This window comes from Hirundo rustica, chromosome 14 (genome assembly GCF_015227805.2).
Source record: "Hirundo rustica isolate bHirRus1 chromosome 14, bHirRus1.pri.v3, whole genome shotgun sequence".
Taxonomy (NCBI): Eukaryota; Metazoa; Chordata; class Aves; order Passeriformes; family Hirundinidae; genus Hirundo; species Hirundo rustica.
Window position 1 is genome coordinate 568,735 of NC_053463.1, and position 140,522 is coordinate 709,256.

Genomic DNA, 140,522 nt, shown 5'->3' on the forward strand with positions numbered 1-140,522 from the left:
CGAGGCTGGAACATTCTCCCAGGCTCTGCCATCCCTGGTACCACCCCAGTGGTGCTATTTTTACCAGGAGCTGAGAAATGCCAGCACAGCACTGAAAATTTTATCATGCCAACTGTGCAGCTGTATCTGCTCAGAACTTTATTGCGTCACTGAGCTCCAGCTCGGGCCCTTCTCTGCTGCCTCTGTAGTTCATTATTTACAACATGCATTTTCCGACCCAAAATCAGCCTCTCGGTTCTCTCAAACCACCAAACTGCCCTGAGCCCCTGGAGGGGGCAGGTGACGCTCAGGCTGTGTCCCCTCGCTGTCCTGTGCCCGTGCTGTGAGGGACGCCCGGGGGTTGCATTCCCGTGCTGAGCAGCCCCCCTGGAACAGCTCAGAACACCTCTGGTGTCCCCTGCACCCCGCTCTGAGGCACCTGTGACACAGCCCTGGGCCTGCTTTGGTGCCTCAGCTCCGTGCAGAGCCTGCGGGGGCTGTCCCCATCCTGTCTGCCACCATCTGTTCCACAATTCCCTGCTCTCTCCTTGTGTTCCCATTGCTCATGCTGCTGGTGTGCAGTGCTGTGATCAGCACTCCCTGGGGGCTGCTCCTGCTCCTTCCACCTTCCTCTCGCCTTCTTTAGTCCCAGTATTTCCATCTTGGCAGCAAAAAACAGAGACCAAATAGAAAGCAAGTTTTTCCTGTGAAATCTCTTCAAGAGCCTCTGGCACAAGCTGAAAATGAAACAGGAGGAGCGTTGTGTGATCCTGTGGGGATGGGGAGCAGAAGGGGCTGGGCTGGGCTGCTGGGAGGGGAAGGCTGAGGGCAAACTCCACCTGAGGGTCCTGCTGCAAATTCACAGAACAGCAGAGTGCCTTGGGCTGAAAAGGACCTCAGGCAGCCCTTGCAGTCTAAATGGAGGGGAAATATCAGGCCTCCCTGGCACAAATGGGTTTGTAGGATAATTATGATATCATAAAGATACATTTTAGAAAGCAGTTGCCTCTGAAGTCGGAATTAACCTGGTCTCTTGGCAGCGCAGCCACTCGTCCCGTTCCCAAGTTCAGCTCCTTGGGATGCTGAGGGCAGTGAGGGAGGGAGGGAGGGGCACTGTGCACGTTTGGTGTTTCTCCTTCCATCACCCATCCCCTCTGTCCCTCGCAGCTCGTCCCGAGGCAGAGCTGCTCCCTGGGCAGCTCCCGTTCCTTGCTGGGCAGGGAAGGCTCAGGGGAACATTCCCAGGCGGTGCCTGGCTCTGCCACCCACCCTGCACCTTCCCGGGGGGTGCTGGGCTCTGGGGTGGCAGGGGGGCACGGGGAGGGGTTAAATCCGCTGATGGAATGTAAATATGATGAAGGAGTCGGTGAGGAATTGGGTTCTGTGTGCGTGTGCAACCTGCAGGACGTTCCTGTCAGGAGGCTGATTTATTACAGAGCTCTCACAGCGCTGGGGGGTCACAGACACCAGGGTGAGGGGCTGCTGGCTTCTCCTGGGGTGCATCAGACCAGGATCCGTGTCCAACAACCAGTTAATGCCAGGGAAAATGGCACGAGAGGGGAACGGGCTCTGAGGAGGCTTTCCTGCCAAATAAGACCAACGGCAGCCTTTGCCAAAATTAAGGGGAGTGAATTAAAAGGTCAGGATTAAAAGCTGTGTTCTGGAAATGTTTATGGCAGGATTTTCTCACCCGGGGGTAAAACCCCCCACCAAAAGAAGGTGTGTGGCGTTCCCATCTGTGTGCAGGGCGTGGGGGAGCCGAGGTCCCGTGCAGCTGGGGGAAGAGCAGCAGAGAACAAAGCGGCTCCTGGTGCTGGAAAACCTCTCGCTCCTCCTCACAGGGCCGCTGATGCCCGAGCTGCGGGGCTGTCCCTGCCCAGCACTGGGTTTGGGACATCACCTGCCCCAGCAGGAGCTGTGCTGGCCTTCACCTGTCCCTGCGGGTCCCGTGAGTGCCTCACTCTGCTGACCTGGCCTCTGCCCCTGGCTGCAGTCAAACACCTCAGCCTTCCTCACCCCGAGGTTTGGGTGACGGGCTGGATCTTCCTTGGTGGGGCCTGACCTCCTCATGAACCCAGCCTCTGGGCTGAAACAGGCCAGGAGAGAATTCACTGCGGCTCGGGGAGGGCACGGGAGCAGCAGCAGCCCCGGAGCAGGAGCATCAGCACCAGCAGCTCACATCGCCTTCCTTTCCCCATGGAAGGATGAGAGAACAGCAAAAACCTGAATGCTGGTCTCCTCCCTCTTGCCTTTAGAGACATGTTTCAGAAATTATTTGCTTCTGTACCAACCCTGGGTTTTATACCTTTTTGTTAAACAAAACCTACAAATAAATTTCAGCGGCTTTCCTGCCTTGCCTAATCCCCGTGTTTTGGTACAGATAAATCCTGTGTAATTAGCTGCAGCTCGGGCAGCCTGGAGAGCCTGATGGGGACGGAATGAAAGCTCTCCTGCAGCAGCAGCAGCAGCAGCGAGCGTGGGGCTGGGCTCCTTTGCCCTGGGTTCCTTTGGGTTTGTGTGGCAGCACAGGGAGGGCTGCGGCAGGGCCGTTCATCGCCTCAGGCCTGGCCTGTAAAATACATTTTGAGCGGATTTTTGATTGAACTGTGTGGTTATTCATCTTCTGTGTTGTATTATCTCCTTTTTCTTGTAAGTCAATTGTGCTTAAACTGATATTTTATCTGATATAAACTGAATATTTAGCAGAGGGTTTACGGGTTTTCATTGCAAATCACAGCAGTAAGGTGTCAATCATTTGCTAACTAATTTAACTGTGGATCATATGGAACACTTACAGGGCTGGGTTGGAGGGACCCTGATGCCCATCCCATCATCCCATCATCCCATCATCCCATTTTCCCATCCCACCCTGCCAGGGCCAGGGACATTCCCTGACCCAGCCATTCCTGTCCCACCCCTGGGCACCGCTGAGTTCTCCAGCACCTGCAGTTCTGCATGGGATGGGCACTGCCATCAAAGGTCTGTGGCTCTTGCCGGGCCCTGCCGTGGCTGGACTGTCCTTCCACCCTCCTCCAGTGATGGCTCAGGCGATGCAAGCAAGTAAAAGCAAAGAGAAACTGGCAGAACCATCTCAAACTGCAGGAGTGCCCTGATCCAAGCACACATCAAAGCTTGCAGGCATCAAACCAGCCTGGCCCAGGGTTCATCACAGCATTTCCACTTCAAACTAAGCAAGCTTAATCTTTTCCAAGGAAATTCTGTCTCATCTAGATACACACGCATATATGAAAGAGAAGAGGGAGGAAGGACTTGAGAATCAAATGTGTCATTTCTTGTTTGTGGGGCAGGAAGGACGATGTTGCTCTTCACTGGGGCAGGTTTCTGTAACCCCAAACTCTGTGTAAGGAACATCTCCTGCGTCTCCACAGCTCCTGACTGACTCCCCCTCAACATCCCTGAATTCTGCATTAGCGCTGTCTCTGAGTATCATGGGTTTAACTTCCTCTCTTCCCAAGAAGGGTTAAAATATTCTGTGCCTTCGTTTCAGCTCTGATTGAGTTGAAAATGAAAAGTTCCAGAAAAAATGAATTTCTTGGTAAGGAAAGGGACTGTGTGAGTGAATCCTCTGGGCTCAGGTGTGTTTAATTCCCCTGTGCAGTCACTCTGGGAGTGAGAGCTCAGGCTCCACAAAGGAAAAAGGGAATTCTGTTACAAGAACATGGCACAGCAGCTGATGACATTATTGAAAGGATGAAACTTTTGCAAATGTTGTTTAGCCCTTGCCTTCCTTTTCCCAAAAGTGAAAATGAATCATGAGAGAGGACAAAGCCTATGCCCTGGTGGCCTTTCCTTCGGGTTTGAGTTGGTTTCTCTGCCACCATGTCCTTGATTTCTGCCTGGCTAAGAGTTCAGGGAATAACCTCCACAGTTCCTTGAGCACGAGTGGAACCCAGGTTGTTTCCCCTGTGTCTGGCTCTGAGGTTCAGGGGGGCTCAGTAATCCCTCCCATGCTGTGAGCTGCTCCATCCTTTCCTTTTGTGCAGCCTCTTTGTGCCTCCACCTCTCCAGAGGTCTGCACTGGGCACCTTGAGAAGAAGAGAGTTTGAGGAAATGATGCAGATAATTTGGTTTGTTCTGCTGGAGCAGAGGAGCCTGAGGTCAGAGCTCACTGGGGCTGCAGCTCCGATCTCTGGGACAGGGACAGGGACAGGGACAGGGACAGGGACAGGGACAGGGACAGGGACAGGGACAGGGACAGGGACAGCACCCAGGGCAGGGCTGGAGCTGGGCCAGGGCAGGTTTGGGTGGGATTTTGGGAAAGGTTCTTCCCCCAAAGGGTGCTGGCACTGCCCAGGCTCCCCAGGGAACGGGAACAGCCCCAGAGCTCCAGGAGAGCTTGGACAGGGATGCCCAGGGTGGGATTTTGGGGGGGTCTGGGCAGGGCAGGGGCTGGATCAATGATCCTGGGGGTCCCAGGCTCAGGAGACTCTGTGTAGATAGTGCTGGGCACGGTGCTGGGTTACAGCTGGATTTTGGCAGGCTGGGAGGTCTTTTCCAACCTTGGTTCTCTGTGGATCGTGTTGAGGAACATGGGATTTTCTTGTGTAGTGACCGTAAGCACATGACAGGTGTGTTCTCAGGTATTTGACAGGATTTCTGTGGCTCAAATGAAAATGGTACCATTTTTCCTTTCCCAGTGTGTTCCCATCTGATGATTCTGCCACGGTGTTGTCTCAGCAATCCAGGAACAGCAGTGGGGAGGAGGGGACGCTGAACCTTCAAAAAGAAGCTGAACAAAAAGAGAATGCATTCCAGCAATAATTGCTTTCTGTACGCAGAGATAAGCTGCCAAAATAACAAGGCTGTCATTTGAAATGCTGGCTTCCCTCCTACGAGGAGCTGTTGGGCTAATCCTCAGCTGGAGTAAGGAATAATGGAATTCCTTGGGAGTAGCAGAGCTGTGGCACTTCCCATCAGCTGCACTCGGGACCGTCCTGCTCGGGCCACAACCAAACCCTTCGGGGCAGCTTTCTGAGTGCCCAGAACCTGGGGGTTTGAAACAAATCCCAAACACCTCCTCTGTGAGGACACAGTAATTTGTGCAACCTCCACAGTGGGACCTGGCTGATTTTCAAACCCAGGTGAGAGAAGGCAGTGCCAACACGTCCCTGCCCCGCCGAGGCGGGGGGCTGCGGAGGGAATTGGCTGAGCACAGATAGCTGGGGAAGCAAATCAGGAATGCAATAAGCTGTGTGCGTGCAACGTTCCCAGGGATGGGAGGAGACACTGAGGGGACGGGGCTGATTTAGCCCCGAGAGGAGAGGGCATCCAGGGGATGTGGGAGAGGCCAAGGAAGAACAGCCAACAGTGACTGTGGTGCACAGGGGAGAAGAAGGGAGGGAAGCCCTGAAGGGGAAGAGGAGAGGTTCTAGAGGAGCAGACTTTGGCTGTGGGGGTGCCTGGACGCTGGCCCAGGGCCTCCTGGGGTCCCTGCTCCTGTGGCTTTCGATGAACTTGGGATGGCTCCTGCTCCAGCAGGAGCTGGGCTGAGGCTTCCCAAAGTGCTCCAGCCCCCGGGGCTCCGTGGTGTCCTGCTCACCAAGGAGATGGAGAATGTTCCCACCAGCCCCGTGCCGAGCCCACGCCTGCTCTGCTCTCCGGGGTTGTGTCCCTGGAAATCCTCAGTGTTCCCTGGGATGGGGAGCGGGGCCAGGAGCCTGACACGGGAGGTGACCCCTGACACCTGACACAAGTGGGGTGTCCTGAAGGTCCAAGGCTCCCAAGAGTTTTCACACTCCAAACTCTGTGTGCTCAGTGTAAAAATGAGAGGTTTCCATGTGCTTTGGAGAGAAGAGCACATCCTCTCTCCCAGGCACAACTTCTCCTTTGGGAAGGGGCTCCCCTGACTTCTGAACTCAGACCAGCTTGGGGCTGGTTTCCATGGAGTTCCAAAGACCTGGGACCCTGAGCAAAGGCTGTTATGTTTTGATAATCACTCAGCTGCTCTTGGACCAGGCACTAAACTCCCAAGGATCCTCATTTGTGCAAGTGATGCTCCTGTGCATGAGAATGCTCCATCCCCGGGCAGGTCCCACCAGGAGCAGATGTCCAGAGCTCCGGCTGGCATTGCCCAGGTTGTTAGAGACACAAAAATGCCAGTGTAATTTATATTATTTTAAAAATGCTTACTGCATTGCACAGGATGGGAGCGAGTTGGGTTTTTTTCCCCCTAACGCACAAATCCTCTGCATAAAAATGAGTTCGAAATGCCCAGCGATGCGTGGAGCAGAAATAAAAAGAACTTGTGTTTTGCTGCCCCGCTTTCATCCATCTCCCTCAGTAATTGAATGTATCGTTCCCAGAGGAGAGAGGAGCAGCTCACCTGCTGCAGCTCCTGCATTAATTGGCACAAATATTGAGAGTGTCTTGGGAAAAGACGCTTGGGGTGGGGTTGGCTCTGGTCAGAAATAAATGAGTGAGGAATTGCAAATAGCCGGTGCTGAAAGGCCTGGGAGCCCCAGAGCGAGGGCTGTCACTGTCACAGGACAAGGACAGGTGACCCCCGTGTGCCCCTGCTCCCTGCCAGCAGGAAAAGGCGCAGAGGGGCTCGCAATCCCTGTGGCAATCCCTCTCCACCCTCTCCTCTTCCCAGCTGGAAAAAGGCTGCCGAGCCTCCGGGCTTTGCCGTGCAGCCTCTCACGCCCTTTGAATGGTTAAGGAAAGCAGAATTTCCCGGTGTTCACACAATGGAAAGTTCTCTCTGCTCCCCTTTTGATGTGGCTTTTGCTGGTGGAAATCTCCGACCTTGGTTTATAGCCGGGGGAGCCCAATGAACCCAGGGACTGACAGTGAATTTGTATGGCATGGGAGCTGTGCATTTGAATTGAGAGCAGTCGCTCACGAGTTTACTGAGTTTATTGAGAGGAAACGGCCCCAGGCTGCATCAGGGTGGACATCGGGAGGAATTTCCCCATGGAAAGGGCGCTCAGGCACTGGAAGTGCCCAGGGAGGTTTGGATCCCCATCCCTGGAGTGTCCAAGGAAAGGCTGGAGGTGACACTCAGTGCTCCGGGCTGGGACAAGCTGGGATGGGCACAGCCTGGCCTGGCTGGGCTGGGAGGGCTTTTCCAGCCCGAAATCATCGGTGATTCTGATCTTTCTCCCGGGAGAAGGAGCCCCAGCAGGATGCTCTGGGCGCAGCGAGCAGGGGGTCGCCCCGGTGGGGCTCCGGCTGTGGGACAGCCCTGGGAGGAGCAGGGATTTCCTGAGCTGGGCAGGGCTGGGGCTGCTGTTTCCAATTTGCTGGGGCAGCCCGGCTCTGCCCCGGGCTCTGTGCCTGCCCGAGGGGTTTGGCACTGCCGGAGCTGCTCTGCTCTGCTCTGCTCTGCTCTGCTCTGCTCCCTGTAACCCGCTAACGTTCCTTATGGACGCGGTGTTAATATTAATTTGTTCAGAAATTCTAACTCCAGGAGGGCAATGAAAAGGCAATTACAGAACTCGCAGATCCAGATTCCACACCCCGGAATCTCATTTCTGTGGTGGATTGCAGCCATGGAGCTGTGATTATGGTGAGAGAATATAAAATAAATCCAACCCAGGATGTGCAACTGCAGCTCCTGGAAGTGCTGTTGAGGATTTTCTGTGGATTGCTCTGCTAATTCCTGTGACGACTTTTGCCAGCTTTGATTTTGCTGGTTGGTGTGAGGGTGAACAGGAGAGCTTCAGCAATGGTGATTCCAGGAATATTTGTGATCTTTGTATCAGTAAAATACTGAATTGAATGTCACTGAAAATCTGGTGTTTTCTTTGTGCAAAAATTATTCATCTAATCCTGCCAACCAGGCTTGACTCAAAACTGGTCTAATGTGCAGAATTTTGGATGCTGCCTAATTATAAATTGCTAAAGTGCTTTTTAGTATAATTTCATTAATATTTATAGAATATCTGCATATAATGTGCAACAACAGAAAGCAGGTTTTTGCACTGCATAAAAAAAATGCAGAACTCAATATTTTGGTTAATTTTATGACTTTTACAAAACCCCAGGGTGCGACACCTGGCAGCTGGGGGTCTGGAACATGATCACTAACAAAGAGATTTATAATTTCCTCAAGGTTTAGATCTTTCAGCAGTTCTTGGTGGTGCAATCGATAGAAGAGATAAACCGAGTGCAGAAAAATGCAGCTTTGATTTTGCGACAGACTTTTTTTTTCCTGTTCCGTCAGATTAGGTCTGCTGGGTTTTGGCCCAGGGCCTTGGGAAGGTGGATTGCCCTGGAATGTGCTGGTTAACAGGAGCAGGAAGGGGCTGTGAACGTAGGTCCTGCAAAACTTGCTTTTTCTGGTGTTCCAAGCCCAGGGAGCCTCAGGGACCCCAAGAGACCCCTGGGGAAGGTGAGGGCTCACGTCTGACTGCACGGGCTCCTTTCACCCAGGAAATACCAAATGCTGCTGCCAGAAGCCAGCAACACCTTTTTATTTCTGCTTGGGGGGAAATAAAAATAGTTTTGTACTGAACTGGCACAAAAATGAATCTCCAAGTATTAAAAAGATGCTTAAATCAGAGGCTGAGGGATGTTTTATTGGTTTGTTTATAGTCCAAGCCTATAAAAGAGGCTGAAGGGAAACGGAGCAGAATTCAGGCAATGAGCTGCTTGGCAGCAGCAGCTGGACAAAAAGACACTAATTTTGGAGAGTTTTAAATATCAGGAAGTGGAGTTTGTGACCTTTGAGGGCGAGCTCCATCTCCCTGCAGAGCAGCACTGGGCTGGGGCCCTGCCTGCGGGGGTTTTGGGTCCCTGTGCCCTGGCAGGAGGAGCAGGCACAGCCAAACCCCGGCACGGCAGGGCTCTGCACTCCCCTGGGCTCTGCCCAGCATCCTCCTCGCGTCCCGCACGGCTCCCGGGCACACGGGGCAGCCTGAGCTCGCCTGGGCTCCTCTGTGCGAGAGGTTCTGCTAATTAGGGGTGTTCACAGCAAGCTGGGGGTGGCTGCCACTTATTTACTGGTTTAAAGATGCATTTTGGAGACCCTGAGAGAAAACTGAGTGCTCCGAGTAGCTGGAGCCCCACGCTTGGTAATGGGGTTTGAAAGTGATCCATCTCCTCTTGAGCATCGAGGGTGCCAGCGGCTCCTTCCTCTGCTCCAGCTCCCTGCAGGTGCCATCAGCATGGATGAATGATGGCCAGGAGATTAAAGATCCCTTTGATGAGGCCGGGGACAGCAGCTCTGTAATGAGCGTGCGTCGATCTGAGCACACTCTCGTGCTGCCTGCAGTGAATTAGGTGCTATTTTCTGGTTGTCTTTGATTTTAATAATGCTTAGTCAAATATTAAGTAGACTGTTAACTGGGGAATAGCATAAGGAGTTTAATCTTGTCAGATCAGTTCTGGAGAGAGCTAAGTATTTGTGGACTTTATGGTTCTTGCATAATTTATTATAAAGTCATATTTCATGGATCTGTTTCTTGCACAGGTTCATCTCCATTAGAACCCACTCTAGGGGGGACAGATGGATAATGGATGGAGGGATGGGTGGATGGATGGATGGATGGATGAATGGAGAGAGGGATTGATGGAGGGATGGATGGATGGATGGATGGATGGATGATGGATGGATGGATGGATGGATGGATGGATGGATGGATGGATGGATGATGGATGGATGGATGGATGGATGGATGGATGGATGGATGATGGATGGATGGATGGATGGATGGATGGATGGATGGATGGATGGATGAATGGAAGGATGGATGGAAGGATGAATGGATGGAGGGATGGATGGATGGATGGATGATGGATAGATGGATGGATGGATGGATGGATGCATGGATGGATGATGGATGGATGGATGGAGGGATGGATGGATGGAGGGACGGATGGATGGAAGGATGGATGGATGGATGGAGGGATGGATGGATGGATGGATGGACGGATGGATGGAAGGATGGATGGATGGAGGGAAGGATGGATGAACAGAAGGATGGATGGAAGGATGGATGATGGATGATGGGGGGATGGATGACACCAGGAGTGAGACACTGCCATGCAGCCCTCAGCCCAGCCCCAGGCAGAGCTGCCTCCCGCTCTCCAGAGCCCTCCCCAGAGCAGTCCTGGTGGTGGCCCTGCAGCCGAGGTCCCCCTGCAGCCCCTCTGTCCCAGGTGAGGACCTGGCCAGAGGGAGCTGCTGCTTTCACTGAAGTGCCAAGTGCTTCTCACTCGTATTGCAGTGAGACGTGAGCCCTGTTCCTCCTGCAGGGACCTTTCTGTCACCCCTCCCTCTGCTCCAGCAGCCACATCCACCTGCTGGATAATGCCGAGGTCGGGTCACACTCCTGGTGCTTGACAGACCCCGCTGTGGCACAGATCATCCAGCCTAATTTACACAGGCTTGGATTAGAAGCCATGAGGCAGAAGTCATCTGCTCCCCATGGTTCTGGGGAGGCAAACCTGTCTCCTTGTGTCTCTCTGGATTTTAAACACCAGCAAATTGGAGAAATGTAACAAAATCCAATCAACTTAATCAGGATTATCAAGGGCTGTGATTGGAAATCATAACTCAGATTTCCACAGAGTAGAGGAGCCACAGCTGCTCTGAAAACCATGTCACAGTTGTTTAGACCTTTCAAGCCAATATTCTCTCTCCTCATGGAATTTCATTGTTGCTGAAGTGACACTCGAGTTGCTAAAGGCTGTGTTAGTGCCGGTGTGCTGGCACAGACACGGGCAGAGTGGGCACACACCCACTGTCAGCCCCCGGCTCTGCCCCACTGGGACAATGCCACACGGGGAAATGTCCCATGGACAATGCCACACAGGGAAATGTCACCTGGACAATGCCACAGGGAGGGCTCAGCCCCACTGGGACAATGCCACACAGGGAAATGTCACCTGGACAAGGCCACACAGGGAAATGTCACCTGGACAATGCCACAGGGAGTGCTCTGCCCCACTGGGACAATGCCACACGGGGAAATGTCACACAGACAATGTCACAGGGAGGGCTCTGCCCCACTGGGACAATGCCACACGGGGAAATGTCACACAGACAATGTCACAGGGAGGGCTCTGCCCCACTGGGACAATGCCACACGGGGAAATGTCGCACAGACAATGCCACAGGCAGAGCACAGCCCCGCTGTCACCTCCTGAAGGGGCTGCTCCCCTGCTGCCTGCAGAGACCCCAGGCTGGGGCAGGGTGCCCTGGGCATGGTCTCACAGGGGACACGGAGCCGTGAGGACAATCTGTGCCCAGGGAGCAAACTCTGAGTGCACACGTCCTTGCCAAACTGGAACATATGGTCAGCAGTGGGTACCTAATTAAATCCTCAGGGAAACTTCTGTGTGACCCAGGAATCCGAGCGTGATAATCCCGCAGACAGGGAAGTCATGTCCATCACCTGCTGCTTCTAACAGCTTAGGCAGCCTTGGGAGGAGAAGCTGACCCCTCCCTTGCCAGTTCTGGGTCATATCTGACCCCTCAGTTCGGGTTTGTTCTCTGCTGCGTGTTCCTCCAGCCCGGGATCTGACCCCTCACGCATCACTGGCTGTGTGGTAGGGGGATTGTTTTTATAAAACAAACCAAAAAGTGCAATTTTTTTCTGCTTTTCATAAAAAGAAATACTTAGAGTTAGGCCTGTCAGTCACCAAAGAAATATTTCTGTTGGTTTAAAGTCCTGCTGCTACTCCCATCACATTCTTATCAGGAAGAGCTGGAGCCTCTGCAGGGAGAGAATCTTTAATCCATCCATCCTGCCTGCCAGCCTCGCTCTGAAAGGGCCACTGTGAATTTGGCTTTGTTTTCCCAAAACTATGGCACCACGTACAAATTCTGCCAAATTAAGCTTATCTGAAATGTCACCAGCATCCTAATTCCATGTGTGTTCTTTTAATGGGATCTTGCTGGAGGGATTTCCATTAGCTGCATCGGCGAAGCTCCTTCCCTGACGCTCCAAAGCAGAGCACGCTGCTCCTGTCCCTGCTGGGGCAGAGCAAGGAGGGTTTCCATGGGGAGCTGTCCCCGGGGCTGAGTTTGGAAACATCCTGGGATGAACCTGCAGGGGCAGCGGGGAGAACACGGGCCTGGCTGGAGAGAGGCTGCGGAAACGAGACTGGTCTGGCCACGGCGAGGTAATGGCTTCAGCGTGAGGATGGACCAGAGGAGTGTCGGGCACAAGCCCTGCTCTCGGGGCTGGAATGGGAGCAGTGTGCCCGCGGGAAAGCATCCATCGAGCCGATGTGTCTCCTTTCAGGGTCTTCGGAACCTCTGTGTGTGACACCCGCGCTAATGACACCGGATCAGAGAAGTACCTGAGCAGGAATTTGTGCTGCTGATGGGTAATTGCTCTCCAGCTGCAGTAGTTCCTTCCTCATCCTTATTTGTGTCGGAGCAGCCTCATATTTCCCCTCTTTCTAGGGAGCCGGCGGATCCGCTTAATTATTCCTCTGCTGTACGGATAATAAAGGGATGAAGCCAGGCAGGTTCCTCATACGTTTGGAAGTCTGTGCACTAATGAGATTTTCTGCACGGGCAATTTTGGGCAAGTTGTGTTTCTGTGCTCAGTTTTAGGAGGCAGCGGCATCAGGCAAAGCCTTCTCTTGATGTTCCACCCGAGAGCTGACTGAATGGCTGGCGCTGAAAGGCTTTCAAGGAAAATGTCAATGTACAGCAACACAACACAGCTCTTTATCAGGGGCATCTTCCAGTCCTCGTCCAGAGCGCAGAGGTGCAGATCCCCAGGGATGGAGCCAATTCCTCCACCAGAGCTGCCCCTGAGGAGATCCTGCCCCTCCATTCCTGGAGACTGAACAGACCCTTCCCACAGCACATCATGAGAGGTCTTCGAGACACGAGCCGGAATAAGGAGGAAGGGTCTCTGTTCTCTTCATTGGGGTCCCTCTCTCCAAGCTGTGCGGGAGCAGAAGGAGCTGGGAATTGCACAGGGCTGGGCAGGACAGGGCAGCAGGGATGAGGAGTCTGCGGCCTCAGCGCGGGGCACGCTCACATCGGGTCCTGGGGGGCAGTGCCCATGGGACATTCCCTGTGGGACATTCCCCATGTGACATTCCCCGTGGGACATTCCCCATGTGACATTCTCCTGTGTGACATTCCCCCGTGTGACATTCCCCCATGTGACATTCCCCCGTTTGGCATTCTCCTGTGTGACACTGCCCATGTGGCACTGCCCTGGGTGGCATTTCCCCGTGTGACATTCCCCATGTGTCATTCCCCATTGTGACATTGCTCATGTGGCATTGTCCCCTGTGCCATTCCCCACGTGCCATTCCCCGTGTGACATTACCTGTGTGGCATTGTCCCCTGTGCCATTCCCCACGTGCCATTCCCCATTGTGACATTGCTCATGTGGCATTGTCCCCTGTGTCATTCCCCACGTGCCATTCCCCGTGTGACATTGCTCGTGTGGCATTGTCCCCTGTGCCATTCCCCACGTGCCATTCCCCGCCGGGCCGTGTCCCACCCGGGCTCGTCCCCTCCAGGCCCACGCAGCCCGTGCTGGCTCTGCCCACAGAGAGCAATTCCATCCCATCTGTTGGAGCAGCAGAGCCCTTGCTGGTGGCTCTGAAGTCAGCAGGAGGAGTTTGTGTGTTCTGTTCTTTTCCTTGCCCACTGCAGGTTCGTGTTTGGCCCTTGCTGATGGCTCTGAAGTCAGCAGGAGGAGTTTGTGTGCTCTGTTCTTTTCCTTGCCCACTGCAGGTTCGTGTTTGGCCCTTGCTGGTGGCTCTGAAGTCAGCAAGAGGAGTTTGTGTGTTTTGTTTTTTCCTTGCCCACTGCAGGTTCGTTTTTGGCCCTTGCTGATGGCTCTGAAGTCAGCAAGAGGAGTTTGTGTGTTCTGTTCTTTTCCTTGCCCACTGCAGGTTCCTTTCTGGCTCCCACCGTGCGGTTTTGTCTCTGCCCTCCCTGGGCTGTGCTCTCCCAGCTCAGACTCTCATTGTGCCTTTTCTGCCCATCACCTCTTTGTTTCTCCTCCCTGTTGCACAAGGACTGGTTCCAGATTTTGGAATGTTGGCATTTTTCAGCAATTTCTTTTTTATTTTTTGTTTTTTCTGTGAGATTTTTTTTCCAACGCTTTCCAATAGCGCTTAATCAAATATGATTAATCTGGATTCAGTTCTTTGGCTACTTTCCTCACTCACTTCATCGTGGGATTGAAACACATTTATTGTGGTATCGGGGTGGGAGGAACTCTTGGTATTGTTTATGGTTTACCTGTTCTTTGGAGAAAACACTTTTATCTCCAGCAGCACCAGACTTTTATAAACATTAACTGTGTTAATGAGAGTGAGAAAAGAAATTGCATTTGTGCCAACAGTGGGAACAAAATGTGTAATTTCTCCATTAGTCGATCAGGTTTGCTCATGTAAACAACATGATTAAATTTGTCTGCGTGCATCGTGCTATATGAATAATAATGATCATTAAAAAGCCATGCAAGGCCCGAAGATAACAAGATTGTGTTAGGGAAGAGCTGGGAGGGGAAGCAGTGTTGGAGCAAACAAAACCAGGCTGGATTTGTCAGTGCCAGCGTGGCCATAGGGGCTGGTGGGGCCGCTCGGGGGTGGCCGAATTCCCAAAGCTGCATTTCCCCCACCCTCGGCTCTGTGGGGCTCTGTGACAAGGAACTGGGGCTGGAGAGAGGGACAGAACCTCCCTCTGAAGGGACACTTCTCACGTGCAAGGCAATTTTACACAAGTGGAAGGCTCTCAAGCTGAAGGCTGCTTCTTGTTCCACACAACCTGAAATGCTTTTCTGAGCCAGGGCTTGCGTTGATGGGCAAGGAAAATGGTCCTGGAGTGTTACTGAGACACACAAAGCAGTCACACGGAGAGAGATTTTCCAGCGCAGAGGTTCTTCTGGATCCGGCTCAAGGCTGAATCTAGGCGGAGAGACAGCCTCTTTGTTTTATTTCTTACTTTTTATACGTTTGTGGGTCTAGCAGAAGATTGGCTTCTGGGGTTTTTCACCTTTCAGCCGAGTGGCTAAACTGTCAGTTACAATTGTTTTCAGGTTAGAAATATGCAAACAAAGGACAGAGAATGAAAAACAAAGGATTTGTTTATGTTACATATGTGGGAAAAAGGTAGAAACTGCTTCTAATATTGTACAGTAACTAAAAAGATCTGACTCCATTTTATGAAAATTCGAAAGGCTATAAAAAAACTCAGAAAAACCAGGGTAACACCGGAGCCCTTTGCTTTAACCCTTCAATAAGGCTGTGGAAGAGAGGCGGTGGCGCTGGTTCCTGTCGGGGTTTGCACCCTCTGGTGCAGCCTGGGCGGCAGCTCAGCAGATCTCCACAGCAACCCCACGTGTGCCGTAAAGTTGTGAATTGTCTCCTTTGCACGGGGTTCATTAGGAAGATTAATGAGGTATTATTTTTCCCTCATTCACTGTCGTGATACAGAGGGGACACAGTAATTTTCCCAGCTGTGCACAGCAGCGATTGCTCCTCTCCAGGGTTCCGGCAGCGCTGCCTTGTCATCAGTTAAACTGCTCAATCTTTGCAAGTGTTATTTGTCAGCTTAATTAGCCCTAAAGGAAGCACTCGTTTTAAAATGAGACAACAGTTTTGTTTTTCCCCGAGAAAGACATAATGTTCTTAGCAGAGGCAACTTGTTTGAATAAAAGAGCTTTTAGGCTGAGGTTTGTACCAACCCCAAGAACCCTTTTTAGGCTGTTCCCCACCCCGAAGCCCTCAGCCTGCCTGTCCCCCGTCCCCGTGAGCCACCAGCCCCGCCAGTGCCACACCAGTGCTGTGCCTGGCGCTGTCACACGGCAGGGAAAGGTGAAACATCTCCCTGGGGAACACGGGGCAGCGAATTGTCCTCCTGCCAGGGCTCAGTTCCGCAGGATCCCGGGTCACTGAGCCTGGAAAAGCCCTCCCGGACCAGGGAGTGCCAGCTGTGCCCAATGCCCACCCTGTCCCTGGCTCAGAGCGCTGAGTGCCACCTCCAGCCCTTCCCTGGGCACCTCCAGGGGCAGTGGTTACAGCTGGGGCGTTTCCATCTGTGGTTTGTGGCAAAAAATTCAGAATTTCTTATTTTACTGCTCTTCCAGGGTAAGAAGCTCAGAAGGAAGCTTGGGAAAAGCCACAGGAAGCCCTGACTGGGGGAGTCTGGTGTTTGCCCCAGACACGTATGACCACAAGAATCACTTCAACTAAAAATAGCTGGTGAGTGAGGTAAAATGAAACCCTGTGGAGGCTGTGGAACTCGATACGGGGCCCAATAACCAGATCTGGACCCCATGGCCAACCCAGGAGAGAGCTCCCGTGTCCTGGAAGGAGGATTCCTTGTTCTGAGAGGGGAGATGGGAGTGCAGAGTCCTCACCCTGCCCTGGTGCCCAGGAGCGGGCCAGGCTTTGAGGCTTTGCCTGGGTCAGGACCAGCCCAGATCCCCCCAGCCCGCAGCTCTTTCGTTGTTTTGCCCTGCTCTGGCTGAGCTCTGCAGCTTTACCAGGGGTCTGATCCTCCATGGCACACTTGGCTCTGCGGTTCTGTTCCTCCTCTTCTCTTTTTCTCTTCAATCCCTCTCTCGCTTTCTGCTCTTTGGGGGTCTCAGGCACGGTGCAGCCCAGCTGTGCCCCCCCTGTGCCCAGCCCTGGCTCGGGTCCGTTCCTCTCATCACCGCGCTGTTAATTGCCTCAATGACGCATTCCTTCAGCCTGGAGATACGGCCCCAGCGGGATTTCATTGACCGGTTCGATACTCATTAACACGTTATTGGCACACGTGCCCGTGCCAGCGCGCTGCTCTCCCGTGCTGGAGGAGCCCTGGCCGCAGCCTGGCACGCAGGAGCTGGGCTGGAGGCGGTGTGGGCAGGGGACTCGCCAGAAGGAACCACCGACTCACCGCTCTCTTTATTCGGAGACTGTGGCCACTTCTCGTGGGCCCGGCAGGGCTGAGGGGCGCCCAGCTCATGCTCGTTCTTGGTTTTCACCCAGAGGCAGCAGCACCCGGGGGTTTGTGCAGATTCCAGCTCCGCTCAGCCCTGGGAGCGCTGGGGACCCAAACCTGCAGGGATGCCGCAGTGCTGGGGCACAGCCCAGCAGCACCCCTGGGTGCCAGGGACCCGGTGTCCCCTCCTGCCCTCGTATGGGGACAGCCAGCACTGCTTTGGGCTCGGGGGGTGTGTGTGTGTCCGCGTGTCTGTTTGTGTCTGTCCGTGTGTCTGTCTGTGTCCGTCTGTCTGTGTGTGCCCCACCGGGCTGTGCCAGGGTGCGGGGAGGGCTCGGACACCCCCGGGGCTCTGTGGGGTGGGGATGTCTGTCAGTGTGTGTGTGTGTATGTCTGTGTGTCTGTGTGTCTGTGTGTGTCTGTGTGTCTGTCTGTGTGTCTCTGTGTGACTGTGTGTCTGTCTCTCTGTCTGTGTGTCTGTCTGTGCACACCAGGGCTGTGTTTGGGGTTGCTCGGGGGCACAGATGGGAGTAGGAGCAGCAGGGACAACTGGAAACCTTCCAAGAGCTTACCTGGGAGCTGAGCTGCAGAAGGAACCTTCTGAAAACGCCTTCGCTCCTCGTTGGGTGCAGTGCTCTCATTACTGGTGCCTTCCCATGCAGCAGTTGGTGCAGGATTTAATTAAATTATCCCTGACTGATAGAAAGGCACAGCCTCAGACAGAGCCTCGTGCTGCCAGCAGGAACCTGGACAGGCTGCGGGGATCTTTGCTGTGCCCTGCAGAGGGGCAGCTGCCCTGCAACAGCGGCTGCACAGCGGGCAAGAGGTGTCCCTGGCACTGACCGGCCTGGGCAGTGTGTCCAGCTCTGCTGGGCACTGTGTCCTGCTGGGCTGGGCAGTGTGTCTGTGCTGTGCTGGGCAGTGTGTCTGTGCTGTGCTGGGCAGTGTGTCTGTGCTGGGCAGTGTGTCTGTGCTGGGCAGTGTGTCCAGCTCTGCTGGGCAGTGTGTCTGTGCTGTGCTGGGCAGTGTGTCTGTGCTGGGCAGTGTGTCTGTGCTGGGCAGTGTGTCCAGCTCTGCTGGGCAGTGTGTCTGTGCTGGGCAGTGTGTCCAGCTGTGCTGGGCAGTGTGTCTGTGCTGTGCTGGGCAGTGTGTCTGTGCTGTGCTGGGCAGTGTGTCTGTGCTGGGCAGTGTGTCCTGGATGGGCAGTGTGTCCGTGCTGTGCTGGGCAGTGTGTCCGTGCTGGGCAGTGTGTCCTGGATGGGCAGTGTGTCCTGCTGTGCTGGGCAGTGTGTCTGTGCTGGGCAGTGTGTCCTGCTGTGCTGGGCAGTGTGTCTGTGCTGGGCAGTGTGTCCTGCTGTGCTGGGCAGTGTGTCTGTGCTGGGCAGTGTGTCTGTGCTGTGCTGGGCAGTGTGTCTGTGCTGGGCAGTGTGTCTGTGCTGTGCTGGGCAGTGTGTCCAGCTGTGCTGGGCAGTGTGTCTGTGCTGGGCAGTGTGTCCAGCTCTGCTGGGCAGTGTGTCTGTGCTGGGCAGTGTGTCTGTGCTGTGCTGGGCAGTGTGTCCGTGCTGTGCTGGGCAGTGTGTCTGTGCTGGGCAGTGTGTCCAGCTCTGCTGGGCAGTGTGTCTGTGCTGGGCAGTGTGTCTGTGCTGTGCTGGGCAGTGTGTCTGTGCTGTGCTGGGCAGTGTGTCTGTGCTGGGCAGTGTGTCTGTGCTGGGCAGTGTGTCCAGCTGTGCTGGGCAGTGTGTCTCTGCTGTGCTGGGCAGTGTGTCTGTGCTGGGCAGTGTGTCCGTGCTGGGCAGTGTGTCTGTGCTGTGCTGGGCAGTGTGTCTGTGCTGGGCAGTGTGTCTGTGCTGTGCTGGGCAGTGTGTCTGTGCTGGGCAGTGTGTCTGTGCTGTGCTGGGCAGTGTGTCTGTGCTGGGCAGTGTGTCTGTGCTGTGCTGGGCAGTGTGTCTGTGCTGGGCAGTGTGTCCGTGCTGTGCTGGGCAGTGTGTCTGTGCTGGGCAGTGTGTCCGTGCTGGGCAGTGTGTCTGTGCTGGGCAGTGTGTCTGTGCTGGGCAGTGTGACTGTGCTGTGCTGGGCAGTGTGTCCTGCTGGGCAGTGTGTCTGTGCTGGGCAGTGTGTCCAGCTGTCCCCTTTGTGTCCCCTTGGAGCTCCCCTGTGCAGGACCAGCACGTCAGGGACAAGATGTGCAGCCAGGAACGTGCTCAGGTACTGTAGGCTCAGGGAGGAGGAGTTTAAGAAGACTTTTATCCCAATTATTCTAACTTTTCTTTAGGAGTTTTTACATCCCAGTTCAGGGAAATACTTAAGGACAAAGCACATTCACGTGTGCACCAAATAAAGCTGGCTTAGCATTCCATGAGACCCCATTTTCCACATTCCCCATCCAGCTGCTCGAGCTCCAGGGCCCGCGGGAGGTCCCTGAGGGTGCCCCCCATTGCCAGGCTCAGCTCCCAAAGCTACAGCCACGTTAATGATGATTCTTTATTAATAACCTGCCCCCACCAACGCACAGAGCTTTTCATTTCCATGGTGCTCTCCGTACATTAACCAATAAATCTCCGCAGAATCCCAGGGAGAGTGGGAAGCGCTGTTATTCTTGTTTTATGGATAGCAAAATGAGATGCAGAGAGGTTAATAGCAAGTCTAATTGGACAATAATTACCCACTTACCACACTGAAAATTAAGAAATAATCCTCCCATTGTCATTACATCAGCAGAACGAGGCGAGAGCAGTGTTCACGTCCTCCCCATCCCACCATTTAGCCAAACAGCTGACATGCAAATGAAAGCAAAGGGAGCACAAGAGCAGATAAATAAATTGTTCTTTCCTTGTTTAACATCTATTTTGCACCACTGAGTCACTCAGGATAGAAGAAAATTATTAAATTTCCTCTGGAATCTATTAGGACATGACAAAACAAAGGCAAGCTCCATTTGTAGAACACAACTGTTGGAAAAGAAATGGAAGGAATAGGATTTAATTACTGCTATGGACTGGTTGCACTTCATTTTTCTGGGGAGAAAAAATGTAGGATAAAAATTTCTGCCATAAAAAAGACCAGTGCTCTGATAATTCTGTTTCTCTTATGTTTTATGTTTCCTCTACCAAGCAAGTTAAGATCTTTATACCAATGGCACCCCTCTATCGGTTTCATGCTCTCAGTGTTGGGTCTGCACTGACTCAGTTTACAAGGGGAGCTTTTTCTACCAAGTCAGCACTTAGAAGCTGTTTTGATATGCACTGAAATTCCAATTTCAGTGTTATGAATGGAAAGGAATCATAAGACACATTGGAGAAAAGGTTTTATTTCATTTTGTGCCAGCATTTAAAGTCTTCTTTTCCTTTCCAGTTTTTAAACGAAAATATCTGTTTGGAAGATGGCACTTAAAAACCCATTTGTAATGAAATGGACTGACTTAAGATTCCTGTGGGAAATGAGGGATTCAGCTGGAATTCTGATTTCAGTGGCTGAGGGGCCTCAGCACTCACCCAGCGTGAGCCAGGCCCTGGCTGTGCAGTTGGAGCTCCCGGTAAATCCTTCAATCATTCCAGGTGATGTGACAGCAAAATGGTTTTCATGATTTTCTTGAGTGACTCCACATAATCCCTGCGGGAATGGATTGGAGCAGCCTGGTCTGGGGCAGGCTGGCGTGGGAAGGGCTGCAGGGAGTGAGGAATCAACAATCCTTTGGTCCCACCCCTGCCATGGCAGGGACACCTCCCACTGTCCCAGGCTGCTCCAGCCCCAGTGTCCAGCCTGGCCTTGGGCACTGCCAGGGATCCAGGGGCAGCCACAGCTGCTCTGGGCACCCTGTGCCAGGGCTGCCCACCCTCACAGGGAACAATTCCTGCCCAAAATCCCACCCATCCCTGCCCTCTGGCACTGGGAGCCATTCCCTGTGTCCTACATGTGAGAGTCAATAACCAGCGGCTATAAAAACTCAGGCACTCAAAGCATTGTGGAGTTCTGTAAAAGTTTATCTCTGAATTAATTTGAAAATGTGGGTGAAGTCCTCAGGCCTGCTTTACAGCCTGAGTGCTTTCGGTGTCACCTGCAGGGATGGCTCAGCACGGGCACGAGAGCTGGGGTCTCTGCTGCAGCTCCCCCCACCCAGGCACCGGGGGATGGAGCCTGAGCAGAGCTCTTTGTGTGGGAGGGCTGTGATCAGCACAGGGGAATTTATTTGGGAATGGAAGTTACAAAATTCAAAAGAAACAGAAAAACATTTTTTGCAGGTTTTCTCCAAAGTCTGTAACATCCAGCCCAAAATCATGGTCTCTGTCTGGCTGTGGATATCTGGTCTGTGAATAGCACGGACGTAACTTGGGATTAAATCCCATAAAGGCGATCGATAAATCTGCAGAAATCCAGAAGCTGCAATCAAATCCTCTAGAGCCGCTCTCTAAGTACCCAAATTGGGAGCTCAGAAAGGACCTCTGCCTCTTGATGCATCATTTTTTGCTGCGAATGCTCCTCCTAATGAAAAACGATGGCAAACAAAAATAGATTTTCTGTCATGGGGGTAATTGTTCTTTTTCTTAGTGCACTCCAAATATTTCTGTAAAGCATCATCTGCTCCTTAAACACATATTGTAGAACGTCAATGGAAGTCAATACCTTTTGTCAATGAGTAAAATATTAGAAGTAATGAGCTGACCTGTTTCTTATTTAGCTATCGATCCTGCCTCTCTCCTGGTTTGTTTGCCTGCAACGTTCGGGATTTGCTTTCGGAGTCAGACAGAGGAGCCTGGGCTGACCCTCTGCTCACAGGGCTTTATCCCATGGTCATTCCCGTGCTGATGGGGGCATTAAATTATTCTTCAATTGTCTTGAGTAAAACAATCAATGAGGTGCTGAAAGGTGGGGGCTTCTGCTGATTTTATTTACACTGATGCTGCTTTTAGTGGGGAAATGGTATTTTTGGTGTATAGGTTTTAATTAAGGCTGCAAACGACCTCTCAGAGATACAACTAAGATTGGAGGGGAAAATTAATTTTTGTGAGACTGAACTGCCTGTTCCAGTAATTGTGAGGATTAAAAATGGAACTGGGGATTGAAGACACTAGATTAAATAAACAGTGGAGGATTTTAAGCTCTATTCTTGCTGCTGCGAGTGAATTGAGGGGAAGGGAGGGAGAGGAGCAATTGTTGCACCTTTGGTCACACTTCTGAGGCCTGACCTGTGCCATTCACCATTAAAGGGATTAATCTGCTGCGCTCTGGGAAATGTTTCGGAGAGGTGCTGCTCTGGGGCTCGCAGTTCTGCGGAAATGCAATTCCTCCCCCAAAGAAAGGGCTGTGGGGCAGGGCACAGCTGCCCAGGGCAGGGGGGCCCGACCCCGCAGGGATGGCAGGGCTGGGCTGGCACCTGGGGACACGGGCACTGCTGGCCTGGCGGGGCTGGGGAGGGTGGCACCCGAGGCTCTCGGGGCTTTTCCAGCCTGTCAGGCTGTCACCTGTGCTCCCCGTCCCCTCAGGTACCCCCTGAGCAGCTGGGGGCTGAGCTGAGGGACCCCAGACCCACGGAGGGTGACCCAAACCCACGGAGGGTGACCCAAACCCACAGAGAGTGACCCAAACCACAAAGGGTGACCCAGACCCACCGAGGGTGACCCAAACCACAAAGGGTGACCCAAACCCACAGAGGGTGACCCAGACCCACCGAGGGTGACCCAGACCCACGGAGGGTGAGCAGGAGCTGGAGGGGCTCAGGGTGGGTGGCCCCAGGGGCTCTGAGTGGCCCTGCTCAGCCAGCCCTGCCCCTGGAGGATGTTCTCCCTGCAGAGGGACCCGGAATTCCTCTGGAACGCTGCTGGAGCCAGCTCAGCACAGGAGCAGCGCCGGCGCCGGGAGGGACCCTGATCCTGCTGGAGGCAGTGCTGGGGAGGCAGGCTCGTAACCCCTGACTGAAACACGCCTTTCTGATCAGTGCGGAATGCTCCTTCCCAGGATCTGGGTTCTGGCGCAGGTTCAAGCCTGCCTCCCATCGAGTGATTGATTTCTTTATTTCCCTTCTCTCCTGCCAGCCCCTCGGGAACGTGACTGAGTTAAATCTCGAGAGCCCTAAGAGTGGGGGACTTTATCGGGGGAGGGAGCGAGGGTGCAACACACCAGTGAGCACTTAGGGTATTGTGAGGAGCTGCGCTGAGCTCAGTTAAAATGATGGTTATCGCATCAGTCATTCTTTTCGTGTTTGTTTGTTTCACCAAAAGTTTAATGCTTTTATATACCGGGATTGGTTTTATACCTCACAGGAATTAGAATTATTTTTAGTGGATTTTCGTTATTATTTGGGTCAAGGCTCTCGGTCAGGCAGGACTGTTGTGAAGGCCGGGGGTGATTCCGGGTTAACCCTTTTCCTGCCGGTGCAGAGGGTGCCTCAGTGGCAGCAGCTGCTGTCCCCGAGGGAGGGTGGGAAAGCCTTTCCCAGGAGCTGGGGGTGTAAATAACCACGAGCACGGCTCTTATTTTTTTCCAAGCCATATGAATAGCAGAATGAATGACATTTTCCTGGCCAGAAGCGAGCAACATTTCTTGATGTATTGGGATGCCATAAACAGAAATTTTGTTGGATAGTAAAGCGCATTTAACATTTACTCTCTCTCCTGCTCTATCACTGCCAAACTGTCAATAACTCCCCCTCTTCACGCACAATTTCTGCTGGGGATTTGAAAGTTTCTGCAGCATTAGGAGAGACTTTACCTCGACGGCAGATGGGAGGGAGTCCAAACCCCCAACGTGTCCTTATCCCTTCTGTCCATGGGGTATTTCTGGACTGCCTGGCAGCAATGTCTGGCTGAACTGGTTTGAACACTTTGGAGCAGGTCCAGGCTGGCCAAGACAAGGGACATTTTGCTCCACCTGATCTGAGGGAATTTTCAGTCTTGGTCCGAAGTTTTTTACCTGAGACTGCTTTAGGTCAGGAGCCAGTTTAGTGACGAGGGCTTTGGGGCACCCTGCGTGCCAGTCCCCTGTTCCGGACAAAATGACAAATTCTCCAGTGTGCCTGCCCCCCGGAGCAGATCACGGCTGGGGACCGTAAAAACCATAACAAATAAACCGCCGTGCCCTCTGTGGGAGCCTTTGCAGCCCCGTGGGATGGGGACACCCGTGAGTGCCCCTGGCTGTGGCAGGAAGCTCCTCTCTGGAGCTGGGATCCCTCTGGAGCCCTCAGGGACACGTGGCTGACACGGCTCACTCATGGATTCACTGCTTGTGAGTGTTGCTGGCAATTACTGGAGTGAGATAAAAGTGTTCCAGGAAGAGAGGAGCAGGAAGGAGAAAACAACCCCTCCAAGTGTGCAGAGTTTTGGTTTTACAGCTGCACACAGCATCGATCAAAATGCCACCTGCACACCCTGGCTGTACCTGGAGTTACACAGATCCCCTGAGCCTACAGCGTGCATAAAATACATTTTAATGAGCAGGCTCTGTCTGGGGATCCAGGAGGCTTAAAAGTGGAGTACAGAATATATATGTGCAATGCCTGCTCACCGCAGAGGGAAAGGGATTCATTTCAGCAGAGCCACCAGCTTTAATTTTTACAACTTAGTAGTGGCATCCTAAAGTGTTCAGCCTCAGTTCAGGTGCTCTCAGGAGCCTTTTGGGGGCATGCAGGTCCTTGTAGGGCGTTTAGTTACTCTGGGCAGGCTGAGTAAAGGCAGATGTTGGAAAATTTGAGAGGTGCCTGCCCAGAATCAGTCCTGGACTGGTGTGGGCTGGAAGGGGCCTTAGAGCTCGCCCTGTTCCACCTCTCCCACCAGGCCAGGCTGCTCCAAGCCCCAGTGTCCAGCCTGGTGACCAGGGCCCTCTGCAGTGGTCAGCCCCGAGCCCTCAGTCTGTGCAGCTCTGTCTGTCTGGTCCTCACAGCCCCAGGGCTGAGGTGGGGGAAAAGGGCAGGAAAGAATAGGCTATTTTTATTTCAGTGTGCACCAAATCCCGGTTTTATAACTTATTAATGATAAATTGATCTCAGGAGATATTAACTCTGTATTTACAGAGTGTTTAGACATGCTGGGGGCTGTTTTAAATGTGCCAGCTGCTCAGTGCTGATTTAAGTCCACAGATGTTCTTATTAGCATAGCATTCAAATTCGATGCCCTCCTTATCTGCATCCTGCCAAAGCACAAAAACAGCGGCTGCACAGCCCGGGAGCTCCAGGCAGGAACAGCCTTTCCTCCCCTGGGACTGCATCACCATGGATCTCATCCCATCCCATCCTGTGGACCCCATCCCGTGGATCCCATCCCATCCCATCCTGTGGATCCCATCCCGTGGATCCCATCCCATCCCATCCTGTGGATCCCATCCCGTGGATCCCATCCCATCCCATCCCGTGGATCCCATCCCGTGGATCCCATCCCGTGGATCCCATCCCATCCCATCCCAGGTGTTTTTTTGCAGATGCTGGCAGGTGTTTGCAGGTGTTTTTAGGTGTCTGCAGGTGTTTGCAGGTGTTTTCAGGTGTTTGCAGGTGTTTGCAGATGTTGGCAGGTGTTTGCAGAGGTTTTCAAGTGTTTGCAGGTGTTTTCAGGTGTTTGTTTGCAGATGTTGACAGGTGTTTGCAGATGTTGGCAGGTGTTTGCAGGTGTTTTTAGGTGTCTGAAGGTGTTTGCAGGTGTTTTTAGGTGTTTGCAGGTGTTTGTTTGCAGATGTTGGCAGGTGTTTGCAGAGGTTTTCAAGTGTTTGCAGGTGTTTTCAGGTGTTTGCAGGGGTTTGTTTGCAGATGTTGGCAGGTGTTTGCAGATGTTGGCAGGTGTTTGCAGATGTTTTCAAGTGTTGGCAGGTGTTTGCCGCTGCCCTCCCCTTTGTGCTCATTTCTTTTCCAGCCCTGCTCCCTCTTGTTCTTTGGGAGGGCCGAGCAGCGGCAGCGCCCTTTGAGCCGAAGGTGAGCGCAGCAGCCTGGTGCCGGTGACACAGGAAGGTGCTGGCAGTGAGGCACAGCTGGGAGGGCAAATGCAGCCCGGGTGAGCCCTGGCTGGCAGCTGCGCCCTGCAGGTGAGGGGTGAGGAGCAGCAGGAGCCTCATTCCGGCCCCTTCCATCATCCCGGGATTCTCCCAGAATGGAATAATGGAATATCTGAGTGAGGAGGGACTCACAGGGCTCAGGGAATATCTGAGTGAGGAGGGATTCACAGGGCAAGGGAATATCTGAGTGAGGAGGGATTCACAGGGAATATCTGAGTGAGGAGAGACTCACAGGGCTCAGGGAATATCTGAGTGAGGAAGGACCTGCAGGGCTCAGTGAGGGGCAGCCTTTGCCCTGCACAGGACAGCCCAGGGACACACAGGTGGCACAGGAACCATCCCATCATGGGTTCCTTTCCTTTCCCGGGTTCCTTTCCTCTCCTGCTGGGTGTTCTCCTGCACCTCTGTGCTGCCCAGGACAGCAGGAGGTGACAGAGCTGTGAGGAGCAGAGCTTGTGGCAGGGGCTGGAGCTCCCCTTTCCCAAGGGACTCTTGTCTCCGGAGGCACAGCCCTCCGAAGAACCTCCTGCTCCTCAGTTTCACTGTTCCATTCCAATTTCTGCATCGTATCACAGAGAAAAAAACAACCAACCAAATCTGTTCATTATTTCACCCTATCCACAAACAGGAATTGTATGAAACTCCACCAGGAAACCTCCATTCATTTCAGCTCAGCCTTCCAGCACCTCCAGGAATAAACACCTGGGCCGATGAATATTTTTTGGCCAGTATCCAATTTTCACTTAATTTTTTTCAAAAACTTTTTTTTTTTTTTTTTTTTTTTTTTAATTGGCCTTTCAGCATGCTTTATGACTGTTAAATCCTTTTGGTCCCCAGCCCTTCTCTCACTGGGATATTTCATATTTATATAGAGGGATGTATGTATATATATACATGTATATGTGTATATATGTGTGTGTGTGTATATATGTATACGTGTGTGTGTGTGTATATATCTGTGTGTGTGTACTCTCAGATATCTATTTTTGTTCTTTATTTCCTCGCAGCAGCTTTGAGCGGCGCTGGCGGCTCTGCCTTTCCCTCCGGTCCCGAGCACCAGGGGAGCTTTGGTGGCTCCTCGCCCCGGAGCCAACACCCGACAGTCCGGCAGAAACGCCGGCCGGGGACAGCGGCAGAGACGGGACTCGCCTCGGGGTCAGGCCGGGACCCTGGCAAAGACGGGGAAATGCCGCGAAGGAGATCTCAGAGGCTGCGCAAGGATGCGCCGAGGGCTTTGTCCGCGCAGCCGCCCGCAGCCGAGGCAATCGGGGCTGATGGGGACATCAGAGCAGCCAGGGCTGCGCACCACGGAGTCCCCGGAGCAAAAAACCCCCGGCACATCACACCCGGCAACCGGAGCATCGCCGCCGCCCCAGCCGCCCCCTCTGCTCCGCGATGAGTAAAAGCGTCGTAAACAGCGGAGAGGAAATTTTTGCCTGGTGACTGCAAATAAGCACCCAGCAGAGCTGTTAAAAGTTGCTTGCTGAAGAGAAAAATATGATTCTTCCAGTTTTATGGGCCGTGTTCGGATAGCTCTTACTCCCGCGCCGTAAATCCAATTTTCACATAGATTAAATGGAAAGGCAGCAGAGGCTGTGCTGAATAATGCACGGGCTGTGGTGGATGTGCGAGGGGCACGGCGGGCTCCTGCTCCTGCTCGCACCCTGGGCTGCTCACAGCCACGCTCTGGCTCTGCCCGGGGCACACACAGCACATCCTCGCACCTTCCCCACGCACGGAGCCCAAACCCCAAAGGGAAATGGGGCCGGGGCTGCCGAGAGCCCGAGGCACGGCTGGGCCCTGCAGGAGATGCTCAGGGAGGGCTGGGGACAGCCAGCACGGCTGCCAGGGAGGAGGGACACACAGAAACCTCCCCAGGGGGGCATTTCAGAGCCATTTGGGGTGTCTGTGCCCGCTGGCAGCAGCTCTGCCCTGCTGGGGCTCCCCAGCCCTGCCGGGCTCAGCACCAGCAGCGGGCACAGCGTGGTCCCACAGGGAGGGTCACGGGTCAGACTCCCCGCTTCGGGGTTTTCCTTTGGCTCCACGAGGAATTAAATACTGGAATAACTTCAGCTCTGGTGAGGGCACGTTATCCCTCTGGAAATGCACCTCAGTGCCGGTTTAACCCAGTTTAAGGGGGGCTGCATGGAGGAGCATCTCCAGAAGGGAAAAGGTCCCCTCTTGTGACAGGACAGTGGAGTTCAGGGTCCCTGGGCCTCGCTGACGCCCAGCTGGAATCACCAAAGCCACGCTGGCTGTGGGTGAGTGCTGCAGCCTTTGATTTCTGAGTGGCAGAGAAAGCAGCACTTGAGCGTGGGGAATAATTATTGTGTGCAGCTCCCTGGAAGACCTTTCATCTCCCTGCCACCGAGTATCGCACAAACGGGGAGCTGGCGGGGTTTTTTCTCTTTGAGTGGAAGCTCTGTCCTTCCCCTGCCAGCTCTGAGCCAGCCCCTCCTGGAGCCCCTGGCCCAGCCGGGGAGGTGGCTCCGTCCCCTTGTCCCCATGGTTTGTGTCATTGTGCCCGCAGCTCTCCCGCCCGCGCTGTCCCGGCGCAGGGTGCACCCTGCTGAGCCCAGGGCCGCTCTGCTGAAGGGGTTAATTTAAATTTGCTCAGACGCGGTGGTTCCGTGAGCTGCGGGCTGGCTCCTGCCAGCCGAGTGGAAGAGTGATTCGATTTTCCAGCTTCAGCGTGGCAGATGTGTGTGTGGGAGGGCGGTGAGGGAAAGGGGGCTGTGGTTGTTTGCGAGGTGACCAAAATCTGCTCCACCGGCTTGGCTCTAGCCCAGTTCCGCCCGCTGGGGCGGTGACAGCTGACACAGCGCTGCAGTCACGGGCGCACGGGGGGGACACGGCGGGGGGGTCCCACGGCCACGGGGCTGGGCTGGGGGCAGAGGAGCAGGGATGGAGTGGGAGCAGCTCTGGGAACAGGGATGGAGTGGGAGCAGCTCTGGGAACAGGGATGGAGTGGGAGCAGCTCTGGGAACAGGGATGGAGTGGGAGCAGCTCCCGGGAACAGGGATGGAGTGGGAGCAGCTCCCGGGAACAGGGATGGAGTGGGAGCAGCTCTGGGAACAGGGATGGAGTGGGAGCAGCTCCCGGGAACAGGGATGGAGTGGGAACAGCTCCCGGGAACAGGGATGGAGTGGGAGCAGCTCTGGGAACAGGGATGGAGTGGGAGCAGCTCCTGGGAACAGGGATGGAGTGGGAACAACTCCTGGGAACAGGGATGGAGTGGGAGCAGCTCCTGGGAACAGGGATGGAGTGGGAGCAGCTCCCGGGAACAGGGATGGAGTGGGAGCAGCTCCCGGGAACAGGGATGGAGTGGGAGCAGCTCTGGGGAGCAGGGATGGAGTGGGAGCAGCTCTGGGAACAGGGATGGAGTGGGAGCAGCTCCCAGGAACAGGGATGGAGTGGGAGCAGCTCTGGGAACAGGGATGGAGTGGGAGCAGCTCCCGGGAACAGGGATGGAGTGGGAGCAGCTCTGGGAACAGAGATGGAGTGGGAGCAGCTCCCAGGAACAAGGATGGAGTGGGAGCAGCTCTGGAGAGCCGGGATGGAGTGGGAGCAGCTCCTGGGAATAGGGATGGAGTGGGAGCGGCTCTGGGAACAGGGATGGAGTGGGAACAGCTCCCGGGAATAGGGATGGAGTGGGAGCGGCTCTGGAGAGCAGGGATGGAGTGGGAGCAGCTCCTGGGAACAGGGATGGAGTGGGAGCAGCTCTGGGAACAGGGATGGAGTGGGAACAGCTCCCGGGAACAGGGATGGAGTGGGAGCAGCTCTGGGAACAGGGATGGAGTGGGAACAGCTCCCGGGAATAGGGATGGAGTGGGAGCGGCTCTGGGAACAGGGATGGAGTGGGAGCAGCTCTGGGAGCAGGGATGGAGTGGGAGCAGCTCTGGGAGCAGGGATGGAGTGGGAGCAGCTCCCAGGAACAAGGATGGAGTGGGAGCAGCTCTGGAGAGCCGGGATGGAGTGGGAGCAGCTCTGGAGGGCAGGGATGGACTCCCCTCGTGCCTCCTGCTCTCCCGGGCTGTGGGGATTTGCAGGTTATTTGCCTGGAAATGTGTTTTGCTTTAACAGCCAAGTGCTGTGAAGGTCAGAGCCCTGCCTTGAGCTGGGTCTAACAGGTGAAAAGCTGTGATAAAATATCCAGCATTAGAGAGCTCTTCCACTTCCCCCTGCCAGTGCAGGGAACACTTGGCTGGTGCCTGCAGAGCCCTGGGCAGGAGCTGGAGGAGAGCTGAATTTTATATATCATCCTTTTCTTCCTGTTCTCCCTTTAGAATAATCTGTTATTAACAGATAATTTAATATACAGTAGTAATAGATAATAATAGATATTAGGATAATTACAATTATTCTGCACAAAACAATCTTTACAAACATCATCTTTCTTTACTCTCCGAAAGGAGTCTCTGCACTGGTGAGGGAACACGGAGCAGGGTTTGTGTGGTGACTGACAGGACTTTTTTCAGCAGGAGCAGGTGAAATTCCTCACCAACACCACGGAGCAGCAGCAAGGGCTGCAAATGGACAGCCAGGAAAAGGTGCAAATGGACAGCCAGGAAAAGGTGCAAATGGACAGCCAGGTACAGACTGCAAATGTACAGCCAGGTAAAGGTGCAAATGTACAGCCAGGTAAAGGTGCAAATGTACAGCCAGGTAAACTGCAAATGTACAGCCAGGTACAGGCTGCAAATGTACAGCCAGGTAAACTGCAAATGTACAGCCAGGTAAAGGTGTAATTGCACAGCCAGGAAAAGGCCAGCCAAGGTAAATAGCCAGTCAATCATCAGAGGTACACACGGTGTGTTGGGGGCTCTGAGCCCGTGAGGGGTCTGCACACTTCAGGTGAGGAGCCCAGGATCTCTCAGGCTGTGTTTGTGGCTGTCCATCCTCCATCGTCCCCATCCTGTCCATCCCGTCCATCCCCCATCCTCCCCATCCTGCCCATCCCGTCCCATCCTGCCCACCCCGTCCCACCCTGCCCATCCTGCCCATCCTGCCCATCCCGTCCCACCCTGCCCATCCCGTCCCACCCTGCCCATCCTGCCCATCCCGTCCCATCCTGCCCATCCTGCCCACCCTGTCCCACCCCATCCCACCCTGCCTCCCCAGCTCCTCACACCCCTTTGCAGGTCAGGCAGCCCCATGCTCAGGGCAGGTGTGGGAATGATCCAGCCCATCCTCTCTGGTCCCCTGCAGGCACATCAGAACGAGATCGGGTGCTCATGCAAAGAGGACACTCTTTTATTTGCTGAGCAGTGGCAGAGCTGTCACACCCTGACCCTCCTGTCCCCGCTGGTTCATGCTCAGGTTTCCTCTGCTCCAGTCCCATCCCTCGGTTCATCCTCCTTCCCTACCCCAGCCCTCAAATGTCATCTCCTGTGCTGGCTGACGTGTCTGCTGTGTGATTAATCTGCCTCATGCCTGAGCTCTGAACCCATTTAAACAGCCTCAGCAGCCTGGGACTTCCTGCAAGGTTTTCCATTTTCTTTCTTATTTACTGTAGAAAATTGCTGATAGAAGAAAAAACAGAAGTTCCCCTTTGGCTCGCTGCCCACAGCTTGAAGGGACGAGGAGCTGAGGTCCATCTGACTGAGACGGGGAGACAACAAAAGGGGAAAGATGAGAATGGGAATGTCTGGATTTCAGTCCCAAGGTGTCCCTGGAGCAGAGTGAAGCCCTGAAATACCAAACCCACCACGTTCGGTTGTCCTGGTCCATGTGGCCCCTGCTGAAAAAGAGGGATGGAGAGAGGGAAGGAGGACAAGCAGGAGGACAAGAACACTGAGCAATGTCAGGCTGTCACTCAGCAGCTGGGTGCAGCAAGTTTGGGTTCCCTCTGGAGCCAGGGAGTGTTTCCATCCTGTCAGCCTGTCCTGGTGACCTTGGCAAGGCTCTTCACGTGGCCCTGCTCATACCATGGACTCCCGAGGCTGCAAAAGACCTCTAAGATCGGGGACTCCAACCAGCCCACAGGAGCCCTGGGGGGTGTCTGGGAGGTGCAGGTGCTCCCACAGCTCCCTGCAATGACCTTACCAAAAAGTTTTCTGCACAGAAATACTTGGAGGTGACTTAGAAAGCAAATCCATCATGTTTTTATGGCTGGAAGTGTTTATCACCATGTCTCAGCAGTATCTCATGACGTGAGTAACAGTTATAAAAGCACTTTGAGCTTATTTGACAGTAAATGTTTTGTGGCCATTCTCTATTTCTTCCCCCCGTATTTTAGGCTGCTGAGCTGTGCCATCAGAGTTTATGAGCGCTGAGCCCGGAGTGCAGGGCTGTGCTGGGGGGAGGCGGTGCCAGGCCCAGCACTGGGGTCTGGGGGAGCCTGGGGGGCTCTGCAGGGACAGGAACAGGGGCAGGGGCTGCTTGGGCCATCCCAGCCCATTCCTGCTCCATGGCAGAGCCCAGCACACTCCCCGTGGGAGGGGAGGCTGCAGGGCCAGCACCGAGCTTTGGGTGTGCAGGGCAGAGCGCATCGCTGGCGAGCGCAGCGGAACCCGAACTGCAGCTCCTGTGCGGCGGGGAGCAGCGCTTGGGAGGAGCTCTGAGCCGGCTCCATCGCTGAGCAGCCCTGAGCCCCCCGAGCCTGCGGCCGTACCGTACTGCTGCTGAGAAATGCGGTATCTGCTGCACTCCCCTGGGCGCGGGAGGGTCCTCACCGCACGGCAGGGAGCTGCGGTTCGGCCGAGTTCTGCAGGATTCGGGCGGCCAAAGGCAGCTGCAGATGCAGCAGTGGGTGCCCCCCTTCCTGGGACCCCTCCCCAGCTCCCTCGGCAGAGGAGCATGTGCCGCACGCCCGAGCAGCGGGGCTGTGCCTCCCTCAGCCCCTGGCTAACGAGCTCTGCTTTTACCCCAGAGGAGCCCGTGCAGTCCCACCGAAGAGCAGGAGAGCAGACACGGGATTGTCACGAGCCCTGTCACCACGCGCCGGTGACACCGCAGCAACGGGACCGGGCCTCCACTAACGGCCATAAATCCTCCCAGCCCACGGCGTGATGGGCTCCTGTGAGCGCTGCCCGTGCAGAGCTTTGTGTCACAGTTGTGCCAGAGGTCGTGTCACAGGTGTGTCACAGGTGTGTCACAGGTGTCACAGGTAGTGCCACAGGTGGTGTCATAGGTGTCACACATTGTGTCACAGGTGGTCTCACAGGTGTCACAAGTGGTGCCACAAGTGGTGTCATAGGTGTCACACATTGTGTCACAGGTGGTGTCACAGGTGTCACAGGTGTGTCACAGGTGTCACAGGTGGTGCCACAGGTGGTGTCACAGGTGTGTCACAGGTGTGTCACAGGTGGTGTCACAGGTGTCACACATTGTGTCCCACGTGGTGTCCCAGGTGGTGTCACAGGCGGGCTGGGGGCACAAGGACAGCAGGACAATGGGAGGGGGCCATTGCAGTGGCTTTGCCCCCCCTCGGTTCCGCCCAGTTCCCTGAGGAATGAGCGATGGACAGCTGCCGCAGGGGCTGCAGTGACCGGGCATTTTCAGTGCTTTTCTCCCGTCGGCGGGCTCAGAAGCCAAAGGAGTGCTGTGAAGTGTCCCCTGGCCGCCCGAGAGCAGGAGGATGTGCTGCAGACGGGGTCTGGAGGGAGCTGCTGCCATCCTGGAGCGCCAGGGGCACACGGGACGGGAGCGTGGAGGGCTCCAGTGTCGGTGACAGGACAGGAAGGAGTGTGACAGCAGGGACAGAGGGGCAGGGATGGGAAGGGACTGCCATTGCGGGGCTCGAGCAGCAGCACGGGCGTGTGACAGTGGCTTTTCTTGGGCACATGTTGAGACCTTTCCTGGTTTATGATTTTGTGGCAGGAGGATTTGAGCGTCACACAGATGTGGCTGCAGTTCACCTGTGCCAGGCTGCCTCCTGCTCAGCACAGGGCCATAGCAGAGCTGGCAGAGCAGCGCTTTGCAGATGATTGCCCAGGCATCTAAACAATTAGGGGTAGGAACTCCAGCAGGGAACCACATGCCAAGGATGCTCAGAAGAGCTGGGCGGAACATTTTTTATGGGAACAGGAAAAATCTGTTGATCTTGAAGAGCGAGGCTTCCCTCCTGCTTAAAGGCTTCTCTCAAAGCAGGCAGGAGGAGCTGGCGCTGCTGGGGACATCACTTCCCAGGAAAGGGGAAGGGGACAATTCTTCATGGAGAGCCAAGGGAACGGAGTGCAAGGGAATAAAGGCAGGGATTGCGCTCAGCTGGCACTAAACCCTGTTTTGAGTCTCCTACATTGGACCGAAGTCCCTTTGGTTCTGGGATAATTTTAGATTTGATGATTCAGTTAATTATTTGGCCTGATTGATAATGCACATTTCATGGGGAATTTAGACTCCACGGAGCTCAGGTATTTTTTATGTGACTTTTCTTTCAGCCCTTTGTATGTTAGGAATCATCATATGGATGCAGGAGATTGAGAGCCAGAGGGAAATCATCCTGCTGGAGATCGCTGGAGTAAAAAGATTTCCAATCCATCTTGATTCAATATTTTTTATTGCTCTGAGCTACAGGGAATTCCAGGGGATGGGCAGCAGGGGAGTCTCCCCCCAGTTGGGGTGCCTGCTGTGATTCTGGGGTCAGAGCCCACCCTGCTGGGGTGTCTGTTGTGACTGTGGGGTCCCCAGTCCTTTGGGGTGCCTGCTGTGGCTGTGGGGTCAGGGACATCCTGGCTTTTGGGCTTTTGGGCTTTTGGGCTTTTGGGCTTTTTGGCTTTTTGTCCCTTGCAGTGGCACTTGCTCGTCCTGGGCAGGGCTGCGCTGGGGGGAACAGGGTCTCTGGGCATGGTTTGCTCTTTGCCCCATCCTTGCCACATCAGACATTCCAGAATGTTCTTTGGGGTGCATCTGGCTCCTCCTTTCCCCCAGCTGCCCACCGCAGCAGCAGCCAGGCTCTGTGCTCGGAGGGAGAGGAGGGGGTTTGCAGTGGGGTTTGCAGCGTGGGGTTTGCAGCGTGGGGTGCTCAGTGTGGGGTTTGCAGTGTGGGGTTTGCAGTGTGGGGTGCCCAGCGTGGGGTGCCCAGTGTGAGGTTTGCAATGTGAGGTTTGCAGCGTGGGGTTTGCAGCGTGGGGTGCTCAGTGTGGGGTTTGCAGTGTGGGGTTTGCAGTGTGGGGTGCCCCAGGCCCAGCAGCGCTGTCTGTGCCAGCACAGCCGGCCTGGCAGGCTCTTCCCAGCCTGGAGAGAGCAGCCCAGCTCCTTCCCGGGCCCTTCTGTGCCAGCAGCCGTGGGAACTGCAGCGGTGCAGCCTGAGCCCACCCCGACACCGTCCCGGGCGAGGTGAGCTCAGCCTGCGCCACATCCCCGGGGCTGCTCTGGGGGACCCCGGGCTGCTGCTGCCACATCTGGATTGAACGTGGCACCGGGGCTGAAACATCTGGAATAATGCTTGTTCTCAGAACTGTTGGCCCAGAGCAGTAATAACTGCGAGGTGAGAGCTGAAAGAGCAGCAGTGCCCAGCCCCGGAGGTGCCCAGGACAGGGCTGGAGGTGGCACTCGGTGCCCTGGGCTGGGGACACGGTGGGGCCTGGCGCAGATGGGACCCCATGGTCTTGGGGGTCTTTTCCAACCCCAGTGACCCTGGGATTCTGGGGGGAGTCCCCTGTGCACCACATTGCTCCTCGCCAGAGCAGCAATTAGATCATGGAGTAATTCAGTCATCAAGGAGAAGCACGCCGAGAAAGTCTGAGTACAGGGAGTATCATTTTTTTCACTTGTCTTTTTGAGTAAACGTTGTGGAAATCAAGGGAAGGCTTGGATGGCAGGCACTTAACCACTAAAGATTTTTGCAAGAGTCATTTCCACAAATGTCTTACAGCCCTTCTATAGATCTGGAGCCTGTGCTTTTAATGGACTGACAAATGTGCACTAACCCCAGCTGACTGTTGCTCCATCGCTTGGCTATCCAGATAAGAGGAATGCTTTCCTTTGATTGAGATCTTAAATCAATTGTTCCTTTGCCCAGTGGCTGGTGGTTATTATCCAAGGAGAAGATAAAGTTCGGATGGTAAATTGTTAATATTGTAAGAAAAATGTCTGTTGTGTCCTGCTCGAAGTTTCCTGTCTGGATGAAATACTCTCTCCTATAATATTTCCGATTGTGTGCAATCCATCAGAGCCCTGTGCAGCGGTGGCAGCGCTGCCCCTGGCCCTGCCCTGCCCTGCCCTGCCCTGCCCTGCCCTGCCCTGCCCTGCTGGGCAGCTCTGGGCAGCACAGCCCTGGCATCCTGGGCACTGCCATCCCTTCCTGCAGCTCCTCCCCAGCCCTGGGCTGTCCCCATGCCCTGCTGTCCCCATGTCCTGTGTCCCTGTGTCCTGCTGTCCATGTGTCCTGCTGTCCCCATGCCCTGCTGTCCCCATGTCCTGTGTCCCTGTGTCCTGCTGTCCCCATGTCCTGCTGTCCATGTGTCCTGCTGTCCCCATGTCCTGCTGTCCCCATGTCCTGCTGTCCCCGTGTCCTGTGTCCCTGTGTCCTGCTGGACCAGCCCTGAGCCCCCAGCAGTTGGAATGTGGAGTCCTTAAATGCTTCCTGGGATTACTCATTCATTATTCATTGCCTTTTTGAGTTCCATGACTACAGTAAGAAATGAAAACTATTTGGAGGTTCTTCCTTTATAGCTGTGTTACCAAAGATACCAAATTTTCTCTCAAGCACTCAAAACACATCGTCTCACATTTGCTTCCCAAATGAGCACCGACTGTAATCCCTCATCTACTCATCCCTGATTTAGTTGGGGTCCTAATATTTCACAGCCCTTTGCTATTGAATTTTCACCTCTTGTCATTGAGAGAAATAGTTCTGTTATTTTGTAATGGTGACTCATGTTGTACCTTATGAACTTTAACTGCTCTCAGGGTCATTCTGCTGACAAATTGCTCTAGGCTGTTGCAGTAATTATTTGTCCTTGGGAAGATGCATATCCTGTACTGAAGGCACCCTAAGAATAAAACAATCTTCAGTATTAAAATGTCTGCTCTACCACGGGAAGATTAACTGCTCATCCTTTTGACCAGTTCCTGCCAGTCCTTGGGAAGAGAGGCGCAGCAGAAGGCACAAAATCGACTCCATGAAAGACTGTAAGAGAAGGTGCATAATTAACACGAACGCATGTAATTAGTTCTGATACATTCCTATTTTCATTTCAGCTCTGTGTTTTGGATCTGACAGCGATCACCAAGGAAACTGAAATCTGCTGGTGCCCGTTCCCGTGCCCAGGGCCGGGCCAGGCTCCTGCCTGCTCCTGCCGGGGCAAGGACGGGCTGGGGCTCCCAGCTGCCGTCGGCTTCTCCCTTGGCTTTGCAGCCCCCTCGTGCTCTCTGCTGTCGAAGGGGACTTCCAGCTCCTCCAGCCGGGACCGAAGGAGGCAGGGCAGGAATTCCAGCTCCCTTCCTGGCCGGGTGACCCGCCAGCTCCTGAGGGTGTCCAGCAAATGGGACCCGGCTCCAGCTGCTGCCTCGGGGGGCTGCCACTGCAGAAGGGCTCAGGGGAGGAAAGCAAACCCCGCTTCCATCAAAAGCAACGGGAGCACTGAGGCAAAGCCACAAACAGGGATTTGGCCACAGATTGGGTGAGGGAGGAACACAGAGTGAAGAGCTCTGCCCTGGCAGATCCCAGAGCATCCAACCCACAGGGAAGGAGCTGGATTCTTCCCTCCCGTGCCTCTGCTGCCTCTGGCCAGGGCCCTGGCCCCATTCCCACACTGGCCCCTCAAACCCCTCTCCTTTCCCGTCTCTAACCCAGATTTGTGGCGCTGCTGCTGCTGCTGTGACAGATGCTGAGCGAGGCTGACAACATTTCTGGTGTGAAAAGCAGGACTTCTGTGCTGCCAAGCTGCTAAAGGAAAGATTTGCTGTTACGGGGCTGGTTCCCCTCTGGGTCGTTTTTGAGAGGCAATAACTTTGGCTCTGTTGTCTGGGGGCGTTGCGGGGATGTCCCCTGCTCTGGCCACAGAGGGGACAGGGCCAGCCTGGCGGTCAGTGCCCCTCCCTGGGGGTCAGGGGGGTTCTGTGCCCCTGCTCCGTGCAGGCTGCTTCTCCGGGCTGTGCCTGTGCCTTTCCTGCTCTGGGAACACCGGGATGGCAGCTGTCAATCCAGGCCCCCTCCCCAGCGGTCACTGAGCAGCTTTTGTTCTTCAAACACTCTTCGGGGCTTGAAGGATCTTTTTGGCTGTTAACAGAATTTGCAGGGCTGTGCAGCTCCAGTTGCAAATATTCCCCTCCAGCGCGGCTCCCTGCTGTACCACATTCCTGATGTTTTCCATTGACAAGGATCAATAGAGCCCGCATGAGGAGACAGATAAATAAATGTATATCTGGATAACGAGGGGTAAATGGCTCTTCAGAGCAAGTTGGCCTCATAAATTTCCACTTGTCTCTGCGTTTTTCCCTCTTTTGGCTGAATAGTCAGCTCTGTGCGCTATTCCCTCGCCCCGCATGTATCTGGACTCTCCAAGCTCTCCTCCGTGCGCTTTCAGCGTTTTGCAGCGTCAGATGTTGCTCACAGCTGTAAGAGCAATTACCTTTTGTCCCTCTTTAAAGGCAAAGCAATGGAGAGCGTTTGCATCTGCAGGCAGAGGCGCTCCTGGGGGGGTGAGCCCGGCTGTGCTCCTGCCTCTGCTGGGGAGGAATGAGCCCCCTCCACCGCAGCTTTGTTATTCACACCAACCCGTCTGTCAGATCATCTTCCACAGACACTCCAGATTAAATTCTCGTCATTACCATGATAGAACTGGATGAATAAGTGGCACATCTGTTCATGAAGTGCTTTATTATCTGTTCTGATGAGGTTTTGGATGAATAGAGGGATGACTTAAATACGGAGCAGAGAAGCGCACACAGGTTTATGCATAATCTTAAATTCATGGCCAGTACTGCCAACTCGAGGCATCTGATTTTATACAGAAGAGGTAATTATTAATTAGTGATTTGGGCCAATCTATCACGAGGGCCAACCTAATGAAGTGACAAGAGGAGACAGAGCAAACCTGACTGCGGAGCAGCACTAATGAAGCCCCACACATTGTTAAACCCGTTCTTGTTCCATCACCGCCAAGGAAAACTCCATAAATATTTTATAAACACTCCATTTCGGCCATGTAAAACCGAATTGCACCAATAAATCTATTTATCCAGAAGTTATTTCCTAATCTCTGCCAGCTGCATCCCTTACAAAGGAGGACTGAGCTCATTTGTCTGTCAGAGAGACAGAAGGGCTGAGTTTTCCACGCCCGATGATGGAGAGGAGATCCATGGACGCCCCTGGGCTTCGGAGCTTCCCTCGGGGTCCCGTTCTGCTGGGGGCTGCTCTCGCCGGCAGGCAGAGCCCTCGGCAGCCAGGGCTTTCCAGCTGCACGTCAGGCTCCCTTTGGAAGAGGGATTTTCTCCTCCACACAACAAGTTCTGCTGGAAATCCCGAGGAAATGCCCCAGTCCCAGGAAAGGAATCCCGCTGCACTCGAGTGCACTGATGCCAAAATCCCAGAATCCCAGACTGGTTTGGGTTGGAAGGACCTCCACGCCCCTGCAGTGCCACCCCTGCCAGGGCAGGGACACCTTCCAGCTTGGAAGCCATTCCCTGTGTCCTGGCACTCCACCCCTCGTCCCCAGTCCCTCTCCAGCTCTCAAAATTATTTGATGAGACACTTCATTGGGCCCTGCAGGCGAGGCCAAACAAAGCCTCAGACTCCTGTGTGATCTTTAAATCTTCATTTCGGCGGGGGTGAAATCTGAGCCGGTGTGGAGGGAGGGATCCCATCCCCATCCCAGCTCCAACTGCCAAATCCCCGTGGCACGGGGGCTGGAGGCTGCAGGAGCAGTCAGTGCCATGGCAGCCTGGAGCCCAGGGCTGTTCAGGTTATGGAAATGCAGAACCATCAGAACTGCTGCAGAGGCTGCGGGGTCACCGCATGCACAACTTGGGGACGTGACAGCAACACTCAGTCACGGTATTCTGACAGGTTCTGTTTACAGAAATAAAAATCTCAAACGTCTCCTGTTGTTGCCTGGATAGCAGGAGAACAATTAAGCTTTTGTGGAAGAACCGATCCGTGACCCTGCCCAGCCCGCAGAAAGCTGAAATCCTCGGGGCAGAGGTGACAAACACCAGGAGGAGGCTCCTTATTCCTGTGGGAATTATTCCTTATTCCTTATTCCTGTGGGAATTATTCCTTATTCCTCACTCCTGTGGGCTCTGCCATGTGCCCACCAGGGAGAGGATCCTGGTGGATTTCGAGGGAATTTCACAGGAGACAGGAGAAGAGCAGGGGAGGGAGCGGGTGTGGGGTGGGCGCTCTGCTGCAGCTGCCACACAGACTTCTCATTTAATAGAGCAAAAAAATCTCATCTAATCCCTTCTGATGGTCTTTTGCGGTCTAGAACAATGTGAAAATATTTAACTTCCAACTGAAAATACATAAGAAAAGTTAATTTAATATATCACTTAAAGGACAGGTCGTTGTACACTCAACTCTCTGCCTTATTAAGGCATTAAGAGCTTAATTTTGGGCTTGAGCTGGGATTTGGGAGAGCAGAGCCATTCCCTGCCTCCAGGCTCAGGCCTGCAGAATCCCTCCATTAAAACATGCTAATATTTTATTAAAAAACATCAATCGAATATTGGCACTTTCAAAAAGAGTGCAGAAAATCCAGCTTGTCCTAGACTGTACCCAGGCTGTGCTGTTGCCTGCAGATTTTGGGATGCTTTCCTTTTCTAATTATCTTCCCAGATTTAGAAAAGGGCTTTGCTATGGGTTTCTGAAGAGGTAGGATTCAAAACCCAACTGCCATTGTAGGAATTTTAGATATTTTAGAAACGTTCTGTACTGCTCGGTTCAGACCATTGTTTTTGAGATCTGCCACAGTGGCAGATCCCGCACAGAACATTTTTGTCTCCTTCTGAAGATAGTATCAATCACGTCTGCTCCTGACAAGCCCTGAGGAGAAGAACATTTATCAGTATCTATTAGAACGGTCTAAAAAAATTCTAGAAATGACATTTCATAGCGAGGGTATGATCCGGTGGGAAAATAGCAGAAGTTTGATGCTTTCCCTCAAGGATTCTGTGCTGCCTCCCGATATAGCTGCTGTCATCACACCCTCCTCACACCTCACTCCTCTCACTTCGGGAGCTGCTTTTTATCCATCCCCACGTCAGTGCAGGGGAAGTTTCCAAAGGGGGCGTGGGCAGGAGCCCGGACCCCCTGAGCCCCTGCCCCAGGGTGCTGAGCCATGGCTCCTGCTCTGTCCCCAGGCCCCGAGCAGGGATTTGGGGGCTGTGTCTGGCTGGGAGGGTGGGACCCCAAATCCCACCCAGAGCAGCCCCTGGACCCCTGGCAGTGCCCCAGGCCAGGTTGGACACTGGGGCTGGAGCAGCCTGGGACAGAGGGAGGTGTGCCTGCCGTGGCTGGGGCGGCTCTGGGTGGGATTTGGGGTCTTTCCCCCCAAAAGCAAGCTGGGGTTTGATGGCTCTGAGGCACAGGGAGGGCACAGCAGTCTCTGTTTCCCTGTTTCCCCATGCTGGGTGTCACCCAGGCAGGGACATGGTCCCCAGGAGCGGGCACGGCCACGGGCGCTGCTCTGCAGCACACACCCAGCGCTGCCCGGGCCCTCCTGTGCTCGCCCCTGGCACCACAGCCATGGACCTGGAACGCAAATCAGCGGGGCCATTAAAGCAGATTGTGCGCTAATAATTATGCAAATATTCCTTCAGTGGAACTATAAAAAATCTCATGAAGATTTAGCACATGGCTATTACGGGAGAGGAATATGTGGCAAATGAAAATGAAGATCGTCATTAACTTTAAGGAGTTCAGGGAATTTTTCTGCTATCATTTAAATCCATGATTTGGGACGTCTTTGCAGGTTTAACCTGGAGGAGATGATTACTCATAATGGTGCTAAAATCCAGCTGCAGGATGGAAATCTTCCTGGAAAAGAGAGCTCACCTGCTTTGTCCTTCTAGACAGAACTTAAATACCATGTTGGGGCATTTATAGAAAGCTGAATAACATTTGTACTCCCATCAGGGGGTGTTCCCAAAGGGAATATCCATGCTCCTGTTCCAGGCACAGGTCAGGGGTGGGGAGGGATTCCCAGGGTTTGGCCACTCCGCTGCCCTGGGCTGAGCTGTGGCTGCAGGGTGGAGCAGGAGCCTGCTGCCCACAGAGCATTCCACTGGGGATGAAGGGATAAAATACTGGCTGAGGAGAGCACCCAAAGGAGAAAATCCTGTTTAATTTATTGCAGTTGGGTTCAGCATCTGGGTATAATGCTTTGTCCTTTATTGACTCTAGATCTTCAGGCACTCTGGAGGTGCAGGTACCATGGTGACAGGAGGCTCTTCAGAGCTGATGGATCCACCCCAAGAGAAATTTAAAAAGGCAATTTTCTCACTGTGCTGGGGCACAGTGGCATCAGAAACCTCAAGAGCATTTGAGGGGCCCCGGCGTGTGCCTGGTGCTGCCCCAGCTCAGCCAGGGCCCGAGGGACTGAGGAACCTGCAGCACCCTCCCAGGGGCTGGGCTGCCTTCAGCCACGGGGCAGGGGGCCAGAGAGAGGTCTGGTGGAAAAACTGTGTTTCTGTATCAGCAGGCGCTGCAGCCTGGGCTGTGCCACCCACCCAGCACCTTTCCAGCTGTCCCCACCTGTCCCCACCTGTCCCCACCTGTCCCCACCTGTCCCCAGCTGTCCCCAGCTGTCCTGCTCCACCACAGCACAACAGCAGAACCCCCAGGGCTCACGGAGAGGCAGAGAGTGTCTCATGGTCAGAAGAAGGAGGGGTCAGGTGTAACGGTTCTAATGAATAATTGTTGATATTTAATATTATTAAATTTTATCCTATTATATTTCATATTAATAATTATATAGCTATAGCTATAGCTGTAGCTAGCTATAGATGATATAAATACAGACTTGTTCTCTTGGCCTAATGATGAAAATAAAAGCTCACGGCTCCATGAGCAGAGCCATTGATTTTAGCACTGGTAATAGCACTAAACTGCTATTCCCAACACATTCTGTTAAAATTGCACATATTAGACGTCTTTACTGGATTTTAAAAATAATTAGGGTAGCTTGATAACGACTTCAATAGCAGAGGCAAGATGACAGAGAAAGCAGAACTCACATTTTGGCTTCCAGGTGTCCAGCTGGGCCAGAGCAGGTGGAGCTGAGGGCGAATGTCTGGAGTGAATGCCAAGGGGGAAGCTGTGGATTTCTGCTGGAGGATCAGCCGAGGGCATCTCTGGTGCCATCAGCACGCACAGCCCCTCGGGCACGAGGAGCCCTTGTCCTGTCCCTGCTGGAGCTTCATCTGCTATCAGCCCGTGTGAGGGAAATGGGGGAGCGGAGGCTGGGCTGGGCTGGGCTGGAACGGCCCCAGCTCCTGCGGGGGTGGCAGTGTCCCTTTGGCTCCGGCTGCCAGGGCTGGTGGAGGAGCACAGCTGGGGGACAAGAGGCTCTCCCAGCCCTGCCCCCTGCCCTGCGCTCCAAATTCCAACATCACCTCTCCCAACAGCCCTTCCCTTCCCTTCCCTTCCCTTCCCTTCCCTTCCCTTCCCTTCCCTTCCCTTCCCTTCCCTTCCCTTCCCTTCCCTTCCCTTCCCTTCCCTTCCCTTCCCTTCCCTTCCCTTCCCTTCCCTTCCCTTCCCTTCCCTTCCCTTCCCTTCCCTTCCCTTCCCTTCCCTTCCCTTCCCTTCCCTTCCCTTCCCTTCCCTTCCCTTCCCTTCCCTTCCCTTCCCTTCCCTTCCCTTCCCTTCCCTTCCCGTCCCTTCCCTTCCCTTCCCTTCCCTTCCCTTCCCTTCCCCTCCCCTCCCCTCCCCTCCCCTCCCCTCCCCTCCCCTCCCCTCCCCTCCCCTCCCCTCCCCTCCCCTCCCTGGCGGGTTTTGGGGCTGTGGCGGCTCTGGGATGTGGGAGCAGAGCAGGAACAGCCCCGTCCCGTCCCGTCCCGTCCCGTCCCGTCCCGTCCCGTCCCGTCCCGTCCCGTTCTGTTCTGCTCCACAGCTCAGCAAACCCAGCTGCTCAAAGCCATTTCCACGGCCGGGTGCTGAGCGCTTCTGGCAGCGCAGCGCTGCCTAAAGCTGGAGGCTCCTGCGAACCCCTCGCAGGCAGTTCAGGGGTTAAATCCCAAGCCGAGTCCATCCGATTCTTTCCGCCCTCAGCTCTATTCCCTGGGCAGGCGCCCGCCCGCGGGGTCACGGCCATCGCCTCCCCTTCACTCAGCGCTAAGTCCCCAAATCAGGAACGGTTTGCTCTGGTAAAGACCAAATGAAATTTGCTAAAGGGTTTGGATGTGGCAGCCTGGTGTGGCACGGGCGCACCTGCCCAGGAATTTGGAAAGAGGAGGAGGTTTTTGTATCTCCGGGCTGCCGCTTGCCGGCATCCCTGGGGCCAAACCACCCAAAGAGCTGCGCCTTGTTTTCTCCTCCCATGAATAGGGCATAATAATAAAAATACATCTGGAAAGATGCAAAATTTATGCCACGGAGAGGATTTTTATAGTATTAATGGTTTTAGTGATTTTTTTTTTAACGAGTCTCTGATGAACCCATTTTTCTCGAGCTTTTCTTTGGGAGGCAGCTCATTAAGATGCAGTTTAATTGCTGCAAGTTTTTTCTCGGCGTGCTTTAAAAATCCCGAGAGTTTTGGTATTATTTTGGAGCCATTAGTGACATTTGTGTCCTGCCAGCCCTGCCGGGTGCCTCGGTGTCACGCCCAGAGCTGGGGCAGTGCCGGGCACACCCGGGGACCGCGGCGAGCTCGGGGCTCCAGTCCGCACGGAGCTCAGGGGATGTTTTCTCCTCCACTCCCTTCCCGGGGGTGCTGGTCCCGGTTCGGGAGGGTGCCCAGGGGCTGGCGTGTGGCGGGGCCAGGCTGAGGGCCCGCAGCCCCCCGTGCCAGGGACAGGCTCCGGATGCCCGCGGGAGCACGGCCCCGCTCACACAGACCACGCCAAGCGCCGGCTTTGTCTTTGGCTGATTTTTATTTATCAATAAAACGATACTACAAAACATGGGAAACATCTGCATTAAGTACAGACTTGCCGATACCGTGCCAGATTTTAACCTGCTGTATTTACAGAGTTCTCCCTGCGGAGCCCCGCGCCCAGCCGCTCCCCGCGGCGGGTTTGCTCCTCGCCCTGCCCCGGGACACGGGGGAGGCAGAGGATGCCGAGCTCTGCACCCCCGCCTTGCCCTCCCACCCCTGCTGTGGGGCCGAGCTGTGCTCGCGTTTGGGGCACGGCAGGAGCTCGGTGCCGTCCCGGCCCGCGCCCCGTGCCCTGCAGGGTCCCCCTGCCTCCCTCCCTCCTGCCCGGGGAGCAGAGCGGGGCACTGCTGGGCTGACCGCAGGCACACCTGGGCCGGCTCAGCCTTTCGGGGGGTAGGGGGTGTCCCTGGGGCGGGGGGCTCTCCTCTCAGGGGGCTCTGGGCAAAGCTTTGAGCTTCTCTGCTCTGCCCAGGCACTCGCCCTTGCGGCAGCAGCGGGCAGAGAGCGAGGCCAGCCCAGCCCTGGCGCTGCCCACCCTGCTCCCAGCCAGAAATGTACATGTGGGGACATAGATAGATAGGTATTTCTATATATAAGCTCTCTTAATTATATAGTTGTAAGGCAGATTAAAATCATTCTCTGGTATCACCTGGTGTCGAAGGGAATCTCTCCTCCTTTCCGTGCACATCACCAGTGCCGCGCGGGGGAGGTAATTACATCCTCACTAATTATTGTGCAGGTGTTCTACCCCCAACTCCCACTGCTCTCTCACATCTGCCCTGACGTGAAAAGCAGAAAAGACAGTGCTCCAAAGTGCTCAGAATGACCAGATTCAGCTTCCTGCTGCGGAATGCGAGTGGGCAGCCCTGCCCAGGACTGAGGGGTGGCCCGGGCAGGAGAAGAGCTGTCACCAGCAGGGACCACAGCAGCCCCCGTGCTCTCCTCCCGTGGGACCTGGCTGGATGGAGCGACGGAGCCTGGAGCCAGCGCAGCCGGAGGGAGCGGGGCTGTGAGCCCCGGCTTTGCCCAGCAGCAGCAGCAGGGTCCCCTCAGCTCCCCCTGCGCTCTGCCCCAGCCCCTGGGCTCCGGACAGCCGTGGGCAATGGGAGAAGCTCGTCCCAGAGCTGGGAGGGCACCTCAGGGACACAGGGCCCCTCTGCCGGCCCGAGGCACAGGGCAGGACGGGAATCCTGGCATCACCTGGCTCGTGGGGCTGCCAGGGCTGGTGCCACGGGGGAGCTCAGTGAGCATCCCCTCCCCACGGGGGGACACAGCTCCCAAAGCCCGGCTCTGCAGCGCCCAGATGGAACCAGCACCACGCGGGGCAAACGCCGCACACACGGATCTCTCACCTTCCCCAGGAAGGGGCCATTGGGAAGGGATTCCTCTCAACCACGGCCAAGTGCTGCAGATTGAAAATAACGACACCAAACGCAGCAATAAACGGGGGAAAACCCCCACCTTCCACGGGAGGATAAGGCCCAGCCAGCAGGGAGGGAAGTGGTTACACAAGAAATCCCCGTGAGCAGGAAAGCCTGGCTGTATCCCTGGGTGCCCTTCAGCGAGCGCCTGCGGCGGCTGAAGGATCCCAGCTCCCTCATTCCGCTCTGTGAGCATTCGCTGCTGCGCTGGAGCTGCAAACACGAAGCGCCTGCAGCTCTGAGCCCCCGGCTCGCCCGTGCAGGGTGCCACAGCCCAGGCTCTGCCTGGCCTGGCCCAGCAGCGGTGCCAGAGCAGGAGGCAGCAGCGGCACCTTCCCCTCCAGCTGCCAGGCTCTGAAAATGGCACTTTTGGCACTTGTAGCACGGGCACCCGCCGGGGTGAGCCGCCCCGCGCAGGGCACAGCTGCGACTTCATCCCTCCCAGATCTCTCTCTTTCCTGGTGCTCTTTGCACCAGGGAAATACAGCAGGCTAAAAGCTACAGGATTTTTTTTTTTTTCACATACCACAGTAGAAACAGTTACCGAGTTATATTTGTCAGAGTCACAGTAGTTTATGCATATTTGCTATTCACAGACTGCAGAATATTGCCAATAACCTCACTGGTGGGACTGACAACACGGATACATGCATTCAGGTGAGACCAGTAGCAAGGATGTCTATACTGTATTAAGCACATTCATTTTTTTAAACACCTTCCAGTAAAATCGATTCCTTTAAATTTGTAGTTAAAACTTTTTTTTTTTTTTTTTTCTCCACAATTACGCACAAAAGAACCTGTAAACAGTTTGACATTACACTTATGTACAAGTGAACCACGTTGGAAAGTCGAGAGGTAATTCAGTGGGTGCCACTTAATCTACATCAATGTGCAACAGACTGACTCAGCCTTGGCAAAGTCATTTAGTGCTGAATGAGGTCCGAAAATGTAACGTAAGCAAGGCCCCGAGAGATCCCAACGGCACCAAAGCCCCTCTGCATCCCGCGTGGGCTGGGAAATATTGCACCGGCAGCGCCTCAGCGCAGCGCCGAGGCTGGGGACAGCCAGGGGGACCACAAGGGACATCGTCTCCTCCACTCCAACGCCACCCCAGGAGCCAGCGGGGCCCCGCCACCCTCCTGCTTCACCTCGCTCCTTTTCTCTGTGGAACTCCCAATCCGCGTTTGCTCGAGCATTGCTATAGTTTAAAATCTGCAATATCTTATTTATAAACGGATTTTTTTAGCTAAGTGACATCAATGCCAAGAAAAATAAAGAATGTCTTTTTATAATATAAATAATTTAAAAGTGCTTTTTGTTTTTTCTTTTTTTTTTTAAATAATTTTTTGTTCTTTTACTATTAATCTACAAAACCCCGTTGGGGCATAAACTATCCATAAGACTGGACAATTATTTTGTACCATGATACACATGGGGCCTTATGCATAAAGTACTCTGAAAGACAAGTCTGTACTCGTGGTGGGTGGGGGGCTTGGGGAAGGGGCTGGGAAGTTCCCTCAGCCTGCCCAGGGCTGGGAGAGCAGGGCAAGACACGGCTGAAGGGCTCGGGTACGTGGTGGCCACTGCCGATAAACCCAGCCTTGTCCTCTCCTCCAGCCCACAACCCGCAAATAAAATGAATAAATGGACTCACCCAACTTAAACCCAAAACGCTCTCCAGAGCACTGTGAAGCCTCCGTGCTGTGTGTGCAGATGGTTCAGGGAGAAAACCAAAGCGTTTGGTCCCCACAGGTCTGTGGAAATGATGAGTTCTCCGTGCGTCCCCCAAGCGCTCTGAGTCCTGCTCAGGTGTCTCGGGGGTTTGGGGATTCCTGGAATGGGGAATTCTGCCTCTGGGAGCTGAGCCTCAGTCCCACTGCAGCCAAGGTAAGCTTCCACATCAGTTGCAACAGAACTTGGGCTTTGTTACTGGTGGAAAGTAGCTCAAAGTCCAGTCCCTGCCCAGACGTTTCAGAAAGAACAAAGTACTCTGCAAGCGGAGTTTCATTTTGGCTTCTACAAAACCTGTCCCAGGGAGACACATGGGATCGCTCACTGAAACCAAGTCGAATTTGACTAGAATATGTTTCACAGCCCAGACCCAGGATGGTCTCTCTCAGGCAATCTCTATTCCAGTTTCCTTTGTGCCCTGTGCTGCCTCTGCCTCTCTTCCCTGCGGGGGGAAGGGGCTGGACCTGCTGAGCACTGGCCACCTTCCCCTGCTCGTGCTGAGGTGGCTCTGAGGTGCCACCACCCACGGCAGGGGTGTCCTGTCCTGGGCACGGGGACAGCTGCCACGTTCACAGAGAGGGAGCAGCCTTGGCAGAAAGGCACCAGCCACTGCCTGTCCCCAGGGTGGCCGTGTCCCCACCCAGGTGGCCGTGTCCCCACCCAGGGCAGCATGCACAGTCCCTGCCTGTCCCCAGGGTGGCCGTGTCCCCACCCAGGTGGCCGTGTCCCCACCCAGGTGGCCGTGTCCCCACCCGGTGCAGCACGCCCGTGCAGCGGTGCATCCCTGCGTGCATGGCACGAGCGCTGGGAAGGGATCTCCAGGGCAGCTCACCCTCCCGCCACCGTCCTGCTGCCTGCGGAAGCTTTGGTCGCTCCCCCCTGACCACCACCACCCTCACCCGAGCTGTGGGGCCACCACGGGGCCACATTTTCAGTTCCCCTGCTGTGTGTCAGCCCCCCAGGGTTTCTCTGCCCCACTGCCGGGTGTCCCCAGCCCTGTCTCAGTGGTGGCACAGGGAGGTGCCCCGAAGGTGCAGGGGGTGCTGTGGGGAGCTCTGGGCAGAGCTGCTGATCCCTGCAGGGCTGTGAGAGCCCCCAGTTCCACCTCCAGCCCCCAGTCCCTCTGAGCAGCACAAAACCAGCTCCAGCTGTGCACAAACCACTCACCCAACAGCTGTCCATGGGTCAGAGCAGAAGCAGGTCCCCAGAGGTGCAGCAGGACCCACACAGACACACAGGGGCACGAGCCCCACGCCTGGCACTGCCCGGCCCCAGCCTGGGCAGCGTTTCCCAGAAGGTTGGGCCTGCCTGTGATTACTGAACTTTAAGACCTTTATTTCTGTAGCACTGGAGAGTAATAACCATTTCATCTCAAACTGGAGACACGAAGGCCACATAAATCAAGCCCACTTGGGCGGATTTCATTTGGTCTAATTTTTCCCCAGTTATTAATCATGGAGCAATCCCGTGTCCCTAGGAGCGCAAACACACACACACACACACACACACACACCCAGCTCCTGCTCCTCCACTCTGCACACACAGCTTACAGCCCAAAGAGTGTTAAAAAGAGACAGGCAGAGATCTGGAGTGAAAGCACGAGGTTTTAGCTGCAGTCTCCTGCCCAGGAACAGCGGTGACCTGTCCTGAGCCCCGTGCCCTGCTGGAAATCCAGAGAGCCCTCTCTGCTCCCCGGTTCTCGCTCGGTGCCAGAGCAGGGGACAGGGCTCCCAGGGGCAAGATGCAGGAAATGGTGAGTAGGGAGAGAAAAACGCTATAAACTAACCATGAAATAACTAAACGGGGCCAAATCTGTGGAGCTTGTAGGAAACATCATGGGAAGATGTGCCTTTTGAGCCTGGGAGTAGAGCCGGGCCTGAATTCCAGTGGGAGGGAATGTCCTAAGCCCTGAACTGGCTCTAAAGCACGATCCCAGGAAGTTCTGGGTTTCTTCGCCGAGCATTTCCCGGGCAGAGCCTCTCCTGCCCAGCGCCGGCTGCGCGGCACCGGCGGAGGGAACAGCTCCGACAGGGACAGCTCCTCATCCTCCTCCCTCACCATCCCAGAGGCGACCCCAGCTGCGCATCCCAGCCCTGCCCTCCGGGAGCATTGCCGGGAGGGTTCCCTGTCTCCTCTGGACAAGTATTGCTGCCTTTTTCAGCCGGTGAAAGTGCGCCCGACCCCAAACACGGCTGTGGAGACCTCAGCGTTCCCTGCCAGCCCGGCGTGATGGAGCCCCGCAGGCACCAGCATCCTCCTGCCTGGAACTGCACCAGGACCACAGAAAGAACCCGTGCAGGCAGGACAGCGTCTCCCGCTGCAGCTCCTGGAATTTAGGAGGGGGAAGCTCTGGAACCTGCAGGACACTTACAGAGTCACAATCCGGGTGTTCTGTGTTACCAGCGCTGTCACTGCCCATGGTTTTATATCCATATATATATATATATAAAAATATATATATATAAATCTTCCTGTGCCTTTAGAAAACAAATAATTGATCCCAGATCCTGGTATGTTCCCAGCTGTGGCCTCCACAGCTGGAGCACTGACGTGTTCCATCCCTCCGTGCCCCAGCAGCCCCCGGCGCTGCCGTGCCCCAGCTCTGGCTGATCCCGTGCCTGTGCTGAGCCCTGGCCCCTCTCTGGCCCGATCCCTGCTCCCCTCCCCGGGCTCCGGGGCACTGCTGGAGCAGCCCAGCCCTTCCCAGGCTCCGCGGTGACACAGGACACAGGGCACGGTTTGCTGCGGTGGCTCCGCTGGCACGGGCGGGAGGGGACACAGGGAGCTCCTCCGGGGCTGTGCTTGCTCCCGGCACAGCCCTGCTCCCGGCACAGCCCTGCCCCCGGCACAGCCCTGCTCCCGGCACAGCCCTGCTCCCGGCACAGCCCTGCTCCTGGCACAGCCCTGCTCCTGGCACAGCCCTGCTCCCGGCACAGCCCTGCTCCCGGCACAGCCCTGCTCCCGGCACAGCCCTGCTCCCTGCTGCAGCGACAGCTCCCCACGCAGAGCCCCCGTGGGCTGGGGGTGATTGCTGGGGCACAGGGGGCACGGCGCCCGCTGTCCCTGCCAGCCGGGACAGCCGCTCCTGGCACACACACACAGGGGCCAGCATCCTCCCCAGCGTCCCCACGCAGCCCAGAACCATCCCTGAAACTTTCACCAGCACGCCCTCAACCCACGGAGAGCCTTGGAGAGCACAAGAGGTGTGGGGAGGACACGCAGGGACAAGAGCACCCCGAACAAACAGAGTGTTTTGCTGATGGTAACACAGAGCCACAGCCTGCACCTGGTCTCCACTGGCACATTTGCAGTGCCCCAGCCAGGGGGAAGGCCTGGCAGGGCCGGCAGGAGAGAGACAGGGGAGGTGGATTTCTACTGTTCAGCCCTCGAAGGCCTGGAGAAGAAACGGGACATCCGCAGCCTAAAAAAATGCTCTTTTCTGAGAAAGTGCAGTTATAAGGAGAGAGCCAGAAAATCTTTAAGCAATATATATAGATATATATATACATATATATATACACACAGAGATATATATACACACATATATATATGCACATATATAAATACACATGCTCAAAGTGCCGGGGCAGAGCTGGGGCTCTGTGCTGGGCTCCCCGCTCCAGGCACGCGTGCTCCGGGCAGGATGCAGCGGGCACGGAGCCCCCAGCACCGCCCTGCCTGCTCGGGGCCGCACCAGCGACCCTCGGGGCGCTCCCGGCCGTGCCCTTAAGGTTTTCAGCTCGTGTAAGACTCCAGGTTTACAAACAAAAACGTTTGTCATTGTGCTTCCAGGACCGCAAAAAAATATCGTTCCCCTACGACTAGAAATGTTAAGGTGAAATAGGCAAATTGGGCAGTACTAGAGATGGGTTTTGGTTTCGGTGACCTAACAAATCGTTGTTATTGGGAATTTTGTGTCGCTCAGGATCCGGCTCTAACGGAACGAGGGGGTGTGCTCTCCCCGCCCGAAGCCTAGAGGTGGTACTTCCGCAGCAGTTCGGATTGCCAGGGGTGCTTCCTCTCGGGAAACCTGTCTGGGATTTTGATTTTGAGGAAATCCTGGATACATTTTTCCAGCTCTTCCTCGATGGAGAGCTTCTCCTTTACGGCTTTTTTCTTGCTGGAGTTGGACTCCCGGGAGCCGGAGGTGAGAGTCCGGAGCAGGTCGCTCTTCCTGCGGATCTCGGATTGCTGCAGCAGCTGCACCGGCCCCTTCTTGGCCGGCCGGTCCAGAGTCTGAATGTTGTGCTGGCGTGTGACGGGCCCGCAGATGACGGTCTCCTGCGGGGAGCTGGCCTCCGACTGGCTGTCGCAGCTGGACGTGGACAGCTCGTTGCAGGACGTGCCGCTCTCGCCCTCCTTGTCGCCCTTGCCGTTCTTGCAGCAGCAGTCGCAGTGGGACGAGGACCAGCGGGAGGGCTCGCCTGCAGGGGGACAGAGAGCCCGGGGTTACGGCAGCTCCAGAGCCCCGCACAGCCCAGCGCGGGCTGCTGAGCCCCCCGGGCCGGCGGGACCCCGCAGGGACCTTCCCCGGACATCACGGCAAACCTCCAGCAAAGCTCCCCGGGCCCCAGCTGCAGCCCTGGAGCTGCTCCATCCTCCCTGCTCCGCGTGCTGCTCAATACCCAACGTGGGCTGAAACTTCTCCTGAGACGCTCAGGGAGAAATCACCACGTGAGTGTCCCAGCGAGCAAGCACGGCTGGAGCCCCCCTGACTCCTCCAGACACCGTGTCTTCTCTGAGGCTCCTCAGCAGAGCCAGCGGGTGCAGCCAGCACTGCCCACTCTGTCCTGGTGGGCATCACTCCACAGCACCCCCTTCCCTCCCCAGGCCCCAGTCCTGCCCCCTCAGAGCAGCCACCCCACACACGAGACCTGCTCACACCCAGAGCAGAGGCTCTGGGGACACTGAGTCCTTCCTCTGCCTGAGCCCAGCCGTGGGGAGCCCAGGACGGTGACGATTCCCGATCCTGCAGGGCTGCAGGTTTTGTTTTCCAGCTGGAGCCCTGCCCAGCCGCAGCAATCCGTGACCACGGGGAGAGCTGGCACCGGGAGCATCGGCTCCGTGCCCACGGCAGCACGGCCAGCACGGAGGGACAGGTCATCGGGAATGTCCATCCTGCATGGAATGGGGAGAGCTGGCCCTCAGGGAGGGAACATCCACCCTGCATGGAATGGCCACTGCTGGCCCTCAGAGAGGGAACATCCATCCTGCATGGAACGGCCACCGCTGGCCCTCAGGGAGGGAACATCCATCCTGCATGGAACGGCCACTGCTGGCCGTGAAGGGAGGGAACATCCATCCTGCATGGAATGGCCACTGCTGGCCCTCAGGGAGGGAACATCCACCCTGCATGGAACGGCCACCGCTGGCCCTCAGGGAGGGAACATCCATCCTGCATGGAATGGCCACTGCTGGCCGTGCAGGGTGGGAACACCCATCCTGTATGGAATGGCCACTGCTGGCCCTCAGGGAGGGAACATCCATCCTGCATGGAACGGCCACTGCTGGCCCTCAGGGAGGGAACATCCACCCTGCATGGAATGGCCACTGCTGGCCCTCAGGGAGGGAACATCCATCCTGCATGGAACGGCCACTGCTGGCCCTCAGGGAGGGAACATCCATCCTGCATGGAATGGCCACTGCTGGCCGTGCAGGGAGGGAACATCCATCCTGCATGGAATGGCCACTGCTGGCCGTGCAGGGAGGGAACATCCATCCTGCATGGAACGGCCACTGCTGGCCCTCAGGGAGGGAACATCCATCCTGTATGGAACGGCCACTGCTGGCCCTGCAGGACCCGGCATCCCGGGGCCAAGGGCAGCACCGACCTTCACAGCCCCTGTCTGAGCATGGCACGGGGCCACCGCCTGTCCCCAGGGTCACACCGGGCCTGAGGGGCTCTCACATCAGGACAGGGGCTGGAGGAGAGGCAATGGTCTGGTTGGAGCTGCAGCTCTGCCCTGGGTTGGCAGCGGTGACAGGGACACCCAGTGACAGGGACACACGGTGACAGGAACACCCGGTGACAGGAACACCCGGTGACAGGGACACCTGGTGACAGGGACACCCGGTGACAGGAACACACGGTGACAGGGACACCCAGTGATACGGACACACGGTGACAGGGACACCCGGTGACAGGGACACACGGTGACAGGGACACCCGGTGACAGGGACACACGGTGACAGGGACACCCAGTGACAGGGACACATGGTGACAGGGACACCCAGTGATAGGGACACACGGTGACAGGGACACCCGGTGACAGGGACACACAGTGACAGGGACACCCGGTGACAGGGACACACAGTGACAGGGACACACGGTGACAGGGACACACAGTGACAGGGACACACAGTGACAGGGACACACGGTGACAGGGACACCCGGTGACAGGAACACACGGTGACAGGGACACCTGGTGACAGGGACACACGGTGGCAGGTCACAGCTGCACCAGAGCTCCTGTGGGGCCAATTGAGGAAACGTCCTCACACCACAGACTGAGGTGACTTTTTGCTGCTCTGCCCCTGCTCCAGACCCCCATCGAGAAATGGGGAAAAAGGAAGTAAAGGAGAAAGAGATGTTGGCGCCAACTGAGAGTCCCTGGCCCAGGGAGCAGAGCCTGGGGCAGGAGGGGGCAGTGAGCCCTGACAGAGCCCCTGACGGGCACTGCCCTGCTCTCCTGTGACCCAGCCAGGAACACCGCGCACCATTTACAGCAACAGGCGGAAATCCAGAAGCCAGGGAGCCTCCTCATCCCCTCCTTCCTGTTCCTTGTCAATGATGAAGGAGTCTCTCAGTCTGGGAGCTGCAGGGCTGCTCTAATTTACAGACTCACTTCAAAGCTGCCCTGTGTCTTGTCTGAAAACAGTCAATAATGGTTAAATTGAAACTTTTTTATCCATTTCTAGGCTTGGACAAAGGCATTATGAACCGAGCCCCCGTAAAACCCTGACCCACGTGCTCTGAGAGCACTGGCAGGAGCGGTGTGGATTCCAGCTCCTTTCTGCAGCTGGTACCCACATCCCAGAGCAGTGGGACAGCCGCTGAAACCCAGAGTGCTGCGCTCACCCAGCCGAGGAGCAGAGCTCCAACTGCTCCAGGAGCACCCAAAGCCATCACCCGAGCGCAGAGACCCCCCCGCAGGGGCCCAGGATCGCACTGCCGGGATCAGCGGAGCTCTGCAGAGCTGCACACGGTGCCCAGGCCGCCGACACCTTCTCCCAGGTGGGGTAAGGGCCGTCACACTGCCCTGAAGTGGCTGTCGCACAGTCCCAGCACGGCTTGGACCGACGGGATGGAAATGTCCTTGCAGCCGCTGCCGTGGGCAGGGACACGTCCCACGGGACCGGGGCTCTCCCAGCTGCCTTGGAGCCCTTCCCGGGCTGGGGCAGGCACATCCTGCCCGGACTGCGCGGGGAAGGAGCGGCTGAGCCGCGGCGGCGGCCGAGGCACAGGGACCCACCCGCTGCCACCGGGCACAGCCACCGAGCAGACTTCATTAGCACAAAACAAGGCTTTTATAAGTCAATTAAGACCTATTAGATGCTAATTTCACTTAATGAATATTCACCAACAATGGGCGCAGGGCGGGTAAGCCGGGAGACAGAGAGGAGATCGCCCGGCAGGAACAGTTCGGTGCCAGCCGGGGTCTGTGCCGCGGGTGGGGCTCCACGGGTGGGGCCGGGCTGGGTCAGCGGAGCGCTGCTCCCCAGGGACACGGGACACGGAGCACGGGACACGGGACCCAGAACACTCCCCACGGGACACGGGACATGGGACACGGAGCACGGAGCACGGGACACAACACTCCCCACGGGACACGGAGCACGGGACACGGGACACGGAACACACAACAGTCCCCACGGGACACGGGTGATGGCTGTGCCAGGGCCCGGCAGTTCGGGCGCGGCTGGGCACAGCGGCAACACCGCACAGCTGCCCAGATGTGTGCCCAGCCCGGGTGTCCCCAGAGCTGCCAGGGTGACAGACGGGAGCGGGGGGGTCCCAGAACCGTTCCCTGCAGCAGCAGCACCCCCAGGCTGGGCCAGGAGGGGCTGAGCCGAGCCCGGAACAGCAGCGGCAGCAGAGGAGCATCGCACTGACTTAACCGCAGCACTCATTAATTAATGTCTAAATGCTTTGAGATTCTTAGATAAAAGTGGCTAATTAATTCTGGCCTGGCTTTCCTGCTTTCCTCCCTGATCTCAGCGCACTTCTCTCCCGGTGCCCTAATTATAATAATTATTATTAGAAGCTTCTGAAGCAGCAGCAAAACCTCTGATGTATAATTGACACACAAACCAGCAGCCACCCAGTTTTCCCCTTCTCCTCTCCCTCTTTCCCAAGAACCAGGCTGCAAGGAGGGAACGGGAAATCCCTGTGCAGGAGGGACAGATGCTGTGAGAAAAGTGGAGAGGAGCGAGGAGCTGGGATGGAAACCAGGAGAGACAAGAGCCAGTGAGGAGTTTTCACGGTGAGAGATGGCACAGGGACCATCCCCCAGCTCAGACACCATGAGCGGTGTTTGAACTGCGAAATGCCGAGCCTGGGGTGAACAGTCCAGCACAGACAGTCCTGGGGCACAGGGCAGGGCCGTGTCCCCATCCCATCCCCCTGTCCCCATCCCATCCCCTGTCCCCATCCCCTGGCCCGCAGCTGGCAGCGTCACCCCAATGGCAGAGGGGCTGCAGAAACACTCTGAGGGGTCTAAAAGTGCCCCAAGGCCCGGTGCACAGAAATAGAGTGCTGTCATATTTCAGAACAAATGCTACAGATTTCCATTCTCTGGGAAATCTCAAAATGTTCATTTTTACTCCCCTTGAATTTGGGTTGAAGGTCCCGGCTGGGGGAGGGCACTCACTGGCATGGGGACGGAGCTCCCCCACAGCTCTGCCCTCGCAGGCTCCCTCTCAGAATAATGCTCATTTTATTCAGCTTCTGCAGTTTGCACAGCCCTCTTTCCTGAGCTTTGTGGGCAGGCTGGGAAGGGACAATGTCCTCAGGCAAGAGCTCAGACACATCTGGTGCCTGTTGTGGAGGCAGACAGGGACATTTTCTGTACCCAGATGCTCATTTACCTCCACGTGTGTGTCTGTACCAACCTCCCAGCCTGTGATCATCACCTGAGCCATTTTCCTCCTGTTCTCAATCCACTCTGGTCCATTTATGTTGTCCTCTCTCCTTTTATTCCCTTCCCTGCTCCTTCTGCTTTAGGGCTTTGCTGTTTGTTTGATTTATTTCTGTTTCACGCTCCTTTTCTCCTTCCTGTCCCTTGCCTTTCACCTCTCCTCTGCTGTGGGTTTTGCTGCCTCCTGCTCCCTTCCTGTGCTCTGCCGGGGCTGCTGGCAGCGGCTGATGCCCGTTTGGGCACTGACTGAGCGGCGTGCCCGGGTGGGCAGGGCTGGCACGGGGAGCAGGGCTGGCACGGGGAGCAGGGCTGGCACGGGGAGCAGGGCTGGCACGGGGAGCAGGGCTGGCACGGGGAGCAGGGCTGTCCCTGCCCAGCTCCGTCACCTCCATCCCGCCGGAGCCCTGCCACCGCCGTGCTTCCAACCCCTGCACCCTCTGCTCACCCCTCAGCGCCCAGGAATGAGGAGCTGGAGCTTTCAAACACATCCCCCGTTGTTCCCGTGGTCAATCCAAGCTGCCTTTCCCCCGGCGCTGAGGACAGGGGGACATTTGATGTGACGGTTTGATTGAGACCGGGCACTGGGGTGTGCCCAGCGCCTCCCAGGGCTCTGCATCCTTGCGGGAATTGAGGGGGTTGTGATTGATGAGAGACCGAGCTCTAACTGCTGTTTTAATAAATACATTCTGACTTGGTAATGGGGCCGGATGTATCAGCAGAAAATGCCTCTGCCTAAATAAAATCGCCCAGGTCAAGCTGGGGAACGATGACAAATTCCAGGCAGTGACGGGCTCCAGGATCTGCCCTGGCAGCAGGACCCACACCCCGGGGTTTGTTTGCTTTTAGGATCAAGCATCTGCAGTAAAATTTCAGTGAGAGGCAAAGCTGGGAAGGACTTGGCAGTAACATCATCGGTTTGAACCCTCCCATATGTTCAGTGAGTGGGGGAGAGGAGGGAGCTGGGAGGAGGAAGGGAACTGGGGAGAAAGGGATCGGGGGGAGGAAGGGAACCACGGAAGGAAGGGAACAGGCAGACCCCGGGGCTGTTCCAGACCCCTAAGGATGCTCACACAATTTTTTACCCTTCTGGGAGCAGCCGGGGACACCTGGGTGCTGCCATTTGATTTGAATTCAATTTAAATTTAAATAAAAATTTAAAATTTCTACTTCAAACTGTTTTCCATTTTAATGTTCTGAACTTGCCAGCCCAATATAAACCCCGGGATCGTTCCCTGGTTTGTCTTTTTTGTGCACAGTGATTTTCAGCCAGACCCCAGCAGCACGCACACTTCCATCAGGAGTCTCCCGGCACATTGTCATTTTACCAGCACTCCTGCAATCTTCCCTGAAACACTTGGTTCTGGAAGTGAACTTCTGTAAGAGTATCAAATTTGTTTGAAAATAAAAATAAGTTCCCCAAATGGTGGAGAAAAAGAGAACCTAAAATACCAGAAGGCATATTAAATGAGCCAAAATATTTATGTAGGGATCTTCTCAAAGTAACATGTGATGAAGATAAAATTTGGAGAGGAGGGAGCAGCCTGAAGTGTGAGCAGCAGGATGGTGAGGCACAGGGAGAAGCTGCTCCCCTGGCCATGGCACTGCCAGGCTGTCTGAGCGCTGTGGGCACCCCGGCCCTCACAGACAGCCACGGGAAAATTCCTCCCGTGGTCACTTCATCCCCCTGGGCACCGCCCAGCTGTGCAAGGAACATTTTGGGCTCTGCTGCTGCCCCGGTGCCAGCCATAACTGCACAGCCAAGGCTTCCCTGGGGTCCCCAGGCTGCACCCCCAGCCCCAGCTGTGACCCCTGGGGGTCCCAGGCTGCACCCCCAGCCCCAGCTGTGACCCCTGGGGCCCCAGGCTGCACCCCTAACCCCAGCTGTGAGCCCTGGGGTCCTCAGGGTGCACCCCCAGCCCCAGCTGTGAGCCCTGGGGCCCCCAGGCTGCACCCCTAACCCCAGCTGTGAGCCCTGGGGTCCTCAGGGTGCACCCCCAGCCCCAGCTGTGAGCCCTGGGGTCCCAGGCTGCACCCCCAGCCCCAGCTGCCCCCTGCCCTTCAGTGCCACCCAAGAGTGAGCCCTTGGCCCGGCAGGAGCAGGAGCAGAGCTGGACCCTGGCGGCTCTCCCCGGGATTTTCACTGCTGGTTCAGCAAGGGGAGCAGGAGGAGGTGAGCTGCTCTGGGGGAAGAGCTGAGTCTCAGCATTCAGCACTCCGGTACAACGGCGGTACCTGAAGGAATAACTCAGCGCTGCAGGCTCCCTTGCTTGGTGCTCCCCTTTCCCAGGACTGTGAATAGAAACTTTTGGCCTCAGGACTGAGGCATTTCAGTGAATTCTCCTCTGGGAAAACGATGTTGATATGGAAACCTGACACATAAATTTTCTTCTGCCCACAGCGTTTGCTCTTTCTGTTCTGCTGAACAGCTCCAGCTCGGCAAAGTTGGGAGCACAGAGAACCCACAGCTGCCACTATCTGCATCTTCCTTCTTCCAGTTCACCCTTGCCTCCACAAATTTAAGACTTTTCTGAACATTTTCTGATTTATCAATGCTGTATTAACCCAGTACCTTAACACAGCCCTTCCTTTTGCTCTCTGTTACTTTCAATTTATGCTCAAGACCTTGGAAGTGAAGTTTGATGGAAACTGGGCTAAGGAGCAGGGGATTTCCTCGTGCTGTCTGGATGATCCCCTGGAGTGGCCCCTGGCCAGGCTGGCCTGCAGCCACAGCCCCAAGCCTCTGCTCAGCCAGCAGAGCGACAGCCACAGTCCAGGGGAGTGCTGCAGGATCCTGGATCCAACCTCTTATTACGATATTCCAATCCTGCATTAATTAAAACACAAGTTACTGGTCTGAATAATCAGAAAACACTTCCCCTCAGGCTGGCCCCGTTCTGGAAGTGCCCAGAGGAGCTTTGCAGCAATGCAGTGTGAGCAGAGCCCGGAGCCTGGCCGAGGACACCGCCAGGGATGGGAGCCCACAGCCTCCCCGGGACTGTCTGTCCATCCCTTCATGGATATTTCCACACCTAGATGGAACCCCCCGGTTTACATTAAAGGAGCCCCGTTTTGGACACCTGCTTTAATTAGCAAAGCCAAAGCATTTATTGCTCCTGCTTCTCGAAGACCTGTGCGAGAAACTGCTGACAGATGGTTGTGGTAATGTGGGAGCCAGAATTCTTGAATTTTTGGAAATTAGAGCTCCTGAACTCAAAAATGCTCTGGAGATCCGAAGCTATCATGTCAGCCTATGTTGTTCCAATTAATTGCAATCAATCGCTAATTGAGAGCTATTTTAAGACTTGTCATTACTCGGAACATAATGGAGAATAAATTGCATGTTCCCCTTTACCCCCACCACAAATGACATCCGTGCAAAGAAATCTCAGGAAAGAGAGCGAGAAGGAGGAAGAGGAACCCAGCTCCTGATTTCCCCCCGTCCCCCTGGCAGGTACAATAGCACGGGAGCTGCAGATTCGGAGAGGGAGGAGATGAGGGCTGACACAAGGGACTGCAGGCAATCCTTGGGGCTCCACCTCCGGCACTGCCGAGATGGCAGCTGCGCTATCACTCTGTTTTAATGAGCTGGAACTCAGTTTCCTCTGAGATCCCTTCCCAGCCGAGCTCCGACGCGGTGGCAGCCCTGGGGACGGGAAGCACCTCTGCAGTGGGTTTAACGGGGGCGGCAGTTCGGTCTGGATTTACAGCCAGGACCCCAAATCCCCACAGAGCTCCTTTGACGTGGAGATCGAATAACCAAACGACCGCTGAGAGCAGGCTGGGTGTGTGCAGTGCCGGGGCAGGCAGCCCCGCGGGGACAGAGCTCGGGGGCAGGGGACGCTGGGGGACAGCCACTGTCACTCACTGTCACCCTGCGACGGGCACAGCTTGACAGGCTGTTCCACCACGGCACCGAGAGAACTCCCCGGGCGGGGACATAACCTCTTCTGGAACGAGGAGTTTCTGCTAACCGCCGAGGAGTAAGGTGGTTCTCAGTCCAGCTACAGTTCTGCTGTCTTTTCATGACATTTTATTTTGGATACAGCTGGAACAAACCCAGCTCTCCTTTTAGGAGACCCAAGTTTCACGTTTTTCCTCCCGATGGTTTAATCCCGTACTCTCTCCCCTTTTGTTTCCCACCCGTTCCTCATCTCCACTATACATAAATCTGTGTCTCCTTGGATCCTGGCGGTGGCCTCTGCGTGCCATCGTCACATGGACACACTCACCCCCTTCGCCTCTCATTTGTTCTGTTCCCGCAGTCGCTCCAGTTTCTTCTCTCTCATCTTTTACTCTCAGTATCAAGTGATTTGCTATTCTTGGAGTATCCTCCCCTTGTCCCTTTGTCTCTGCTCCAGTGCTGTTCCCAAAAGTCACCCTCCCCAGGAGCTGCTCCCTTGGCCAGCTCTCCCGGGCTCTGCAGTCCCGTTCTCCTCCTCCCCGGGGTCAGCAGCTTCCAGTCTCTGCTTCTCCAGTCCCCTCCCTTCACCTCCCACATGCACCGGGGGGTTATGATGCTATCAATCAATAATTAAGCTGTATAACAGAGCTATCAATCAATACTTAGGCTTTATAGCAGGCAGTGAGCTGTTACAGCACACAACTGAAGTGACTCTGTCGAAAAAGGGTGGTGGTGGGAGGAGATCCTTTGAGTTTAGAGCAAATATTGCTAAAGGTGAGTGGACGCAGCCCTGCAGCTCACCCTGGGCAGCCCCCAGGGAGGAGGGGATGTGCTGCCAGGCGCGGCTGTGTCCTGGCAGAGGAGGGCCCGAGGAGGGGTCTCTGGCTGCCCCGTTCCTGGCACAGCCACCCAGCTGGCACAGCGCAGTGCCCAAGCTGGATGCCACCTGAGGGGCGGCACAAGGAGAGCACTGGCTCTCCCAGCTCTGCCAGTGGCACCCCGGGGCCGGGAATGGAGTCTGTCCCCCTGGCACCACGGAGCACACCTGCCCAGGTGACAGGGGCTGCAAGAGCAGCCTGCAGTCCTCAGCCCACAGGGAGTTTATGATCTCCCTGCCTCGTTCAGTGCCCGTGCTGGCTCTGCCCCAGGCCTGGCTGGCAGCAGCAGAGCCAGCAGGAGCAGCTGCTTCTGGCTGGGCACAGTGACATGATCTATGTCCCCATTACAGAGGGACACGGACCGTGGCTGCTGCACCTGGGCCGGGCACGGGGACAGGGCCAGGGCAGCCGAGCAGCCAGAAACGGCTCTGCTGAGACATCCAGCTGAGAGAGATGCTTATGAAAACAATTACTTTGGAAATTACTTCCCTCTTTCCTGCTTAAAGCCATTACTGATCTCCTAATTAGAGGCTGTTGCAGGGGGAGCATCGGCCTCTTCCCCAGGCAGTGAGGGATGGGACCAGGGAAAATGGCCTCAAGGTGCCCCAGGGAGGGTTCAGGTTGCATTGCGAGGGAGAATTTCCTTACTGAAAGGCTGGTGAGCATGGGAACAGGCTGTCCCGGGAAGTGGTGGGGTCCCGTCCCTGAGGTGTCCCAGACCGGCTTGGACAGAGCTGGGACAGTGGGAGGCGTCCCTGCCCACGGCAGCGGTGGGAACAAGTTGCTATTTAAGGACCCTTCCAATGCAAACCATGCTGGGATTCCGTGGTTCTACTGCCCAGCAGTGCCATTCCCAATTTATTCATCCCCGGGATGACAGCGGCATTTCCCCCTGCCGCAGGCACCGACAAACAGCTCGGGCTCGGCTGCGCTCCCCACGGCCCCGAACCAGCGGCACCTTCCTGAGCGCTCCCGAGGACGAGCCCCGTGTGCCCTGGCAGGGGCGGCGCAGGGTGGTGGTGTGGGGCAGCGGCAGCCCGGAGCAGGGGGGGCATGGGGGCAGCGGCTCATCCCCCCCGGGCTCATCCCCACCGCCCCGGCCCCTGCTCCTGCTTCTTCCCCTTTCCCGGCCTCTGCCCCTGCTGCTGCTCCTGCTGCTGCTGCTGCTGCTCCTGCTCCTTCTCCTGCTCCTGCCTCTGCTCCTTCCCCCGCTCCTTCCCCTTCCCCTTCTCCTTCCCCTTCCCCTTCTCCTTCCCCTTCTCCTTCTTCTTCTCCTTCTTCTCCTTCTCCTTCCCCTTCTCCTTCTCCTTCTCCTTCTCCTTCTCCTTCTCCTTCTCCTTCTCCTTCTCCTTCTCCTTCTCCTTCTCCTTCTCCTTCTCCTTCTCCTTCTCCTTCTCCTTCTCCTTCTCCTTCTCCTTCTCCTTCCCCTTCCCTGCTCCTGCTCCTTCCCCTGCTGCTGCCACAGCCGCAGGAGGGGCTGAGGCAGGCCCACAGGGGCCGTGGCTGCTGCCCAGGGATCCTCCGGAGCAGATCGGAGCAGAGCCGCCGCTGCCGGAGCAGGGGAGGGATGCCCCGAGCCCTCTGCAGGAGCGCAGATGGAGCCGAGCTCTGACACTTTCCGGGGACTATCAGATATCCCTTTCCATAGGGGCAGATGCTCGGGCTTTATGAGCTATTTAAGACACCCTCTCTGGAAGTTTTCTTATTTTTTCCCTGTCTGAACCTCATAAACTGGGCTTCTGCTCTACAGAGATAAATTTGATTTATGTGAGAAACATTCCCAGGCACAGTGGGCTTTGCCTTAAACCCCGTATCTCGCTGTTCAGTGGTGCTGTGGCTTAGCTTGGTTTATTTTCTATCCTCTAAGTGGTGAATTGAACTTTCAGGAATGAATGGTTCGGTTTATCTGATTTAGCATCTTGAGCAAAGCACTTTCGCATCAAATGAATGCAGGCAGTGGGAGACCCTCCAGACGCTGCTTTATTCCAGACATTTTCAGCACCGGTTTCAAGACCAATTAAGTTAGCCACGCTTGGACAATCCTAAACGCTCTGGGATCAGAAGTTTTGCCTTCTGTGGAGGGTTTGAGGGGATGAGGAGGGCGCTGAGCCGGGGCAGGGCAGCACCACGGTGCCGGGCAGGACGTGGGCAGGAATGCAGGACCCCGCCAGGGATACACCACCAGGGACAGCTGCCAGGGGACCCCCTGGCCCTGGGCCCTGGGCTGGAGCTTCCAGAGCAGCCCTGGAGGAGCAGCTGGGGTTGCCTTAACTGCTTCAGCGGTGGAGTCGAGAGTAACTGGAAATCCCGTTTGTGTTTTCCCGATTTCTGTGCCTTTTCCCCGTTTGCTCGGAGGGCCCTGCAGCACATTCCTGCAGTGACCAAGCGCAGAGCTCCTGGCACTGCCCGCAGCAGGGGCAGCCGGGAGCCCTCGCGCCCAGCACCGCACACGCTGCACCGGCCTCTCGGGCTGCCACCTGCAAGGTCATTCGGGAGGAACTTCAGGGAGGATTTCCCCATGGAAGGGTGGTCAGGCACGGTCAGGGAGGGTTGGAGAGCCCATCCCTGGAGTGCCCAAGGGAGGCTGGAGCTGCCCTCAGACAGGAGCCGCGCAGATTTAGGGAAGCAGAGCGCTCAGCTGCTCTAATCACGATAATTGCTTGAGACATTTCCTTTCCCCTTCCCTCCTGCACCCTCCTGGGCCCTTTTGCCATCAAATCAGCTGCAGAAAAAAAGTAATTTGGTCAGGGAAGCAGCTTGTTAAGGAAGGAGGAGCTCCGTGTCAGGAGAGAACACAGAACCCAAGCAGGTCCTTCCACGCCGTGTCCGGACAGACAGACTGACCCCAGCAGGGCAAAGGGGTTTTCTGTGCTGGGGAAGGGGAGGAAACGCCAGCAGCCCATGGTTTAAAAGCCCTCCCTCAGGTCTCTCAAGTCAGCCCCCAGCCATGAGGAAACGGACTAGAGCTCATTTTCGGGAGTAATTTCCGGATGCTGACACAGGGAGCAGCCGCTCACATCTCACCTATTGCTTTATTTCAGCTTTATCTGGTGAAAACCAAGGGCTGCAGCCCAGCTCCTTTGCTGAGGAGAGATAAATTACACCGTAAATGCAGGCGTGACCCGCTGGTCAAGAGGCTCATTGTAGTGTTTTATGGTCATTATTTATTGACCAGCTGTGAGGTCTGGATCTGGTGCTTGGAGCTCTCAGAACCAGGCTGCAGCTTTGGGGGGACACGCTGGGCCCTGGGGAAGCTCTGGGGGGTCAGGGCCTGGCCCCCCAAGGGTGGCATCAGCCCCATGCCAGCATCCCTGCTCAGCCACAGCCACAGCCACAGCCACAGCCCAGCCAGCAGTGAATCCATGTGTGAGCACAGAGCTGGGCTGGATAAACACAGCAAAACCGCCCAAACTGTCATTTGAGGAGTGGAAATGTTTCAGCTTCAGCTCAACACCCGAGTGAGAGAGAAAAGCTCCTGCTCACACCATGCTCAGCTTCCTGAGAGCTGCTCAGTCCCCATGGCCCCACGCTGATGGCCCTGGTGGCTTTGTACCTGAGTCCCCGTGGCCCCACGATGGCCCTGGTGGCTTTGTACCTGAGTCCCCGTGGCCCCACGATGGCCCTGGTGGCTTTGTACCTGAGTCCCCGTGGCCCCATGATGGCCCTGGTGGCTTTGCAGCCTTGTGCAGCTGCTCCCAGGCAGCCTGAACCCAGCCAGAGCTCTGCTCTGCTCTGCAGCTGCAGCAGGGTGATCCCTGCCAGGAGCTGTGACACCACCCTGCCGTGGAACCCTGCATGGTGCCACACGCAGGGGGCACAGAGGGGTCCCGGGGTGGCCCTGGGGGGCACTGGGGGCAGCTGCACCCTTGCAGCAAGGAGCCAGCAGCCCAGAAGCTTTGTGCCAGCAGGAAGCGCCTTTTCCACCCGGGAAGCGCCGGGCTCCTGGGGTCTGGGGTGCTCCTGGAGGGTGCTGTGCTTAGCAGGATTTATCTGCTGGCTGGGGCTTGCTGCTGCAGTTCACTCTCAAATGCAACCTATTGCCTTCAAAAAAAACAGAACCAACTCTTCCTCAATGTGGGAGATTAATCTGTAACACAAAATATTTAATTAATACAGTGAAATTTCATTTCATGGGTGCTTGCATTTGTGCTGTGATAAGCAATAGCTGAAGATCAGGGATTCACCAACGACTGCCGATGACAAAGGAACCGTTCGTCTGCATCGCAGTCAGGCATACCAAATATCCAAGGAGTATTTTGGCACGGTCTGTAATGTTTGCTGTATTAGTCCTGTACATGAATAATTTACAGCTAAAGGTCTGTCTGGTTGCCATCACCAAATCAAAAGCCATTTGCTCTAGTTATGATATCACAGTGACAGCTTGGCTCCGGCAGTTTCCATCCTGCCAGCTGATGGATTTCACCGAGTTTAGGAGATTTCTCTTACATCTTAAGCAACAATAAAATTAAGAGCAGCATTAGCAGCGTCTGGGGCAGAGGCTCCTGTTCGGGTGGGGCTCAGTCACAGTCTGGTGAGCAGCACAGGAGCTGAGCTGAGCTGAGCTGAGCTGAGCTGAGCTGAGCTGAGCTGAGCTGACACTGTCACTGCAGAGCAGCCCTGGCCGCCCCATTCCCCCAGCGCAGCGGCTGGCAGTGGGTCCCCCACGCTGGCCAGGGGCTGCCAGGGGGCTGGGGCAGGGCAGGGGGTGCCCAGGACCCTGCCAGCCCATGGGACAGGCCAGGGGGCTGCTCCACCTCGGTGCGTGCTGCCTCTGGCCACGCTCCCGCTTCCCGCGGGGAGTTTGGCACTGGGAAAGTATCACAAACCCAAACCAGCTCCTCATTTACACGTTAAGCCTCTTTATATCTCTCTCGCTGCATGCAGGGGCCATAAACCAAGCGGCAAAGTGATTTACTTGTGTTTCAAGGCCCCTTTAGAGAGACAAAATGATTTATGGGGCCCCCGTGCACATGACCGAGAGGCCCTTAATATTTAACAGTTGTAAAAACCCTGCACAACGCTGTGCATTACCCAGGCCTCCAAACAGATTAAGGTAACTCCGCATACACTGCGCCTGGTCAAATATTAATCATTGCATAATTTATCCCGTGAATTTATTTTGTTTTAAATCATTCCGCAGATAAATTTGCCCGCTCCAGTGCAAATGCATATTTATGATATGGTTATTGGTCTAATGTATGTTTTCTGGTATCCTCCTTTCAGGATATCCATAATAAAAGTCAAATCCATCCCTAGGAAAAGGGAGAGCAGAGAGCCCAGCAGAAGTTCTCTGTGCAGGGCTGCGCTGGGCTGGAGCCGCTGGCTGCACCAGGGAGCCCTGGAAATGAGCACTTGCAGCCTCTTTAAATATTGATGGCATGGCTGGAACGGTTATGAAAGCACTGGGAGAGCACTGGGAGTGATGGAAAAGCCCCAACACGTGGAGAGGAGAGTGCAGGAATCCAGGCAGGGCCGGCTGGGACGTGCTGCCACCGGCACCCACTGCCCACCCCAAAGGAGCCCCCGCGCCCTGAACAAGCCCCAGAGGAGCCCCCAGCCCAAAGGAGCCCCCACACCCCAAAAGAGCCCCCAGCCCAAAGGAGCCCCCACACCCCAAAAGAGCCCCCTGCCCAAAGGAGCCCCCAGCCCAGAGGAGCCCTGGCTCCTTCAGCTGCAGCCCGGGGTGAGGGCAATGGTGCCATGGCAGTGGGAACAGGCACACCCAGGGGTGCAAAGGCATTTGTGTCCCAGCACGCTCCAGCCGTGCACCAGGACGGGTCCCAGCAGCAGGGGCACAGCCAGCCCTGGCCCCGGGCAGTCCCTCAGCCTGGCTGGGGCTCGGGGCTGGACGGGGCCAGGTGGCACCAGAGACCCCCGAGTGTTCCCAGCACACGGCCTCACGACACCCAGGCGTCCAGGGGAGCAGTGCTGGCACCACGGTGCACTCCTCCCTTCCCAATCCTCCTCCGGGAACCTCCGCTCTCCTCCCTGATGAAGGAAAAGCTGTGAGACTCCAGACCTGGTGAACATCCTGGGAAAAGCAGAGTCAGCTCAGAGCCCGTGCTGGAAAGCCAGCCCGCAGGATGCTGCAGCACTTCTGGGCTGTCCCCCAGAGGAGCCCAGGAGCTCGGCGCACCCAGCACGCACCGGCCCAGCCCCAGGGCCGAGCTGAGCTGCAGCCCCACTGCGGGCGCTGTCCTGGGTGTCCCGGAGCGCCCCTGGGTGCTGGCACTCCCCGAGTGCCCGCGGGTGCAGAGCCCCTGTCCCCAGCCCAGCCCGGCTGCTCCCCCCACAGCAGGGGAACCCGGTGCTTGGATGTCTGATCCCCCTCCCCTGTGCTGCCGCAGCCCCAAACCCGGGCACCCCCATCCCCTTCAGAGCCACGGACTGCCCAGCACCAGCGCTTCATCCTCATCCAAAGCGAACAAAAACCATCCCGGAGCTCCCTGCCTCCCACGGCTCAAAACCCCACGGTGACCTTTATTTAACCGATCTCCATTTCTTCACTACCAGCTGGCTGGCAAGGTTGGGATTTCCCCTTGGAGCAAGGTTCCCCTCTCTCAGGGTCACGCTGCAGTCACCAGAGGTGCCTCCAGACCCCAGGGACCCCTCCCGACTGCCGGGCCGTGACCTCGTTCTGCAGGAACAGGAGATTCCAGCCACCCTCCAACCAGAGGGGTCAGAGCGGTCCCTCAGCAGAGCGAAAACCAGCCCTGAAGTGCGTCCCAACCCCTCCACCCCCTGCGGGCAGATTGCGCTGCTCTGGAACTCGGATCCGCTGGGATCTGTGCTGCCAGACCCCTCCCGGTGCTGCCACAGTGCCACACCCAGCTCAGGGGACGCCCGCTCAGCCCCTCTCCAAGGAGCCCAGGCAGCAGGAGCTGCACTTCCAGCTGGGAAGAAAGAAGTTTAACTTCCTAGGAAGCTGCGAGAGCTCCTCCATCACAGCAACGAGCCTGACACCTTTTAGGAGAACACAAACTTGATTTTAAAGCATCTGGGAAATTCCATTAGGTGATTTATCCTGGAAGTGATGAAACTGCAATTTATTTCAAGGCCCAAACCAGCATTAGAACCAGTCTCGTGAGCTCAACGGGAAAATTGGGAATTACTGTAACAGCAAAAACACCGGTCCCCAACGGGGCCAAGGTGGGGATCACGGGCTGGGCATGGCTGGTGAATGATATTTTCATACACCAAACATAAATGACGGGGAGGGACCTGCTCTGGATGTGACCTATCGCTCAACGCCCTTGGAAGAACTTTCTAGCTCCAGGGGAAGGCCCCCAGAGGACAGGCAGACCCCAGAGCAGGGGAGTGGGGGATTGACTGTAACTGCTGGAGGGGAGAAAAACAGGGAAAGACCACTGGGGGGAACAACCGGGGTACACAGGAGGAACCGTTCAATAAATTAACGGCACATACAAGAAAACCAAAACAAATCCCACACTGCTACACTGCACTGCTGCCTCTGACATCCCTCCTGCACTGCTACACTGCACTGCTGCCTCTGACAGACCTGCTGCACTGCTGCCTCTGACACCCCTGCTGCACTGCTGCCTCTGACACCCCTGCTGCACTGCTGCACTGCACTGCAGCCTCTGATATCCCTGCTGCACTGCTGCCTCTGACACCCCTGCTGCACGGCTGCCTCTGACATCCCTGCTGCACTGCACTGTTGCCTCTGACCTGCTGCCTGACCTGGGGAGCAGCAGGGGAAGGACATCCTGCTGTTTTGCTGTGCTGGGAATTTTGGGTTTGCATTCAAGGGGCTGTTGGCAGGTGCCAGGTCCCAGCATTGGTGTGTGGGCCAAGCCCCAGAGCCCCCCTCCATGCAGGGGTGCCGTGGGCAGAGCTCTGCACTGGTGCAGGCAGAGCCCCTGTCCATGCAGGGGTGCCGTGGGCAGAGCTCTGCACTGGTGCAGGCAGAGCCCCCCTCCATGCAGGGGTGCCGTGGGCAGAGCCCCAGAGCCCCCCTCCATGCAGGGGTGCCATGGGCAGAGCACAGCACGGCCCCGTTCAAACCGGGAACGTTCCCTTTCCAAAGGGAATGGACGGAGGAGGGAGGAAGAAGAAATACCGCTCTGGATGGTGTTTATTTATCTTCCGAAAGGAAACAAAGGCTTCCCGGGACGGAGTAGCTCAATTAGGCGCCTGCTGGAGTGACAGATTTACTGCTTGCTCAACAAATGCATCTCAAACCAGAAGCACAAGAGGAGTGAGGGAATTAACAGAGGGATCGGGAGAGCCTCGGGTAGCCCAGGAGAGGAGCCGGCCCCTGCACAAGTGCCAGGAGCTGCTGCAGGGTCTCCTCAGAGGGTTTGTTCTGCTGCTGTGCCCCGGGAGGGGAGAACTGCCCTGGGGAAAGGCCACAGCTCCCAGCTGGGCAGTGCCCCCCGAGCTGCCCCAGCCCCACCGCGGGATCTCAGCTGAGCTTTGTTCTGTCAGCCTCATCCCCAGCTCGGTGCCGCACCGGGACAAGGTGACCCCGTGCCAGGGGCGCACACAGGGCGGTGCCCAGCCCTGGGCAGTTATCAAAGCTGATAAAGGCAGTTCCCCGTCCCGCAGCAGCCCCGCGTCCCCTCCGGGAGCGCAGGGAGAGCTCTCTCAGCGCGGGGCTGCGGTGGGCGATGCCCGGTGCCCGGTTCCCTTCTCCCCTCTCCCGGCCCCGCCGGGGAGGCGGCGATGGAGGCGCGCACAGCATCCCCGCCTTGGGCTCCGTGGAGCTGCTCCCCGCCGGGCTCTCGGGCCGGCAGGGTCTGTTCCAGCAAACCAACAGCCGCGGCAGGGATCCGAGATTCGCGGGTGCCCAGATGCGAGCTCAGCCCCTCCCGGTGCCGATCCCGCCGCAATTACAGCAGACAAACCGGCAGCGCTCCCTCGGCGCCCGCACCGGGGGGATCTGGGGGTTTCCGCTCCGGGCAGACTCTGAGCGGCACAAAAGGCCGCTGCGTGTGAGACTCCCGGGGATAATCAATGGCAGTCGGGTCCTTAGCAATCATTATGTGCTCAGAAATCTTCACTCTTGTGATTAATGCATTGTTTCTTTGGCTCTCCTCTTGATTAACAGGAATCGCAGAGAAACACTCACACATCCCATCATTACTGGCTCAGGAGCTCTGCAATTACAGATTTTAATTAATATCCTGGTTCATTTCAGGGGAACTCTGGCTCTAAGTCTGTTTTTTGGGGACCCAATAGCAGCCATGGCATGGATGGAGAGTTTTCTCCTGGCAGTCTGGAGAGAGGACAAATGAGAAAGAACATTGCTCAGGAAAATGTTCTTGTCCTCTGAAAACTTCACTTCCAAACAACACCTCTGGATACAACACCTCTGGATTTATCCCAAGCCAAGTGCTGATCTGTTTCCATACCCTGGTGCAAAACTCCTTTGGTGCAGTGTCAGAGGTGCCCATGTGCAGGTTTTGGGGAGGTCACCATCACAACTCTCCAAGGTCACTCCTCCTACACACCCTGAGTAGATGCCAGCCCTGCCATCACCGCACGCCCCACGGAGGCTGTTCTCACCTGGTGTTCAGTTATGTGGCACATGGGGCACAGAATCCCGTGGAAGAGCCCTCCCAGCCCCTGGAGTCCTGATCCCCACCTTGGCCCCAGCCCAGAGCACTCAGTGCCACCCCCAGGGACGGGCACTCCACCAAAAAAATGCATCAGAGTGAATCCCTGTGGATCTGGGCCCTGGCTGGGCCTTGGCCAAAGGAGCTGTGGCATTATCCTGGGCACAGGTGAGTGTCCCTCAGTGTGAGCTTTGAGCTGAGCCTGCCCAGGCCCTGGGTGACGCTGCAACCCCCGGTTCCTGCAAGGGACACCATCATTTCCTCACCTGGATCATTCCCTCACCTGGATCATTCCCTTTTTTCCTCCTCCTTTCTCCTCACGCCTCCTCTCCAGAGCTGACTTTTCTCTCGGGCTGTTCCTGCCCCGAGGGGAAGCAGGAGCTGGGAATTTCCCTGCAATCAGAAACAACCCGGTGCTGGAACAAGCCCCGGAGGAGGGGCGTGCGGGAAGGAGGAAGGCGAGAAGGGAACGATCGTGTTTTTAAAGTAGGGGAGCATTTCTGTGGGGAAATATAAATTGCTTCCAGTCTTGAAATGTCTTTTATTTTGCCGAGCCTGCCCGTGTTAAAAATGATGGATAGTCTTATCTGTGCACAATCTCCCGGCTGATGGGAAAATGACCCGGTGCCCGTCGGCAGCTGCCAGACTGAGGGCTGTCAGTGCTGCGGATCCAATTTGTCCTGCTGCAAACGGCGGGTCAGGGGACTTGCATTTTAGGCATTCCTGAGCTCCGGGGAGAGATTTTTATCCTAAATGAGAATCAGCCAAGCAGACACTGGAGCTACAAGTGACCTGATATGAGCAAGCCTGGGGCCACCTCCCTGTCCCCGGCCCCAGCCTCGGGCTGAGGGCAGGACCCCCACACCTCTCGGGGGGCTGCTGCTGCTCCTCGTGCTCCTCTGGGGTGGCCGGGACCGCGGTGCCCATTGCCCACAGAGCCCTCCTGGGCGCCAGGGCTGCTCCCTGCAGTGCCAGCTCCAGCCACAAACACCGCGTGTGCCACCCAGAGCCCCGGTAAAACAGCCCAGAGCAGTCACTTAATGGCTTTGATCCGCGCTCTGGTGAGAGCCATGGAGCATAATTATACTCTCGCTTTAAAAGGGGAAAGAAGAAAAAAAAAAAGCTTTATTTTGATGTTCTAGTGTTTGCTTCCCAGCAATATGTGCTTAAAGGGGACTATGGTAATTTATCTTTCCAATTCCTGCTTTCTACAGCTGAAAAAAACAGGAATAGCTCCTGTACATTTGCATTTCTTTCTTAGCTCAAGCGCCTCGACTAGGATTCAGCCAAACGAATCAGCGCCCTGTGCAGAGAGAGCGGCTCAAGGAAATCATACCTCCATGGGTGCTGACAAAAACAGGCTTTAAAATCAGGATCTGCTCCTCCACGGGGAGAGGAACCCAGCACCTGGAGCAGGATTCAAAGTTTACCGAACTCCTTCCACCAGCTCTGCAGCTTCTGGATGCTCCCAAAAGGTCCAGGGATGGACCACAGCCCCTCTGCAGAGCCTGCCAGGGCCAGGGTCACCCTGAGACCTGAGCCCACCCTCTCCATGGCACGGGAGGGGGGCACAGGGCTCTGGATGGTCCCTGGATGGTGCCAGGGTGTCCCTGCTCCCTGTCCCTGGCACAGGATGGAAGCACAGGGCTCTGGATGGTGCCAGGGTGTCCCTGCTCCTTGTCCCTGGCACAGGATGGAAGCACAGGGCTCTGGATGGTGCCAGGGTGTTCCTGCTCCCTGTCCCTCGCACAGGAGGGGAGCACAGGGCTCTGGATGGTGCCAGGGTGTCCCTGCTCCCTGTCCCTGGTACAGGAGGGGAGCACAGGGCTCTGGATGGTCCCTGGATGGTGCCAGGGTGTTCCTGCTCCCTGGCCCTGGCACAGGAGGGGAGCACAGGGCTCTGGATGGTGCCAGGGTGTTCCTGCTCCCGGCCCGGCTCCGGGGCAGCGTGGGGCGCTGCCGGGGTCTCTGGGAGCAGCCGAGGGCCCCAGGATTGCTCCGAGTGGCTCTGTCAAAGCTCCCCTTGAGCACGGGAATGCTTCATTTCCCCCTCACCCCGGGAGGGTGAGCGATGCCGGCCAGCCGCGCTCCTCGCGGGGCGGCGCTGGGCGCGGGTCTCGGCCCGGGGACAGCACGGACAGCCTCTGCAGTGCGATGAAGTTGATCTTTTTCGGGAGGGCTTTTCCCTGCGCTGTCTGCACGTCCAGGCCAGACCCGGTCCTGCTCCCGCAGCTCTGCTGCCTCCAGCCCGGGTCTCCCCGCACGGGGGATTTTTAGTCTTCGCTTTAACCCTGCCTTTGTCTGAAGGTCGGGTGGGCTCCGAGGGAGAGGTTTGAGGTCCGGGGAGGATCGGCTGGCTCCGATCGCCGGCTCCCAGCGAGGCAGAGGCCGCCGATGCAGCACTTTGAAGGTTGGAGCCCCGTTTATCTGCGAGGTGGATGGAGGCAGAGGGGGGCTGAGCCGGCTGGGCAGCTCCGGGAGAGCTTTAATTAATTAACCAAGCCGAGCCGGCACGGAGAGCTTTCATCGTGCGATACCGCGGAGGGCAGAGGAGCAGCCATCCATCCATCCATCCATCCATCCATCCATCCATCCATCCATCCATCCACCCATCCGTGTGAGAGGGGCCCCTTGCCCCGGGCTGGCTTTCACCGCGCAGCGCTGCCTTTGTTCCCCGTGCTCCGGATTCCGTCACCAAGGATCGCTTTTTGCGTTCGAGACGGGAGGAAAAGCGCGCATCAGCCCCGGCGCCTCCCGGGCTCTCCTCTCCTTTTTTCAATCGAGGCTGCTGAAAATCGCCATCGGAGCCAGCCCGGCCAGCGAGGCCGCCAGTGGGGCCCGGCTCTGCGGGAAAAGCCAGGGCACGGGCCGTGTTCCCGCACAGAGCAGCGGGCGGCTCAGAGCTGCAGCCGCGTTTCTGGGCCCGGGCTCCATCCCCGCAGCTCCGGCATCACGTCCCGCTGCACACAGCACACGCACACGCTCGGCACTCGGTGAGCTCCCGGCAGCAAGGGCTGAGCGCCTTTCAGGGCATCATCATCGCCAGGGCATCTCCGAGAGAAACGGGAGCTCAGCCCTGGAGTTCGCCCCCGTGGGAGCTCGGGGCTGGCGCCGCTCCCCGGGCACAGCACGATGTCCCTCCCCGCAGCTCACAGAAGCACAGAATCCCACCGCTTCGGGCTGGAAGGGACCTCAGAGCCCACCCAGGGCCACCCCTGCACGGCAGGGACGCCTCCCACTGTCCCGGGCTGCTCCCAGCCCCGGGCAGCCCAGCGCTGAAAAAAACGTATTTAAAGCTTTCCCTGCTTTCACTGCAAACCTCCCAGCCAGAAAAACGCATCGATTTCACCTTGTACAACACCAAACCCAGAGCACATTCCAGAGGTGATCGGGAAGGCTCGCGGCATTCCCAGGGATCACACGGGAGCTGAGCATTGGCATCACCCACAGTTCTGCAGGTGGAAATTTGCCATTTCCTGAACAGAAATGTAAAGCAACCCAAGCACTCCATTTTACTAAAAAAAACTTCATAGGAAAAAATAGACCTGTCTTCCTTGGAAGCAGCGTGGTTGTTTCTCTGGAGCACCGTGAGGTAAGTGACACAAATAGCTATGAATGATTCTTTTCCGAGAGCACCTGTGTGGCCATTTTTATCTGAGACAGGAGGCAGCAGCAGCCTCAGACACGGAGTATTTTTGGTGAAATATCCCAGGAGCACTCTGAGCTAGAAATGACTACACCAGCTCCCCTCTAGCAACAGATCGCTTTCTAATTCACAGAATGCAAATGCAGATGCTGTTCCTGGCGCTCGACCAAATTAGTGCACAACACATTTGTTTCTAGAAGAGCAGCATTTAATACGGCAGGAATAAAAGGAAAACAATACCTGACATCACCTGCGTTTGCCTGGCTCTGTTATTGCTGCATATGACACCTCAAAGATCCTACACTGGCAGCAAACACCAGCCCTGGAGGCGCCTCAGGCTGCCTGTCCTGGCCATAATGAACAGGGAGGAATTGTGACAAGCATTTCCACCAGGTCCAGGTGTTTGGCACTGCAGTCATCTTGGGGGGCACTTTGTAGCATGGGGTCACCCAGCACAGGCCCTGCCCGGCTCCTGGGGCTCAGCTCAGGGCAAATGGTGAAGTTAAAAATCTTACCAGAGCCAGGGTTTCAAAGTCTCCCACATCCCTGATATTTCCAACCACTTGAGTGGATCCGGTTTTAAAGCAAGGCTCACCTTCCTTCAGCTGTAACATTTCCCCCCTCTTGCTCAGCCCCTTCCTGCCCCTGGATTTCATCAACAGCCTCATCCACACTCCTGCTCCCTGGAAAACCCCGCTGGAAAACCAGGGATTACCGACTTGCCAACTCCTCACAAAAATTGCTCCTTATCACAGAGGCACTGAAGTACGTAATACAATTACTCGAAGAACAATCTTCTGGTGCCAGAGCCAGTATTTTACATCTGCCACTGTCTGTGCAGCCAGGGACTGAGCACTGCCAGTGAGCACTGACGTGACCCTGGTCCCTCCTTGGGGCTTCTGCTCCCTCCTCCTGCCGTGCCCAGAGCCCCAGAGCGAGCAGAGGCTGGAGATGAGGACGCAGCCCTGGCAGCTGTCACCTGAGGGAACAGGCACTTTATGCATCTTTAACAGAAAATATAAATGGGGACGTACAGGACACGTGGATGCTCTGCATTGCTGAAGGCTGAAAGCTCTTTGGTACTTGAGTTCACCAAATCGACCTGAATTTTGGGGCCTTGAGGGGCATCCCATAACCCTGGGAACGGGATCCACCTCCTTTCAGGGGACACTGACACAGCTCCCTGGCCTGAGGCTGTGCTGGCAGCTCAGTCCCATCACAGCTCTCCTCTCCTCCTTCCCCACCTTACTGCTGTTAGTTAGAAACATAACATCCAGATTTTTATGTCTTTATCAGGTTTCTCTACATATGATAACCTTATTTACCAAGGCAGGATGGTGGGGGCACCAGTAAGCAAATACTTGATGAGTATTATCTGAACTTTAAATGCTATTTCTAGTAGAAATGTCAGCCTGAAAATCAGTTCAGCCCCATGCAAGCAGATTCGCAGTGGAGGGGAACTGGTTCATTTCTGGGGAAGTCAATGAAGTTAAAGCAATTCCCAGAGCTGCTAACACCGCCCTGACTGCTGAACAGCAACAAATGCTCTGTGCTTCCCTCGCCTGCAGCAGGAACACATTCCTTGTTCAAAGGAGAAAGCTGTGCTGGAACAGCTCCTGGCCTGAAAGAAATCCCACCTTTTCTGCTTCCAACCCAAGGAGACAGAGCTGGGCTGTGAGCACTCTGCTCACCCACATCAGCTGCACCCAGAGTCCTCATGGTTGGAGAAGACCTGTGTGAGCATGGACCCCCTGGTTCTGCAGTGACCCACCCTGCCAGGGCTGCCCCTGGGCAGGGCTTTACAACCCTCTGCAGGAAGGGATTGTCCTCTCTTCCAATCGAAACCTCCCTGGGGCAACCCGAGGGCATTTCCCCTTCCCTTGGTCAGGATTCCCCTGTTTGAACAAAGGTGTGGAGCCCGAGTCAGGAGCCTGAGCTCCAGGAATCTCTTCCCAAGGCCCATGGAGGGTTTTTCAGCCGGGGTTCTGCCAGGAAAGAGCCTGACACAACTCCTCTTTGTCACTAATTAAATCTAACTAAAGCTCCCCGTTTTTATGGCCCCCGAGGTGTCCCACACAAGCAATTCCTGCCAGTTTTACGAGCCCAAATTACAAACCCTGACGAGGTGATTTAGGAGGAGGTGGTGAATGCTCCCTGCTGCTGATGCGCCGTGCACAGCCCGAGGGGAGGCACCAGTGGGGAGAAATCGCTGCTGCTCCTCCCCTCCAGGCGCTCCCGGGGCTCGGAGCCCGCAGAGGATGGAGCAGGACCAGAGGGGGCAAAGCCAGCGCTGCTCCCAGCCCCTCGCCAGCTCCCCAGCCCCGGCTCCTCTCTGCTGTCAGGAACCTACTGCACCATAAATATTTAATTACAGGTAGCTAATGAAAACACTGAAATCAATCAAAACCTCAAGGTAACGTGCACAAACCCAGCAAGGGACCTTTTTACTTAGAAATGAAAACAAAGATAAGGCAGCAAATACTCTGGGCAAAACTTTTAATGCTGCTTAACTAAATTCATTCTGGTTAATGACATCCTTTCCAAATCATTATTTGTTTCCTGTTTGCCGCAGAACACATCACAAAGCGTGTCCCCCAGCGCTGCAGTTACACTGCCTCGCCTCCCGTGTCAGAGCTGAGGCTTCCCAAGCTCCTGCAGACACAGGAGAGTCCAAGTGCCACCCTCACATCTCCCTCAGAAAACGAGACACCGACCTCGGTTCAAACTGAGAGCGAAAGTCAAAAGGAGAAGGCACAGAAGTACAAAATGGAAGTTCAGGGGGAGACTGAGGCAGTTTTCCAGGGAATGTCCCGTCCCAGGGGCTGGCAGGGCCAGGAGTGGCAGCAAGGACATTTCACCTTCCCTGCCTTTGGGAACCTTCATAAGCAAGGGATTCAGGGGTGTAAACAAAACACCTAAAATCCCGTGTTTCAGCACCGGCAGGGGTCTCTAACAGACACCATTCCCTGTCCGTAGCCCAGTCCAGAGTCACCTGTGGAAGGGACAAGGTTTGCATCTCCTCCACAGCACCTGCAGGGTCCCACAGAGCTTCTGCCCAGAAACTTCCCCTGCACTTCCCCCAGCAGTATCCAAACTGGTTCTGTTCCCCCAAAGTGCTCCCGTCCCAATGGCACGTGCTCTGAAGTTTAACTTTACACCAATAATGATGGGAACTCACAGTGCTTGTTAACCAGGAGACTCAAGCAGAAACTGAATGTAAAGCACAGTGACAGTGGCACCTCCAGTCCTGCTTTGGGGACGCAGTGCCAGGGCCAGGAGGGAGCCTTGGGCCTGCCCTGCCACATCTCTCCTGCATCCATACCAGCTTCATCACCATAATTTTAATTGATGTAAGACACTGGATGTTTTAATTTCACAGTTAGGAAATCCAGAATGGGCCTAATTGTGGGAAAGAATAATTTGACACTTGCTGGAGAGTCTAGAGGGGGGTGGAGAGGAGGATTTGTCACACTCCTCACACCTAGACATCACCTCTGCTCAGGAAATGGGAGGTTTAAACCAAGTTTAAATCCTTCAGTGTGCTCCAGCACAGCTTAATGATGGCTCCTGAGATGAGTTACACATTACTAATGAACTTCAAACTACTCTAAACTACTTAAAGTCACTTCTTGGACTTTCTTCAAGACTGGCCTCTGGTCTGGCTGATGAGGAGATGATTGGTCAAAGGTTGGGCTTGACGATCTTGGAGGTTTTTCCCACATTAATGGTTCTACACTCTCAGAATCTGAAGCACAGAACCAGAATCATCAGCAGCGGTGGATCAGAGTCAGCGGCTGGGAGACACCGGGCAGCTGTGACACAAACACCCGGCTGCAGGGGCACGGGAGATCAGGGGATTGGAGAAACCCGAGGAGAGGGAACTGCCTGGATGGTGTCTGTGCAGTCAGGCAGAGCCAGGGGCCGTGGGGGCAGGAGCAGCCCCGGCCTGGTGCTCCCCTCCCCGGCAGGTCCCGCTGCTCTCCCAGCCCAAGCGCACCGCACGTGGAACACGGACCGGTGAGGAAATTAATAATCACCAGCTTGGAAGCAAAATCCCTGAACGTGCAATTATTTCACCCTGAAACGCTCCCGAGCAACCAAAGACAAGATGGAGAGCAAAGCAGTTGGCAAGGAATTGCCTGGTCAAATAATGATTTCCAGTGTAATTGGCACAGAGAGTGCTGGATGTGGGGCGAGGAATCCACCAGGGACCCACTGGGGGAACCTATTGGGGAACACACCGGGCACCCACGGGGGAATTGCTCCCGAGCCCCACTCCTGGTGTCCAGCGTGTCCAACAAGCCCGTCAAGCCCAGACAGAGGGCTCCCGCCCAGCCCAGCCTGGCCCCTTGGTCTCTGGTTCCAGCCCTGCTGCACCCCGGGGACTCCTCCTGCGCACGCAGCCCCGTCCCTCGGCACCGCGGGAGCAGGGGCAGGTGCCGAGCTGGTGGGGATGCTGCAGGTCCTGCTCCAGGCACGCAGCAGCGGCAAAGGGAACGCACGAATGCTGCAGCTGGAAGGTGCCTGGCTGTTGTCAGTGCTATCAACAGAAAGGCAATTACTGTTTGAAAATTAATCTCTTTTTTTTGTTTGCTTTGTTTTGTTACCCTATTGTTATTCTCTTTTTAATGTCAGAATAAGCAAAACAGGAGATTACCTGGTGTGTTCTCCCTCGAGGGAAAATGCAGTTAAAATGGAAATGAGCTCCAGGCCGGCAGCACCTGCTCCTGCCAGGGACGGGCATCCCACACCAGCCCCACGGGCAGGCTGAGCCCCTCCACCTGAACTCCTCTTGTGCCAGCACAGCCACACTCCTCCATGGCCACCAGCAGGGGAGGGACAATGTCCCTGTCACCCCCACCAGCGAGGGACAATGGCCCTGTCACCCCCACCAGTGAGGGACAATGTCCCTGTCACCCCCACCAGCAAGGGACCATGTCCCTGTCACCCCCACCCCACCATCAAGGGACAGTGTCCCTGTCACCCCCACACCTCGTGTGCTTCTGCACTGTCCCTGTTTTCTCCAGGGCCATTCGAAGCCGGCAGAGGGTGTCTGGGCTGTGAGATGTCCTCTCTTTCCCTCCCACTCTCAGTCCCAGTCCTGGCACCACGCGCTGCTGGGGCCTCTCCTGGCCCCGCTGTGCCCACGGGAGAGGGGGTGCCTCTGGCAGCCCTCACACACAGGGGTGCAGAGAGCTCCAAACTCCAATCCTTACACGAAATCGCTCCTGAAATCCATCATTTGGAGAATCCTCTCCCGTAGCTTCCTTAGCTTTCTGTGCAGTCCTCAACTGTCTTGTTTGTCTTTGCTTCTCATTCGTTTCTGCGTAATTTCATCCCTCAACACATCTTTAATTAACAGTTCTGTGCTGATGACTCACATCTTTCAGCTCCAGACACCTCTCATTCGGTTCAACTGCAAATCCAGAATGCTCCCAGCCCTGGGGGGTCTGTCCTGGGGGCTGGGGACTCTGCCCCTCTCTCTTTCCAGCTTCCCCACACATTTCCCTGCATCGCTGGGGTCAATATCCTGACCACACAAACAGCTCAGCCCCTCGGTGTGGCATGCCCTCAGCTGGGATGGCCGGGCTGCACCCACACTCTGCCAGTGCTTCGCCCCGAGGGTTGGAGTCCCCCTCTCTGCGATTTCCTGTAAACAAAATCCCATCTCCATGATTACTGAGCTCTCCGGCTGTTCCCCCTTCTTGCCGCTCATACGCTGCCAGAAGATCCTGGGAAAGGTCACAGCCCCAGGTGTCACCTCAGTGTCCTCCTGCAGACCCTTTCTCTGCCTCCTCCTCCTCACAACCATAACCGCTTCACCTTCCTCTCTCCTGAGACGGGGTTATCCCAGAATCCCAGGACGGTCTGGGCAGAAGGGACCTGAACACCCATCGCGTTCTGGCCGGCCGTGGGCAGGGGCACCCTGCACTGTCCCAGGCTGCTCCAAGCTGCCCTTGGCCACTGCCAGCACTCCGCGGCTGTGTCCCTGGAGCGCCCCGCGGGAGCTGCGGGGAGCAGTCTCCTGCTGACACCAGAGCAGTGCCCGTGTGGGGAAGCAGCTCCAGGCCCCATCCCGGCGAGTGCCAGCCCTGCCAGCCCTGGGAGAGCGGCTCTGGGGAGCGGCAGCCAAGTTATCCCACAGTTCTGGCTGTCACTGCTCTGGGGAGCAGTGGAGAAGTCGCAGGCTCCAAGGCAACTCACTCATGACTCAAAAAAACGCGTGGGGGTGGTGGGGGTGGATTGAATTCGCATTGATGCCATGCAAGCGAAAGAAAAACTAAACTTTGGCTCCTTTAGCAAATCATACAGTTGGGGACCGGCATCCAAAACCAAATAGAATAAAAAATTATGTTCTTGATGCAGCAGAGGAGGCTGACACGGAATGAAGAGATGCCAGAAAACACAGGAGAAGATGAAAAGCTGCGCTGGCTGGCTGAGGAGAAGGGAAGGAGAAGCAAGGAAAGCTGAGAACGGCAAAGGGAATCGTGAATGATGCCTGTTCCTTGTAGAAACAAATTAGAGAGAAATTCCTCACTTCCAGCCCATCGAGATTTCGGAGTGGGTGCTGTAAACAGGCTCAGGAACACAGCAGACGCCTTTTCCCGCGCTGCCCCCCATCAGGAACCTGCAGCCCCCCGGGACCGGCGCTGCCACGGGCAGATGACGGCAGAACAGCTTGCCTGGTGCCAACCCTCACCTTCCCCGAGACGGGAACAGCCAGGGACATTCGACTGATAGACTGCGAGAGCCGTTAACGGCGTGTTGATGAACACAAAGTTAATTTTCCGATACATTTCCTACAAACTGTTTCTTTAGGAATTCTCCTCGGAGCCCAGAAAGCAGCTTGAAAGAGCTACTGTTAAATATTGACTGCTGCTCCGGGATCATTGAGGAAAATGTGTTTGGGTTGTGTTTTCCAGGGCAGTTTCTGTCGGAGAAACGCCTCTCGCAGCGGGGCAGGGCGGAGGGGGAGCCGGGACACACGGAGCAGGGGCCGTGCTGGGCTTCTCCTCCCCCAGAAATCTCCAACACAGCCCAAGGGCAGCGGTTTCCTAAACCGGCTCAAGCAGAGAGCGGAAATTCAATAGGAAAATGGAAATATCTTTCACCGCACCACAGGGGAAAGCGAGAGCAGGGCAACGGGGAGGGGAAGGGGCACGGGGAGAGGTGACTTTGGGACAAAGGGGTCACAGGAGAGGGGAGGAAGGGAAATGAGCTGGGCAATGAGTCCAGGAGCGCTGCTGGGATCTCAGGGCCCTGCGTGGGACAGGAAAACCCCGGGACAACGCCGGGAGATGCTCAGGGCATCGCTGAGGGCACAGCGCCCACCGGGAAATGCAGAACAGCCCCAGGAGAGGAGCGTGAGGATGGTCAGGGGATGGTCAGGGGATGGTCAGGGGATGGTCAGGGTGGGATGGTCAGGGGATGGTCAGGGTGGGATGGTCAGGGGATGGTCAGGGTGGGATGGTCAGGGGATGGTCAGGGGATGGTCAGGGGATGGTCAGGGGATGGTCAGGGGATGGTCAGGGTGGGATGGTCAGGGGATGGTCAGGGGATGGTCAGGGTGGGATGGTCAGGGGTTGGTCAGGGGATGGTCAGGGGATGGTCAGGGTGGGATGGTCAGGGGATGGTCAGGGTGGGATGGTCAGGGGATGGCTGAGTTGGGTGGCTGGGCTCTGTCAGTGCCAGCACCCCAAAACCAGGATCTTCTAGGAAGTGCTACACATTCCAGGATTGAAACCCATTCCCAGTGCTGCTGCAGAACTTCGGCCCTGAGCAGGGAGGGGAACAGAGCTGAGCCAAGCACCCATGGTGGGGAGCAGATGTTCTCCACACGGATCCAAGCACCCACGGAAAATGAGTTCTTTGCGTTTGTGTCTCCTGAATGAGAAGGCGCCAACTTAGCAACAGAGCCCATGGACAAAGAGCTCAGGAATAACGCGGTTTTCCGGTCTGGTTTGCACCGTAGGCTGCAGGAGCTTTGTGCTTTGTGCCGAGGGGTTGCCGAGACACTGATTCTCCAGGCTTCTTAAGCCCATAGTGAAGAGCACGTGTCAGGGATTTCAGCGCCCGCAGGCAGAGGTGGAGGAGGCAGAGGCGGTTCCTCCTCGCTGCTGCAGCTGTAGAAGCCGGAGCCCCGCTCCCGTGCAGTGCCAGTCCCTGCAGCACAGATCTCTGCGGGGATGGAGGAGGCAGGAGCAGCTCCGTGCTCTCAGGGCCACCCGGGCAGGACAGGAGGGACCCTCCCCATGGTTCCCAAACCTCCCACCAGCACAAGGGGCAGGAATTGTGCCTGGCTGCTTCCCATGGAGCAAAACCCTCAGAGCAGGGATGGACCGGGCGGCCCCAGGCCAGAGGAGCCTCAGGAGCATCCCACAGCTCCTCCTTGGGCCTGCCTCCCCCAGTCCTGCTCCTCCTCCTCCTCCCCCGGCCGCACTGGGATCACCCCCAGCAGAGCAGGGGCTGTGGTTCCACTCCGGAGGAACTCTGGATTTCTCTGCACTCTCTGGATCCCTCACAGGCGCTGCAGGGGCTGCCCAGGGTTGGATGCCCAGCCCTGGAGGTGCCCAAGGAGGGGCTGGAGCTGCGCTCAGAGCTCTGGGCTGGGGACTGGGCACAGCCTGGATCGATGGCCTTGGAGGTCTTCTCCAGCCTCAGCGATCCTGTGATTCTTCCCCTTTTTCCCAAGGGCTCCACCCACTCAAATATAAAATCCATTTTCATTTACAGTGCGTGACCTCATCTTCAATTTTCCCCAACACTGAAATATTTGCAGTCAAGGGTGGGGCAGAGACAAAGAAGCCACGAACATCAGCAGCTGAAACATTTCCCATTCTTCCTATTTTTCAGATACTGACAGACCCCAGCTACAGGACACCTTGTCCTTGTGCATCACTCACGTCTGCTTGGCTATGACATTTATTTTCATGTCATAAATGGTATGTGGAGGAGAGGGAACAGCCGGATCCATTTTGTACTTTGGATTCCATTTTACTTAGAAGATTAACAAAACCCACTATGAGTCCTTTTTAAAACAGTCATACTTTTAAAAATGGAAAAATTCTCACTTTTTCCATCAAAATTAAAATTCACTGATGATACATACTCAGCAGTGAAACAGCTTAATTTTGCTCATCATCATCAAGAAGCTTTTGAGTGACAGAGTCAAGTTAAAAAGCCCTGATTAGCACATGAAATGACATAAAAGATCCAAACAAAAGCAGAGCTTCAGATCCCTCAAACGCCCCAAATAAATAAAATGTTGGTGTTGGCAAAGCTTGTTTGTGGGATCTCCACGAGGAAAAGGATCTCCTTTTCTCCTGGAGCAGCCTCAGGCGTGGCTACACAGCAATGAAACCTGACATGGCCCGGGGAGAGGAGTGACCCTGCAGGGCCCCTGTCCCCTCAGCCTGCTCAGGATGAGAACACAAATAACTCCAGCTGCTGTGAGCGACCTGAGAGGCACAGGGGCTGTTCCTCTGAGCACACCTGCAGGCAGAGCTTCTCCCAAATCCGTGGGTCCCGTACTCCAGATGTGCTCAACATCTGCACCCTCCTCCAGACAGCGCTGGCTGAGAGCAGGACACGGCATTTCCAGACAAATCAGTGCTGCTCCGAGAGGAAGGTCGGAGAGAAGCAGGAGGAAAGCCCGGCACAGAAATGGCTCCCAGCCCTGCAGCGGCAGCGCTGCCTGCCCGTGGCACAGCCCCGGAGCTCAGCCCGAGGGGACACCGCCCAGCAAACGCAGAGACAGCACAGAGCGGCGGAAAAGCGGCACAAGCTCTGCAGAGCAGGAGCAAAAGGGCCTCCTTCACATTTAAAGAGAGTTAAAGCCCGTGGTTCCTAATGGATTATCATACTTTAAAATAAAGCAGGTCTGATGTGCTCAGCTGAGCTGCCTCCCCTGACACGCCGAGCTTTTAGAACTGGCCTCAGCCTGTGCTCAATAAAACTCCATCAAATAATTACCAGCACTTTGGCTGGGGGTAGAGCTTTAACCTCAGACTGCATAATTTGAGGGAAAATTCAAAATCCAGATATGGCTTCTCACTTATTAAGGGGATTTTAATGGTCTGTGCTGCTGCCTCACACACTCCCACTTTATCTCGTGGATGTTGATGAGCCCGCACCTGCGCGGGCAGAGCTCCAGAGCTGCTCCGGGGGATTTGCACACGGTGACATCCAACCAGGACAAAGAGGGGCCCTGGTTCCCTCAGGGAGGTGAGTTAGAAACGCCAGCTGGAGTTGCAGGACCAGGAGCTCTGTCACAAGGACAGCCCTGTGACATCCCCGCGGTGGCACAGAGGGCTCAGTGAGCCCGGCACAGCCGGGACAGCCCCACCCGGAGCTGCTCCGAAGGACGCTGCTTTCTGCAGCCACACAGCGCGGTCCCGCTCCCATCTCAGCGTGTGGATCAAGTAATTGTTTGGATTTTAATATTGAGTCTACGTTTCACTGATTTGCATTTAAATGTGTTGTCAGAGAACTTCCAGAAGTCTTTAATAAGGAGGCCGATTTGCATTTTAATGTGCACTTAAAGAATTTGAAGAAGTCTTTTCATGTGAGCTGTGTTATCTGAGGAGCGCTCGCACTGGAGGGGGAGTGAGAGATGCGAGTACAAGTCCAGCAAAAGTGCTTCTGTGAGACCAGCCCTGTTGGGCTTGGGGAGGAAAACATTCTTCTGCCTGCAGATGTGGTTTAAAGGGAGGGCTGGGAAGGGCTGGGATGGCTGAGGAGCAGCTCGGGGGGCTCAGCGCTCCCTGCCCAGGGCTCTGAGGGTCCCTGGCCTTGGGACGGAGCCCCTCCGAGGGCCGGGGCTCTGCAGGGCTCGGCTGGAGCTGTCCAACGCCTCAGCTGGCTGCCGAGAGCCCCGGGCATCGCCCTGCGAGGTGAGGCACAGGCAGCTTCTCTTCTCCAGCTCCTTTACCCTGGCCCTCCTCAGGGAGCAGTGCCTGTGGATTATTTTAACAGAAAATTGAATTTCTACACTGCTCTTTGTGCTCTCATCCGCGCACCGGATTATCTTTGATAGGCAGAATAACTCAGCTGGTCATATAGGAAAATCATAAAGAAATGAAACTTGAAGTTATAGGATATCCTGAGTTGGAAGGGACCCACCAGGATCATCAAAGTCTGACTCCTGGCCCTGCACAGGACAAGCACAGGAATGTATCTCGCGTGTTTCCAGGTGGTGAGAACAGGCACAAGACCTCTCTACAAAAATCCCTCTCAAGTTCCATTTATCCTGAAAGTAAACCAGGTCAAAAATCCGGGCACAAATACCCAAAGCAGCTGATCTGTGCCCGTTCCAGCTGGGAGCAGAGCTCCCATCCTGTGTTCCCTCCAAGGCAGCCTCCTGTGCCCCTTGGGCAGCGCTGCCCCATGGCAAAGGGCTGGGCTGGCACCCCTGGCTGTGCCACCGAGGCTGGGCTGGGTTGGGCTGGGCTGGGTTAGGCTGGGCTGGGTTAGGCTGGGCTGGCACCCCTGGCTGTGCCACCGAGGCTGGGCTGGGTCGGGCTGGGCTGGGTTAGGCAGGGCTGGGTTAGGCTGGGCTGGCAGCCTGGCTGTGCCCACCGAGCCTGGGCTGTGCTGCAGGCACTGCAGGGGCCACTGCCCATCAGAGAGCGAGGCAGGCTGAGCTCAGGCTGAGCTCAGGGAGAGCTGGAGGCACCCGGGGGCTCCCGGGGCTGAGCTCGGCTCTGACAGCGCCCGGGGGCTGCAGCAGCTCTGTCCCGCTGCTAAACAAACGCACAGCTGAGCCATCCATCAAAAATAAATGACTTGGGGAAACAAAGCCATGTATTTTTAGAAGATGAATCCTTCCCCGTTCAGGTCACATAACTTCACTGGAGCCAGCGGCTGGGGTTGTCACTCCGGGCTCCCCCGGCACTGGGGAGGTGCCGCTGCCACCCTGCCCTGGCACTGCCAGGAGCTGGGGAGGGACTGCAGCACCCAGGGCTGGCCTCTGCACCCTCCCTGCCCCAGCCTGGGTAAAGCAGAGCTCAGCCCTGCACTCCCCAGGGGCGGCTGTAAGTTAAATCAGAGTCAGGTTGGAAAGATCACCAGGCCAACCTTTGCTAAATCACAGAATGACAGAATATTCCGGGCTGGAAGTGACCCACAAGGATCATCCCATCCAACCCTTGAGTGGATGGCCCACCCAGGGCATGAGCCCACAGCCTCGGCACCATCACACCCTGCTGTGCCCAGCTGAGCCAGTGCCAGGGCTAAATGTAGATCTATAAAATATATATGAATATTGTGAAATGCATACCCACGTGTCCAGCTGCTGCCAGGCACGGCCGCCCTCCTACAGAGCTGAGCAGCCCATATCCCACAGCGCAATCCAAAGTTTAAAAACTGCAATTATCAAGCGGAGACATATGCAGGGAGGCAGCACAATAATTAGAGAAAGCAGAGCGGGTACTTCAGAGTTTCCATTCCATAGCACATAATTGGTACGTAAGTGAGGGTGTTTGTTTGTTTACTCAGAGCAGGGTCACCTACTGCTGTCACCGAACAAAGCTGTCACGGGGTTTACATGGAATAGGCTTCTGCTGCTTAAGCCAATTATTTTCTCACCAGAGATCAGAGCATCAATAAAAACCAACAAATAAACCAATTCTGATCAGCTGAAATACTGGTTATGTGGGGTTTTTGTTGTATTCTTCCTGCAGTAGGCAAAGCCGGTGTCACATCCACACGGCACTGCCAGCTCCTGGGCCGTTCCTGAGCCTGGCCTGAGCTGAGCCTTGTCCCCACCCAGCTGCCCAAAGCTGAGGGCAGGGAGGAGAAAGCACAGTCACAAGAGAGGTTTGTGCCACCCTGTATGGAACCATGCTCCCAAACCAAGGAGAGCTGCCCCGGCTGTAGAAAGCAGAGGTGTTTCTGGAGGCTTTGGGGTGGCCACAGTGACACAGGCGTTATTTGGCACGTTGTTGTCAGGGTGTGCAGCGCACACCGACCCAGACTTCAGCTACGAGGGCTGAGAACCTGACAACGGCCTCGCTGGAATGATTTTAGCCCCACTGGTGGGGGCTCAGCAGTCCTGGTCCTGCTGCCACAGGCAGGCGGATCCATTTTTCCTCAGGAGCCGGTGTCTGGAGCACATCGGCTCCAGGGGCTGCCAGCGAGGGCTCGGCACGCGGACTGAGCTCCGGGGACATACGGGACGTGTCCCTGTCCTGCAGAAGGGGCCGTTGTGTGGGAGGCTGGATCCAGGTGGACGTGCTCAGAACAGCTCAGCGAGGATGTGACTCCTGTACACCCAAACAGCTTTTGGCAAACCGCGTCGCTCTGGATTTATCAGCGGGTGAGTCTGGAGTGGCGGCGTCCCAGCGTGGCACAGACAGGGACAGAGAGAAGTGCAGCATGCACAGCACTGCAGCGAGCACTGCACACACACAGCACTGCACACACACAGAGTGCACACACACAGCAGTGCACACACACAGCACTGCAGCAAGCACTGCACACACACAGCACTGCACACACACAGCAGTGCAGCAAGCACTGCACACACACAGCAGTGCACACACACAGCAGTGCACACACACAGAACTGCACACACACAGCACTGCAGCAACACTGCACACACACAGCACTGCAGCAAGCACTGCACACACACAGCACTGCAGCAACACTGCACACACACAGCAGTGCACACACACAGAACTGCACGCACACAGAACTGCAGCAAGCACTGCACACACACAGCACTGCACACACACAGCACTGCACACACACAGTGCAGCAAGCACTGCACACACACAGCAGTGCAGCACACACAGCCCAGGCCTCCCCGTTTGCATTCCCAGCTGGGAGGGGAAGCTTTGGGTTGGAGCTGCAGCCCCAGCTCGGCTTCCTCACGGCTCTGCTGGAACACAGGGACAGGCACAGGGACGTGGGGACACAGCCCTCCAACCCAGCCCCAGGGACAGGAATGTGGGGACACAGCCCACCAGCCCAGCCCCAGGGACAGGAATGTGGGGACACAGCCCACCAGCCCAGGCACAGGGACAGGACACAGAGTTATCCCCTTTCCTGAAAGGCTCTGGGAATATCCCTGACTTGGATCTTCTCTCTGCCCCGGGGCTCAGAGTGTGGCAGACAGGGATCGTGGCCGTGCCCGCTGCTCACAGCAGCACTAACAAATACAAGCCGAGGCCTTACACAAAGCCTGTTCAAAGGAAATGCAATTTTCCCCCATGAAACATTCTTTAGGTTTTATCTTAATCTCTTCTTTTCAGTCACTGCATCCCTTGGGAATAAGCACATTAAACCACTGATGATCTGTACAAGCAAGGAAAGGCATTACAGTGCCATTATCAATACAAACCAATTTAAAATCCTTCCAATGTTTGGAGAAGAGCTACAGCACAGTTGCAAACAAAATCTCTGATCACTTTTTCAAACAATATTTAATCTGTCCTATAGCCATGGCAGGTAAAAAAAGCTGTATCTGCAAACAAGAAATAGTATGGGACTGAGGCTGTCACTCCAGCTGAGCAAACACTTCCCAGGGTCTCTGATATTCCACTTATTATTCCATTTACTTGACTCACCCAAACATACTGATGATTGTTCCTTGCCGTGGAGAAACCTGGCAGGGTCGTGTGCAGGGGATTTGGGTACAGGAGATTCTCCCTGTCCCCAGGGTGCTGGGCCGTGTCACCAAACAGCACAGAGGACACTCGGAATCCAGTTCTGCTTCCTTTGGCAGATGCACGGACACCGATTTCAGGCCTGGCTCCATTCCAAACCATGGAGATGGAGATGGAGATGGAGATGGAGATGCAGTGATGTGTGGGAAGAGCTGAGCAGGACAAGAATCCCTCGGGCACGGTGGGCAGGAGGGCGGAGGGCGTGCAGAGGGGATGCGGGGATGGCTCGGGAGGATGGAGCAGCGCAGTGCCCCGGGCTGTGTCCGGGAGGATCCCAGCAGGGAAAAGGAGCAGTGTCAGGCTGCACCCGCTCCCGCAGCAGCCCGGGACAGCGGCCACACCAGGGCCCCACCGCCTTGGGGATCTCCCGGGGGATGGAGAGACGGGATCAGCGCTGGGAGCAGAGGGAGACCCCTCCCATGCCACAGCCCAGAGGGGCTCAGGGTTTGGAGACGAGGTTTCGAACATGGAGTGAAAGTGCAAGAAGTTAATATTGCAGAGCTCTCCCATCCCCTGGTTCAGAAAACATGGCAAACGAGGGCCCTGAGTGGGATCAGGCGTCCCCACGTCCTCCGGAGGGTGGGAGCAGAGCCAGCCCAGCACCGTGGGCTTTAGCAGGGAGATCTGTGACTGCACATTTGCATGCGGGAGAGAGGATGAGTAATGGCAGCAGGCACGAGGGAGGAATAACTTTACTGGTTACCCCACGGCTGCCCTGCTGCCTTTGCCCTCGCCCACGCTTTCGTGGGGTTTCGTGGGACCCTTCCCCAGTGCCGTGCTCCAGGACAGACACGGGAAATGCACCAAGGACAGGGAACAGGAGAAGATTTATTTTTGCTGGCCCAGGCACTCGATCACAGTCAGACCTCAGCAAAATGTTCCTTGTTAGGAGTAAGCTGGGCAGACACTTCCCCGATGCTTTAACCCTTGGGAAATGCTGTTTTTCCCCAATCTACAGATCTCAAACACCTCCGGCTTGTTTCAACTGCGAGAAGCTCTGGGACTCTCCTGCTCTCTGGACTGGGCTCTAAATTAAACACCCGCACCAGCTGGCACCGGCTCCTGTGAGCAGCTGCACGCAGCAAACCTCCAGCGAGGGCAGCTCCGTGTGCCGTGCGCACCTCGCCCCCTCCAGAGGTGCCACCGGCTGCAGGCGCAGCTGGGACCGAGCCAGAGCCCGACCCAGGCTGGCACGGGGGGACGTGGCTGGACGGAGCTCCTGGCTCCCTCCTCCCTGGGCGTGGGACGGGGGCACCGGGCTGGGAAATGTGCCCGGGTGCTTTGTGCCACGCCCCGGGGCCTTGGCACCAACATTACTGCTCCGTGCTGGGTGTGAAATATTCAGGTGGACATGAATAATTTGTAGAGTACATGTATTTCCTTCCTATAAAAAATGAAACAAGCTTATAAATTATGACAAAAAGACAAGCCTGTGTTTTGTGGCAGGGTTAGATAATCCCGTCCTTACTGGCGTAAAAGCGGGCTCAACCTGGGTTTATTCCGGAGCAACCAGGAGCAGGAGCCGCCCTGCCACGCTGTCCCCAAGGTGTGCAAGGCCTGCAAGGGACGGGCTGGGAGCCAGGGCTGCCTCCCCAGGAGCCTGGGCCAGGAGCTGCCTGCCCCAGGCACTGGGACAGTCTTTCCAGAGGAGGTTGTAAATGAAATAGAGAGAGGCATTTTAGGCAGAAATTGGGCTATTTCAGTCCGTCTTTCCATGGGAAAGAGATTCTGAGGTCTGTACGTGTGCACAGACACAAACACACTCAGGGAAAGAAGAAATGACAAGCGGAGCAGCAACAACAATAGTCAGAGAGTAATTTGTTCTTAACCTGTTCAAAATAAAAATAACTGGTGAACAAGTTCATTCCTTGGACCATCTGCATCTCATAAGCATAAGTTAAAATCCTGACACCATCTGTTCCATTGGAATTTTAATGCCTCACCAATATGCCAGCTCCCAATCCTGCAGCAAGGACAGCAGCCCCCTCACTCACACACCCTCCAGCTGGGGCCCGCGGCAGGGGAACGACCTGGAGGCAGCTCAGGGCAAAGCAAACCCGGCCTTCTCCTCCCCGGCCTGGGAGAAGCTCCCCGGGCCACCAGCAGCACCCCAGGAGCCCCCACAGCCCCGATGGAGATATGGCCAGGATGTCTGAGCAGTAAAACATGATCAGAAAAAATCCTCCGGGTTCTCACAGAATATGTTTTGTTCTCCACAGCAGCACCCATTCCCAGAGTCAGCAGCATGTGCAGCTCTTCCAGAGTGGGATCAGCCCTTCCAGAGGGGATCAGCCCTTCCAGAGGGGATCAGCCCTTCCAGAGTGGGATCAGCTCTTCCAGAGGGGATCAGCCCTTCCAGAGTGGGATCAGCCCTTCCAGAGTGGGATCAGCCCTTCCAGAGGGGATCAGCTCTTCCAGAGGGGATCAGCCCTTCCAGAGTGGGATCAGCTCTTCCAGAGGGGATCAGCCCTTCCAGAGGGGATCAGCTCTTCCAGAGGGGATCAGTCCTTCCAGAGGGGATCAGCCCTTCCAGAGGGGATCAGCCCTTCCAGAGGGGATCAGCCCCTCAGGAGAGCTCAGCCCTTGCAGCGGGGGCCCGTCACCACCATGGGGAAGGTCCCATCCCCTGGCACCGCCCTGTGCCTGTGCTGTGAGGAGGTGGCTGTGAGTGCCCGTCCCTCTGCTCCTCTGCCAGGCACCAGCCACACTCACTGACTCTGCTTGTGATGGCAAAGAGATGCTGAGATCCCAGCCAGAGCCGGGGTGGCTGGTATCGTAAAATCAGGTATAAGTTTGGATTCAATGGCAAAAATTGGCCTGTGAAGTGTCTAAAACCCCCTACTTTGCTAAATTAGCCTAGCAAGATTTATCCCATCTTTTAATTAATCATTACTAGATAGGCTGTTGAAAGTCTTTGCATATTTTTTATTGGTCCTACTGGGAAGAAATCCATTTTAAAATGGAAATTAATATAATATCTGCATGGCCTTCTTCAGTAATTTTTTTTTTTTCTTAGCAATATTGTAGAGTTACAAACCATACATCATGTCCTGCGCTGCTCAGAATCAATTTCTTCATGGAGGAAAACCAGAAATGTGCTCCCTCACCACTGCAGGATATGAAGTGAGTGAAGCTGAGGGAGGGAGGGAGGAAAGGCAGAACACAACCAAGCAAGTAAATCTTACAGACGTAGCCCGTATCCATTTTTTCCTGATCAATGGAACTATGTAGGCATGTTCACAAAATTTAATTAAGTTCTGTTCCCCGAGAAATCTATGTTTCCCTGCAATTATTTATTTACTATCTGCCACGCAGCTTTTAGCTTTCCTCAGGAGAATGCTGCATTTCCGCTGCATTTCCATCGGCACAGGCTGCTTCCAGGGGGTTTGGGGGAGGGCTTGCTCTCCCCTCGCTGCCTGGGGGCTGGTTGCAAAGAAAACCCGCGAATGCTTTTAGACACACTTCAGTATCATGAGTCACAGAGCCCTGGATGGGCTGGAAGGGACCTTAAAGCCACCCAGTGCCACCCCTGCCATGGGCAGGTGCTGGAAGGGCACAACGGGGTCACCCTGGAGCTCCTCTGCTCCAGGCTGGAATTCTGATGGTGTTTGGACGGAAGCCGTCAGCACAAGCAGGAAAAGCGGAGTTCAGGCGAAGGCCGGGGCGCTGTGCTGCCAGGGGAGCTGTGGGAGCCAGGGCTCCTGCCTGCTCACAGCCAGGCTTGGCTGGACCCCAGGTCCGGTGCTGCTGGATCCACAGAGCCCGCGGTGAATTTGTCTGGGCCTGGCAGGGCGTGCAGCGGGCATTCCCAGGGATGGGACCCGTCCCACGACGGGAACGGAGCATCCCGGGCAGCCCCGGACCCGCGGGTTTATGTGCTGAGCCCAAGCGGCTGTGGAGACGCTCGGGGAGAGGTGGGCAAATCTGTCACCCTCCCACAGGCGCGGGGCCCGGCTGCCAACGTGCCACCTGCCTCGTTCAGCCTGCCGGGGACTCGTGGGCCGCTGCTGGGAGAAGCGATGCCATTATTGACACTTCCAAATGGATCCGCTCCAGTCCTCCGAGTTCCAGCACAGCGAAGCTCAGCTGGCCTCCTTAAACCCAGAAATCTTGCGTAAAGTGAACACTGGTGCTTCCTACGTACAAGTCAAGGGTTTTGAAGATTCAGAGACGGAAGTAAGAGTGGGGTTTGATCCTCCCCACCGGTGACCTCCGCTGGATCTGGGACCTGGGCTCTCCCCAGCACTGGAGATGTGAAAACTCTTCCCACAGACCAAACTTAAATAAACTTTTCAATCCCTCTGCACAAAATGGCACCTCTTGACTTCTGCCTTCACCTACAGGACTCTAAAGCAGCAGATCCTTTAATCAAGCCTTTACCAGTGAAGGCATTCTTATCAGCATCCTTATTTCAGTGCTCTTTGTCTAACGGGGGAAGGCACAGAAGGTTTCTGTCTGCAGACTCTGCTCCGAGGGAAGGGAATGATTTAATCCTCACGTAATACAAGTGCATTGACTTGAGAGGATAGAGGGTTTGTTCTCCTGAATGCTCACAAATTAATGAAATCAAGAATACCTGGGAACTGCTCTTCTCCCATCTAGAAAGCAGAGGTTTTTCATCCTGGTGACTGTGGCTGTGCCAGGGAGATGAAGCCACCCGTGGGCTGCACGTGGGCTGGGTTAAACCGTGCCCAAGGGAACTTCCTCAGGGGTACAAAACCTCTCTAACTATGAGGCTGTGGCTCAAGAGTTGATGGCAGGATCGAGGCAAAGTCCTGGTGTGCAGTGCTGGCAGGAGGACTCAGCCTGAGCTCTGGGGTTAAAGCAGGAGCAGAGCACTGCCCGTCCCCTGTGCTGGCACTGCTGGGGCACCTCCAGGGCTGGGGACAGCTCCAACCCTCATGCCCAGGGCAGGGAATGGAGCCCCAGGAGAGCCTGAGGGAGCTGGGAAGGGGCTGAGCCTGGAGAAAAGGAGGCTCAGGAGGAGCCTTGTGGCTCTGCACAAGTCCCTGACAGGAGGGGACAGCCGGGGGGGTCGGGCTGTGCTCCCAGGGAACAGGGACAGGAGCAGAGGGAACGGCCTCAGCCTGGGCCAGGGGAGGCTCAGCTCGGACAGCAGCAGGAATTTCCCCATGGAAAGGGAGCTCAGGCACTGAAGTGCCCAGGGAGGTTTGGATCCCCATCCCCGGAGTGTCCCAGGAAGGGCTGGAGGTGGCACTCAGTGCTCTGGGCTGGGACAAGGTGGGGATGGGCACAGGTCAGACTCCATGGCCTGGGAGGGCTTTTCCCAGCCCCAGTGATCTGTGATTCCAGGACTCTGGGACAGCGTGTCACTACCAAACTCCTGACACAGAAGGAACCCAACTCCCAAGATGTTTTCAGCAACAGTTTTCTGACAGTGACCTCTCAAGGAAGCCCAGCTGCACTTAATGAAATCCATTCCCTGTGTCACAGTGAGGGATTGGCCACGGCAGCCTTTCCAGTCTGCCAGCCCCCATGGCAGCACACACTGCCAGGGCAGGGCAGCACCGCTGGGCCAGCTCTGCTGGGCTCAGCACCCTCCTCAGAGCCCTTCTTCTGCCTAGAAATATAACATCAACAACAAAGGGCATCAAGAATATAATAAATGGCATTATTTATGCATAAGAAATATGTTACCACTGACCACCACTGGAGCATTAATTCAGAAACAGAATTCCCTCTGCAGTTCCACAGGAGGACAATGGTCATTTATTTTCCCCACAATTATGCTGCAACATCAAACTGAAGGAAAAAGCGCCAGGCAGCCTCTTGAGGCCCAGTTCCCTGCACTGACTGATGGTCAGGAGAGAAAGCCAAAGAAAACCAAAGCCAGCATACTTTTAGAACAGGCAGCAGCTCCTCAAATTCCTTGTTATTGATTTTGGCACATCAGAAGAAGGGGGTTTGAGACCTTCGGTGAGGCACCTCAGTGTTTCCCCTGCCCTCGCCTGCCACAAGACAACACACGGAGGCACTGTGAGAGAAAATTCTCTTCCAGCTGTCTGTGAAAGGCCCCCCAAGGGTCTGGCTGGTAGATTTAGTGTGAGTGATGGTCGAAAATGACGTTTTCATAGGAGTACCAAAGGGCAGATTTGCAATAAGCCGTGTTCACCCCCTTGCCTCGGGATCAGCCTCTGAGAGCCTTTGTGGGACCAGTGTGAGCTCGGCCACACCGTGAAAGCTGAGAGCAATCCAGTGACATTCCCTTTGCTGCAGCACAAACACTTCCCCAAGCTCTCTGGTGGTGTGGTCTTTCCTCACTCAAGCTCTGCTTGGAGTTTTTGGCTTTGAAAATATTTAAAGTGCAAAATTCAGTCAAAATCAGCATGTTCCAATGGGTTCTATTTCAGCCTGATTTAATTCCGCTGTAAAAATACACTCTGATTCAGTTTGATAGAAATTCAGTCTGAAGTCCTGAAATGAGTCTCCTCCAAAATATGCAGAGAGTTTTTTTTTTTTTCCTCTAAACTTGACTTTGAGGCCCTGGCCAAAGCCGGAATCCAGGAGGGCAGTGCTGGGTCTGTTCCCAGCTGCAGCCCCTGCTCAGATCCAGCATGGGAGCATCCCTCAGGCTGCTGCTCCCTCCAGACTCTTCTAGGAACCCTCCCCAAAGCTCAGGATCATTCTCCTCCTTGGAATTTAGTGTTCAGGGATGTTGCACTCACTCTTCAACATCACAGCAGGGAATTTCCAGGATGGATTGCAAACCAGGATGGCCGCAGTTCTCCTCACTTTGTTTCTGCTAGAGGGATTTTTTAGCTGCCCTTACAGCTAATCAATGAGCTCCTGGAAATCGTTAATCATGTCATTAGGAGATCCAGAGGCAGTGCAGGGAAATTTGTAACACAAGTGATGTATGAACAGCTCCTGCATGGGGAGGGCACGAGTGAGAGCCGATAGAGAGGGGTCGCCAGGGTCAGCCTCCAGCTGACCAATTTACATTTACAGGCATTTCAACACAGCTTGGACTGGCTACTGAAATGCAAAACAATTCTAACAGCTCCAGACTTCTGGCTCTCCTTCAAACACCACCAGACAGCTGACTTAGCAAGCTGCTTCGGGAAAAGCAAGGAGAACAGCCCACCCAGGAGGCTGCTGGGCATTCTCCATCTCATTCACCCAGCCCCTGCCGGCAGGGATAAAGCCGGGGGACAATCGCTCCAAGGAACGTCCGTTCCAAGGGACATTTGTTCCAGAAGTCATGGAACCGTAGAACCATGGAATGGTTTGTGTTGGAAGTCCTGTCACCCTGGGATAAAGCCCAGGCTTGCTGGGAGGGCCTCAGAGAGGTCCACGAGCCTGGGATAATGCCAGGCTCCTGCCCCGAGCCGGGCAGGGGCACGTCACCTCAGGCCCTTTTGTACCACACCTGAGTCCTCAGAGCAGCCCTGGGTGAGCCCAGGAGGCATTCCACGTGTTCAGCACCTCCCAAACCATCTGAACACCCCCTCCCTTAGCCCAGCAGCTCGGAGCTTCAGCTCCGCTGTCCCTCAAGCACGGGGAGCAGCATTAGGAGGCCTGATAATGGCAGCAACGTTTGATTGCATTCCAGAATTAACTAGAGTGTGTCTGAGAGTAGCAGGGGAATCACTGCCACAGGATTCTTGGGTCTGGCCAGCTTAGGCTGCATTACACCTCGGTGACGATTGGAGTGATTCCACCAAGCCTAAAGCACTTTAGTCTATTTTCTTTCTGCACAAAATATACAGTTTTGAGCAAGAAAACTCAAGGAAAAAAAAGAGTTCTTCTTTCTGCTTGCAAAGATGCAATTTAGATTTTTGCTTTGTGTCTCCATATTTATTGTACATTAGCCTTGAACTCAAAAAGCACCCCCCCCCCCAAAAAAAAAAAGAGGAGAAACTGAGAAAATATCGTGGTTACAAAATTAAACAAATCCAGGATGGCTGGACAGAAAAAGCCCAACCTGCTGCAAGGAAGCGTTTGCGTGCACAATATGTTGCTGGTATTTACCGAATGGCAAATCTCGGGTTGTGTTTTCTTATTTACCCTCCTTCACTCTGATCCTGCTTTCCTGAGACCCACAGCCACATTTCAGCAAGCTCCAGAAAAGGCCAGAGCTCAGCAGGCTGAAGGAGCTGCAGGAAGGGGCTGGGGCTCCTCAGCCCCAGGGTGATGGTGCCAGTCTGGGGCAGCAGATGCCCGTGCCCACGTCCCTCCCTGGCACACATCCGCTTTCAGCTCAGCAAACCCTGCTCGGCTCCCGAAATGGGGCCGTGGGACCTGGTGCGCTGCTGCTGGCAAACAGCCAGCTCAAGGCTGCGCTTTCAAACACATTGATTTTTTTTTCCCCCCCTAAATGCCAGCCCTCCTTGGTTAATCCTTTAGTGGTTATGGTCTTTTTCTGGATCAGGGAGCAGCAGCAGCGCTGCAAGTGCGGCGGGGAGGCCGCGCCTCCAGTCCCTCCCTGCTGGCAGCAGTGCTGGCTGGGGACAGCCGGGATGTGCCCACAGCGGTGCCCGGCCCTGGCTCCAGCCAGCCCCGGGAGCGTTTGCAGTGCCCCTGGCACACTGCCCTCCTGGCAGCCTGCGGGAGAGGGGAGACACAAACTGCGGGCCACAACCCGCTCCACACCTCTGCAGGCAGGGCTGATTTATCTCCTCACCCACAGCGCCCCTTCCTTCCCCCAGAACCACGGGACAGAGGGACAGAGGGACAGAGGGACAGAGAACAGAGGGACAGAGGGACAGAGAACAGAGGGGCAGAGGGACAGAGGGACAGAGAACAGAGGGACAGAGGGACAGAGAACCACAGGACAGAGGACAGAGGGACAGAGGGACAGAGGGACAGAGGGACAGAGGGACAGGGGACAGAGGGACAGAGAACAGAGGGACAGAGGGACAGAGAACCACAGGACAGAGGACAGAGGGGCAGAGGGACAGAGGGACAGAGGGACAGAGGGACAGGGGACAGAGGGACAGAGGGACAGAGAACCACGGGACAGAGGGACAGAGAAGAGAGGGATAGAGGGACAGAGAACGGAGGGATAGAGGGACAGAGGGACAGAGAACCACGGGACAGAGGGACAGAGGGACAGAGGGACAGAGAACAGAGGACAGAAGACAGAGGGACAGATGGACCAGGCTTGTCTTTGGCAGGAGCCTGCCTGGCTGCTGCGCTGCTGCTGGGACAAGGAGGGGCTCTCACGGCCGGTGAGAGCTGGGCAGAGACAGGCCAGCGCCCAAAGCCATCCCTGCTGCTTCCTCACCATCGCTTTCTGGAGATTGTTAGAACAAACCCTGAGCCCTAAATCCAACCAACTCTTTGGTCAAGTTTTGCTTTGCTTACTCACTGAGCAGCAGATTCTTGGCCTGATCTGACAATCAGATTTGACACGACTGGTTTCCAATAAATAAGAGCATTTCTCTTCTATGGAGTAACTCTAATCAACAGCTCTACAGGTTTTTCAGGCTCCCCCGACAAACTGGGAGAGCAAAAAGCTCGGAGCGAGGTCCTGCAGCCATGAACAGACCAGGCTGGCTGCAGCCCCACCACCTGCAGATGATCATCCTGGTGAGAGGGTTTGCTTTGGCAAGAGGGACCAGATGCATCGATGATGACAATAATTACCTGGAAACAGGAACATCTCCTGTCAGCGGGGCAGAAGCTTGCATTATTCATTGGATTAGAATTCATTTTGCTTGCTTTGGGGTCATTTTGATCCTCATTGATTTAAAAGCAGACAGAAGCAGCTCCTGGATCATGTGACATTATTGGTTTAAAGAGAGCTGGGTGATGCTCCTCTCCCACATCTCTCCCGTTTGACAGCACAGCTGTGGGTGTCACTGTGGAAGGGCTGCTCCGTTTTGTGAGTCAAATTTCTGCCACACAATGAATTTATGAGTCAGTGGCAGGCACATCAGTATGGGATCCTTTAGCTCAGTCACACACGCACAGTGACAGGCCCCGGCTGGCTGCAGCAATCCCAAATGGATCCTCTTGTAGAACACCAGGATTATCCCAGGGAATCGTGTCCAATGGACAGGCATCGGGGAATATGGCCCAGCATTTTTCCTTCCTCCTGCACATCCCCGCCCAAGAGGATTCATCCGTTTATCCCAGGATACTCTGAAGCCTACTTGACAAGCATCCCTGCACATCAGGCTCCTGCCTGCAGCTGCAAGGCACACCTGGCCAGCTCCTGCTCAGAGCAAGGTGAGGCCCCAAATCCAAAGGGTTCCGGAGCGAGCGGAGCCAGCACAGGGCCTGCAGGAGCAGGAGCATCATTCATCCACGTTTGGCTTCCAGAGCTGCAGCACCAGGAACATCTCACAGTTCCCTCTGCGCATCTGCAGGCGCCCGGGCTGCTCCCTGTGTGCAGCTGGGCAAGGGGAGGCTCCCCCAGATCACCCAACCATCCTGACTGCCAGCCCTTCCCAGAGGCAAGGGGCATGGCTCCAGGGAGCCGGGGCAAAAACTGCGTGAGATGGGGCCGACAGGCGGTTTTACGCCGTGCTGTGCCATGCCATGCCGTGCCATGCCATGCCGTGCCATGCCGTGCCGTGCTGTGCCGTGCCGTGCCGTGCCGTGCCGTGTCGCTGATGTCCCAGCTGCCCCCCAGGCACGCACATCCCGCTGTGTCACAGCGCTGCTGGCAGCAGCTCAGGCCCGCTCCCTTGCCACCCTGCTGCTCTGCTCTGCCGGCAATGCCAGCACCCAGCAGGGCGTCACCCAGCGCTGGCAGAGCGGTGGCGCTGGAAGGAGGCAGGGCTGGTTTTGGGTTCTGGTGGAGAGGAGCACGGCGCTGCCACGGCCCAGGAACGGGGCCAGGCCATGGGGCGCTGAGCCAGCCCGGCTGCTGTCACAGCCCCCGCTCCCAGCACCACTCCCAGCAGATGTTCCAGTGCTCACTTTCGGTTCGTCACATTATACAGGCTGAAAACAGGTGAAAATGAAGGCCCAAGCAGAGGTTGTTCACCCTTCTCAAAAATGAGAGGGTTTGGAGATGCTTAACTTTAAGATCATGAAAGCAATAGTGAGGGAACCCACAAAACGGTTCTGGTCAGAAACCCAGCCACAGCCAGCAGAAAATTTAAGGAAACGTCTTTGCTAAAGCAGAAACTGGAGGGAAAGGAAATGCATGAGCAGCCCCTCAGCCAGCCTCACTGCTGCGAGCAGGAGCCCGGCAGTGCCCCGTGCCCACCGCCGTGCCCACTGTCGTGCCCACCGCTGTGCCCATCCCCAGGATCTGTGTGTCACAGAGCTGTTTGGGGCCGGCTCCACTGGCCCATCCCAGCCTGTCTCCAAGCCCTGCCGTGCCCTGGCACATTTGGGGCTGGCTGCAGCCCGGCTGTGCCCCTGTTGTCCCCAGGCCTGGCAGGGCTCTCCTCAGCAAACAGCTCCGGGCCGGCTGTGCCAGGCTCACCCTGCAGGGCTCAGTTTGGGGCAGCCTCCCCTCGGGGAACCCCACTCGGGGATCCCCACACTGCCCTCAGAGCTCCAGAATGGGCCCAGGGGAAGAGAGGCTGTGCAGTACTGATGGTGCAGTGCTTCGGCAGCACACGCTGTACTCTGCGAGAGCTGCTCGGCTCACACCCCCTCCGGTCCATCTCAGCCGCCGTCAGATGGATCTGCACATGAAAAATGTTCTTTATCTTCATGCCAACCACAGGCATTCACCTTCCCGGTGGTATTTGGAGCATACAATGTATTCGGTGTATTGAAACACCATTCCTCCCTGTATTCTTCCTTCTTTGGAATTAATCACCCTTTTCCAGCTAGGAAGATTTCCTCCCATAGGCCTTTCACAAGAGTTCCTGAGCAGCCCTGCAAAGCCCACCTCTGCCTCTGCCTCCCCAGCTGCATTAGACACCTCCCAGGTTCAGGCCCATTAACCTGCTCACAGCAGCTTGATGGATTAATGCTTACATAGCCACAGTTGGCAGCGTCTAAATAAATAATTATGGCTAAGCAGCTGCAGAGGAGACGTCGTGTTCCACTGCAAAGCCAGATGTCAATTTTATTGGTGCTCAAAGTTTCAGATGAAACGGCTTTGGGACAATAGGAGTGAAATTATTTCAGGAGATCTGGAGAGGGAGTTCTTTTTGTCCAGGTGAATTCTGGAGCCTGCTGGCAGGTGCTCCAGCTGCAGCCAGCCCTGAGTGTGGGGCCAGGGAAGATCCGCAGCCAGAGCTCCACAGCAGCACCAGGCAGAACTGAACCAGTAGGGTTGGGATAAGAGAGGGTCATCTGGCACCATAGCCTGGCTTTGGTTTTTACATGGGGATAGACCCTCTGAAAAATCCACCTCTGAAACTGTAACAGTGTCAAAACCCCACAAAATTGATCAGAGCCAAATCCAAAGCCTGCTGAACCAGATAGAATTTTTTCCAGGAACTTCAATTGGATTTAACTGTGGAGAGATTTTGTGACACCTGCTATGGACTTTCATTCTCCAGAATTTCTATGGTACCTCTCCTCTTGGTCCCTGCCCTGGCTGTAGTGATGTGGGAGCAGTGAGCAATCCTTGAAGGTAAAAATTTGAGAATATGAAAACCAGTAAGTCTATGTTTGCTAATTCGTGAAAACCTATGTTCAACCTCTCTTCAATTAGCAGGGACCATTGTGCCTATAAAGAACTTATATTTTTTTCTTATTTTAAATATAAATGCCAGCAAAATTTGTTCTAATCCATTCCTTTACCTACATTAATTCTCCTCCTAGAACTTGTACAAGACACCGTAATTTCAAGCAGAAGCTTCTTAATAACACAAATCATCTATCCCTGTCGGAATATAAGCGGATCCATGACCTTAGAACCATTTTGCTAAGAAATCCAGCTAGAAAACTAATTTTAAGTAAATCTACAGATGTCAAAAACCCAGATGGTTTTTGAGGATGCTAACTTAAGCTTCATTGCATAAGCAGATTAGGGCTGCCTGTTGAGCCCCACACAAGAGTAGATGGTGCTGAATCCATGGAATTACATCCAAACTGTTCGCTTCCTGATGCATCTTCCATCGAAAACTTTTGTCAGCTCCCCAGGCCAGGAGCCTGCTCACTGTGAGTACCACACCCAGGGCAGCAGCTCTGCCTTATCCCTCTGTCCCGCCGTCCCTCTATCCCGAGGCCATCGGCCAAAGCAGCAGCTGGCTGCACTGATGGACGGGGCAATCATTCCATCCTTCATCCTCCTTCCATGAAAATGGAGGCAGACAGCCTCACGAACCTCTCCAATGTCTCAGCCCAGCAGCTGTGCGCTGATTTCCTGGTGCAGACTCATCGGACCCAGCTCACCCCGGTGTTACCATTGGTAACCGGGCTGTACCTGGGTGTCAGCTCCCGAGTCAATGCGCCCTTGAGCGCTGGCGGCTCGGCTGGCGGAGCAGCGCGGACCGGCCGTGGCTGCGGGAGGCAGGCACACGCTTCTCCTGGAGAGGACACTCGCTTTTCTACGGGTGTGTTGTGTAACAGGGCCCAGCCCCGGCCCCTCTCTGCTCGGAGCGCTCGTTTCGGAGCGCAGCAGCTGCCTCTGAGAGGGCCCCGCTGAAACGCGGCCAGAGGGATGGAATTGTGTTTTCCCCTCCCCCTGTAAAAGCGTGTCAGGGCTGCCGACAGATGGCTTGGCTGCCCGCGCCCGACGATTATCAAGCCGCTATTACCTTTGCAAAGCGAATCCCACTCGAAGGCTCTGTGCAACGAATTTCGCGGTGTTCGCACCCTCGGTTTGTGTCCCGGGAAGCGTGCGAGGCGCCGGGGGGCGGATTTACAGCGCCAGAGGCACCGCGTCCTCCGGGCACCGGCGCTTTCGGCAGTCTGTGCTGCCACCTAGCCAGGCCGGGCCGGCCGAGCTCAGCCCCGCTGCACCCGCACAGCCCCGGGGAAACGCGAGTCCCCGGGCCGAGCGCAGCCCGAGCCCCGCGCCGTGCCCGGGAGCGCTGGCGCAGGGCGGGCGGTGCCCGGGCTGCGGCTGCGCTGCCCCCAGCGCCGCTGGTACTTACGGTAGAAGACGTATTCGGTGTAGCTGGACCAGACCTTGTCGTCTGTGTACTGGTTGACGAAGGAAGCCGTCACCGAGGAGTTACAGGCCACCATGTGGAATCCACACTCGGACAACATGTCAAAAGCCCTCTCCAGGTGCTTGAACTTGAGATAAAACCTGGAGGTGTACCTTTCTGGAGCCCTGTCCGGGTCTCTGCTTTCATTCAAACTTTCTCCAAAAACCTCTTTGACCAAAGAAATCCTTCCGCAAACCAAAATCCTTGGGACCCTCCTGAACTTGGCATCGGCTTGGCTCTCCCTGCCAATAGTGCACGACCCACGGTAGCCGATGGTGATGAATCCCCACTTGCGGTCCGGCGGTAGCAGCGACGAGGGGGGGCATATTCTGGTGTCACTGCCCTGGGACACCTCTTCGTAGTCACTGTGGCAATAATCGTCAGGGCTTTGCTTGTTGTCATCGGGAGTCAGGAGCTTGACCAAGTCCGGCAGCTGGAAGTACTCAGCCTCCCTCTTGAGCCTTCCCTTCTCTGGGAAGTGGTCGGGCAGAACCACCTGCTTGTCCCTGAGATAGTCCAGAATATAGCGGAAAAGGAAACCATCTCTGTCGATGAAGAATCTCCCCTTGGAGTCCTTGGCCAGATCGTTGGCTGTGTCTCTCTTTGGGGTGAACATTTTCCAGAGCAGGGAGTGAGGGGTGCCCACCAGGGTGGAGTGGCGAGTGAAGTAAACCTGGCCACCCACGTTGAGCTCCACCACCTCGGGGAAGGAGTGCAGCCCCGTGCCCTGCTCCCGAGCAGGAAGGTAAGTCCTGCAATTGCCACTTAGAGCCATCGTAGTTTAAACTGGAAATCAGCAGCACGGAGAAGCAGGAATACCAATCACATCAGAGGGTAGAATAAGGCTCCCAACATTAAAGAGAAACAAGGGGGAAAGGAGAAGTGAGAAAACAAAAATAGCCAAAAGGATTGTTTAAAAGAAAAATCTGAATCGTCCATGGGTGACAGAGTGGCAGAAGTGGTTTATACACTGAGCCACGGAGGCTGGAGGCTGGAGAGCTATCACCTCATGACATGCAATCACATCATCAGATCTTCCAACAAAGCCGTCAAAATCAAGGTCAAGCCAAGCCTATGGTCATTCACAGGTCTGTGAAAAGGGAAAACAAAACAAGGCACAAATTACCCTTCTAAGCACCGCAGCTGCTGCAACAGAGAAAAGCAGAGCAGTTTGTTGAGCCAAGCTAAATCACCTAAATAGGTCTCTCTTTTTTGTCAAGTTCTATGCTTCTATTTCACAAGTACTCATCAATGAAAGGGCTACATATGACTCCAGCATTTAAAAGAAACTGCATACTTCATCTTTAAAGAAACATCTAAATTAGACATGCACATGAGGCAACAAGAACGGGGAGTCTTACCTTGGTTACAAATAATGCATAGCTCTTGCAAAGAAAACCAAAATGTCAAGACACTCAGAACACACATACAGGCACACAGGGTCCGGGTAGTGTGAATCCGATCCCAGCAAGGGACAGCTAAGGCAAGAGAAGTGCTCTTAGTAGCATCCACGGAGGTCTCAAGTGTTAAACGAGTCACAGGGAAGTTAACCGTGGCGAGTGACGAGGAAACCAGTACATACAGCACGGCGGAGGAAAATAAATAAATAAATAAATAAATAAATAAAATAATTCCCGAGTGGATGCGCCGGGCTGGGGGAGAGGGAGGGCAGCGGGGGCCCGTCCGCCGGCCCCGATGACTTGCAGAAAGCCCGCAGCCTGCGCTAGGCAGTGCCGGGCTCCGGCGGCTCCCGCGGAGGCAGAGCGGCCGGCGGCTCCCCCATGGCCCGCCGGGACCGCCGGCACCGCCGGGGCCGCCCCGCGCCGCGCTCCGCTCCGCTCCGCCCCGCTGCGCGCTCCGGGCTCCGCTCAGCCGCGCGGGGTCGGCAGCGCGGAGGGCGATGCCGATTGCATCATCTTAAAGGAGTCGGGCCGGGATGGGCGCCCGCGTCCCGCACCGGCACCGGGCAGCGCCGCGAGCGGGCACGGGCGGGCACAGCCGGGCGCCGCCGGGCACAGCCGGGCACAGCCGAGAACCGCCGGGCACAGCCGGGCACCGCCGGGCACAGCCGGGCACAGCCGGGCACAGCCGAGAACCGCCGGGCACCGCCGGGCACGGACGGCGCCGGGCAGCGCGGCAGCACCGCGGGCAGCAGCAGCACCGCGGACAGCGCCGGTCGCCGCCTCACCGGGTCGGCGGCCGGCGGGGCCGGGCAGCTCTGCCTCCCGCCGTTCAGCGCTCCGGTTGCGGCGCAGTCCCTCCCGCTCCGTCCCCTCGGCCGGCAGCGCCCGTCCCCTGCCCGCCCGCAACGTGCCTGTCCCGGCTCCGCGGGGTCCCCGCCGGCGATGCGGGCGGGCAGCGCGGGGCTCCCGGGGAACGCGGCTGCCGGGCACGACCGGGATTCGTCGCCAGGCAGGACCGGGATTCGCTCCCGCTGCCGCGGCTCCTCATGTCCCCGGAGCCGGCAGGGAGGGGACCCGCCGCGGGGCGCGGGAGGGAGGAGGAGGGACCGGGGGCGGCTCCGGCGGTGCGGAGGACTCGCTTTACTTGTGGCTCTCTAACGGGGTGAGCCTCGGGCGCGCCGGCACCGCCACCTCGTGTCCGTCCCCGCTGCTCGGCCCGAGAGCTGCGGGCACGGAGAGCGGAGCCGGCATCCCGCCGGCAGCCGAAACCCAGCGGAGGAGCTGCGGGAGCGGCTCCCCGGAGCACCCCACATCGCCCGGCATCCGCGGGAACGGGCAGCACAGCCCTGCGCCAGCTCAGGGCGCTTCTGGGCAAAAATATTCTGCTCGGAACGATGAGCACATGAGGAAAGAAAGCCTTTTACTCAAACGTCGACCAAAAGCTTTGGAGTGAAGTCTCTGTGTGATGGAGTCACCATGCAGGGGTAGATTTTGCTGACTGCACTTAAGTTCACAGATGCACAGCATATTCTGAGTTGGAAGAGTCAGGGATCATGGAGTCCAGCTCTTAAGTAAACGGCCCACATGGGGATTGAATCCACAGCCTCAGTGTATTAGCACCATGCTGTGACCAGCTGAGGCTGCAGATACTTCAGTGAGATTCTTCTGAAAATGCAGCCATAATTCAAACCAAAATAGCCAAAAAGAATCACTTTCAAGGCTAAGACAGAAAATCATGATTTGTGTACCTACAGACTTTTCAAATTAAATCTGAGAGGTGAATAGTTAATCAAACCCTTTATTTTCACCTTAATTCAATAATTCTGAAGCAACTGCTGAACAGAGTCTGTCTCTCACTTCAGGATCCTTGTTTTCAAACCAGCAGAATCTGGTGCTACTACAGGGCAGTGGCCGCCTGGTTGTGCCTCAGAGAAGAGCCCAAGCCCTGTGCCCTGCCCTTGTGGCTCTGCAGAGCAGCTGAAGCAGTGCAGGTCAAGTGCACCATAACCCCTGCACAGAGGATTTAAAGGTGGGATGTGAGATCATGTTCACTTAAATGTCTTCATTACTTTTTTAAGAGCCTGGTGCAGTGTGTGCAGGCAGGATTTAACTTCTGCATGACCAGCCAGAGGGAACGGCAGCTGCCTCTGGGAGTGGTGGTGCTGTCCCTGTTGCAAGCAGGGAGAACTGCATCAGCTTTTGCAAATATTTCCGTTGTCCATGCTAGTTCATAGGCTGCAATCCGATTAAAATCCATTCTCATAGAGGCAGGGGTGCCATATTGGCAGGGCTGGAAGAACCACTTCCCTCTCCCCAGTAAGAACTGGCGGGTTCAGAGCAGCACGGAAGCATTTGTGATAACAACCAAAGGCCGAGGTTGGGGTGGAGCTCGGCCGGGCGCTGCTCCGGGGCCAGGACACTCTGAGAGGGATGTGCAGGTGCTCGGTGAACGGGGGACAGGAGCTATCCACACCTGGGACTCCTGACGAGCTCTGCCGAGCATCAGGCACGGATTCCATTCCGTGTGATTAGCCAGCACAGACTGCTCTAAGCTCCAAGTCTTTTTGAAACATTATCATCAGAAATGCCCTTTGAAAAGAACAAAAACCTTAGAATTTTAATCACAACAGCTTTAGAAATGCATCTGCACTTTTCAAATAATAATGAAAGCAATTCAGCACCTGCTTTTATTTCTTTACACGGGACATTCCAATCATTTCACTGTAACACAATTTCCTTTGATGAAATGACTTCAGTAGTAAAAGCATCACGTAATGCTCCCCAGCTAAATACGAGCCATGGGCCAAATCCATCAAAATGCAGCCTGAGAGAGTGAAACTTTAAAATCTGGGCCAAATACATGGTGACCTAAATGCAAAATATGTGTCAGGACCACACCAAGGAGCAACTACAGTTCTGATGGAAGAGAAAAGAAGCACCCATCAAAGGGAGGACGATAAAGCACTTCTCACTTCTGACAGATGCCTTCATAACCTTCAGCACAGGCAAGGGAAAATTTAGCTTAAAGTGTATGTTCCAAAAGTCTGTGCTGAAAAGCCAATCCATGAGTGCTGTGACACCATTTGCAGGTTTGAGGTCATTCCTTATGACAAAGCGCTAAACTGGCATTTCAGGAAATCATGGAACAACTGACTTCATCGAGTTTGGTGGGTCTTAAAAATAGATGTCTGAAAAGCGGCAGCAATGAGTGCTAGAAAGGAAGGGCAGCATTACCTGGGCTGGAGTAGCAGCGTGTGTGTGTGTGTATCACCTCCCATCCCCAGAGGAAACACACAGGCTGGAAATTCGAATCAAGTCACCCACACATAGTGAGAAACATGGAAGCTGTTTATCAGCAACAACACAAGGGCTCTGAGGTGCCTGGAGAAGGAGCAATTGAAAGTAGCAGAAACCAAAGTAGTAATTCTGAGGAAAAAATATACCCATGGATTTCGGACAGAAGATTCCACCTAAAAAGCTGCGTGAGAACTTTCGTCACTCTGTGTGATCTTTACACACAATAGTTAAAATAAGAAAGGAAAAAAGAAGAACAGCACTTCCAGTTCCAGGCTTGCACTTTGATTCAGGTACAACTTCAAGGTGCACCTAAGGATCCTTCAGCCCCGTTCCCTGTAACATTCTGTGCTTCTCAGCAGGTTTGTGTCCAAGTACTGAGCCCAGGCAATGTTTCCCAGGGCAGAACTCCATCAAGCCAGTGAGAAGAGGGCACTTTCTGAGAATGGTGGCATGGTAGAGGAATAAGGAAATGTCTGCACTGGGCCTATCGTGGGGGCCAGTGGCTTCCCTGAGAGGCAGAAACTGTGTCCTGCACTGGTGCTCCCAGACAGGGCTGCCAATCCAGCCTCAACCCACGGCAAAGAGCAAAGAACCAATCCCAGACTCCTGCGAGTTCCACCTCTCCAGCAGGGGGGTATCCTCTTCATCACCCAGCTCCAGACATCGAGCTCCCTGCAAGGGAAGCCAGGCAAGAACAAGTGATACCGAGCTAAATCAGAGATTATCCCCTGATCCAGCAGTGTGAATTACACACAGTGAAATTCTCATCTGCTCAAATCCAGCAGTACGTGCGAATGGGAAGCCCTAACAAATCTTTCACTTTGAAGAAAAAGCATAAAGCAACACTAAATGGCTGAGTGTCCCTGAGAAAGGATCTTCCAGCAAAGAGCGTGAGTGCCATGAAGGCGGGTTTATTCACAGAGTAAAGCATTACACAGATTTGCCCTTGATCTTTTATTCATAACACAAGTGCATAATGTATTTTCATCCCAAACAAGCAAAGGGGAAGAGCAGCTTTCCCAGCTGCTCAGGGTGCGAGCACAGGCTCGGAGCAAGGCTCAAATGGAGACAGGACATCGCTTTTTACCATGGTGTATCACACAGAGAGGGGTCACAGCTCCTGCACAGGAAACTCTTTGCTCCTCCTGGCGAGCACCAAACCCACAGCACACACAGAGCACAAGGTCTGAGCCTCCCAAAAGCTGACAGTACGAGGGAATCATCCGTATCAATCACTGCACACAGAGAACATTCCGGAGAATAATTGATATATGTGTGCTGACAACTCCTTTGGAATCCCGTGGCCGCTGTTCAACAACGCAATCTGCTACACAAACAGCCCTGACCCTGCAAGAGAGCCAGCCTGTGCAGGCAGGCAGAGACCTCATGGACACACCGGCAACTGAGGATGAAAATCAAACAAAAATGGCTGCTTTCAGTCTCCCCTCTGCAAGGCGCTGCCTTCCTCCCTCCCTTTCAAGTTCTGCCATAATAAGGCCTATTTCAGCAGACATCTTCCTCCTCTCCCTTTCCCCATCCTCCCAATTCCTCCAAAGATCTTTGAATAATACTTTACTTCTCAGTCTGATTCAAATTATCCTGTTATTAACACTGGTGTAATTATAGTGTGTTTTTTAACATTACAGCTAAAACAAAGCTCTGGTAGCATTATCTTGACACCAGCACTGTGTAACCCAGGTACTGAGTACTTTTATAAGTATTTTAACTCTTCCCAGGTTGGAGACATTTCAGGGTCTCTTGCAAATCCAAATTCCCTGTCCAGGTGGTGTTCAAGGCCAGGTGGGGCCTGGAGCAATCTGGGCTATGGATGGGATGAGTTTTAAGGCTCTTTTCACCCCAAAGCAGTGTTGGATGCTGGCATTGTGTGATAGCCCCCAGTGCAGCTGCAGCTGGTGCCTCAGCAAAGGGACAGTGCCCGGTGCTTCCCCAGGCTGCAGCTCCAGGCAATCCACAGGCTGCCCTTCCCAAACCATCAGGAGGGAGCAGCAGTGCAGCTGCAGTGCCTGCCCTCCCCTTGAACCCACGGGCTGTGCCCCGAGGGCTGGGAATCCATCCTACACGTGATTCCCTACAGCACTGCTGAGATGTCGGTGCAGGGAGAGCTCCTTAATGAAAGCTCGACCTAAGCCGTCAGGAAATTCTAATAATCTAAGCAAACCCAAAGAGATTTCTCGGCAAAGAGCGTTTCCCCCAGCAGATCCCAATTACACAGCCCAGTGCCTGGGATTTGGGTCTCATTTCCCTGCCCAGTGAGCTGCAGCGAGTCACACAGCTCAGCCAAGGGGCACTAAGCCATCAGACGCAGCCCGCACACTGTGCACGTCTTGCGTGAAAGCTGGCATCTCCTCAGCCTTCAAACACTCATTTTCCTAAGGTGTAAATCTGCATGAAGCAGCTTACAGCACAGTTACTGATCTCTGTGATCCGTGCCTGTAATTCCCCACCGTTGCTCCATTCAGCTCCACAAAGTGACACATTTCCTAGGAGCCTGTTCTCAGCAGTGCCATGGACCCTGCACCATCAGATCTGCTTTGCAGGTGAGGTGTGGAACAGGGCTGTGATTTAAATACAGTCATCTCAATGTTACATAAACAAATTTGTAACAAAACAACTGTAACTTTGTCCTGAGCCAAAATGAATTTTAAAAAAGAAAGGAAAAGCATACACAAACTTAAACCAGGGACATGGCCTGTGGAATCTCGTGTGTCCCCACGGCTCATGCTTGGCTCTGGGAGGCTGCCGGAGCTCAGAGTACATCAAGGACAGGATGGGAACGGTTCTAACTCTGAACCTCACCACACACCCCTTCAGCGAGGTGTAAAACAGAGATAAAGCAGCAGTCCTGACTCAGCTCAGTCGGAAGTTTCAGCTACGCTTCCTCAGGTTTTCCCTGGCTGTCCCCTCAAAGCCAGCAAAGCATGGTCACTCCCCTGTGCTCAGCTCTGGGACATGAGAGAGTTAATAAAAAAAATTTCTAATTTACGGGCTTCTAAAGGCTGCTAAAATCCATTTCCCCAGCCCGGGGGATAAACACTGAGTGACACTTGAAGGTGCTTCTTCACATGAGAGTGTTTTCGTAGTGCCAGTCATGTTCTCCTCAATTCCCCCGGATTCCCAGGCCCTGCAGCTCATTTGGGAGAGCCGGGCCAACAGCCGGGCTGTAATAAAGGCAGGAAGATTCACAGCTCTAGCAAAGCTTTCGTGTGGCCACAGGAAAATATTTCTTGCGGACATATGGAAGGGAGCGAAGGGGCTCCACCGGAGCCATACCGACCCCCTGTGGCTAAGCCTGGCCTCGAGGGAAGGCCGGGGTTGAGGGGGGAACGGGGCTGAGGGAGGAACGAACGGGGCTGAGGGAAGAACGAACGGGGCTGAGGGGGGAACGAACGGGGCTCAGGGGGGAACGAACGGAGCTGAGAGAGGCCGGGCTGAGGGCGGGACGAATGGAGCTGAGGGAGGCCGGGCTGAGGGAGGCCGGGCTGAGGGCGGGACGGAGCTGAGGGCGGGACGGAGCTGAGGGAGGCCGGGCTGAGGGAGGCCGGGCTGAGGGAGGCCGGGCTGAGGGCGGGACGGGCTGAGGGAGGCCGGGCTGAGGGCGGGACGGGCTGAGGGAGGCCGGGCTGAGGGCGGGACGGGCTGAGGGCGGGACGGGCTGAGGGAGGCCGGGCTGAGGGAGGCCGGGCTGAGGGAGGCCGGGCTGAGGGAGGCCGGGCTGAGGGCGGGACGGAGCTGAGGGAGGCCGGGCTGAGGGCGGGACGGGCCGGGGCGGGGCCGGGGCGGGGCTGAGGGTGCGGCCGAGACTGGGCGGGGCCGGGCCGGGGCCGGGGCGCTCCCGTCCCGCGCATGCGCGGAGCGGCGCGCGCTGTCCCGGAAGTGGAGGCGCGGCCGTGACACGTCGCAGGGGCCGCGGCGGCGGGAGCGGGGCCGGGCCGGGCCGGGGCCGCAGGTGGGGCCGGGACCCGGGGAGGGAGCGGCACCCCGGGGAGGGAGCACGGGGCAGAGACTGCCCGGAGAACGGGGCGGAGCGGCGGCCGGGCCCCCGGCGCCGCGCGAGGTCCCGGGGCCGAGCGGCGGAGGGGGCCGCGGGCCGGTTCGGGAGCGGTCGGGACTCGCGTCGCTGCTCTCTTGCAGAGGGGGCGATGTCCGGGTTCGACGGCTTCAACACCGAGTTCTTCCAGACCAGTTACAGCATCGAGGACCAGGCGCAGCCCTACGACTACAGCGGGCGGCCGTACAGCAAGTAACTCGTGTGGCCACCCCGGGGCCACGGCATCCCGGGCTCGGCTTGGGGGGACGCCGGATCTTAGCCCGGCCCACCCCAGCCATGGCAGGGACACCTCCCACTGTCCCAGGCTGCTCCAGCCCCAGTGTCCAGCCTGGCCTTGGGCACTGCCAGGGATCCAGGGGCAGCCACAGCTGCTCTGGGCACCCTGTGCCAGGCTCTGCCCACCATCCCAGGGAACAATTCCTGCCCAAGATCGCATCCAGCCCTGCCCTCTGGCACTGGGAATCCATTCCCTGTGTCCTGGCACTCCAGGCCTTTGTTCAAAGTCCCTCTCCAGCTCTCCTCTAGCTCCCTTAGGATACTTCTGGGACAGCCTGTGTCTCCAGGAAAGGTTTGGCACTTCAGCCAACTGCTGGTTTCTGGAAATGCTCTGTTTGATGGAGAGCTGAACTCTGTCTGTAAATGCAGATCCAAAGGAGTTTTGTGTTGAATTCTGTGCCTGGTAGATTTCAGAGCAAGTGTTAGAAGATTGAAAGACAAGTTATGTGAATGATTTTAATTATATGAGTGATCTGCATGTCCTTGGGAGAAGAAATTCTGTTCTTCTGCAGCTCCATCTCCAGTCACCCACTTGGGAACTAGTAATTAGTGTCACCTAAGTGAGCCTGCAGTGTCCTGCTGAGTCCCAGGCTGCAGCAGGGAGGTGTGGTGGGTGTTCCTGGGCCAGGGAGATCCTGGCAGCCCTGTGTGAACGTCCAGCCTCGGGCTGAGGGCTTTGTCCCCTCCATGTGACCCCTGAGATGGATGGAGGAGGTCAGTGCCATTTGTGACCTGAACAGGATCACGGGGCTGGACTCTGCTAACGCGAGGAGCTCTGCATTTTCCTTCCTTCTGTTTCCATAGTTAAAGATTCTGGAAAAGTTTATGGAAATGTCTGTGGTTAGACTTGGGATGGATTAGTGGCAAGAACAGTTTGTTTAGGGCAGAGGGTGGCTTTGATTGGGGTTTTGTGTGGAGGACCTGTGGGACTGTTGAAGACAGAAGGAAGGGTTTGCGCTGGGGTACTGACTGGAACCAGCTTTGCCTTGCAGGAGGTGTCTCAGCAGCAGCTCTGGGTGTGCCCTAACGTGGGGTTGTGCTTTGCAGGCCCTATGGAGGCTACGAGTACCCCCAGCAGGGTGGCTTTGTGCCCCCTGACATGATGCAGCAGCAGCAGCCCTACACGGGGCAGATCTACCAGCCCACGCAGGGCTACACTCCAGCCTCAGCACAGTCTTTTTATGGAAGCAACTTTGAGGATGAGCCTCCGCTCTTAGAAGGTATAACTTTGCTGTGGCCGAAATCCAGAACTCCTCCTAGTTTGGGGATGAGTTGGTAGCAGTGTGTGGATTCCCTGCTGCTGGGAGTGCTCAATGTGTTTGGAATTCCCACTGATTGTTGGGTTTTTTTGAGCCTGTATTTTGGCGCGTGAAATCCTTGTTCCTGTGCGAACTTCTGCAGTTGGAAATTTGTGTTTTCTTGCTTTGCGCCAGCTACTCCGTGGCAGATTAAATCACTTAACTGGGAGAGCTGACTCTGTGACAAAACACTTAATATTCCTCTTGTTGTAAATAATAATTGTAACTGCCCACGTCTGTAAAACAAGTGGCTGCAGGTCCTTTGAGCTGATTCTTGGTTAGAACAGGAATGTTTCATTGCTAACAGGGAATGCTAAACACTGCAGAAGTGCCTGTGTGGGGTACAGCCCCTGCAGAGTGCCAGGCTGGATATTCACCTGAGTCTGCCTCGCTGGGATCAGCTTCCAGCTTGTTTCTGTTATTTTTCAGTTCCAAACTGAACAAACCCTCCCTGTTACTGGGTGGACAGACAGGCATCTGTCACACCTGTCCCCAGGCATGATACCTTCCACCCCCTGGACATTTTTATTAAAAATACTACTTTGTTTACATAAATAAATCAGGGAACTGGGCTGGAGGGACCTCTGTGAACCCAGAACTCTGTGCTTGGGCTTTTCCCTGGTCCTTCAGAAACCACCTGGGCACTTCCCAGCACCTGAGGAATGTGTGGAGGCAGCGGGGGGAAAGAGGGGAGGGCTCAAATCCCTGGTGCCCATCACGGATCTGGGGGAGATGGGAAGTGGGGAAGCAGGGAAGACAAAGGGTGGAGCAAGTGGGGCAGCAGGAGGGGCAGAAATGAAATCCATGTTCTGTTCACTTGCAGAATTGGGGATCAATTTCGACCACATCTGGCAGAAAACACTAACGGTGCTGCACCCCCTGAAGGTGGCTGACGGCAACATCATGAACGAGACGGACCTGGCCGGGCCCATGGTGTTCTGCCTGGCCTTTGGGGCCACCCTCCTGCTGGTGAGGGGGTGCTGGGGGGCGTGGGAGGGGGCTGCAGCCCCTGCAGGGTTACCAGAGCCCTGGGCACGGGGGCCAGGAGAGCTCGTCCTTTTCAGGGAGGGTCCTCAGTGGGAAGGGACCCCCAGGGATCACCAGAGTCCGGCTCCTCACCCTGCACAGGACAAAGATTTGTGTGTGCATGGAACGGAGGAGGCACTGGCGCCTCTCACAGTGGTGGGATGGGTGAGCTCTGACACACCAGGTGGGAATTCAGTGCCAGGTCAGTCTGGAGCAAAGCTGCTTTCACTCTGTATTGCTCAGTGGGCCGGCACTGCTGGAGCCTGCTCAGTTTCCTAAATGAGCTTAACTGGAATAAGACTGTGCTTTAGTGACTCATGAGTGTCAGTGGTGGGGTGACAGCAAACAGGGTTCCTTGGCATTGAAAGCTTCAGCGGTTTTCATCTGTTTTAACTTTAAATGCTTCAGGCACTGCTTTTCATTTCTGCCTAAAATTTCACGTTGCTGTGACAGTTAAGACACACTTTGGTACCAAGGGGACTTCAAGCCTACTTTAATAAGTAACTTTTATTTATGGAAAGTAGGCCAGTCAAATTAATGAACATGTTTATAATAGATATGTTTGAATTTATTTTTCCTAAAAATTTATTTCTCTTGTGTGCTTTTTAAAAAAAGCCATGGAATGTGGTGAAAGGAAGTGGGCTGAGCCTGGCACAGAGGTGGCAGCAGGTGGCATTGTTTCCTGTGCTGCTTGGGAAGGAGGAGAGCCGGGCCTGAGCACATCCAGTTTGGAAGTTGTTGGAGGGGGACACCCTGGAAGCTGCACAGCCCCGTGTCCTGCAGGGGTGCCTTGGGCAGGTGCTGGAAGGGAAGCATCAGGCTCAGCCTGGGAAAACCAGGAGATGCCTGAACACATGGACATAACCCGCGTGTGCTTCCGTGTGCTTGTGAACAAGCAAACTTTGGGTTTGGCTTTTTAAAGTCTCCCTCAGCTAATCCCGAGTTCACACCCAGTGCTCGCCAGCTCAGTCTCAGCTGGTCCTGGGATTTTTTTATCATTTTCCTTGTGCCATAACTTCGTGCATTCTAACACAAATTAAAGGATTTCATCCCTGGGTTTGTCAATAAGTTCCTGAATTACAGTTTTGTTGTCTTTACACACCAGTTCTGTAAAGATCATTATTGCAAGTAATCAGTTAGCATGAGAAGTCCTTGATTAAAACCTAAACAGTTCCTGGGCTGAGATCAGAAAACAACAGTCAGATCAGAACTCGTTCATTAAGATCCACAGGAGGAATTCCAGGCTCCTGGAGCTGGAGGTGTCCTGGGGCTCTGGGGGGAAACACTCCCTGTGGGATGGGAGTGAGGGAGCTGGGGCTGGGGGACAATGCCTGTGCCCACCCTTGCTCTGTGCCAGGGTGGGTAGATCTGTTCCCCGTGCTGGTTCCATCCTGATCCCATCCTGTGGCAGTTCCATCCTGTGCTGGTTCCATCCTGATCCCACCCTGACCCCATCGCCGTGCTGGTTCCATCCCATGCTGGTTCCATCCTGTGCAGTTCCATCCTGACCCCGTCCCGTGCTGGTTCCATCCCATGCTGGTTCCATCCTGACCCCGTCCCGTGCTGGTTCCATCCTGACCCCGTCCCGTGCTGTTCCATCCCGTGCAGTTCCATCCTGACCCCGTCCCGTGCTGTTCCATCCCGTGCAGTTCCATCCTGACCCCGTCCCGTGCTGGTTCCATCCCGTGCTGTTCCATCCCGTGCAGTTCCATCCTGACCCCGTCCCGTGCTGGTTCCATCCCGTGCTGTTCCATCCTGACCCCGTCCCGTGCTGGTTCCATCCCGTGCTGTTCCATCCCATGCAGTTCCATCCTGACCCCATCCCGTGCTGGTTCCATCCCATGCTGGTTCCATCCCGTGCAGTTCCATCCTGACCCCATCCCGTGCTGGTTCCATCCCGTGCAGTTCCATCCTGACCCCGTCCCGTGCTGTTCCATCCCGTGCAGTTCCATCCTGACCCCGTCCCGTGCTGGTTCCATCCCGTGCTGGTTCCATCCCGTGCAGTTCCATCCTGTGCAGTTCCATCCTGACCCCGTCCCGTGCTGTTCCATCCCGTGCAGTTCCATCCTGACCCCGTCCCGTGCTGGTTCCATCCCGTGCTGGTTCCATCCCATGCTGGTTCCATCCCGTGCAGTTCCATCCTGACCCCGTCCCGTGCAGTTCCATCCTGACCCCGTCCCGTGCTGGTTCCATCCCGTGCTGGTTCCATCCCGTGCAGTTCCATCCTGACCCCGTCCCGTGCTGTTCCATCCCGTGCAGTTCCATCCTGACCCCGTCCCGTGCTGGTTCCATCCCGTGCTGGTTCCATCCCGTGCTGGTTCCATCCCGTGCAGTTCCATCCTGACCCCGTCCCGTGCTGTTCCATCCCTCCGTTCCCCCCTGACCCGCTGTGCCCCTGCAGGCTGGCAAGATCCAGTTTGGGTACGTGTATGGGATCAGCGCCATCGGCTGCCTGGGCATGTTCTGCCTGCTGAACCTGATGAGCATGACCGGGGTGTCCTTCGGCTGCGTGGCCAGCGTGCTGGGCTACTGCCTGCTGCCCATGATCCTGCTCTCCTCCTTCGCCATCGTCTTCTCGCTGCAGTAAGTGCTGCCGCTGGCACCGTGGGCAGGGAAATCACCGAGAGGGATTTCTGCCTTCAGTGCTGGGGCTGTGTGTGATTTGAATGTGACAGGGATCTTTAGTAAGGGCAAGAGTTAATTATCGGTGGCTTTGGGTGTTTACTGGGGGCAAAGGGGGGTGAATCCTGGCTTTGCCTCTAAGTCAATTAACAGCTTTTGAATACATAGACTCCAAGAGCAATCTCAGGTTTGTTTTCAGCCAGCTCTGAGTCTGACAGGTCTCAGCACCAGTAAAGTCTGAAAGGAGTTATTATTGAAGATGCAAATTAGGTTTTTACAAATACAAGAAAATGAGAGTGATTCCTCTTGGCTCTGTGAATTTAGGGACTGAAAAGAAACAGCTTGCCACAGTTCTTTTACTCACTGCTTTGAAATTTTGTATGCACAGAGTTCATTTGGAGGGGGCTTTCTACCATCATAATTGACTGATAGTGTTCTAAAATTCTGGAATCCCAGAATGGTTTGGAGTAGAAGAGCTCATCCAGCCCCTCCCCTGCCATGGCAGGGACGCCTTCCCCTGTCCCAGGCTGCTCCAAGCCCAGTGTCCAGCCTGTCCTTGGGCACTGCCAGGGATCCAGGGGCAGCCACAGCTGCTCTGGGAACCCTGTGCCAGTGCTTTCAGTGGGAATATTTCATTTAATGCCAATTGCTGAAATTCATCAGAACGTGCACAAGCTGTGGGATGAGTCCGGGTGTGACTCCTACAGGTGGATTTACACAGGGCTCACAGGAGTTCTCCTCTTTCTGCCTCTCCAGGGGGACGATGGGGATCATTCTCACGGCTGGAATTATTGGCTGGTGCAGCTTTTCCGCCTCCAAGATCTTTATCTCTGCCTTAGCCATGGAGGGCCAGCAGCTGCTCGTCGCCTATCCCTGCGCGTTGCTGTACGGAGTCTTCGCCCTCATCTCCGTCTTCTGAACAGACTCTGGGGGACTCCAGGGGGCCAAAAGGAAAATCCCAGCTTGGAACATGGACTTGGACCAGAAACAGCTGCAAACAACTGTCTCGTGTTGCTATCATGAAACTTAGACTTGTTTGAATCACCTGGAACAATGGAAAATGTCTCGTGTTCACTTTTTTAGGACTTGGAAAACTGTTTTCAATGACCTGGGGAGTCCAGAGCTTTAATACGTGTTCATGCTTATCAAGTTCCTGTGATTTCTTTCCCATTCCTAGATCTTTAGAAAAAGTAACTTTCGGTTGTTTATTTGAGGGTTGTGATTTTTGTTCATTTTGTTTTGTTTTGTAGGGGAGGGCGAAGGGTTGCAGTTATAAATTGGTCGATTTTTATCCAAAACAGTTAAAGGAGCTGCTGTGGATTTGGGGGATTTTGGATAAATCTGCGAGAAGGAGGAACCTGTTTCCTGACCCCTCTCACCAAAAATGCACAAATGAACAAAAGTAATTGGAGTATTTCCTGTATTTTAACCAATATCCTCCTAAGCTCTCCAGTCTCAATTATTTGTTTGTTTACTGTGAGAGTATTTCAGGATTTAAGAAACTTAAACTATGAAGTAGAAAACAGATGCTTAAAAGTGAAAGGGATCTGTAATTCTGTGACACTTGAAACCTGACCACATTGGGGTGTCTGTAGCTTTATGTTAGCTGGGTTTCTGAAGGAGGCTGGCAGAGGTTCCTTCCCTCATGGTGCACATTCTGCTGGATGAAGAGGAATCTCTCTCGCAGTACTTCCAAGGAAAACACCATTTGGAAAACGTTATGCTTGTCAGTATTGTAGTTATTGTAAAATAATTTAAGGCACATTGATTAAATTTTCCTTAAATTTTGAAAAAGGTGTTTGATTTTCCTAATCTTTATTTTTGATGTTCACTTACTAAAATAGAAACTTTCACGTTGAAATGAAATCACATTTAAAATCGAATTCATTGGGTGGATTTGGGGTTTGCTTCAGTGAGCGAAGAGCAGGAGGGAGCCCCTGCCCTGTGTCTGTGCAGATCAACGGCATTGATTGCCAGTGAGCCTAATTAAACACAGTTCTAGGGCACAGAGGAGCTCCGTCAGCTGCTTGAGCCAGTCAGGTTCTAACCCTGTACTTTGGGAACACTTACACTTATTCCAGAGGGGAAGTTCTTAAAGCTTTGCGCTGACTCCGTAGGTACCTTTCAGGGTGATCACCTGGGTATTAAAATATTATAAATAATGTTTTCTTTCACCACAGCATGAGCAAACTTCAGTGCACAGGAAAAACAACTCAGTGTTGCCCGGGCAGCAGTGCTGCTGAGTTTGGAGAAACCATAGGAGAAGGGATTTAATTAGATTTAAATGCTCACAAAGTCAGCAGTGGAGATCATTGCACATTCTACTCCAGCACTGAGGGTTGACCCAGGAGTTTCCAGGAGCGTTTTGTGTTCCTCTGTGCAGAATTTAGCAGTTTGTAACTGAATTTCTAAGTGGTCTCTGGGGAGCAGAGGATCAAACACTTGACTTCATGGAGGACTTGATAAAAACCAGTGTTATATCTAGAGAGGTTGTCTTAAATACCCCAAACTTCTGGAACAGTAATTAATGTGATTGCATTGACTCTTTATTGCCTTCCCAAAATCGATCCCATCGATTTTCCTTAATGAATTTTTGTCCTAGTTCTTGCTTCGATTTCAGTTACATTTCAGATGATTCAAGCTCCCCATCCCATAGTCTGTCAGGATTTGGGGCTGTAGTTCTGTGCTCCCACATTTGCCTTTCACAATTAGTGGGACTTTTCCTTCTCCCCCGGGTTCAGACAAAGTGCCAGCACCACTTCTTCATCCTGCTTTGGCTCTTTTTGTGTTGTTCAGCTTAAAGCACTCTAACAAATGCTGGGGTTGCTTTTTCCAACCCACTTTTGTTATTCCCCCAATCTCAAAATCGTGTCCTGCCCTGCAAGAGCTGCGAGTTGCCTTTCCCAGTTTGTCCGTGGTCACCCCAGGCTGTTGATGGGGTGACAGTGGCTCTGGTTTTCGGGTCCCTTGTGCTGTGGCAGATTCTGCCCCGATTCTGTTTTGTTCATACCAGCAAGTTCCAGGGCACGTCCTGTGCCAGCCCCGTGTTTTTAATGTGCTGCTCTACCTGTTACCCCTTGTGTTCCTGGAGTACCCTGAGCCTGGCTCCAGGGAGAGCCCTGGAACATTCCAGGGAGTTCTCTGTGCATGGAGCACCTGGGACTGCAGCTGGAATGTGCCCGGTGTGTGAGGGCTGGGCACAGCCTGCTGCTGCTCCTGTGCTGCCCCAGTTCCTGCCAGCAGCAGCGTTCAAGGTTTGTTACAGGTTTTAGGGACTGGGGTGGTTTACGAACTGCCGAGCTTTGGTCCCACGGCCCGGGTGATGCCCAGACACGGGGACAAAGCCAGAGCCCGTCCCCCGAGCCCCTGGGATGCTCCGGGCTGTGCAGTGTGCTTCTGCTGCTCCTGCTGCTGCTCCTGCTGCTCCTGCTGTCCCTGCTCCCATCCCCTTCTCTATTCCTGCCCCTGCCCCTGCTGTTCTTTCCCCTGTCCCTGCTGTCACTGCTCCCATCCCTGTTACCCTGGTTTTTCTGAGTTTTTTATAGCCTTTTGATTTTTCATAAAATGAAGTCAGATCTTTTTAGTTACTGTACAATATTAAAAGCAGTTCTACCTTTTTCCCACAGATGTAACATAAACAAATCCTTTGTTTTTCATTCTCTGTCCTTTGTTTGCATATTTCTAACCTGAAAACAATTGCAACTGACGGCTGGTCTGGCCACTGAGGCTGAGGGGTGAAAACTCCAGAAGCCAATCTTCTGCTAGACCCACAAATGTATAAAAAGTAAGAAATAAACAAAGAGGCTCTCTCTCCGCCTGGATTCAGCCTTGAGCCGGATCGGAGAAGGACCTCTGCCCTGCGGAACCTCTCTCTCCGTGTGACTGCTTTGTGTGTCTCGGTAACACATCCCTGTCCCTATTCCTGCCCCTGCTGTCCCTGCTGTCCCTGCTCCTATCCCCGTCCCTATTCCTGCCCCTGCAGTTCCTTCCCCTGTCCCTGCTGTCCCTGCTCCCATCCTGTCCCTGCTGTCCCTGCTGTTCCTTCCCCTGTCCCTGCTGTCCCTGGTCCCATCCCCGTCCCTATTCCTGTCCCTGCTGTCCCTTCCCCTGCCCCTGCTCCCGTCCCGTTCCCGTCCCTCCCGCAGCGGCGCAGGGACGGATGCTCCCCGGGCTCTGCTGTTCGCGGCTCCTCCGCCGGGTGGGTCTGCAGGACTCCGATTGCTCCGGGAGCCCGGGCACAGAACCCCGGCACGGCTGAGGGGAAAAGCTCTCCCGGCCCACCAAACCCGACCTGTGCCCCGTCCCCACCTTGTCCCCGCAGCCCCTGGGGATCCAAACCTCCCCGGGCAGTGTTTCCGCACCTTTTCCAGGCGGGAATTCCTGCTGGCTCCACGTCAGGGCACCGATGTGCCGCAAACAGCGGAGTACCGCGATCTCACTGCTGCGCTCAGAGCGGCTGCTGGCTTGGAGCAGGGCTTGGGAAGCCTTTCCCTGCTCCTGGCCTCCCTGCTGGTGTCCCACAGCAGCACGGTGCCCTTCCCTGCGGTCACAGCAGGGATCTGTGCTGGCCCTGTGTCCCTGGCAGCAGAGGGATCCGTTCCAGCCGTGAGCGGGATGCTGCAGCGCCCGGGACCCCTCCTGGGGATGGGGAACCTTTGCTGTGTCTCATTCCTCGGGTAACAGGGAATAGTTCTGAGGGGATTCCGGCACCTTCAGCCAGAAGTCACTGATGGATTCACACGTCTGCACAGCCGAGATGACAATTCTGACACCATGGGGAGTTTATTTCTGTTAATTTATTTAATTATCGGCTTCAAATATCAGGGTCTGTGTGGGGGTTTTGTTGCTCTGGCCTCTCCTCATTTCATTTCTTCATCTCTGGTGGTTTCCCTGTCATTGCTGGATACACCATCAGAATTAAGTTTCCGGTGTGCATATTGACAAAAGAGAAGATAATAATTACAAATGGTTGATCAGTTCAAGCCCACAACATTGGATTAATCCTTCCCTCCTTCCCACCACCGTTAATTCAGAATAAATTTGCAGCAATCAAGCGATCTTCACTCATGTGCTGATGATCTTCATGATCTGCCTGAGCTTTAATGGAGCTTAAAAGCCCTAATTCTGCCTCAAATCTATTCTTAGTGTTGTTTCAGACCTGAATGCAGAGCTTGAATGTGAAAATGCTGCTCTGGGCTACATCTTAGCTGGGATTAGTCTCCCCACGCAGTCAGTGGGGGCCCCACTGGGGGCTGGGGAAGTGTGGGGTGGCTGGGATGGGATGGGATGGGATGGGATGGGATGGGATGGGATGGGATCAGTGAGATGGGATGGGGTTGCATCCCTGCTGCTCCTCAGATCCCCTGCAGGACACAGGGTTTGTCTCCAGGGTGCCAGCAGGAAATGAAGCCCCAGGGCTGGCACGGGGCTCTGGGGGAACCCCCAGGAAGCTCGGGGAACTGTGGGGATCACGCAGAGCACAGAGACAGTCTCCTGTTGGGAAACAGCAGGGTCTGCCTTCAGCTGTCTCCCTGCTCCTGCCTCTGCACATTCCCTGTTTGCTCCCTGGATTGCTGAGCCGGTGGTGGAATAACCACTGAGGCCCTTTCTTGGGCCTTCCTTATTTTCAGAGCAAACACAGGCACAATTCCGGACCCTGGAGGAAAGACAGCGAAGCTGAATTTTGGACCTGTAAAGTGCTGGCAGCAGCGAGATAACACCCATTAAAGCCATCAGGCTGCAGCTATGAAACCTCTGCAGTTTACCCAGTAATTTGTCTGGAAGGCTGTTCCGAGGGAGCTTTTTCCATGGAAACCTGCAGTGTGATCCCCCAAACAACTCCCGGCTCTCTGCCGCGGCCGGGCTCGTGTTTGATCCCACCCAGCTCTGTTGGCTGGGTTGCCATGGCCCCGTTCTCCCTCCAGACCCGTTCGATGGAGCCCCGCAGGGATCGGGGCCGGGCTGTGCCCGTCCGTGGGGAACGAGCCGGGCAGGGGGATGGAGGGGATGGGGGGGATGGAGGGGATGGGGGGTTGGTGGGGATGAAGGGGATGGAACATTGCCTGCCTCTGCCTAGCCTCTGCCCATCTGTCCATCCCCTGTCCATCTCCTGCCCATCCCGTGTCCATCCCCTGTCCATCCCCTGTCCATCCCCTGTCCATCTCCTGCCCATCTCCTGCCCATCCCGTGTCCATCCCCTGTCCATCTCCACCCCCTGCCGTGGGGTCACCGCTCCGGGGGACGCGGGGATCAGCTCAGCGCAGCCCTGCAGGACCTAAAGCCAGCCAGGGCCACCAAAGCGGGGACAGCGCTCGGGGCCAGGAGCGGGTGCCACTAGATGGCAACCGGAGCTTGCGATGGGACAATCCCAGCTGGAGCGCTCGGGCTGCGCGGGGCTGCGGGCGTCATCCGTGTCCCGGGCACTGCCCGCGGGGCCAGCACCGCAACGGGACAGGGATGGACGGGGGACGGACGGGGGATGGACAGGGGATGGAGGGGGGATGGACAGGAGATGGAGAGGGGATGGAGGGGGGATGGACAGGAGATGGAGAGGGTACGGAGGGGGGATGGACAGAAGATGGATACGGGATGGACAGGAGAGGGACACGGGATGGACAGGGGATGGACAGGAGATGGACAGGGCATGGACAGGAGATGGACAGGGGATGGACAGGAGGGGACAGGCAGGAGCCGGGCAGGAGCAGGGCAGGAGCAGACCCCGGAGCTGCTCCTGCAGAGCCCGGCTCTGCTGTGTCCTCGCTCCCTTCACTCCCAGCAGAATCCAGTCCCTGCTGTTAGACTCGCAGCAGGGCCAGGGAGCTGCAGGAGGGGACAGGAGGGGACAGGAGGGGACAGGAGGGGACAGGCACCGAGGCAGAGCCCCCGCTCAGCAGGGCTGGGGGACAGCCCAGCACACACATCCCGAGCTGGGGCTGCTTTTGGACACTCACTGGGGACGTGTTTGGGACATTCAGGATGTCGGAGCACAAGGAGAGAAACCCTGCCTTTGATCTGTGAATTACCCAAAGTTTCCCCCTATGCAGGGGTCGCATTTTTAAAGAAATTGAAGGGGTTGTTTTCTGTTTTCTGTTCCCAGGCTCTGTGCCTGCTGACCCAGCCCACGATGGCTCCAGGTCCTGCAGGAGCCCAGAGCATCACTGGGATCCACACAGAGCCCGGATTCCAGCTCTGTGCCACCCCGGGGGCAGCCCTGGGGCACGGGGCGAGTGCGCACCCTGCTCCTCCTCATCCTCCCAACAGCAGCTCCAAATCCTGTGGAAACCGTGCTGAAATAGCCAGAAAGGGGTGGAGAGGATGATGGGTTCTGGCCGACGGCCACTTCCCTTAGCAGGGAAAAGTTACTGGCTGTTCTAGTGACCTCCACAGCCATTTAACCAGCTACACTTAATTATGCTGAGTAATATGAAAAATTCCCTATATTCTGCAAGCAAATTCCTCCTTGGTCAATGGAAAGCAGAAATCCAGCGGAGCAGGGAAATGCCTGTGCCTGACAGCGCTGCCTTATAATCTATTTTTAACTGAATTTCTCCATCTCCTTTGTAAAGAAATAACACTTCTTCATTGCCTCTGGCCATAATTAATGTGCCATAGCTCAAGTCCAAGAGACATATAAAACCAGACTTTAAACAGAGCATTAGCTTTCAAGCAGAGCAAATAATTTTGCGGGAAAAAAAAAAAAAAAATAGTGTTTTCTAGACTTAAAACTCTTCCCCCTGGTTTTCATTAAGGCCCTTCAGCTGCTCAAACACGGAACGCGCCTCCCCCAGCCCTGTGCTGGTCTGAGCACGTCCTTCCCCACGGGCTGAGGAGCTGCTGTGGGTGCAGCTTTCCCCAGGGATCCGGGCAGCGGGAGCAGCCAGGGGGGCTCACCTGCTGCCCCCGCCCCTGGCTCGCTCGGTTTGAGAAGAACGCTGCCGATTTCCCTGCAAAAAGAGGAGTACAGAGGAGGAGAAATACCTGAACATGTTTAAAGCTGTGCTGAGTGATCACCCACAGCTCCCAGTGACCCGAGGAGCAGAGTCCTGCTGGAGCAGGAGAAAAACACTTCAGATCGAGCACATCTGGACAGTAACAGCTCCTACACAGGAGCTCCAAGGAGACTCTCAGGGGTGCTGGAGCCTGGCAGCAGCAGCTCCCCCCCAGTCCCACCCCCTGCAGCCCCCTCAGCCCCGGCTCTGCGGGGCCACAGCAGCACCAGCAAAGGGTCACATCCTAAAGGGGCCAGGGAAATGGGGCAGAGGCCCTGCAGAGACCCCTCCCCGCCTGCCCCCGTGCCCCCTGCCCAGCTGGGACCCTGTGCCCGGCCCAGCTCTGCCCTGGGGCAGCACAGAGCACCCTGCTCCTGCCAGCCTGCTGGGCTGGGCACGGGACAGAGAGAGGCCAGAGAGGGGCCAGGAGGCTGCAGGCGTGCCTGTGCCCATGGGCCATGGCATGGCATGGCACAGAATAGAATATTCGGGCCGGAAGGGATCTGCAACAATCATCTGGCTGATCTGATGGGCCCTGTGTGCCCCGTGCCCACAGCTGCCCCCCGTGTGCTCGGTTTGCCCATCGCCACAGGAACTCCCAGGGTGCTCAATGTCCCCACACCCACAGGTGCCCCCACATTCACAGGTGTCCCCTCGCCCACAGGTGCCCTCATATTCACAGGTGTCCCCTCGCCCACAGGTGTCCCCATGCCCACAAGTGTCCCCTGTGCCCACAAGTGTCCTCTTGCCCACAGGTGCCCCCACATTCACAGGTGTCCCCAAGCCCACAGGTGTCCCCTGCCCCGCTGCCCCCAGCCACCCTCTGCTGTTTCTCAGTGCAGCCAGGGGTGCTCTGCTTTCCCTCTGGGGCTCTCTTTGCGGGCAGGGAGGGCACTGGGTGCAGGTGAGGCTTTTCTGGGCTGTTGGATGTGACAGAGAGCTCCTCCGGGCTGTGCAGAGGGGACTGAGGCAGCAAAGAGCTGCCTGGTGCTGCTGGAGCCCTTCCTCTGGCTGTGTTCCCCGTGTTTCGGGGTTCCTGGGGCTGTGTCTGGGTTCCTGGCCTCACTCTGGGGGTGCCCCGGGACGGGGGCTGTGCCCCTCGGGCTCTGTGGGTGCTCGGGGCTCTGCTGCACACCCCCAGGAAGCCCAGCCTCACTTCAGGATGTGCTGTATGGTAAAATATGTTGTTATGGCAACTCAAGTCCTAAAAATAGACCTGGGAGAAAAAGATGATGTACATAAAAATGACCACGTTTTGCTTTAATTAGGTTTGAAACGCTTTTTGTGTGAAGAATTCTGAAGTTCCTGTGCGAGTTTTGCTGTGTCTGTAACTCTGAGCCTGGAAGGGTCGGGCACTCTTAACAACAACAATAATAATGATAACAACAACAATAACAACAACAACAACAATAATAATGACAATAACCACGCAGTCCTGCCCCGGCGGCCCCGGTGCAGCTCTCTGCCTGCAGATGCCCCGGCTGTGCCCTGTGTGCCCCTGCCCGGGCTGCAGGGACAGCGACCCTCAGCCAGGCTTGGAACCGCCGGGGAGAGGAGGGGTTTGTGTCAGAATCCCAGCTGCAGCCGCAATCCCTTCTTGAGTTCTGACTGAACTTCCCTGGAGCCGCCCGGGGCTGGCACTGCCAGAGCTGCCAATTCCCGGGGCAGGACGGGCTCCCATCCATCCCCAGCCCGGCCGAGGGCACGCAGGGTCTGTGCCCACCCTGCCGCTGCCGCTGCCCCCTCCCTGCCCGGCCCCGGGGCGGGAACACCCTCGGGGCAGGGCAGGGGATGCTGGAATGCCCCGGGCACCCCTCTCAGCCCTCCACAGCTGGGGCAGCCCCGCATCCTCCGAAAGACAAACATCTGGAGAAGGGGCCGCAGAGAGGAAACTTTCCTCGGTACAGAGGGAGAGCTGTGAGCGTCAGCTGCGCGGGCTGTGTGTATGAAAGGCAGCATTTAATTAAATAAAGATAATGTAAATAGAAATCTGCCTCGGCTCGCTGTGTGCCACAGAGGGAAGGAGCTGCCAAGGAGCAGGAGTTCCCTGCCTGGCTCCAGCTGCCAGCAGGAACAAATCCCCTGCCCAGGCTGGGCCGTTTCTCTCTGTGTGTATGGACACATAAATAGGTGTATGTGTGTTTACCGTGCGCTGCAATTCCTTAGGTGCCATAAATTTCGTGCCTCTTCCAAATATTTGAGCACTCCTGTGACCTTCTAACCAAAACAGGCAGAGTAAACTGTATGCAATCTATATGTGCAGGGGCTGTCAGCGAGAGCTAACATTTACCCAGAGTCGGGGCTGTTTATATTGCAGCAGCATGAAAAATGGCAAATCCGGAGCAGAGAGGCTGCTCCCGGCGGGAGGCCCTGGGAATGTGGGGAAGGGATGGCCTGGGATGGGACAGAGCCCCTGGGATGGGACAGAGCCCCTGGGATGGGACAGAGACCCTGGGATGGGACAGAGCCCCTGGGATGGGACAGAGACCCTGGGATGGGACAGAGACCTCGGGATGGGACAGAGACCCTGGGATGGGACAGAGCCCCTGGGATGGGACAGAGCCCCTGGGATGGGACAGAGACCTCGGGATGGGACAGAGCCCCTGGGATGGGACAGAGCCCCTGGGATGGGACAGAGACCTCGGGATGGGACAGAGACCTCAGGATGGGACAGAGACCCTGGGATGGGACAGAAGCCCTGGGATGGGACAGAGACCTCGGGATGGGATAGAGCCCCTGGGATAGAACAGAGACCCTGGGATGGGACAGAGCCCCTGGGATGGGACAGAGACCTCGGGATGGGACAGAGCCCCTGGGATGGGACAGAGACCCTGGGATGGGACAGAGACCTCGGGATGGGACAGAGCCCCTGGGATGGGACAGAGACCTCGGGATGGGACAGAGCCCCTGGGATGGGACAGAGACCTTGGGATGGGACAGAGACCCTGGGATGGGACAGAGCCCCTGGGATGGGACAGAGCCCCTGGGATGGCCTGGGATGGGATGGAGCTGTGCCCCTGGGATGGAGCATGGAATGATCCAGGGGTCAGAGCATGAAATGACCCAGGGGATCAGAGCATGGAATGACCCAGGGCCATGCTCAGCCGGGGTCACACAGCAACAGCCGAACAAAAGCACAGATTCCTTGCAACAGAAACAAAATTTCTGGGAGAAATATATATGATAACAGTAACAACCCTCTCCTCTGTCAGGAAAATTTCTGGGCCACCCAACTCCTTCTTCCTGTCCTGGGGCTCCAGCCGCACTCTGGAGTTTAGATCTCCCTGGAGAGCCAGGTTTAGGTGCTGGTACCTTCTGGGTGCTGTGAATGCCAGGGGAGAGCCAAGCTGGCTGCGAGTGCAGCTCTGTGCAGCTGCCAGCAGTGCTGGCCAGCACGGCCCTGAAATTAGGGACAAATAGGCAGGAGTACATTTTGTGCATGTAGTGTCTGCTGTTGACTCAATATTTCAGCTCAACATATTTACCTGAATATTCATAGTCACTCCGAGGTGGCTGCACCTCCTGAGCTCGGCTAATCATTTAAATTCTGGTAACGGCACCGCTGTGCTCCAGCGCCCAGCGTTGTGCACTGGGCACCCCTCGGCTTCCAAAAACCCCAAAACACAACGGCAGCACCGGTGGCACGGAGCCAGCAGCCTGGCTGAGGGTTCCCTTTCCCAGTGGAAGCCCGGAGGTCCCACGGGGGTCGGGTCAGGACCCCCCAGCAGTGGGAGCTTGGAGTGAAGCCCTGAGGGCAGAGCTGGCCCTGAGCTCCCCTCTGGGTTTCCCGGGGAGCAGATGGTGCTGGGGTGCTGCTGAAGCTCAGTGTCACCTCAGCTAATCCTCGCTGAAGTTTGGAGGTTCCTGTGGCTGCCAGCTCAGCTCTGGCAGCGGGATCTGGCACCAGGGAGCCAGGAGCCAGTGTGGGGCTCAGGGACAGACACCAGCACCTGGGCTGTTTTGTGTCTGAACGGGAACCGGAGTTCCTCAGAAGGAGAGAAGGGAACAGAAATGAAAAACAAACAAAGATAAAATTTCCTCTCCCCCCAGTGAGCTTCTCCATTTGCTGGATTAAGGAACTTGAGGAGAAGGAGGAGGAGGTTGCAGTCAGGTGGGTCTTGGACACTTCTCCAAGGCCAGCAGGGACAGGAGGAGAGGGAACGGCCTCAGCCTGGGCCAGGAGAGGCTCAGCTCGGACAGCAGCAGGAATTTCCCCATGGAAAGGGAGCTCAGGCACTGGAAGTACCCAGGGAGGTTTGGATCCCCATCCCTGGAGTGTCCCAGGAAGGGCTGGAGGTGGCACTCAGTGCTCTGGGCTGGGGACAAGGTGGGGATGGGCACAGCTGGGGTTTGGTTCTCCCGGAGCTGTTCTCCAGCCCCAGCAATCCCGGAGCTGTTCTCCAGCCCCAGCAATCCCGGAGCTGATCTCCAGCCCCAGCAATCCTGGAGCTGATCTCCAGCCCCAGCAATCCCAGAGCTGTTCTCCAGCCCCAGCAATCCCGGAGCTGTTCTCCAGCCCTAGCAATCCTGGATCTGTTCTCCAGCCCCAGCAATCCCGGAGCTGATCTCCAGCCCCAGCAATCCCGGAGCTGTTCTCCAGCCCCAGCAATCCCAGAGCTGATCTCCAGCCCCAGCAATCCCGGAGCTGTTCTCCAGCCCCAGCAATCCCGGAGCTGTTCTCCAGCCCCAGCAATCCCAGAGCTGATCTCCAGCCCCAGCAATCCTGGAGCTGTTCTCCAGCCCCAGCAATCCTGGAGCTGTTCTCCAGCCCCAGCAATCCCAGAGCTGATCTCCAGCCCCAGCAATCCCAGAGCTGTTCTCCAGCCCCAGCAATCCCGGAGCCGTTCTCCAGCCCCAGCAATCCCGGAGCTGTTCTCCAGCCCCAGCAATCCCGGAGCTGTTCTCCAGCCCCAGCAATCCCGGAGCAGTTCTCCAGCCCCAGCAATCCTGGGACGCTGCCCTGTGTCCCGAGGCACGGCTCTGAGGGGGATCCCTGCCCCGCTGCCCCCCGAGGGCAGAGCCTGTGTGTGACAGAGGGCAAAGCCGCCCTTGGGGTGTCACACACAGCCCCGGCTCACTGCTGGGTATCATCTGTGCCGGACAGCTGCAGATCAAACCCCAGGAATGCACCGGGGAACTGGGCTGGGGCTTTCTCTAGCAGCTGGGCTGTAGCTGGGGGTGCTGGGTGTGGGGAGGGAGCATCGTTTGCCCTCCAGGACATCGCTCTGCACCAATCGCTGGTGCACCAGGCATTGGGTTCTTCCTGCCCAGGCTGTCCTACCAAGACACATCCCCTTGGCTCAGGAACAGGGGCTTCCAGGTGTGTGCCCAGACTTTCCTAGAATTTTAAAACCAAGGCTGATGAGCTGTCAAAAAAAAAAAAAAAAAAAAAAAAAAAAAAAAAAAACCACCAAAAAAACCACCACCCCACCAAACAATAACGCTGCTGTTTTAAACCTCTGTTAAGTGCTTGAATAGGGGCTGATTTCCACTGGTCCTGCTGACTCAAATCATCCCAGCTGGACCTCAGGGCCTCCCAAACCTCAAAATTAGAGATAAAATGTTCATTCTTCCATCTATAGTTAAAAGCTGCGAAAATCTTTTCGATTTCTACCACTAATGATGCTTTAACTATTTGATTTTTTACTTTTTTATAGCTGGGGAGTTTATTTTTAAATCCCTGCTTTTCCGATAGCTTCGTTGCAGTAATTGCTGAGGAAAATCGCGTTGCAGTCGATACCAAAGTGCTTCAGAGCAGTGCAGAGTGGGAACACAGTGTCTGTGCCCTGGCCCCTCAGCAGGTTTGGCCACGGGAGCCCTGCCAGGGCCGGGTCCTGCCTCACCAGTCCCTCCCAGTGGCTCTGTCCCTCCCCAGACTGAGCTGATCGCTGCTGCTGTGGGAGGCAAAGCCCTCCCTGACCCCAAATCCGGGCTGGCCTCAGCCCTGCCAGCAGAGCCTGGGCTGGAGCCGCTCTGCTTGAGGCACTTTGGAGCCTCTCAGGTGCGCCAGGGATGCTGTTAAAGGCGCGGCTGGCAGCGCTGGGAACGTGGGCACCCCCGGGGTACTGAGCTGGCATGGGCGCCGGGGCTGGAGGAGGCTTCACCCGGCACCGCCGCAAAATAATCGGATCAAAAAAAAGCTTGATGGACTTGCATGTGTGAATTTACTGGCAGTAATCTGCATTTTTCCTCATTAAGGAATTAATGGATGTGATAATAAACTTTGCCATCGAGCATCTCAAGGCTCGGCAGTCCTTAATTAAACGTGATAATCGTCTTCGAAGCAGGTAAACGCTGTTGCACATGGCACGAGTGCGGGATGGGGCTGCAGAGCAAGCGAGGCTCGCTGTGACCGGAGCAAAGCTGGGCCGAGCAGAAACATCCCAGACGTGAACGCTGTCAGCGGGGGACAGAGCTCAGCCGGGGCGTGGACTGCGCCTTCCTCCACACCCGCGGCTCCTCCCGGCACAGGGAGCCAACATCCCGGCCGGGCTGGATCCCGGGAGCAGCCTGAGGGGCAGGGGCTGCCTGTCCGTCCGTCCGTCCGTCTGCCCCGGGGTCCCCAGCAGCCTTAGGGTGGGAGCTGCCTCCCTCCGCCCCAGCGGGCATCGCCTGCGGGGGCACCGCGGAATAATCACCCGGGACAATTAATTAGAGAGAGCTGGGGCTGCCCTGGGCGGCTGGGGGGGCACAGGGACAGGGACAGGGACAGGGACAGGGACAGGGACAGGGACAGGGACAGGGACAGGGACAGGGACAGCGACAGGGGCAGCGACAGGGACAGGGACAGGGACAGGGACAGCGACAGGGACAGGGACAGCGACAGGGACAGGGACAGGGACAGGGACAGCGACAGGGACAGGGACAGGGACAGGGACAGCCACCTCCCCCTGCTCTGGGGGAGGCAGCGAACGGAACCCCGGGTGCATCCCTGATCAATTACCGATGGTACAGGAGCTCTGGGTTCATCACTGATCATTGATCGTTGATCCCTGATCAGTGCTGCAGGGGCTCTGGGTTCATCATTGATCCCCGATCAGTGCTGCAGGCAGCAGCAGCCGTTATCCCACAGCGATGCTATCTGCTGCCGCTGCTGCAGCTGCCGCCGCGGTTGTTTGCAAACGTGTCACGGCAGCATCCTCGGGCTTTCACAGACGGGCTGGTTTCCTCCCCTCACAAACGTGCCCTGCAGAGCCCAGCAGCGGTGCTGGAAGGGGCAAACGCCCCTCGGGGTGCCCGGGGCTGGTTCTGGCAGGGACCCCAGAGCCCGGCTTGTTCCCGCGGCAGCGACACCTCCCACCGCCCCAGGCTGCCCCAAGCCTCGGCCGCTGCCGGGGTCCAGGGCAGCCACCGCCACCAGAGTTCGTGTGTTGGGCAGCAGCCGAGGCTGGAGAGACAAACCAAATCCTTCCGCTGGGAAACGAGGTGACCAGAATGTGCAGACGGGCGAATGTTTCCCTTGTGCGCACGCCGAGCGGTTGGGATGAGCTCGTGTTAAGCTGTGGTCATTCTGGGGAGGCCCTGGGTTTATTTCCGTGTACAACCCATTCCCCAATTCTGTTCTGAATTAGCTTAAATGTTTGGTGAGGTCTTCAACTGCAAATATCTAATTTCTTATTCAATATTCAGAATTCCAAATGAAATAAATGATCTGTTTACATGCACCAGTCAGACCATCTGTTTCCATAGGAGAATTCAACAAAGAATCCATTAATTGTCATGCATGTTTATTCATCATTCTTAATTCATAATTCTTATAAATAATTAAATCAGAAGATCTTCTGCAAATACACAAGCCAAGTGATTATTTCAAAGCTCCGACTTCCATACCTAAAAGAAAACAAAATTAATAGCTCATGTGAACATCCAAGAAAAGGAAAACATTCAATTTGGTGAGTACATAAAGCGCTATAATTTTCTGCAACCAGCTCATCCCTTTCATCTTGCATTTAAAACCGTAATTACCATTGCCAGCAGAACATGGAGGAGACAGCAGAAGGAGAAAACAAAGTATGGAGAGAAAGTGGGAACGTAAATGATGTGAGAGCACCGAGAAAAGACAATTTGTCTGTGTTCCTCTGCCCCGGCTCTCGCCCTCCCGGCGCTACCTTGGGTATTTATAACCTGTGCTGGGCACAATGGCAAAAGAATGAGTACAAAAGTCCTTTGCTAAAGACCCTGGAGGATTAAAAATAGAGGGGTGATGGCGGTCTTTGGAGGAAGTTTTGAGGCACATCTAAATAGGGTCCATGCATCCCTACAGCCGCTGCAATCTGGGTTTTTTTTCTCCCAGCCACTCCAAGCATTATTTCTGGAAATCAGGAGTCCTTGGGCACATAGTGCTTTCACTGTGAGTGACTTCAAGCTGGAAAATGTGATTCATTGGAGCTAAAATGTAATTTTCAGAATAGTCATCTCTCTCAGCTTATCTTCTGGGGGAGAGAGACATCTCGGCGTGCCAGCGGGCGAAAGGGCCGGGACCTGCTGCGCCACTCCGAGAGTGTTTTATTACTTTCACATCTCTTATTTTACCTTCACTGTCTGACACAGCCATTACCTTCTCAAGGACGGAGTTTTTAGAAGAATTGGGAGTCTTGCACCTGGAGAATAGTGAGCCTGCTGTGGTGTCAGACAGAAATGCGCCTAATGCATCCCTGGCTCTCCTGCCGAGCCTCGGGAATGACGGGGCTGGCTTCCTCCCGGTTTGGCTCAACGTCTCCTGCCAGCCCGCTGAATTTCCAACATTGGTGCCTTTATTCCCACGGCAAAGGAGGGTACAAAACCAGAGATGATTTATGGGTGTGCCCTCTGCTTTAACAATCTGAATCAGTGCGGCTCCCCGGTGCCACGGGTCGCTCCCGAGGGATGTGCACAGGCACAGGGGAGCCGGGATTTCTGGAATTCTGTTAAATGTTAGAGCAGTGGGAGGCTGTGGCAGGGCTGTGTGCTCCCTGCTGCCCAGGGCAGGCTGTTCCTGCTGGGGGCACTGGGGCCGCACCTGCCTCGGGTGTGCGGGGTGTGCCAGGGGCTGTGCCGCTGCTGTGCCACCGCTGTGTCACCGCTGTGCCGCTGCTGTGCCGCTGCTGTGCCACCGCTCTGTCACTGCTGTGCCACTGCTGTGCCACCGCTCTGTCACTGCTGTGCCACCGCTGTGTCACTGCTGTGCCACTGCTGTGCCATTGCTGTGTCACTGCTGTGCCGCTGCTGTGTCACTGCTGTGCCACTGCTGTGCCACCGCTCTGTCACTGCTGTGCCACTGCTGTGCCATTGCTGTGTCACTGCTGTGCCGCTGTTGTGCCACCGCTGTGTCACCGCTGTGCCACTGCTGTGCCGCTGCTGTGCCGCTGCTGTGTCACTGCTGTGCCACTGCTGTGCCACCGCTCTGTCACTGCTGTGTCACCGCTGTGCCGCTGCTGTGTCACTGCTGTGCCGCTGCTGTGCCATTGCTGTGTCACTGCTGTGCCGCTGCTGTGTCACTGCTGTGCCGCTGCTGTGCCGCTGCTGTGTCACTGCTGTGCCACCGCTGTGCCACCGCTGTGCCATTGCTGTGTCACTGCTGTGCCACCGCTCTGTCACTGCTGTGCCGCTGCTGTGCCATTGCTGTGTCACTGCTGTGTCACTGCTGTGTCACTGCGGCACCATTGCTGTGCCTCTGCTCTGTCGCTGCTGTGCCACTGCTGTGCCACCACTGTGCCTCTGCTGTGCCACTGCTGTGCCATTGTTGTGCCACTGTTGAGTCACTGCTGTGCCACTGCTGTGCCATTGTTGTGCCATTGCTGTGTCACTGCTGTGCCATTGCTGTGCCATTGCTGTGCCACTGCTGTGCCATTGCTGTGCCATTGCTGTGCCATTGCTGTGCCATTGCTGTGCCGCTGCCCCAGGGCAGGGCTGCTCTCCTCGGGCAGGAAAACCCCTGAGCCGGGGCTGACCCTGATCCCTGACAGCCGCCAGCGATGTCTGGCTGCCGAGCATCATCATCATCATCATCATCATCACCATCATCAACCCTCCTCCTCCTCCTCCTCCTCCCAGCAAGCCGGGGCAGGTGGAGCCGGGCTGCGGTTGAACCGCGGAGCTCTGGGGGCTCCTGCGCGCTCATCTGCTGCTCTCGCCGTGACTCATTGCAGGATTATGTGGGCATTTTATTCACCCTGGTGTTACTGGAAAGTTCCCTCTGCAGAGGCTGGGAATATAAAACTGAGAATACTGTGATTGCAAACTGCCTGGGATGGCACGGAGCCTGCTCCGAGAGCAGCGCCCGTCTGTGCAGCAGTAATTCCACAACTGCAGGAGCAGCGGCCAGGGCTGAGCTCCTTCCTGCTCCCGTGTCGGTGCCCTTGGTGCTGCCAAAACAGAGACTCCATCGCACAGGGGTCGGGAGGCTGCCTGCTCCTCACATTTAATGCTTTTCCAGTTGAAAAACAGGCTTGTAATGTGCTACTGCTGCGAGGTTCGGGTACTTTCTCCAAGATTATGACAATCCGAGAATTTCGAGGATGTGGGTGGTTATAAACTCTCCCTTGAAATGTGCCATAAAGCAGCAAAGGAAGCCAGAATTCACATTATTTCCTTGTTACACCCTACAGGAGCTGTCATCCAAGGGCTATGTGGCTGTTGAATTAAAATTTAGCGGAAGGGATTTCAGCAGTGCTGGGGGTTTCTTTTTGTGGCTTTTACACTGATTTATCTCTTCTACTCCTGTTGTGTTTCCGAGTTTTCCATCATTAGCTGGCTGCACCCTGCTCTTTAGGGAGCCAGCTCCAAATGGGACATTTTTCCTTTTGGAAGGACTTCCCTGGGGAGCAGGTTTCTCTCTCGGAATTTCCAGTCTGTAGTTTTAATGTCGGGAGTGTTTTCCTTCCCCCTGCGAGCTCCTGGCAAAGTGAGGAGCTCTAAAACACAAATATTTATGGACGAGGCCGTGTTTGGATTAGGGAATGAGGAGTCTGCATCGGCTGCTTCGCTTATCTGGTTCAGAGAAAGGCTCAGAGGAGCCCTGGGTGTGCTCCGAGACACCATCCCAGCCCTGACTCCCGAAGGAGCAGCCCAGTTTTCAGGAAGAGTTCCCTCGTGGCAGGGAATATCAGGCATTGGAGGGGCTGCCCAGGGAGGTCTGCATCCCCTGGAGGTGCCCAAGGGATTCCTGGAGGTGGCACTCGGTGCTGGGCGCAGGGTGGGGATGAGGCACGGCTCGGGCTGGGAGGGTTTTCCCAGCCTCAGCGATGCCGGGATTGTGCGATCCTGCAGCTTCCCGCGGAGATGCAGCGTTTGGCACCATTTCTCAGCTCCTTGGCAACGTGGCCCTGCCTGGGAGAAAAGGTTATTAATAGAGAGAGGCTCCTGCGAGGGCGGGATGGATTCAGGAGCTCCTGGGGCCGGGAGCTGTGCCGGGCTCCGGGGGCTGGGGCACCGCAGCGCTCTGGGCACCGCCCAAGGGCTCCTGGCCCCAGGTGCCACCAGAACCCAGCCAGGAGCCTCCGGCCCTCAGGACGTGATTGATGTTTTCATCCTGGGTAAACAGAGACCCCGGCCAGGCTCTGCCAGCCCAGCGCCTTTCAGGCACTGTTAAATTAACTTTTAGACAAATAATAAAAATAATGGCCCGGCCTAATGAATGCCCGAGGAATTCTATAAAAGACCTTGTGACCCCTGCATTAATACCGAGTGAGTTCATTATGATTAATGTTATTAAAATAAATGTCATGGCCATGAATAATGGCCGGGCCATTATTTTAAAGTGTTGCCACTGGGTCTGTAAAAGCTCATGAGTCAAGCCTGGGGAAGGAATTCTGCACGTTCATGTCTTAAACCTGCGGGGAACTGGAGCTTTTCTGTGAAAATAGCCCCAAAACCAACACGGGAGGCTGTGTGGGTTCTCTGAGGGACAGAGTGTGCCCTGGCTTTTCCTGCGGCTCACAGGTGGGATGGAGGCATTCCTGACCCGGGGACTTCTTGGTGCTTCAGGATGATACCAGAATTGTTTCTCCTGGTTTGTGTTTGCGCTTTCATCAGGCCAGATTGGTGATGATGATGATGATGATGATGATGATGCTTTTAGAGGGGTATTTGTCTTCTTGGCTTTCAAAGCACAGCACAACAATTTTACAAACATCACAAACTTACAGAAAAGGAAAGGCTAAGAATGAAAATATTTACATTAGTGACAGGTAAAAGTAACAATTTTCAGTGGGTTTTACCTATGCAAACCTTTTCAGCAAATTGTGGAGCCTTAGGAGAGATGTTCCTCAGAATCTTGATTAAAATCTCAGCTGGAATAAAATATTTAGCAAAAAGATGTTTCCCCACTCTTCATTTGCCCCTTAATTAATCATCTTTCTTAACTGGCTAGAGGACATCCTGCCCGATTTTTCCTTTTTGGCTTAGGACAGTGTATGTAAATTAATTTGGGGTTGTATAATCCAATCACAAAAAACCCCAAACAGCCTCGCTGCCACTGAGAGCGTGCTGTCAGTGGGATAAAAGGGAGCAGCACTGGTCCTGGCGGGGGGGACAGTGACAGGCACTGTGGTGGAACTGAGCTGGGACAGAGGGGCCGTGAAAGGTCCAGTAAAACCAGCAGGGACCCGAGGAGAGGGATGGATTGATGGATGGATGGATTGATTGATTGATTGATTGATTGATTGATTGATTGCTATCTGACTCCAGGTATTGCCAAAGCAGCACAGCAAGGTTTCCGAGGTGTGCTCTGCCAGGCAGTTAAAAGCACCAGGGCTGTAAGGAGTGTAATGGGGGAACTCTGTCATTTCTATAATTATTTCTGAAGCAATGCATGCGCCCGGTCACAGAACTATTTTAGCTGCGGTGACGTAAGGGCCAATTAACGGGATGACATTGGGGAGGAGGTGTAAATCTGCAGGGTTTGTGTCTGATCGCTGCTGCTGCTGCTGGGAAGGTGCTGCAGGGGCAGAGGCACGGCCTGGGCACGGGGGGCTCCGGGCTCCTCCTCCCACTGCAGGGACACAGCGCTCCCCGTGCTGGGGATGGGCTGACAGCTGCACCTGATGATCTCCAAGGTCTTTTCTTCCAACCTTTCCACTTCTGGGATTCTGTCCCAGGGCTGCACAAGATCATTTCACAGAAATTCCAGCTCAGAGGTGCCCACACAACCTGCAGAGGCTGGGAGCAGGAACACCAGGAAAGGATGAGGATGGAGCCCAGCACCGCTTTAACACCAAAACACTCGTGTGCACTTTGTTGTTGCTAGGGCCTCAAACCTCCCAATTTCTGAGGAGGTGTTTAATTTATTTTCCCTTTAAATTAGAGCTGTAATGGGAGTGAGTCACGCAGCCCTGTTTAGCACAGGGGTTTGCTGCTGCGCCGTGTCTGTGTGGATGTCTCAGCCGTTACCGGTGGAGAGGCGATGCTCTTCCTGCTCTTTGGGGGGAAGATGCTGGTAAGGGAGCCTGGGAAAAACCAATCGATTTCGGCTTTGCAAACCACAGAAAGGAGTCCCACACACTGCTGTTACTGACAGGGTGTGCAGCAGCAGCAGCAGGAGCCCTGGGGGCCGCAGGAGCGCGGCTGGAGATGCGCTGATATGTTGTAAATGGGTGCAGCCGCGCCGGTGGTTGCCAGATCTGAGTCACAATTTCTTTCCCCCCCCCGATTTCTTGACTCTGCAGAAACATTAAACACAGCTCGAGGATGTGGCAACCCCCCCTCATCTTCCTGTTCTGGGTGTCCTCGTGCTCCGGCAGGGAGGGTTGTGTCCGTGCAGATGCAGCCAGCTGCGTGCGTGCCGTGCCCCCGGCCCGGCGCTGGGAGCCAGGGCAGGGACAGCGCAGGGAACAAATATTCACGTTTCTGGGGCAGGGCCAAAGCCAGAGGTTGATCATTTAATCTGCCGGCTCACAGCTTGAGAGTCTACACAAACATCCCTCTTTTCTCCACACGGGATGGATCGAGCTGCCGGGGGTGCTGGGAGAGCCCGAGCAAGAAATGGGCTCCCTGCAGTTATTAAATGTGGTGCTTGGCATTCAGACCCAGGGCAAACATCTCATCCCTCAGCTCCAGCATTGTAATGAACATCTCCAGTTACTTCTGATTTACGCAGCTGTCATAAGCCCTCCTGCCCGTGGAAACGTGCAGGAGTCACACTGAGACCTTTGGGGAAAGCCACGGATATTCCCTCAAGCGGGAGCAGGTCCCTTTGTGCGCCAGCTCGGGAGGAAAGCCTCTGTCACCTGACACCAAACCTGCTGTGGCAGTGCCACCTGTGCCCGTCCCAGTCACAGCTGCCAGGGCTGGAGGCAGGGGGTGGCAGCCGGTGATTCCCAGTGACACCCGGTGTCCCCAATGTCCTCCAGTGTCCCCTCAGAGACCCCACAGTGTCCCCCAGTCACCCCCCAGTGTCCTCAGTGTCCCCTCAGAGACTCCCCAGTGTCCCCCAGTCACCCCCCAGTGTCCCCAGTGTCCCCAGTGTCCCCAGTGTCTGTGCCCACTGTGCCGTGTGCCATGTTCTGGGTGAGGCTGGGCTCTGCACTGCAGCACAGCAGGGGCAGAGCTGGGAGCAGGCAGCAGTGCCCAGGGCAGTGCCCAGGAGTGCCCAGGGCTGTGTCCAGGAGTACCCAGCAGTGCCCAGGAGTGCCCAGGGCAGTGCCCAGCAGTGCCCAGCAGTGCCCAGGGCTGTGCCCAGCAGTGCCCAGCAGTGCCCAGGGCTGTGCCCAGCAGTGCCCAGCAGTGCCCAGGAGTGCCCAGGGCAGTGCCCAGGAGTGCCCAGGGCT

At 55.6% G+C, this 140,522-nt stretch overlaps 2 protein-coding genes across 2 annotated transcripts; one reads left to right on the top strand and one right to left on the bottom strand.

Annotated features, from left to right (window-relative positions):
• Positions 1-45,059: 45,059 nt before the first annotated feature.
• KCTD16 (potassium channel tetramerization domain containing 16) lies at positions 45,060-105,491 on the bottom strand. The gene is made up of 3 exons (XM_040078628.1): positions 105,161-105,491; positions 103,743-104,889; positions 45,060-52,381 (listed from the first exon to the last, which is right to left on the bottom strand). The coding sequence occupies exons 2-3, from the start codon at positions 104,572-104,574 to the stop codon at positions 51,930-51,932; spliced, it is 1,284 nt and encodes a 427-aa protein (XP_039934562.1). The 5' UTR covers positions 104,575-104,889; positions 105,161-105,491; the 3' UTR covers positions 45,060-51,929.
• A 6,903-nt stretch (positions 105,492-112,394) lies between these two features.
• Positions 112,395-119,584, top strand: YIPF5 (Yip1 domain family member 5). The gene is made up of 6 exons (XM_040078570.2): positions 112,395-112,466; positions 112,652-112,760; positions 113,892-114,064; positions 114,966-115,111; positions 117,570-117,751; positions 118,547-119,584. Exons 2-6 carry the CDS (start codon positions 112,660-112,662, stop codon positions 118,707-118,709), a joined length of 765 nt encoding a protein of 254 aa, XP_039934504.1. The 5' UTR covers positions 112,395-112,466; positions 112,652-112,659; the 3' UTR covers positions 118,710-119,584.
• The last annotated feature ends 20,938 nt before the right edge of the window (positions 119,585-140,522 follow it).

Excerpts from the sequence above, each read along its gene's own strand:
- KCTD16 (XM_040078628.1), bottom strand. The coding sequence starts at position 104,574 with ATGGCTCTAAGTGGCAATTGCAGGACTTACCTTCCTGCTCGGGAGCAG. Across the intron at positions 52,382-103,742 it reads CACCGAATACGTCTTCTACC|GCGAGCCCTCCCGCTGGTCC; the intron begins GTAAGTACCAGC and ends GTCCCCCTGCAG.
- YIPF5 (XM_040078570.2), top strand. The coding sequence starts at position 112,660 with ATGTCCGGGTTCGACGGCTTCAACACCGAGTTCTTCCAGACCAGTTAC. Across the intron at positions 112,761-113,891 it reads AGCGGGCGGCCGTACAGCAA|GCCCTATGGAGGCTACGAGT; the intron begins GTAACTCGTGTG and ends TGTGCTTTGCAG. Across the intron at positions 117,752-118,546 it reads GCCATCGTCTTCTCGCTGCA|GGGGACGATGGGGATCATTC; the intron begins GTAAGTGCTGCC and ends CTGCCTCTCCAG.